At 41.7% G+C, this 144,179-nt stretch overlaps 1 protein-coding gene across 2 annotated transcripts; it reads right to left on the reverse strand.

Annotated features, from left to right (window-relative positions):
* Nucleotides 1-29,143: 29,143 nt before the first annotated feature.
* PAPSS1 (3'-phosphoadenosine 5'-phosphosulfate synthase 1) lies at nucleotides 29,144-109,336 on the reverse strand. 2 transcript variants are annotated; one of them, XM_084626816.1, is made up of 12 exons: nucleotides 109,188-109,336; nucleotides 96,712-96,826; nucleotides 91,542-91,777; nucleotides 89,806-89,944; nucleotides 85,347-85,465; nucleotides 61,443-61,556; nucleotides 59,441-59,552; nucleotides 55,822-56,027; nucleotides 53,308-53,443; nucleotides 49,863-50,131; nucleotides 38,396-38,625; nucleotides 29,144-29,835 (listed from the first exon to the last, which is right to left on the reverse strand). In XM_084626816.1, exons 1-12 carry the CDS (start codon nucleotides 109,245-109,247, stop codon nucleotides 29,697-29,699), a joined length of 1,875 nt encoding a protein of 624 aa, XP_084482942.1. In that variant the 5' UTR covers nucleotides 109,248-109,336; the 3' UTR covers nucleotides 29,144-29,696. The 2 variants fall into 2 exon arrangements, with proteins under 2 accessions (XP_084482942.1, XP_084482943.1); XM_084626817.1 differs by lacking the exon at nucleotides 109,188-109,336 and adding an exon at nucleotides 108,985-109,102.
* Nucleotides 109,337-144,179: the final 34,843 nt, after the last annotated feature.

Here is a 144,179-nt window from a genome sequence, read left to right on the forward strand (position 1 = left end):
AAGACTATTTCGGGTTAAAACTCTTATAATAATAATAATAATAAAAAAGCCAAGATCAGGATAGGCAATTGCTATGCCAAGTTTCAGCGGGATATAATTATAAATGGCTTTAATGTGAGCATCTAAGAATATGACTTTATGAATGCCTAGCAAAAATGTGATAAATATGCATATCAGGACTTCTGGAGTAAAAGTTTTTAAGTCTTTAGCTACATACCTCTGGAGTTCTGTTTTCATAACAAATATTTCAACTTATTTTTTGTCTGTTGTATCTATAAATACCTTGTCCACATGAAGGACTAATTGTCTTGATGTAATTTGGATTTTTTACATTATGTCCTTAGGTAAGATTGGGTTTTAGCAGGATGGTAACAGCTATGTTAAAAGCAAATGACCTTTTCACAAGTGCTGAGCACCCACAAATCCTACTGAAGTCAATGGGAACTGCAGGTGCTCAGCAGCTTTGAAAACCAAGTCTTAATGATGGTCTCATTTAAGAGGAGTACACATAATTGCCTTTGGAAGTCACTGAAGGCAGCAGGGGATCATAGCCCCCTAGGCCAGAGAGGAATATTAGAACCAGACAAATACACAGATTTAGCATTTACCAAATAGAAAGGACAAAATTGGTTAGGGAAAGATGTTATATTTCCCAGCTTTTAAGAGGTCACTACCAACAGTGGAGAGTAAACAAAAAATTCAAACTGCTTTTTGAAACAAGTTTAAAACAGCTAAAAAATTTTTAAAATGTCATTAGAGTCCTTACCAGACCTGTCTGCCTGCGAGAATACTCTTGGTGCTCCCAAGTACTGAGTCATTGCTACTGCTTATGATTTGGTGATGTTCATGCCTTCCCTATCCCCAAAGAATTTGCCTGTAATTAAGTCCTTGTTATTGCTTGCCACAAAATATCACAGACATTCACTCTGTTCAGCTGTTAGCTAGATTGAGATTCGAATATCCACTCAGTAACAACCTTCATGATACATGAAACATCCCTGGACACTGGCAGGAGTGGGAGTTTCAAAAGCAAGTAAACGTTGGCCTGACTCTGCTCCCGTTGACTTTAATGGCAGAAGAATCTGATTAGTGCTGAGTGCTTTTGAAATTCCTATTTTTTTTTGTACAAAAGCTCTTCTTTTAGCCTAAAGAGGAGTTCTCAGACATTTTCACAGTGCTGGCTGAATCTTTGTAGAGAGATTATCTTGTGGATCACCTCTCTCCCATTACAGACCTCCTTCCCTTTCATTGCAAATACATAAAATGGATTCACAGAGTTTCAGGCCAGAAGGGACCACTAGATCATCTAGTCTGACCTTCTCATAAGACTGGACATTGAATGTAATTGGTGAAATTAGGAACTTCTGCTTTTTTGATATCTATCAGTTAGCCAGTTCTTAATCTATTTAACATGCATTTTATGATAGCTATTTTACTTATTTTATCAGAACATCTCTGTGGTAACTACAGCATGGAAAAGCAATGTTTAAAAAAAGTATTTCTTTTTAGCTGTCTTAAGTGTGATGAAAGTTTTGCCCTTCTTAAATATACTCACACTTTCTGCTTTTGCTCTTCACTGAGAACTTTGAATCTTGGCTCCTAATAAGAATTCTGCCAAAATCACTGTTTAGCTGCAAATAAAATAAAACCCACAGTAAGATATTTAACCTACCTTTGTTAAGGTGCTTGAGATCTGTGAATGTAGGCTGGAATTTTTAGAGGAGCCTACAGGAGTTACAGTAAGTGCATAAATTCTGCCTAGCTTGTGTGTGAATTTGAAAATTCAAGATGAAAAAGCACAGTTTGAGCCTGATCCAGAGCTCATTGAAGTCAATGGAAAACCTCCCATCAATTTCAGTCAGGTCTGGATCATTATCAGAGCTAAGTATCATTATATTATGATGGGACAATAATTTTGTTATAGACAATTTGCACTATTGCCCAATTAGAACATAGCCCAGTTTGTACCATAGCTATTGGTAGAAGGGATCAACCAGTTCACTGAACTACCACAGCAATTTACACATTATTCGCAAATAGATGTGAGCAGAGCCTTAGGAAGATGTGAAGAAAGTTTTCTGCTAGGAGTCACAATTCAGTTTGTCCAGTCTATTGGGCTTAGTAGGTTTTAGTGTTGAAACACTATAAAAAGAGGCTGGGTGCTATCTATCCAAGTCAGATGTAGTGATTTATTGCCACTCTTATCCCCTCCATTCCTCTCTAGGAACGATTGCACTCAGAGATCCCTTGCCTTAAAGAGGTCCCCATCCCCAGGCCGAAGGGACAGGGAGCATGAAGCCTGCTGATCAGCCCCTATGTCAGTCCAGCTCCTCCTCCCCAACTCTCAGTGCTTCTTCCCTGGCTTCTCAGAGGGGTTTCACTGAGCAGGGTGGGAAACCATGCCAGTGAATGCTAACCCAGTTTGTATTGAGTTGTCCTGCTTTTAGTGGCTGCTGCACCTGCCAGCGCATTTTGGGGGAAAATATGCCACGAGGCCAGCACCCTCTTTCCTTGCCCAAAAGTTTGTGTTCCACTCTCTTTGTTGGGAGGAGGGAGTGGCGCTGGACCTTTGATTTATACAGTGGCATTGCAATAAATCAGATGCCTCCCTGAAAATTAGCAACTTTCACTTTTCAGTTCAGTCTTCTAATGCTGTTACCCCTGTTTGGTTATGCAATTAATCACTGCTCTCTGTAAGGGAAAGGGGCTCGCTCAAGTACTGTTGAACTTTACTAAACAGAAAGGTGTGAAAATGTAACCAAGGGCTATAAATACCTGCCTCATGTTATGAGTTCCAGTGCTTTCACTAACTTAAACTAAGTTATACAACAGCCACCTTTAGTGGCTCACTTTATGGATTACATTTGGATTATTGGTTGTGAAAATACTTCCAACAGGCACCCAATATGAGAGGGAAACTTCCCTTGTAAAATTGACATAATGCTATACGTGACAAGAAAACAAATGACGGAAATGGCCCTTTTAAAAAACAGCAATTCTCAGATTTCCACTCCCCATGGTGATCAGTGGTAAGAATAGAATTAATACTTGCTAATCAATCCAGCATTCTGTTGCCTTGAGCGGCACAGGTGCCCGAGATCTAGATGAAATGCAGAAATCATACGTGCTTTCAGAGGTTGTGGGTCCCCCCCTCTCCCCTGCGCCCCCAGTAATCTATAATACTCCTGGCTATAAATTGTTCCTTCCTAACAACCACATGCTATGATTTCACTGGCTATTTTTATTCATTAATACCAGCTGCTTAGCAGTGCCTGAAGGTAACAGAAAAATATGCATAGATGTTTTTACCATATGGTTTGTTAAAAGCTGATGAAGCCCTTTCATGTAAGCGTAGGTTTGTCCATTCATATTTGGTTAAATTTACTCCTGTACAGAGCATTAAGCACAAGACCTACTCACCGTTTGAGCCCTCGGTGGGTTATGATACTGTGAGCCAGACCCTCATCAGGCGTAAACTGGCATAGCTCCATTGATTTCAGTAGAGCTCCAATTTACATCAGCTGAGAATTTTGCCATTAAGAGGTACATTGGTCTTGTGCTGGCCCTCTGCATAAGAGCAAATTTCACCCACTGAGTTTGCAGTAGAAAACCTATCAAAGCTAGTGATGGATCATGCTGCAAAGTGACAAGTTCTTTTTGCCACCTTTAATTAATGATAGTCTTTGTACCACAGCAGTGAAGATGCCTACAGTGTTCCGATGCCATAATAAGCTTTGCTTTGAAATCACCCTACACATTATATGGAGACAAAGCGAAAATATGATGAGGTATTTGCTATGTTAAATATTTGAGTGAAGCTTGTTTTAACTTTGCAAAAGATTCTTTACACTTAAGATTTTGCCTTGGTTACCACTTTAAAAATAAAAGGTTTAACCAAAGCTTTTTGCATTTTTAAAAAATTGATTATTTATTAAATGTTTTCAATCTTTTTTTCTTCTAACAAACCAAACAAATACTAGGTGCACACATATACAACAAAGTGCAGAAGTAGTATACATCAGAGAAGACCAAATATTTACACAATATTTGGATTTCCCATGTGTTCCCAGCACATGGATTTTTATGGCACATATCAAAAACAAACAAATAAAATTAAGGAAACCAAGTCAACAGGGGAAGGTGTTGGGTGTGAATGGGCCACAAAGAAGAGAGGGGATGGGGAATGGAGCATGTGGATTTATCTTCTGCCTGTCATCAAGGCTTCCTACAGGGATCTTTAATTGGCCAGTTTTAGGCAACTGATCCAAATGGACTGAAATATTTCTGGGCTTTGCTGTCTACTGAATATGGTCCTTTTGTTCACAACCAGGTCAGCCAGCCCAGTTTTTTAATTATTTTGAATGTACAATGTTTCTATTGCATGACCTAAAATCCCTTCTATTGGCATAAGAGGCATTACAAAAAAAAAAAAAGAGAGAGAGAACCTTGTGAGTTATTCATTCACCTAACCCCCCCTTTTTTTCTCCCACTCCCTTCCATTTTAAAAACGCTTCTTATTAATATGTCCAGCTATCAAGATCTGCTAAATCTCGAACATTCATTCATATTGTATCTTAATAATAAAAATCATCATAAACAAAAAATATGGGGTGGGGGGACAGGGGAGTAATGCCTTCAAATTTTCCAATGTCTCAACTTGAGAAAAACTAACTTTAAGGGTGGAATGCACATCAGTATTACTTGCAGCTAAGTTTTCACAGAAGTCTTTACTAATGTCAAGAGGTAAATTCTACTCTATGTGGCACCAACTTCAGTTCTGCCAAGGGACTTAAATTCTATAAATACAGAAGAGTTAATTATGAACATTTTTTAGTATATTCCGCATAAATATGAAGCTAATTCAAACCATGATTTTTCTGTATTACATATTACTGAAGGAAAGAAATTAAAAACCTTTTTGAATTTAAAACAGGCTTTGTGAAAGCTGGAATAGTAATAAAAGCTTATTGCAATTAAAAATTTCTTTATCTTTGAGCTTACCAAGAAAACGTTACTAATCACAATTCTCCAGTATTAACTACTCTGTCTTTGCAGTTGGGTACACACAGAGTTTTTTCCAAGAAAAATCAATTAAAGTGAAGTATTGCAAAGCAGTATGTGCTGCCCTAGCTGGAGTGGACATCAGGCAGAATTCTAAGATGCTTTTCCTGGCAGTTTTATTAAGACAAATCAACTGGAAAAGAACAAGGATTCTGTAGGTTAGCACAAGTCCATGAAAAACATTGTTTTTCATTAACAATTCCTTATGTAATTACCAAATACAAGAATTAAAATATGCAGCATACTGTAGATATAGATCACATTTCCTTTAATGTTTTGTGTACCATCCTTGTGGTCCTTTACGTATAATTACAAGTGTGGAATGAGGAAAGGAAGAGAAGAATATGGAAAAGGAGGGAGAAAGAAGAACTTCTGTCTTCAAAGCTGCTGATTCTCAAACTACTGGTGCCATGAGAAAGTTAATTCTAGTTCAAGTTAAAAGATGGATTTATCTCTACAAGCACATGACAGCAACAATCTTTTTTTATGTTGACTTCAGGAATGTTACTAAAATCTGACGTACAACACAGGCCCCCATTAAATCTCAATCAAGGAGTCAACCCTGAAAAAGTGTCATTTCACCTTGTGGAAGCTTTCTATGTTTGTTCTCTTTCATTGATTTTCATACTGAAAGGAGTTCAATATACAAGCCAGAAGATTATTTTATTTTATTTTTATAATTGCTAGCACAGTAAACACAACCTGAGATCTGAAAAATCAGGTTCTGTTCTTTCTGTTTATAAAGATAGCACAATCAGAACATAGCTGGCTGTTCGATTAATAATGTAGAATGGAACATAGCTGGCTGTTCCAGAACTGTATTGATCTGCAGTGCCAACAGGAATAAACACTTGGTTTTGTTGCTAAAGAAAGCAGATGAGACTCAAAGGATGCACATCAGTTTGAGTAAGCACATGCCATTAGACCAACTTAACATTGGCAGTAAAAGGTAGATCTAAATCTGATATGATTTGACATCACTGGTGCTCTGACTTAAATGGTGTTGCACCCAGTTTACCCTGGCATGAAATCGGTATCAAGCCTCAATTTTATTTGCCTACTCTTCTGATGCTGATAAATCTAATGTTTTGCTATTTTAGTCATTGCACAGAATCATAGAACTGGAAGGGACCTTGAGAAGTCATCTAGTCCAGTCCCCTGCACTCATGGCAGGACTAAATATTGTCTAGACCATTCCTGACAGGTGTTTGTCAAACCTGCTCTTAAAAATCTCCAATGATGGAGATTCCACAACCTCCTAGGTAATTTATTCCAGTGCTTAACCACCCTGACAGTTAGGAAGTTAGGATGTCCAGCCTAAACCTCCCTTGCTGCAATTTAAGCCCATTGCTTCTTGTCCTATCATCAGAGGTTAAGAAAAACAATTTATCTTCCTCCTCCTTGTAACAACCTTTGACATACTTGAAAACTGTTATGTCCCCTCTCAGTCTTCTCTTTTCCAGACTAAACAAACCCATTTTTTTCAATCTTCCCGCACAGGTCATGTTTTCATGCAAGCAGATATATGGAATTTTGAAAATTTAGCTATAAGTTATGATCGTTCATATGAGCTGAGCTCTTAAAGAGAGAACTATATAAATTATTTTTATTACAGTAACACCTAGACACCCTGATCAAGTTCAGAATCCTATTGTGCTATGTACAGTACAAAAAGAGGCAGTCATAGCTTCTTCCCCCTAGGACTTACAATCTAAGGAATGGTAACTTTTATTCTAATTATTACAGGTATATTTTGATTTCTTTTATTACTGCACCATACTATGGACTTCAAACAGAAAAAAAATCAATGTTTGCAGCTTGGTCTTCAAGAGAAGCTGGATGACAGAAAAGGATAATGTTTCAAATGCTTTATTTAGTGTGCAATCTACAACTGTCTGCATAAAATGAAAACCCTAATTGCCCTGTAATCCTACTCAGTTCCTGCATTCTGATTTGGGCAAAAGATCAGAGTGAATGGAAATAAGTGTGTCACATATGAGTAGAAGGTCTGCTTAGTGTGCAATTATTGGAAAGACATTACAGTCCTGCTTGTTCAGCACAAAACTGTGTGGAGAGACTTTTATTCTTCCATGTAATATCGTTTATTGAGCATTTTATAGTTTTACAAAAACTACACAGAAAATAAGGCAAAGAAAAATTCAGCAAGAAAAAGAATGAAGACATTGCTGAGACTTTCAGGCAATATTCCAGCCTCATAGTTAACTCATTCCAATTTAGAAGAAAACAAAGCTTGTTTGGGAAAAGGTCAAGGATTGACTCTACCATTAGGACATTTTCCTCACATTTACAAAGTAGTAGCCTTTCCAGGGCCGGGGGCTAGATTCAGATGACTTTGCCAACATAGACTGCAGCAGACAACTCAAGTAGCTGAAAGTCCAAGAGGGATGAGTTTGTGGCAGCTGACGAGATTTGGGGGGGCCTGTGAGGAACAAATAAAACTCCCAAAATGCGAAGTGCTGAGAGGGAAGGGGCATGGCTGGTAGCTAGAGAATGCACTGATACAGCTATCGACAGAGCAGCTTCTGCCTATCAACTACTGGGCCTCATTAAAACCGAACATATCCGATTAATGCCTGCGGAAGGTACGGAGGATCAGGCTGGTACATGGGAAATTGACACTGCCCAGAAATGGCAGCAGCATTAGAGAAATAGAGAGGGGTGCTTTACACCACCTTTGCATATACACCTGCAGATCCAACCCTAAATTTGCAGACCAGGTTTAACACACTAGTTGTAGCGTAACACACCTTACTGCAAAATGTCCTACAGTTTTAGCCTGGTATAAAAACAAAAGGTAATTCAAAACAAAACCTTGGCAAAGAAATTCTCAGCCAAAACATAATTATTTTATTTTATTTACAGATTTAAGGGTGGGGGCAGGAGGAGAGAGGGAGACACACACACATACACACATACACAGTTTGGCTACTTTTAAGTCATACAAATGTTTAAAAAAGAAAAACCCCTTGCAAGTTTACCAGTTTCAGATGCATCCCCCCCAAATAAAATTTGACAGTGCTTAAACTAGAACTGAAAGCTAGTTTTAGAACAAGAAGTGGCAACACTCATGATATAAAAAAACAACAAAACAGACCCGCTCCTTCAGTCCTAATGTATGCAAAGTCTCGGTGGCAGTTTTGTCAGCGTGAGGCCCAATATTAGTCAAATAATTTAATTTGTTTTCTCTTTTATTGCATCTGGTATCAAATAGCCTTTAAGAAATTTTTAAAATATTTTGTCCCCCTTACTGACTTGGTATGTTTTCCGTCTGGAGCGCATTCTCCTTCCCTCTTTGTTTCTAATGAAGCTTGAAATGAAGATGGCTTTTTGATTACTTCCTGGTTTGTGCATCAGTTTCAAGGATGAGGTTAAAGCAGCTCTGGGAACATTTTGTCAATGAAGAGATGCTAGCAGGAGAATTAGCATATAACACATTGCTAATCCAGAGGATTTTCCCCACCACCATTATTATTATTTATACTTGAAGCCCCAAATCAAGGATCAGGGCTGCATTAGACTAGCACGGTACCAATAGGTAACATTGAAAATAGCCCCTGAACCAGAGAGCTCACAATCTAGGTATCAGACAGGACACAGTAGGGGGATGATGGGGACGAGTTGGGAGGATGAGGCAACAATAAAATGAACAGAATTTAGTAGGAAAGCAAATGTCACAGCTAATCACCTGCCTAACCAAAACACCAGAAAGAATATGTTTAAAGTAGGTCCAGTTGAGAACTTCATCTGCTTCAGCGTCCCTTAGACTTAGAAAAGCTGGTGCTGCTTTTCCTCAGCAAATCCAAGCTTTGAGGCCCACAGGAGCCTTTCTGATTTTTGGGACCAATAAATGACAAAGCTACATGCCAAGGTAGGAAGAAATGAAAGGACTTCTGCATTCTAATTCCAGCTCTAGCACCAACTCCTTCCTTGTACTACATTATTTAATGTTTAGATTATAACAGTGCCCCAAAGTCCCATTCAGGATCATGGCCTTATGGAGAGTGCGGGGAGCTACACAACCAGAGGTGGCCAAAGGCTCTGATTTGAAGAAATCACAATCAAAGATGAACAACACATGGAAGGCTGTGCAGAAGGAGATAGACAGATGTATACCATTTTTATATACTTATGCTGGTTTTACATAAATATTAACTAATTTTCTCCCCAAACTCTCAATCCGCCTATACTAGAGTGATGGGTTTCAGTGTACGAACCTGGGAAGAAAAGCCGTCATATGTCAACTGTTTCTTGTAGATGTAGGAGAAGAAAAGGAGTCTGCGTTAAACAGAAATGTGTAATTAGCTGATGGATACTGCTTACTTCATCCACCTTCTGTCCTTCTTTATCTTTAATGTTTTCCCCTCTCTTTCTCTCTATTTTTATTTCTTCTACTGCACCAATTCCCTTCCCTAATTTTATATAGAAAGAACTCATAAACTGTTATTTAATAATAGTCTAGATGCCTCCACCAAGGTTAGAGCCCCAGTGTACTGTATTGTACCTGCACATAGTAAGAGACAGTCCTTGACCCTAAAAGCTCAAGATCTAAATAGACAAGACTGCTAAAAGGTGAAAGACAGGAAACGTTATCCCTGATTTACAGATAGGGAACTGCAGCACCAAGAAATGAAGCAATCTGCCCAAAGGCAGTCTGTGGCTGAGCTGCGAATTGAACATAGATCTCGTAAATCCCAGTTTAGAGCCTTAACCATGAAATCATCCTTCCTTTCATGAACTCCTCTCTTCCCGTCACCTACATTATTTTAATTCCCCTCTCCTAGGGTATGCCTATGCTGCAAGTAGATACCCGCGGCTGGCCTGTGCCTGCTGACTCAGGCTAGTGGGGCTCAGTCTAAAGGGCTGTTTAATTGAAGTGTAGATGTTTGGGCTCAGGCTGCTGCCCAACCTCTGGGACCCTCCCACTGTGCAGGGCTCTAGAGCCCAGGCTTTAGCCTGAGCCCAAATATCTAAACCATAGTTAAACAGCCCCTTAGCTAAGCCTCACAAGCCTGTGTCAGATGGCATGGGCCAGCCATGGCTATTTAATTGCAGTGTAGCCTTACCCTTACACTACATTTCCCCTATTTTTATAAACTGGGGAAATGTAGAGTAAGAGAGGAAAGTAGTCCCCTCCCTGCTGAGGCATTTTAAACTGTGCGGACAGTCTCTGTTTCCACTTACAGTTGGGTTTGATAATTACGTGGCTTTTTACAAGTTGTGAATCCATGATGAGAGAGACATAATTTGGTTGAGTTTTTCATAGTATACAGGATAAAACTCTAAACTGTGGTATTTTTCTTGCAGATATGTCCAAATTTAAGACGAACTTTCAGCCTGAAACAATAAAGGACTCTTTTATGAGAAAAGGAAGAGAGGATACAGGAGTGGAATGCCCCATGGGCACGTGTTTTATTAAAATTGCACATGGAGGTTGAATAAATATTAAAGATCCCACAGCAACCATAAAATGCACAGTGAATGTGTACAGTGTGGAGTCATCTTCAAAACAGGAATCCTTCACATTAAATGCATCTCCCCTGAGGAAATGAAGGCACAAAGAATTGTGGGATATGGTGGGCAACGGGACAAATTTTTGTTCATTTTGTGGGTCATGGACCAAAAAATTTAAAAAACCTAACGTAAATGGTACAGAAACTTCACTTAGCTATTTAAGCCAAGTTCATTACAATGAAGTTCCAAGCAATCTTGTCACAGTTCACAACTTGGTGGTTTTTCCCATTTCCTGTCATCAAACAAACCCTGCATGATGCTAGCCCACTTTTAGTCACGTAAGAAGAGAACTAGCTCATTTGAGATGTTTTGCAGACACACTCAGTGAGTCAGAGTCACCGTTTGTCCGCAGCCAGCTAAATTTTTCTTTAAGCTGCCATTTTAAAGACTGAAGATAGCTGGTTGACTTCTTGCAAAATGTACTTCATAAAACTGGTGTGAGAAGGCTTCCTAAGCATCAATGTCAAATCTGTGTTCCAAAGATGTGACACTGGATGCAAGGTTTGAAGGTAGTTTGGGGAGAGAGAGAGAGATTACTATTGGTGGAGAGGCATGTGGAGGTTGCAGGATGAGAAAGGCAATGACTACCCGCATAAATAGACCAGAGACATTCATGCATTTCTCTCTTTTGGTTGCTTTTAAATTCACAAGAGAAACACACAAAAGAGTATTTGAGTGAAATGAGCAGCTTTTGGTTTGATCAAAGAGCTGTTGCAAGTGACGTCCATAGGTCAGTTCAGTGACAACATTCAGCAAATTCTCTCACTGATAATGATTCAACAGTTAGATGAGAGAAACAATGGAAGCCAGTAGCATCAAGGCTCATGTCCAAGTACAGCACAAGAGAGACCTGATCTAGTCTCAGTTATATGACTATTTTATGGGCTCTATAAAACACAACTTTTGCTGGGAAAAATGTCTTCTCCGGAGAATACTCAAAGGAGTAAAAGGAAGATTTTTCTATCAGGTATATATCCAAGAGACCAAAGGACATTAATTCTCCCTTTTTTTCCTGTTCAGTTAGAGATTGTTTTAAATCTAGAAATATGTATTTGTTTTGCCCTTGAAAATAAAAATCCTCCACAGGTAATTAAAACAGTGAGCTACAAACTATTTTCTTTGTGAAGATATAGCAAAAAAGTTCTGCATTACATGATGTGATCATTTCTTTAATTTATGATAGATTCTGTGTTTCACTGATTCAGTTTGAGGGTTTCACCCTCCCATCACACTTGCTTTTAAACAAGGCCAAAATCTTCTCTCCAGAGTATAGAACTGGTGTTTCACAAGAAGCAACTGCAACACAGAAAGTAAGAACACAGAAGGCACTGAGCTGAATACTTGTGTAAGAAGGAAATAATCAGACCACAACTGTTGACTAGTGGCTTCCATTTGAACAGTTTTCTGTATGCAAGCTAGCTATTCTCTGAATAAGATAGTTCGCCCTTCTAGAGAGAAAAATTATAAAACAAATGTAAAATGTGACCCAAGAGGGATGTTTAGTAATTGACAATGAAAAGTCTTAAATTGGTGCTATTGTTCACAAGAGCCTATTAATTTGGAGTTTAAGAATTAGCTATAAAAACCCTGCAGTTAGAAAAACTTGAAGCAGAACAGTAAACACGAGAGCTGAAAATAACTTTTAGCTAATTGCTACTCAACGTATCTTTAACTGTCCAGTAGATTGGCAATCTTCGGACTCAAGCATCTGTGCTTGTGGTTTAGAGAAATAACCAATAAAGCAATAGTAATAGAAGTTACTTATAAAGGCCTCTAAATAATTAACAATGATCATACAGAGCTTTTTTATAGTGCTTTTCCTGTTGGCATCGACGGCACATTCCACCAAAGGTGCCTCACTTCTACCCTGCTGGTGCTCTCAGCCAGTAAGCCAGGGAAGTTCCAGCCACAGAAGAGCTGCACAGTTGACCCACAGGCTCCTTCAGCTTTGGTTTTGGGTAACAACTACAGTGTAATAACTTGCATTCTTGCCTGGAAAGTAGGATTGAGTTGTATCTGGTCTATGAGGCCAAAGTATTGCTCAATTTCACAGCCTTCAAACTTCCACCTGGATGCCTTTTGGAGAGTAACATTTGCCCAACCTGACATTCACCCAGAAATTGTGTCTTAAAAGTAACTACAGACTTTGGGTGCTTCAGTTTCTAGGTGCTCAAAACTGACATTTAATGGGACCTCATTTCATAGTTCAGCCATTTCTGAGAGTCAGGTCTCTTTAGGGTGTCTCACATTAGGCACCCAAAAGCTGAGTCACCCAAAATCACTAGTCAATGAGCCTATGTCTGCACTCTGAGCTCGGGGTGTGATTCCCAGCTCACATACACACGCCTGAGCTAGCTCAGTGATAGCTAGTGTGAGGATAAATGTAGTGTAACCTCAGTGGCATGGACAACAGCAGCACAGCTCAGCAATGCCAAGTACACACCCACGGGGTTCAGGTAGGTTTGGATTCAATATGGCTCAACTGAGCTACCACTGCTCATGGTACCATGGCTACACTACTATTGATACTTGCACTAGCTGTCATTGAGCTAGCCCAAGTACGTGCACGGGAATCATACCCATCACTCATAACCTAGACATAGTCTGAAAGCAGAGAAGTTTTCACAAATCTTGGAGGGCAGATTCTGTTCACAGCTACACTAGTACAAATCTGAAGTAATTTCTTTAGTGCGTTAACTCCAGATTTACATCACTGAGTGTTTTGGATCAGTATCTGGCTACGCTTTCAAGTCATTCCGTGGAGTAAATGTTAATCTATGGAATAAAATTCACATTCCTAAAGTCTATGCCTGTTTTACAGTTAACTACTGTAGCCTGGTGCTCAGCACACAGATTTCTGGCACTTAAACTATTAAAACCAACACCTCCTTCTCAAGGTGCCTGATCCACAGCCCATTTGAAGTCACTGGGAGCATTTTCATTAGACTCAAACAGGCTTCAGTTCAGACTAAAAAAATATAAGGTAAGTTTAGTGGGCAAGTCCTGGAAGGCTTTATAGAGGAAGTTGTTAATGAAATATAAAATTAAATTGAATATAGAGTTATAGGGATCCTGGTCCATGACTAGGGCTCCTAGGCACTATGGTAATACAAATAAAATAATTATATATAGCAGAGTTCTCCTAATTTTTTGTAGTGGGAACCACATTTTATACGTCACTTCATGTGTGATTACATTTCATCCTTGTTGCAACTGCAGCAGATACTTAGATGGAAGAGTACGTACTGGATTCAGCAGCTAGAAATGAGGCAGAAAGGCAACACCATGTGACCAGCCATCTCTCAGCAGGCAACAAAGAAGTGCTCTATGTGTCACCAGACCTCCAGCTTATTTATAATGCAACAATGGATTTATGCAACACATTATACTTTGACTTCACAGTTCTCATCTGACATTTTAAGACCCCAGGGCTTGCTCTCATTAAAGCCAATGGGGGTTTTGCTATTGGCATCAATTGGTCATAAAGCCAATGGGGGTTTTGCCATTGGCATCAATTGGTCATAAAACCTGTGTGCTATTCACTTTCTCCATACCATTCATGATTTTATGGACCTCGATCATATCCCCCCCACCTTAGTCGTCACTTTTCAAAATTGAACAGTCCCAGTCTGTTTAATCTGTCCTTGTATGGAAGCTCTTCCATACCCCTAATCATTTTCATTGCCCTCTTCTGTGCCTTTTCCAATTCTAATATATCCTTTTTGAGATGGGGCAACCAGAACTGCACCTAATACTCAAGGTGTGGGTGTACCATGGATTTATATAGTGCCATTATGATATTTTCTGTTTTAACATCTATTTCTTTCCTATTTCCTAACTTTGTTAGCTTTTTTGACTGCCACTGTAGATTGAGCAGATGTTTTCACAGAACCATCCACAATGACTCCAAGAATCTTTATTGAGTGGTATGTATAGTTGGGATTATTTTTTCCAGCTTGCATTACTCTGCACTTATCAACACTGAATTTCATCTTCCATTTTGTTGCCCAGTCACCCAGTTTTGTGAGTTCTTTTTGTAACCCTTCAAAGGCAGATTTGGCCCTAACTATCTGGAGTAATTCCATATTGTCTGCAATCTTTGCCACCTCATTGTTTATCCCCTTTCCCAGATCATTTATGAATATTTTGAACAGCACAGGTCCCAGTACAGATTCTTGAGAGACCCTGCTATTTACCTCTTTCCATTGTGAAAACTGACCATTTATTCCTACCCTTTGTTTGCTATTTTTAACCAGTTACTGATCCATGAGAGGACTCTCTCATCCCATAACTGCTTACTTTGCTTAAGAACCTTTGGTGTGGGACTTTTATCAATGGCTTTCTGAAAATCCAAGTATGTTACGTCAACTGAATCATTCTTGTTCATATTCCTGTTGACCCCCTCAAAGAATTCTAATAGATTGGTGTGGCATGATTTCCCTTTACAAAAATTGTGTTGACCCTTTCCCAACTAAGTGTTTATTTACGTCTGATAATTCTGCTCTTTACTATACTTTCAATGAATTAATCCCAGCCAACCAGTAACCCTCAGGAAATGGCCCAGCAAGATGTTATAACTGCTGTTCTAATATGAAATGGGAAGAATGAAATAAGAGTATGGGCATTTTTAATGAGAAATGAAATTTCAAGTGGGATGTTTAGGATATGAAATTCCCTTGAGTGCAGAATAGCACAAGGCCTATGCACCACTTATGTCCCACTGGGATTTATGTTGAATAAGATGCCATTTTATATAAAGGTAGCCTTTGGACTACAACCACTCTGCATATAAATATTTTGAAAGAGGGAATCCTTTGACTGAATCTAAGTCTCATGGAATTTTATGGCACACCTCTGTACTCCGTTTTAACTTGGAACTATTTATTGTCTTTAAGAATCCCAGATGCACTTTAAAGCGCTGGTCTAGTTTTCAGTGATGCTGCCTTCCCCTTCAGCTTCAAAATGATATCAAGATGGTGTTTCCAGATCACTCAGTTCTGGTAAGGTCACAAGAGTGATACTGGTGCATGCGCACACATACTCCTACCCTCCCTCTCTATAAAGGCGCAAAATGTAACATTTTCATAAAAGCTAAATAATGAAAGGGACACATGTAAAAACCCCAAACATCATAAGGGTGGGCACGAGATTTGCAAGAGACTCAGAAACCTCATGTCCACTTTGAAGAATGTGTAAAAATCCAGCTTGTTTCATAATCAAAACAAAGTTTATTACGAAAGTAGAAAGCAAATTTAAAAGAGGCCCGCTATTTGAACCCTCAGGCTTTCTTCAAGGTAAAACAACACAGCTGTGCAGAAACTCTTACATGTTCCTCTCTCAAATCATGAGTTGACTAACAGCTGCTGCATTGTCAAGAGGTCTGTGGTATCTAACAGGCATACTGACAATAGGTTTACACTTTTAAAAATGCATGATACAGTCTAGTGACTTTTTTTAACATTATACATTGGAATTAAAAGGGACAAATATCAAATATCAAATTAATCTTTTAAAGCACTCAGATTGAAAAACAAACAAACAACTTCAAATTCTGAAAAAAGAAAAAGGAGCACTTGTGGCACCTTAGAGACTAACAAATTTATTTGAGCATAAGCTTTCGTGAGCTACAGCTCACTTCATCGGGTGCATTCTGAGTAACTTCCAAGGGTGAATTCTTGTGCCAGGACAAAGTATTAGTTTTGAGCCAGCAGTTGCTCTCTCTTTCAAGCATCCATTAGAGTCAACGCACTCATGATCTTAAAGTGAATCACTTTCAGATTGAAATCTCCAGCTGCCTTATAGTTTTTAGCAAGATATTTTATTCTATTTATGAGTAGGTTGAACTCAATTTTTGCATACTCAGCCTCCAAGGATTTAACACTGCAGAGATGTTCAGATACTATGATGACCTCTATATAAGTGGATGGATGGATGCAGATTCAGACTGCATTGCATTTTTTGTGTGAATTTTCTGTATTGTTAACAGAGGAATGGTGCACATTGCCATGGCCCTTCCCCTCTTTATCTTTGGGGTTGGTGCCATGAGGCAGCTGTTTTCCCTTCTTCTGCTTGGAAAGGCTCATATCGACATGCAGAAGTAAGATTGTAGGCTCTTCAGGACACAGACTGTCTTTTTGTTCTGTGTTTGTACAGCACCTAGCACAATGGTGTCCCAGAGGTGCTAACAATATACAAATAATTAATGAAGACACAGTGACCTTATTTGCACACAAATCTCAGGAAGAACCTGAGGAGGGTAATTTATGCTTGAACTAGGGAGGAAGCAATGTTTTCTGAACAGTTCAGGGACCATCAATGGCACCCACATCCCAATACTTTGCCCACCAAAAGGGGCATGTGAGTTTGTGAATCAAAAAGGTTACTAATTCATTGTTCTGCAAGGCTTAGTGGACCTCAGAGGCAGATTCATGATTACCAAGACTGGAAACACAGGAAAGGTTCGTGATGCTAGAGTGCTGAGGAGATTGGGATTGTACCTCTGGGGTGGAAATGGGAATTTATTTCCCAAACATGACATGATTTTCTATGGTAGTCTGTGACAATGGTTATTTTGGGGGACCAGACACACTAGCTCCTAATTTGGATCATGAAATGGTACCCCAACATCCATGATCCAGGAAAACGTGATTTCAGCTACATACTGAGTAGTTGCAGAATGGTCATGGAGTCGGAAGCTGAAAGCTCATTGGCATCCAGACAGGTGTGTAGGCCTCACGAATGTGGCCAACACAATTTGCATAATCATGACCTGCTTTGCCCTCCACAACATATGCAATGGTGAAGGGGAGTATTTCTGCACAGAGTGGGCACAAGGCGGGATTGGTTTACAAAGCCTTTTCAGATAGCTAGATCCCACCCATGTGCACACTAGTGCTGGATTCCAGCAGACAAGGAAAATCTCGGATGCCACATGTACACACATCCTGGAACAGCAGGAAGACAGAGGGTGATTACTGCCTGTGCCAATGGGATACCATCACACCATATGCAGAGGCTGGAACAGCACAAGAGAGAACATTGGTACATAGTGTGCCAACATACCTTTGTGAAGGTTTTGTTCCCCTGTAGCCGATGTTTCTATAACCATGTGATTAGCCATCCATTTCTGTAACTACTGACTCCTGGTAGGGCATCTCCACGGGGTTAACACCTCAGAGCTTGGCTTTTGTGTTGCTGAGGGTGTTGATCCAGTTCTATTGGGATCATTGTGGAATGCTTTTGTGTTAATTCAAACAAGTGTTAACATTAACAATTTCAGGAGCACTCAATCAGTTTCAATGACCAAAATGTTGTTTAAAGGTCCTGAAGAACTTCAGAAATTCTCTCTTGACTGAGTGTGGTGATAACAGCACTCATCAGCTATTATGCTTGACTACAACCAAAGTTGAAACAGGTCAAATTTTGGTGGGGGTGAGGGGCCATTTAATCACTGTTCAGTGCCTGATGTCTTTACTGTTACATTAATTTAATTGCGTTTCCTGGTTCTGTATGTAACTTCTGCCAGGTTGAGTCATCAGCCATGAGGGCCGGGTTCAGTATCTAGGAGGTTCCTCTAACAATACAAAACAGAACCGGCTTGACCCGCAATAACTAATCTGGGAAAGTTAAACACCACCCCAGGGTGCCTCTAAGAGGCAATTCTTCCCTTCTTGCAAGGACTGAGTCTGTATGTAACAAAGAAAACTTTTAATAAAAAGGAAAAAGGAAGCCAGCTTTAATTTGAGGAAACACCACAACTATGATTCAAAAGCATATACCATGAGAAAAACACCCACCCCAGAGTATTTAGGGTAGTGTCCTTTGCCTCAGTTTCTCATCTTGCGGTGCGAAAGTCCAACAAACAAAAGTTCCTTTAATATGCCACTCCCCTCCCCCTCCACTGCACCCCATAGTTGCCGTCCTTTGTCAGCGAGAACCCAGAGTTCAGAGGAGCATTCACTTGTGTTCGTCAAGACCTCAGCTGCTGTGGCCACTGCTGCAACTGTCTGACAGCTGCCATTGTTCACTTTGCATTGCTGCCCACCGCTGCCACCATTGCCTGCTGCACTGTCATACTCTCCACTGTGCCTTTACTTCTTTGCTGCACCTGCCTCTCTGCTGCACCCCCTGTGATGCCACATCTTGAGGTCCCACCACTTAACGGAGCTCTCCATGATTTCACCAGTTAGTGGGGAACCTCACTGCTAGAGTGCAGGCTGTACAGTGTCTTTCATTAAAACGTTGTCCCACGCCAGGTCTAAAGCTTGGCTCTCAGACCTAGTTACAAGTGATTTCAGTTCTAATAATCACTAAACAAAAGGAAGGACTCGCAATTGAGTCTAATTAGCTCAGTCATTAAACAATGGAGAAAGAGAGAGTTAAATAGTGTCTAGGATATGTTAGGCATAGCCTACACCACCGGGTAGGAACAGCTGTCCCACCCTCTCTCTCTTTCACTGGGATTTGGCATCCCAACCACCTGATTAGCAAGTGAGATTCAGTTGAGGGTGACCCATTCAATAAGGGCAGAATAAGTACAGTTCTGCTGCCCATTACTCATACAATCAGGATAACATTTCATTACACCAGGAAAACTGATCACTTTAGCAAAGCAGTTCCCTCTGCTGAATTCCTAGGCAGAGTAGCTATGTTTATGCAAATACGGTCTGTTCCTGAAATCTTTTCCCCCAGCTCATCACTAGATGTTGAGGGAGTGGGGCGGGAAAGCTCATTCAGATCCTGCTTACGTGTATATGAACCAAGCCATAAATAAGTTTATTTAACCTTTCTCTGTTTTGTGACTTCTGCTTATGTTAAAACTACCTGTGCATTATGAGCACATTTCACTTTCCCCATCCTTCTGGTGTGTTCTTTGGAATTTGGATATTTATGGTCATGGGGGAGAGGGGGAGAAGTGGTTGGGAGGGAAAAATTATTATTTGCAGTGTGCTGACACCACAGAGTGTTACACAAATCAAAGTAATAAGCTTTGAATAGGGGACCCTATACCAAAACAGAAAAAATGTCCCATTCAGGCAGGAGAGTCCACACGCAAGTCAAGGAAACTGTAACATTTATTAAATATGACACATGTAAGATAAAGGTGAAACTTTTAAAAGAGGAACTGCATGTCAAAACACAATGGGTGTCTCACTCCCTGAGCACCATACACTTATTATCATGTGAACCTGTATCCTTACCCTCCCCCTCCCACTCCCCCTGACATGAGGAGAAATGGCTACAGAAAACTGTTTGGGGGTGGGAGGAGGGAACAACTAGGGATGTCTACTGAATAGGGTTACCAACTTTCTAATTTCTGAAAACCGAACACCCTTGCTCCGCCTCTTCTCCTGAGGCTCAGGCCCCCCGCTCAGTCCTCTCCCCCCTCCCTCCCTCCTCTCCTGGGACTCACCTGCTGCCTGCAGAGCCAGGCTGGGAGGAGCTGACGTGGAACCTGCCCACCTGCTCAACTGGGGCACAGCGGAGCTCGGTCCCTGGAGCAAGGGGTTAGGGCAGGGAGGGGTCGGATTGTTCTGAGGCCCAAAGCTGCTCCCTGCCCGGGGTCTCCTGGCCCGAGCCTTGTGAACAGAGCCCATCGACTGCACAGTTTGGACTTTGCGCCACAGCATAGTGTCGCCACAGAGAAGGGCCTAGCAGCCTAACACTGCACACTGGAGGTGCCTGGAGCCACCGGCCCAGCCATGAGCATGCCCCGTGGCCTGTCTGTGAGAAGGCATCTTGCAGACCCCTCACCCCTGGGCTCAGGGCTTTGTCAGTTCAGCTGGGTGGCCGATATTGAAGTGAAAAACAGAACCCCACAGCTCGCATTCTATCAGCCGCGTAGTGAACACTGAGGCCTGACAGAGAGGGAGACCGATCATTCATTCGCGCACAGAGGCATTACATACACACACATGATTTTTGGAGCAATTGTTTGTGCAAAAAAGGCACACTCACAATTATGGCAGTTGCATGTTCAAATAATCAATTTGCATGCTTGTCCATGATAATTGCAATTGAGATATTGCTCTCTCCTCTCCCTCTTTTACAAGTAGAAAGCTACTGTCCTTGCTGTTTAGCTCTGAGCATTGCAGGCTGAGCGATGCAAGCACAGGGCTGATTACTATCTGGAACTCATAAGTGCAGTCAACTGCAACCAGGAACCTTGGGTTCTTTCAGGATGAGGCGTGAGCGGGGTACCCAGACTGCAAGGAGAAGGTGAGGAGCAGCTGCAGCCTGGGAGCAGGACCCAGGGAGGAACGGGGTCACTCAAGCAGTTTGACCCTCTGCGGAGTCTTCAGGGAGAGGCAGCCTGACTTGGAGGGAGTTGCTGCATGCCGATGCTGGGATGGGATGGAGTTGGAGGCTACTGTGGATGACCGGATGCTTCCAGCTTCCCTTTTTGACTGGATGTTCAGGTCAAAAACCGGACACCTGGCAACCCTACTCCTGGACATGGTTTAGAGGCTGAACTCTTACTGGGCTTCAGGGACTGCCTCAGGCTCATCATTCCCCCATTGCACACTCAGGGGGGTTCCTTTATGAGGGCATTCAGGTGCTGATGGAGGGGTGTTTGTATAAAGAGTCATGCAGGCTCCTCCCAGTCACTCCGGGGGGTTGGGTCATCCACATCAGCACCCTAGACTGCAGCTGGAGGAGGTGGTGATGCCAGTTCCCACAGAGGAGCAGTGTTCATGGCAGCATGCAGGCTTCGAATTCTTTCAGCCACCAGTTGTATGAGTGGCCATCAGGGCATGCTCCCATTTTTGGGGGGCAAGCACTCATTCCCAGTGGCGTGCATCATGCTCCAGGAACTGGTTCATCAGTATCTCTTCCTGCTAAAGAGACCGATCCTCCTGTGCTCTGAGGAACTGAAACTGCTTCTGGTTCCTAGTCTCCATATCAATGAGCAGGTTCTCCAGGATCCTTCTCCATCTGCCTCTCCTGTCTTTGGGGTGCTGCTCCTGGCCTCTTGGTGGAATTGTTCCCCTCTCTACAGCCAAAGGTCCTTCAGATTCAAAGACAAGGATAGCAATTTATTTTAAATTTTTTGGACAAAGCTAAAAATCCCCCACACATAATTTTGCTGTTGAAGGCCACATTATCAATACTTTTGAGCATTTTAGGAATGCACTTATTAGACTATCTTTGCTTCTCAGACAACTTTTGCAGTCCCCCAGGAGCAGAGACTAATAATGGTAAGACACATATAGCAATACTTTTAAAAAAATATAATTCTTAGTGTCTCAAGTGGGAAGTTGGGATGGGGTTCAAGTCCTTCAAGGGACTACATTACCAACTGCCAATTTCTTCTTTAAAGGCTGGCCAGCATTTGGAGAACAAAGTAGTTTTCAAGGTACCAGAATGGAAAAAAGAGATGTGGCTTTCCAGTCCCATGGAGATGATTCGTCAATCAATGCCAGAGAGATGTTTCTGTTAATGATTAACCCTCTACGTATTGCTGAATGGATGGTTTTGGTCAGCTATGAAGGTGAACCACATTTGCATTGCCGCTGAACCTCAGGAACCAGCTGGAATTTCTGCTACCCCAGAAATTTGCTGAAATATGCATATGCGCGTGGGCGGGAATTTGACAGGAAATTGATTATATTCCATGCTAGCAGATGGAGTTTCCATGAAAGGAGAGAAGCAAACCACTATGAACATTCACCCATCCCCAACTGCCCCTTCATCACCAGAAAATCTGGCCCCTGTGTCCAGCGAACAGTAGTGAAAGAGGCAGGGAAGGAAAGAGACACACCACAACTTTATTTTGTCCCTGAACTTTGTGATCGACACTGCAAGCTACTCACCTTTCCACTGCAAAGGAACACTGCATTGTGTTTGTACAATTGCTGAAGCAGATACTGCACCCACCCCACACCTCTACTGGCTTCTGCAATAGAGCTAGGAGCAGGGAGAAGCCAACAGGGACTGGGAAGGGTTAAAAAACCTGTCAATCTTCAAAGGGAGAAAGAACTGCTATGACATTCCTTGGACAACCAAAGGATTCCCTTTCCCTTCCCATATCTAACCAACCCTGCACCCTCTTAGCCCCCCAGTTTCGTTCAACTTTCATTTGTAAGAGGACAGTAAGACAGGGCATGGAGGGGGAAGTGTTAATTCAGGTAAATCATTCAAAACTCTTTTGTAATCTTCACAGGAGACAAAGACAGCTGTAACTGTGGACAACCATTAGTTTTCAACAACTATCCTATCCCCAACCAGGCATTTTCCAAACCCATCCCTTCTCTTGGTCTGCATGGCCCCAGGACTATCGCTGACAGCACGCTGGCCAAGAAATGCACAGACACAAGGCCACATTGATAGTCTGCTAATAATCTGTTTTATAGCTTCAGGTCAGGAGCTAACGAACAGGAGCAGCAAAGAGGGGAGTTTCATGAGGGAGTTCTCCAGGTGAAGGAGGAGAGACTATGTGACCATTGGGGTGAGTTTGTCTGTTAATTTGTTTGTTTGCTGCATGCAAACTATAGTGTGGTCTCTTCTGGGGGCTGTGTGCTGAGACAAAGGGCCAGCAAGGCTGGGCTGAGAGTTTACTAATGAGGCTCTAGCCTGCCATCCTGCAATCCCTTGACTGGGGTGGGGCTAACTCAGAAGAACAGGAGTTTAAAAAGCCAGGAGCAGCAAACAAGGGAGTTTTGCAAGGGAGTGTGAGAAGCAAATACACCTAACAAACATACTCTAAACTTAGGCCAGTAACCCCACCCCCCAAAAGAACTGCAGGAGTACAAACAAAGCAGGCAGAAGTCCAGCAGCAGAGTGAGGGCTACCCAATTCATTGCACTAAATGCAGCATGTGCAATTATCTGCATTTTGCAATTGTGAACAGGTGGCATGGGACAAGCAGCTCATGGCCCTCTGATAATATAGGCTCTTGAGGCCAGAGTGGCTGAACTGGAGGAGCTAAGGGAGACAGAGAGGTACAAAAGGAGACTTTAAGGGACACAGTAGAGCAATCCCACCACCAGTCTGCCAGCCTCTATGCTGTTAAAGAGGATGAAAATCTCAGAGAAAGAGAACATCAAGCTGTAGCAGAGGGAAACAATCCCATAGTTTCAGAGTAGCAGCCGTGTTAGTCTGTATCTGCAAAAAGAACAGGAGTACTTGTGGCACCTTAGAGACTAACAAATTTATTAGAGCATAAGCTTTCGTGGGCTACAGTCCACTTCATTGGATGCATAGAATGGAACATATAGTAAGAAGATATATATCTATACACATACAGAGAAGGTGGAAGTTGCCATACAAACTGTAAGAGGCTAATTAATTAAGATGAGCTATTATCAGCAGGAGAAAAAAACTTTTGTAGTGATAATCAAGATGGCCCATAGTTGGGACCCGCCTTCCAGATGTCACATGGTATCCTCTCGCACTAAGGATACCTCTCCCAAGGACGGAATCCCATTTACTAGGGAGAGCCAGGCACGAGTAATGGATTTGTGACAATCGGGAGAATCGCATGGTAAATTGTCTGCTGGGTGCAGAGGCTGCATATCTCACAAAACATCTAGACAGACTTATGTGCAGTACTAGAGAGGAGTGGTCATGGTACATGTAGGTACCAGAGACATAAGGAAAGATAGGAGAAAGGTCCTGAAAGCCAAATTTACAGTGTTAAGAGATTAAAGTCCAGGATCTTCATAGTAGCATTTTCTGAAAGGCTTCCAGTTCCTCGCACAGGGTCAGTTAACCAGGCAGAACTGAAGAGTCTTAATGCAGTGAAAGGGCCAGCCAATGGTGTAGGGAACAGGGTTTTAGGTTTATTAGGAACTGAGGAGCCTTTTGGGAAAGGAGAAGCTTATGCAGGAAAGATGTGTTTGTATGTGTATAAAATCATGTTCTGCCAAATACATAATAGTGCTTCATGGGAATTCAGTAAAATGGTTGATTTACAGCCATGTCTTGCTTGGGGACATTCTGGAGTAGAGTGGAGCAGGGGCTGGGTTTAAAAACCAGACATTTAGCACCAGAGCATGAGGGGATATTGGCAGGAAAAGGCAGGGGTGGGTCTATTGTAACTTACTAGCCTTTGGTACTTATTTCTGCCTTGGCTCAGGGTCCTCCCCAGGCTCATCAGTGGGTGCTTGCTCAGCTGTCTCCTCTAGGAGCAAAGTGACATGCTCTTCTTCCTCTGGGACTTCTGGGGTTTCCTCCACAGTCCCTGCTGCCTCCTTACCCTGACCCTCATTGGCATCCCAAAGGATGAGGAGGCTGTCAGGGTTTAGGGGAGGGGGTCATTAGCCACTCCAGGCTCTACACTGGGAACCTTAGATTCACTGTGTCCAGTTTATCATAGAATGGGCATGTATGATGATCCCTCCCGGAGTGACTGTTTTGATCTCCAGTACAGGTGCCTCAGGTGTTTCCAGCACTGGGATGGAGTCCAACAAATGCCCACCTCCTGCAGCCTTTGTGAAGTTTCCCAGTATAGATGAAAGTTCTCGCAGCTCTGGGAGAAATCGTGGAGGACGGGTGTATTCCAACTACACATTGACCACGCCCATGTGTGCTTGGTGAACTAGGCAGCTGCTCTCAGAACATGATCCATGTTCACATGTATTGATCAAAATAGTGCAGCGGAAAACACATTCTCAGTTGGTCAGCACAGTTTGCTACCCCCAGTGACAAGGGGCAGACAGGGACCTTTATAGATTGGATCAGAAAGGGGTTGGAGAACTACTGAAATTTAGCACCTGGTATTGGCCCATAGAATGGGTATGTGACTGCTAGTGTGAGGTGTGTATATACCCACACTCCTCAAGTGTGCTGGCTTACATGCCCTGTATTCACCTTCAGACACAGGTTTCAGGGGTCTAGATGTGGAAAAGAGGGGCGTTATGGCACAACCATGTGCATGGACATGTGTACAGTTGTTAGTGTAGATGTACCTTAATTCACATTCCATTAGGAATAGAGGGCCAAAACTTCCTGGTTAGCATTTCCTAAGTTACAAACACTAGGGTCTAGGGTATATTTTTCTTTTAGCTCATTAAAAGTCATTGGACCTGATCCTGCAAGGGGCTCCACTCATGGAACTCTCACTGAAGTCAATGAATTAGGGAAAAACTGAAGTCCATGGACGGGCCAGATACAAAGCACATGGAGGACTGGCCCAACAGCAATTAAGATCCACTTTAAGATCTATGATCACTCAAATCCTTTTATTCCCCATCCAAAACATTCAGTATATTTGATTCTTGCTGATTTTTATTGAAGAATTATTCCAGATGTAGAAGTTTGGGTTATCTCCAGGCTTTATGCAACCTATTCCACATTTTCCATGTCTGGAATATTACTGAGTTGTTAAGTGTTTAGATCCCTTATTGAAAAATACAGATAGGAGCCACTATCCTCAGTCTTTGTTGGCTGCTTTTCCATCACAAACCAGGGCACACAATTTACACTGACAAGCAGTTTGGTGTAACCTTAAAATAGGCAACCTGAGTCCTCCATTCTATGCTTCCTTGTGACTCTACAGGAAAACTCATACAATTTTCTCAAGTTGCTCAATGCATGTTGCTGGAATTGGCATCATCTGGAATAAATAATGTCACTGAGGAGCTGTAATCATTTTGTAACACTTATTCAACCCCAAAAGACCAGGACTTGGTAAACTCCATCCACCTCATTAACTCTTACGTTTTGGAAAGCTGGGTCCAGTTTGTCCTTGCATCATTGATACAGCGTTTTAAAATCAGCAGGAAAGGGGTTTAGTTTTTTGGTGTTTTATTACTTTTTTAAGCCATTATACTCAATATGTCAGAATGATTTGATAGTGGTGAGTAAGAGTTCCAGAGATCTGCAAAAAATATGGGAGAACAGCCATATGGTCCCCCTGTGTAAGATCAGAATGGGAGGCCACTGCCCATTTGTAAGGATTTTAGCCAGAGAGTGAGAGGGGAAAAAAAGTCACCTTGAAATGTATATCTAATCCAAATTCTTTGAGTCAGAATCAACTCTGGTCCGTTATACTTCAGGAAGATGATCTTCAAAAAGAAGAACTTTGGATGGGTGCTCTTTTATGGTCAAGTAATAAACATCTCAGTAAATACATCTTTATCTTTTTGCAATTCAGAATTACATCAGTATTTCCAAAAAGTTGTTAATTTCACTTGTTCCTGAGATAAATAGTTCCTGTTAGCCTTTAACACCCTGGTCAGTCTTCAGTTACGTGAGGTGCCAAAAGCTATGTGGATAGGTCTGGGATAAATTTACCTCTGTAATTCATTAGTCCTGCTACTGCCTGTGTAAGGCACTTATTGCTAGTTTCTCCATAAGGCTCTCAAAGTTATGGCCCCCTGGTAGGTAGCACCCACTGTAAAGAAAAGGATGTCAGCGCCAGGCAGTTAAGGACACTGAGAAGCTCCTCTAGTTAAGCTTGAGAGCAGCTATAGAAAAGGTTCTGAATCACTGTATAGTCATGAATGTGACACCACAGAGGAGCCTGCAGCAAGGAGCAGCATTTCTGTTGTATGCTTCTTTACACAGAAAAAGCCTTCTGAAGAGACAGTTTGTCTACAGAGGAAAAGCAGAATTAATCACTCAGTTTCATTACTGGGAGGGGGAAAAAGAAAATTAAGGTACAGCCAAAGTGTCCCAGTCACAGTAAAATAGCCCCATGGGAATGTCCCAGTCACAGTTAAATTGCCCCCCCATGCGGTCCCCTGAAAAAGCACCAACATTGTATATCGCTGACACCTATATAGGCATATGCATGGGAAAGTATTTTGGGAGGGGTTGAAGGTGTGAGTGTGGAGCGAAAGATTCCTTTGCAGGTTGCGAGAGGCCAAAGGGGGAGGAAGGAAGAAAGGAACGGGTTAACTCGACAATCCAGCTAGGTCCTAAAATAAGAAGCTGACTCCAGCCGCCCAAGGCCATCGCACCCAAGCAAACTTTCTGATGCCAAAAAAGACGGGGCCTGAATTCCAACCCCAACCAGCCGTGAGAATAGAGCAGCAAACTAAACAAAACGGCCGGGGATTGCAAAAATTAGTGAGACGGTGAAGGCCAGCGAGGGGGAAAACAGTTTTGCGTCCCTGAAGCTGGTGTGTTTTGGGAAAGCTGAGGAAGCCACGGAAGGCTGGTTCAGACTGGTACAAAGAGCACAGGGTACAGAGGTCCCTGAACAAAACGCCGCACACAAATCCCAAGACTTAAAACCCTCCTGAAAGCTAAAGCAAGTCGGAGATGAACAGCAGACCCTGGACGGCCTGTGCACAGGACAGAATTCTTGTCCACCCTTCCCCCTCTTCTTCTTACTTTACACCCAGGCTTGGCCAGCCTCGGGTCATGCATGTGTGAGTATGAAAGTGGATTAGGGCTGGGGCACTAACGCTTCCTTCCTTCCTCTGAATGACGTGGTGAGCACCCCGCTTTAAAACTTAGTCACTTGGTGTGCTCCTTCATCTCCCCCCGTAAAGATCCTGTGGCCTCAGCCTGATCACCTGACACCCCAGGCAGATTGATAACATAAATCTGTCACAGTTTTGGTGAAAATGCGGGGGGTGGGGGAAGGGGGGAAAGAGCGACCGGCCCTGCAGAGTGCACCAACTGGTCTTCCCTTGGTATTTCATGTTTGCTCTGACCAGCACGGTTGGTATTTCATGTTGAGGATTTTATGATTAAAGGTGTGCCCCACCCTCAGCCGTAGCATGACTGAGCAGAAGAGAATTTAGAGTTTTTCGCTCTGCCCTGCGGGGGGGGGGGGGGGGGGTTGGGTTGGTATTTGGTGTATGAACCCTTTGCGGTAGAGGCCGAGTAATACAGAGGGAGGCTTAGCGTCCCTCCCTCTGGCCCACACTCACCGTTATTTTATCAATAAAGCTTTAAAACTTAGTCACTTTGTGTGATCTTTCATCTCCCCCTCCTAAAGATCCTGCAGCAGAAAGTAAGTGTTTGTATTTCACTCTTCTGAGAATTTGCTTTTTGTAATTTTTGCAATAAATATTGTTTTGGATGCTGAATTTAACTAGTTAAATATTTTTTCTGGACCTCTGAAATGTGTGGGGCTTCATCGTTTACGCAAACTGGGAAGTTCTAGAAAAAAGGCTAGATTTTACTTCGCATCAAAAACTCTTGAAAAGATGGAAATAGGGAGTTCATATGTTGGGCTAAATTCTCTCATGAGACATGTATTTATATTGCAATAGTAGCCAAGACTTGAAGATTTTTTTGGTGAGAATGAACTCTCTGCCTAAGAACATACACAGAAATATAAGTAACTAGAAAAATGGATGCAGGATTTCTGACATTTTTTTTAAAAAAAGTATTAAGGTCATGAGACAATAAGTGGCACCAAATATTGAGAAGACTTAAAATCCAACTAGATAAAATATTCCCACTAAGTACATATTACACCATTGGCAACAAGCAAATAAAAGAAATTCAACCACCACCCTAAACCTCTGGGATAAGCATTACATATAATTAATAGTAAAGCCTATATTTTTCTCTGTTCATGAGTTATGCATTTCTCTCACTTTGCTGCTCCAGTGCAGAAGTACAAAATAAAATAATAAACTCCGAAATGTAATACAGAAAGCAAAAAAGTTTAATTGAGCTTCATAAAGAAGTTTTCTCTGAGATTACATATAACAAGAACTTAAAGTTACAATGCTTCTGTGATCACTTGTTGACAGAAAAAGTATTGAGTACAGTTTTAAAATATTTCATTTACTTCCATAGTTCTAATCATTACATTTATCCTGCAAACCATGGAATTAAAAACTACCAGACTGCTTAAATAGTGTATGAAAAAAATTTGCATCGATGTAACAGCTGCAGAGTTCATAGGACAGAGGCATAAAAATAATATTAAAAAAGACAAGAGTTAAAAATCCTACTGCAAGAGTATAGACTGTAATAAAAGAGAAGACATTAAAACCAGCAGTTTGTTAGGTGCCAATACATAATAGAACCCATAAGACAAGCAACGAATGATGCTAAGTTCGAGAGAAAGAGTCTGTTTCCAGGGAAGAACTTCCTGACAGACACCACAACAAAGCAGCATGAATGGTGACTGTGTGGTCCCCTTCTTGGTAATAAATCAAGCGTCAAAGATTGATCTGCAGTTAATAAGAGGCCTAAGCCTTCTCCAAGGATTTGTAGTACTCTGTCAGCACAGTCCAGGCTTTGGGAGCCATGAAACCTTCAGGAGGGTTTTGTCCTTCCCGAGCCAACTTGCGCATGCGGGTTCCTGATATAAACTCAAAGTCTTCATGGCTAAAAAAGTAAATAAAAAGAGAATGTAAATTGAAAAGATGGAAGTTATAGCTGAGACTGATCTTACCTCCTCCTTTTTTTTGACAATGACTTTATACTACTTTGAGAACACAACTGTGGTTTCAGACATGTTGCTAATGAAGAGTACCAGAAAATCCTGAAAGTATATACACCCTATAGAATATATATATATATATATATATATATATATATATATATATATATATATTCTTAAGATAAATTAGGGGTATGTGTGTATGTCCGCACATGCTCAAGATAGTTTCATCCTGGTCCACTGCCTATCTTCCTACAGCTATAATTCCTAAAGATAAAATTCAGGAGGAGAGATGGAAAATTGAGGGCAATCAGGATTATCTATCATCAGCTACTCAAGTTCAACATCCAACACAGTTGAAAACAAAGACATAATGTAAGAAAATCCACCAAGTGTTCCTAAGCAAAAGTGATTTATTGTTAAATTAAATATAGCAATTTTACTTACTTCATTTGTTCAACTTGCAACATGTATTTGTTACTCATTCTTCCCTAGTCTGTTTGAAATAAAAGCCAAATACTGACCTCACATGCACATGGTTCAGACTGAAACAAATGAGAACCAAGTGTGTGCATCAGAGGGCAGAGTTTAACTTTAAGTGCTAAACCATGCTCAGTATGAGCTGGAGGTTAGCAAGCTATAGAAAGAAAAGGAGGACTTGTGGCACCTTAGAGACTAACAAATTTATCTGAGCATGAGTACTCAAGTCCTCCTTTTCTTTTTGTGGATACAGACTAACACGGCTGCAACTCTGGAAAGTACAGAAAGCATTCCACAGTCCCCTTTCACAATGCATACCATACAAGCGGTTAGCAACACAGCTTTTTGATTTGAATTGTAGTCCGGTGCAGGACAGTAAAGCCTAGAATGAGCTTCCTGCTCTCAGTAGTGTGGATGCCCAGATTGTGGAAACAAAGGAGAAATATATATAAACGTACTTCAACTACACAGAATATATAACACCCATCAGATAAGAAACCTTAACTGAACTATTTTTTTAAAGGGAGGGTACTGGAATGGAGAAGAGCTGTGCTCTGAATTGGACTGAAAAATAGGGAACATTCATCAAGTTTCTTCCCCAGCATAGATAGGACTCTGGTGTCTATCAACCTCTCAATAACTGTGTTGGAAAGAGTTTTGTCCTATCTACACAAGCAGCTGTTTTCTCCAATAGTTTGTTGGAGGTGGCACCCAGATTAATTTCCTAGTGTGAATAAGATAGTACAGAGTTTACAGATTAAGATAGCTGTAAGAATGGACTCCCCACATTCTACTCTGTGGGGTGTTAATTCTGAAGCTCGCATACAATTTGTGTGTCAACACTTAGCTGTTTATAGGCAGGGAATGGGGTGGGAATTTGAACAGAGGCTCAGGTTCCCAGAAGTGATCAGAAGAGGGTACCAGCCTTTGGATTTAAAGAGACTCAGATATGCTATTTAAGTGCATCTCCATCAATGCATGGTCTATTTGACCTCTCCCTGGCCCTGTTTGTATAACAGCATCCCTAAGGAGCAGCCACATAGAGCACAGACCTGAAGATTTCAAGCAAGATATGTCAGATGGCTAAGAAACTCCAATTAGAGAATTATGGGGAATATTATAAAGAAGTCTAGGGGTCCATTGCTGCATTAAAAAGTTCTAATTTTTTTAAGAAACTGGAAGAACTTTTACTATCTAAAAAAGATTTACACAAATCTTCATAAAATTAAATTTTGATTTGGTCGAGTTATTTCTCCTCTTCCTCACTTTTCTTTTTTCCTCCAGCAAACATTTTCTTTTATAATGCATGGCTTTCCTTAAATGCAGTGGGCCAGATTCTCAGCAGCTGGCATAAATAAGTTTAGCTAAACTGAAATGAAACTATTCCAATTTAAACCTGCTACTGATCTGGTCCAATAGTGTTTGCTTAGTCCTTGCATAGGCCTTGGTTTGAAGTTGTATGTGTTGCCAGAACGTTTTCCATTTTAAAACGGAAAATACTATAAAAGTAGCTTTAATTGTTCAACCACTCACGATTTGACATATTTATTAATGATAAAGATCATAATGCCATTGAGTATTAGCAATGGAGGATGTAACTAGCAAGAAAAGGAAGCCTTACCCAATACCATTACTGAAACTATGATTCAATAGGACCCAGCATTCTTTTGAAAAAACACATATTGGTAAACGTAGTTTGCTTCCAGTTGAAAAGGTGCTACTTGAGAAAAATAAATATCTTAAACAACGCAGATCAAGGAGGACTGCTAAGGAGGACTCCTGAATGCGTTAGGAATTCTTGTGCTCATTACTCGGTGGAATGGGAAGCTGGGCAGGAATAAAATGGGGCGACGAAAGGGACAGAAAGACACCTTTACCATAAGAGTAACGTTGATGTTGGGTAGACATTTCAAGGGCACATAAGTCTCATTTCCAAAAAAGACTTAGGCACTTAGAAACTTAAAGCTCAGTTAAATTAAGGGAATTCAGACTCCTAAGTACTTAAATCACTTTTTAAAATAGGACTTAGGCACTCTGAAAATTATTTCTATGGGATGGAATTAGTTTCGGCTGAGCCAAATTATATTACTGTATATGCTTCCACAAGTTATTTAAAATTATTTTCCTGCCAGTTGTGTTTCAGACTGTAGCACTGATGTGATGGAGTACCTTTCACAAGAATAAAGGTTACTCACAGCCTTTTAGAAGTGGCCAACAACAAAAAAAGAAAGAGTGTGTCCTTAGTTTATTTCCCCCTTAGCCTGGTAACATTTAAATTATTTTGTTTTGGGGAGCAGCTATATGGATTGGTTGGTACAGCAGGGAATTTCATGAAGGATCTGCACAAGGATTAACAACTCCACTTAAATTTTACAATTTGTGGAGCAACAGCAATTAAACACACATTCCAAAAAGACAGGAATAAATTAGCTGTGAAAACTGTCAACGTGGCGTGGGAAACAGAAAACTTGATCTTCAAAATATGCACCAGTGAGATGATGAAAGTTTCTCCAAAGCATACTGTATTGCAGCTCTGTTATACTGAAGCTGTAAAATCACTCCATGAGAGTGCTATGAAATATGTTTTGTGAGTGGGCATTGAAGTTTAGGTTAGATTGCTCTATTAAACCCATAGCAGGGGTGGGGACGAGGGAGGGAGAAGAAAGAGCTCCATAGTATTCCTCATGCCTCCTCTGTAGCTGAAAGGGCATTTGAAGGTCAATAATGCTGCAGATTTATAGCCTGGTGTAAGCCTGAGACCCAAAAACAAGTACAGTCTGTTGCAGCTCAGTTCTAAAGAGCTAGGCAGTTGAATAAGGGGGAAATGGCAATAAGTCAATTAAAAAGACAAGATGGATAGAGAGAGAAAGAGCATTTTACATGTGGAAACCTATATTCTATTAGGATGCAAACAGAACAATTTGGTGCTGTCCACTTGGTCTTCACATTACTCACGTTGTATATCAGTAACACAACTGGACTATACCACTAATCACGATATAAAAATCAAACAAAGTATGTGATAATTGACAAACCAGACAAAACAGATTAACAGTTCATTATTTTCTTTCATTTTTCAAGACCAGAGTTCTTATCACTCCAGTAAAATGGGCTTCTCTCTCTCTTTAAAGATTACAAGTTTAACCATTCAATATTTTTTGAATTATAGTGGTACCAAGAGGCCCCAGCAGAAACCAGGGTCAACATCATGCCCTGCTATGATCTTTACATACAAAAAATAGGAAGACAGTCACTAACCCAAATAGCTTACAGTCCACAGAGGGAAGACAAAGGGTAAGAGGAAGGAAATATTACCTCTGTTTTGAGATGGGGAATTGAGGCATGGAAATTAAGGGACTTGGCCACGGTCACATAGGAAGTCTGTGGCACAGGCAGGAACTGAACCCAACTCTCCTGAGTCTCAGTCTCTGTCTGGTGCCTTAACCTCCAGGAAAGTGTCTGCTCATGGCAGAATGATAGCAGGCTACTGAGAAAAGTGCAATGTTTAGTTTAAACAAATTGAAGTTTCCCCCCACACTTTTAAAGTAAGTGTTTAACATTTTAAGTTTCCTATTTTCCACTGGCAACACCAAAACCCATTATCAGGGCCAACAGAAGGAGCTAAAGAAGCATCACTCCTTGCATATGTAGATAGATTAGCTTCAAGCACATTTTAGAGGGAGGACAAACAGCCTGCTCTGGTAGCTGTATTTATGGGCTTCCTTTAGCTAAGAGGATCTCACAGCGTTCTCCGTCAAGACAGAATTATTAATTTTTCCAAAGATTGCTGTGGTTTCTTTCGATTATTAAACAAATTTCCTTTCTTAATAGAGTTTCTTCTCAGCAGCAGTCTGTGGCTGAATTTTACAGGAAAGTCTTCTTGCAAAGACTTGGGAATCTGTCCTCTCCCAAACAATTACTGTTATTTAGCTGCCAACTCCAGCCTTGCAAAGTTACACCTGACTGAAGTAACTAACTGTGTAACAGCTGCCTTTTCATGGTTATCATAGTATATTTTTGGCTAGCAAGCAAATTTTGCACCCACCTAGTGCACTGAATGATTACAATTCATTTGGAAGTTTTCTCCAAACCTCTTGCTTGTATTAATGTTAACTGATTCAGTTATCAATGGGTAAGTATGATCAAATTTTACATTAAAAGTTAGGGTTAGCACAGGACCATAGTACTGTACCATCTTGGTTTCTGCATGTAATAGTTCAGTGAAGTAGAATGTAGTCTTGTGAGGAAATTCTACAAAAGTTCAGCTTTGAGCAAAAATGCTCAAGTTTTCCTGCGGAAATGTAGGTGAGATCAGCTATCCAGCAATACAAAGAAATGGTAACACAGCACGCTAGACAATTCTGCTTTGATCATTTGACAAAAGGAAAAGCACAGAACACATTTAAGTCTGTTTTCCCTTCGCAATGCCAAGTTCTCTGAGTCCCAGGTGGTTGGCTTGCATTCCCTTTGTAAAAGGATTTAAAATTCTGCTTCCTAAGCACCTCTTTTTCTGAGAGTGCTTCACCCTACAAACTTTCTCCATCACATGAAATGGGAGTTCTGCTGTCACATTTCAGTTTTGCTGTCTGTTGCTGGTTCCCTTCCACTACAACTAAAGAAAACATTTCTCAGTTGCTTAATTCTCTAGTTCCTAGCCCCAACATTTACATTACCCTTTCCATGAACACTCCTCTTGACTTGCCCAATGTTTGGTTGGATAAGATGCTCAATATTAACTGCTACTGTATCTATTGCAAGGACCCTTAAATAGCAGGTTAATCTAATGGCCATGCCTGCATATTCATTCAATGCACTAGCAGTGACAGTACCTTATCAGTATAATATATGGATAGTCTCCCCAGGCACTATCCCATGTTACAAGTGGGTAGACTCAATGGATTTAACTTTCTTGCCATTGCTAACATTGCTGATTTAGGACTACATAGAACATGATATCACGATACAGGGACATCTTCAAGTAACCATATATTCATTCTTGTTAAACCCTGGATTTGTGCTGGAAATGGCCCACCTTGATTATCATACACATTGTAAGGAGAGTGGTCACTTTAGATGAGCTATTACCAGCAGGAGAGTGGGTTTGTGTGTGTGTGTTGGGGGGGGGGGTGAGAAAACCTGGATTTGGGCTGGAAATTATCTTGATTATCATTCACATTGTAAGGAGAGTGACCACTTTAGATAAGCTATTGCCAGCAGGAGAGTGGGGTGGGGGGGAGGTATTTTTTCATGCTTTGTGTGCATAAAAGATCTTCTACACTTTCCACAGTATGCATCCGATGAAGTGAGCTGTAGCTCACGAAAGCTTATGCTCAAATAAATTGGTTAGTCTCTAAGGTGCCACAAGTACTCCTTTTCTTTTTGCGAATACAGACTAACACGGCTGTTACTCTGAAATATATTCATGTCATTAGTTTGACTTTACTATAAAGCTTGTAGTTTATTTTATATAAATACAGAAATATTTAGGTGCTGTTAGTAACTTTTCAATATTAAGTAGTTCTACTGCTCTCAGTTATTATAAACAGCACCAGTCCAAACTATGCACATAATCCCTGTCTCTAATCACAGGTTAGCATTTAAAATTAAGCCTTTTTTAAAAATAAACGGTGGTAAAAATTTACAAGAGGGATTAAGTCCCACCAGTTCAAAAATTGCTTAGACACTTAGGCGTCTAAGTGAAGAACCACTTACTACAGTGACAGAAGGGGTTCTTTCATCTACCTCTCTGAGAGTCAGTAGTGAGGTCGATGGAAGCATTCTTCCATCAACCTAAAATTGTCTACACTGGGGCTTAGACTGGCTTAATTACATCACACAGGGCATGACATTTTTCCCAGCACTGAGCCATGTAAATAAGCATGCCTAACTCTGCAGCATAGACCAGCCCTTAGTCTCACTGAAAGTCAGTGGGACTTGGGCGCCTTAGCACCTACAGCACTTTTGAAAATTACTCCACCTCAGTAGACACCCAAAACTACGTAACCATCCCAAATTGTTAATTAAGCATCATACAGGGCCCAGGTACAACATGGTTATACGGGCTGTCCAAATGCCTGCATAATTTCCCTCTGTAAATTTGCCATCTAATCCTTGTCGGCATTGCACAAGTACTCTCCCTGCTGCGAGGCTGAACATAACAGGTCTGTCTACCTTTTCCTCATCCCCACCCATAAGTTCAGCCAGCTAGCATGAAGGGGATGGGAACACCTGCTCAACTCTACAAGAGTGAAAGCCATGGTCCTATGGAGTTATTTAGCTCCAGAAAAAACACAGCTTCGGTCACTTTCAGTTTTGCAGAGTTTAGGAGTTCTTCAGAATATCATCTTAAATCCTCCCTACTTCCATCTGGCCTCACTCCTCCAGTAAAAAAACCATTTAACCTCTCTCGTCTTACCAGCTGCCTGGGCTTGCAAGCACTAGCCTCAAACAAATGGTAGGAGGGAAAAAGAGTACTGGCCTTTTTATACGGCCCTCATCACCATGGGATCTGGGTGCCTCAAATCACCGATCGATTTTATCTTCACAGTATACCCCTGGATGGTAGGGAAGTATTATTCCCATTTTACAGAAGGGGAGCTGAGGCATGAGGTAGATTGAGTGACTTGCCCAAGGTCACACAGGAAATTCGTGGCTGAGCTGGTAACTGAACTCAGGTTCCTGAGTCCCAGTCCACTGCCCTGTTCCCTAGACCACCCTTCCTACCCTATAGAAAAATCCCAAGGGAGGGATCCTGCAACTTCAGCAATAGGCGCATAGTGGTCACATGCGCAGGCCCTACAGCACAGCCACATTTTTTCTATTGCCTGAACTGGACGGCAACAAGAGTTAGGGGTGGCTGTATGTGTACACAGAAAAAAGTTAGACCTGCTCATAGATCAGGTCAGTATCCAGAAGGGACAGGAAGCTCTCACAGAGGCCCGCCACTGGGGGAAAAGCAGCAGTGCCACACAACACCCCTCAGCAGGCCATGTGATACAGGCAGCTTGCTTGCCCTGATAAACCACATAGCACGTAGATGTAGGCCAGGGCTAGCCAGCCTGAGGAGGAGCCAGAATTGACCAATGTACATTGCCAAAGAGCCACAGTAATATGCCAGCAGCCCCCCCCCCCCCCCCCGCATCAGTTCCTCTCCCAGCGCCTCCCTCTCCCTCCCCCTGATCAGCAAGGGAGTGGCAAACTCAGGGGAGGGGATGGGAAGGGGTGGAGTGGGGGCAGGGCCTGAGGCAGAGCCAGGGGTTGAGCAGTGAGCACCCCCTGGCTCATTGGAAGTTGGAGCCTGTAGCTCCAGCCCCGGAGTCGGTGCCTAGACAAGGAGCCGCACATTAACCTCTGAAGAGCCGCATGTGGCTCCGGAGCCTCAGGGTGGCCAACCCAATGTATGCTATAGACATAACGTACCTAATTTATGCTCTCTTTTTGGAAAGACATCTACCCTTACAGCTTGTCAGCGATATCAACTAGTATAAAATGAAAGCAGTTGTGTTTTAAACTCCTGAAGAAAGTGGTTTGAAATGAAATGGTAAATGATCTCCACCTACAGTGGCACTGCACTGGTAAGCACCACAGTAATATATATAGAAACTGTTTTGGGACACACAGAGTGAAGAACAACCTCAAAAGAGGTGGAGGTTAAAATAATTTCTTCTATACGAAGATAAAAAACAAGTTAAGAACTGGTTTCAGAGTAGCAGCCGTGTTAGTCTGTATTCGCAAAAAGAAAAGGAGGACTTGTGGCACCTTAGAAACTAACCAATTTATTTGAGCATGAGCTTTCGTGAGCTACAGCTCACTACATCGGATGCATCCGATGAAGTGAGCTGTAGCTCACGCTCAAATAAATTCGTTAGTCTCTAAGTTAAGAACTGTGAACTGAGACTAAGTGTTCCCAAACCAAACTGTCTGATCTCCGAGAAGCTTCTATTTAATCAAAAACTAGGTGATAAATTATGAAAGACTTAACAAAAATACAACCCAAACCTCACACATTACTCAGAAACAACTTACTGTTCAGAGTCATAATAATCCATGCCCTTCTTTTTCTTATTGTAAGCTGCAACTCTGAAGGGTACAATTTCCAATGTTTTGAGGCCTGGAGCCATAGTCAGCACTTTTGCACCATGGGTTGGTTCATAGAGATCTTTCCCAGTCTCAGGGTGTGGCATGCCTGCTGGATCCCGTCCCACGATGTAGAAATTAGCTCCTGCTACCATCCGTGACCTGCAATGCCACTGAACCTGGAACACAATTTGAGAAAAACAAACTAACAGGAGACAAAGAGAAGTTGTGGGAGGTAAGTGGGAGGACCAACAACGCTATTGCTACCGCTAAACTAACACTATTGCCTATAACGTAGAACTAGGCTCTGGTGTCTCATGTCCCAAGAAAATAAATAAAATGTGCATCAGTGTATATATTATTGTTATTCTACAGTAAAAATATAAAACAAGAGTTTTCTTGAAAGCAATATTACATACCAGTTTGTTAAGCAGTTCGCAAGCCATAAATCAGTGAGGGTTCAACAGAGCACTTGCTATTAGGTTCATGAAGACCTGACTGGTCACAGTGCTGGTTTTCCATTTCCAGCTGCTAAGTTTCATTAAAAGACAGTCAGGCTACAATGAATACTTTCCTCTTACTTTTCCATGTAACCAATTACTGTAGTTGCCCTAGGGATGTCATGTTAAGATGTAGGGAGAAGCTTCTGTAGGAGAGTAATAGGATGACACAACTTGGAAAGAATATGTTGACATGACGAATGAATGGAATGAATAATGAATAGAATGGTCAGCTGGGACCTCTAAATTTAAAGGAACTAAATAAAAAAAAAATCTATAAGGGCAAACGCTAAGTAATATAATTAGCCTATGCAACTCCCTTGTGTAGGATAGCGTGGAAGTAAATAGCTCAGTAGGATTTAAAACAGATTAGTTATTCACGTGGATAAGAGTATTGTAGTTGTATTAACAACAATGAAGTTAAAAGAGGTGTCCTGTTTCAGCCTTCTAAACACAAGCTTATGAGTTAGGGAAGAAAGTTTCCCCTAGAGGTGAAAAATTACAGTGTTAATGTAGATATATTTCAGAGATTTTTTGACACCTTCCTCTGAAACATGTGGTATTGCCCACTATAAAAAGACAAGAGACTACAACAAAGAGACCTAATGTGTAAATCACTATGTTTTTAATGTTTAACAGCAGTGTCAAAATTAACCTGCCTGTAGAGAGCAATGCAGAAATGCTGTTCGGATAAGCCTACAAAATCAAGAAATGTAACTGAACTAACATGCTGTGACGTTGCACTCTGTATGATTTTATAAAAATATGCTAATGAGTGTGAATATAATGTAACTGTAATATGCTTCATGCAAGAGGTCTCTTGTAAGGTATCATTACAAACCTTATAATCTACTGAGTGTGGTCATCCTATTTTGTATAAATGTATCACTCTTGCATCTGAAACTAGAAATATGAAATATAACTCTGAGGTCCTATTGTAGTTATGCAAAGTGTGGGCCATTAATGGTGGTCTGGAATCTTAATGGCTCCCATTAACCAGGACAATTACCTGTAGATGGCTCTTTTTTACTTGTAAGTCTTCCTGTATACCTGTGGGCTGGCAAGTGGGTAATGAAGTCTTGCAGTGACATGTGATCATGTCACCTGAACTGGAATCCATCTTTAACCTTGTCTTTTTCCATTGAGAAGGGGGGTGGGAACCCAGAGGGACAAAGGATTCCCGCCTTATGCAAAAGATATATAAGTGGGTGGAAGAGAACAAAGGAAGTGGCCATCATGAGAAATCCCCAGCTACCACCTGAGCTGGAACAATGGCTGTACCCAGGGAAAGGATTGTGCCCAGACTAGGAAGGTGTCCAGTCTGTGAAAGAAACTTATAGAAACATCTGTGAGGGTGAGATCTTATTTGTATTCAGTGTTATTACTGTACTAGGCTTAGACTTGTGTGTTTTATTTTATTTTGCTTGGTAATTCACTTTGTTCTGTCTGCTATTACTTGGAACCACTTGAATCCTACTTTCTGTATTTAATAAAATCACTTTTCACTTATTAATTAACCCAGAGTATGTATTAATACCTGGGGGGGAGGAGGGGGAACAGCTGTGCATCTCTCTCTGTCAGTGTTATAGAGGGTGAACAATTTATGAGTTTATCCTGTATAAGATTTAAACAGGGTAAAATAGATTTATTTGGGGTTTGGACCCCATTGTGAGTTGGGAATCTTAGTGTCAAAGACAGGAACATTTCTTAAACTGCTTTCAGTTAAGTCTGCAGCTTTGGGGTGCGTGGATCAGACCCTGGGTCTGTGTTGGAGCAGACTGGCATGTCTGGCTCAACAAGACAGGGTGCTGGAGTCCCAAACTGGCAGGGAAAGCAGGGGCAGAAGTAGTCTTGGCACATCAGTTGGCAGTTCCCAAGGGGGTTTCTGTGATCCAACCAGTCACACATGCCGTGTCAGAAGAGTGTCTCACACCCTCAAACAGTGGATGACCATAGGTAGGTAGCCTCTGATTGATAATACAGAAATGACTTCCACATCCTAATCTAAACAAACACACAAACACAAGTTTTTCCTCAAATATTTAAATATGTAAATATAAGCCTTCATCTAGACCTATCCTAAAATTAAAGTGGTTTTCTGCATCATTTTTATATGTATTGCCCATACAAGTGGTGCTTTATCTCCAGGCAATCCAATGACATCTAAGATTTCCTTGGGTCTTCTACATATTTAAGATACAGTAATTTTAGTATTGTGTTTGGAACACTGATCTGAGACATGAGGGAGCACATATCCTGGAGTATTCTTGAGGATACTAAAATAAACGATAGCAATAGTTTAGACCCAAGCACACACTATTTCTCCATTCCATAATATTACAATTTCTAGGCACAATCCTCAATACTCCCCCCAAAATTTAAAAGTTAATCTGATAGAGTAAAATGCACTTCCCTAAAAGATTATGCATTCTCTCACAACGTTGCTTTACAACAGCAAAATTTGGAAATGCATATTTAAAAGTGCACCTGTGTTCAAATAACTATGCTTCTTATTTGGTACTAAAAGACAGGGAGCGGGGAAATGATCCATAAGCTGAATATACAGTGTCCCAACAAAATGTTAAAAAGCAGGTAAGGTTGCTCAACTGCATATATCACCAATACAACAATTATTTTAAAAAAAAAAAAAAAAAAAAAAAAAGCCACCACAGGAAATCCCTAACTCAATGTTCACCCATCCACCATAGTTTTGCCATATGTATATTACCTCACCCAGACACGCCCACCATAATGCACATCTTTCCTCTTCATCTCTACATAAAATGTGCAACACTTATCTCCAACCATAAATGCCAATTATTGAAAAAACAGTTATGCATAAACCACCACATCACTTAAGTAACATGGACAGGCAATAGTTTCCCATATTAATACACTACAACCTATTGCTACATAAAAAACTCCCTTTATTAACAATCACCCAATACAACATACTGAAACATAAACCATTAATTAAAATCTACAGGATTCACACATTAGCCATCTACTTCAATAAATCAATTCAACACTCCAACCAGTAAGAAGGTGGCTATTTCTAACACAGTTGGAGTAAACGTTGCACTGTTTTGCATGGAAGTAGGGAACTCTTAGTGCACAGATGGCTCAAGCACTCTGCACCCCTGGCACTCTTGCTTGGTTCGCTGAGACAAAGCCGGAGTGGAGGTGGCTACGAGCACCTCTGATGAGATTCTGGGCCCCCTGCTCCCAACACCTCTGCATATCACTGCTAAATCCAAAGCTCCCCAAAGCTTCTCTCACTCAGAAATCAATCGGAGTTAGGTGCCTAACCCGCTCAGGTGTTTTTGAAAACTCACTAGGTGATAATCTACATCTCTCAGCACCTAAATACCTTTGAAAATTGGGTCCTTAGGCACTTTTGAAAATACCACCTGCAAATCCTAATAGACTCTATATTAATTCTGGGGGGAGGGAGGGCTGAGGTGGGGAAAAGGGTTGTTCATTTGTGTTTAACGTGGTTGGGAAGAAAAATACGCAACCTTTAATTTTTTTGCTATCCTTTTTGGGAACACTTAGTTTCTCTGAAAATGTTTTATTTTTCCTTTTTTTTTGGCCTACAGTATAATGACAGATTAATACAAAGGAAGTCTTTCCATCAGTGAAATGCGATCTGGCTCCACATTTCCATTTTAAAATTAAATACGTTCCTCCTCTAAAAGAAATGCAGACCAGTAATTCCCTGCCAAAAATCCCATCAGAGCAATAAAAAATTACATATATAAACATTTTAATTGCAAGCATTACTATAGGTTAATCAGTACTATGAAATAAATATTTACTCACTTTCAGCAGTTTTACTTTTGCCAAACTGAAGTCAAACTAAAAACAACTTTCCATCTGCATTTCCCTGGCCTTCCAAACTACACTGGGTGGCCATAGTAGATCAGGAGGCATCTGGCATCTTGAAGACAGTTTGATCAATTAGCAAGTTCTGCAAGATGGCAAGAGACTAAAGAGACTGTGGAAGGCAGAGTGCCAAAGGACTGCATATTCCCCACTGTCCTCTTCTTTTATCATAAGGCATTTTCACAGTAGAATAAGTAAGCAAATGTCAAGAATTGAGCAATTAAATAGAAAAATGTTAACTTCTGATTAATGACTTTTAGGTCATAATCAAAGTTATACTGGAATGAGCAATTTCTTACCGATAATTTTCTGTTAACAGCTTCTCTCCTCATGCATCACTACTGGGTTAATATCATTTACCTAAGAAATTTGGAGGCAATCCAGTGTTGCTGTAGGCTCCAGCACTAAGTCCCACCCTGCAGCTCAGGCCACCAGAAGAGTTCTTCCAAAACTGTAAAAATCCTCCAGCAATGGATTAGCATTAAAATAATAACTTGATTTATATATAACAACCTTAAATCAATTAAATGGTTTAGTCTTTTTAGGGAAAAAAAATTTCAATTTGTTACAAATTGCATTCTAGTCATTTACCAGACCACCAGGGTAGGTTGAATAAGGAGAGAATCTGCTAACAAAGAGAATTACCAGGTCACAAATTTCTCATTCTGTTGCACAGCTTTTCTCCTCTTTCATCACTAATGGGAAGTAGTGTACCACAGAACGAGGGAGTGAAAGGAAAAGAAGAGAGTTTTAACTACTGTAATAGAATAACAGGCAGAAACAGACATTCACCCCATATACAGCAAGAGATTTGTAATTTAAAGGAATTATTTGGGAACCAACCCAGTAGCACCTCCTACGAGTAGATACCTCCGCAGGGGAATGGAAACCTACTTTGCAAATCTTCCGCAGATGAAGCTTCCCGCAAGGCCACTAGAAACACTGTAGAGGGAGCTGTGAATCTTTCTTCATGAACAGTTTTTCAGATGCCTAGCATTCCAACTGGTGCAGGATTTTAACATCTTGTCTGCAGCAACTCTGAAGACCTAGGCCAGGGGTGGGCAAACTTTTTGGCCCAAGGGCCACATTGGGATGCGAAACTGTATGGAGGGCCAGGTAGGGAAGGCTGTGCTCCACAAACAGCCTGGCCCCAGCCCCCATCCAACCCCTCCCACTTCCCGTTCCCTGACTGCCCCCCTCAGAACCCGCGACCCATCCAACACCCCCTGCTCCTTGTTCCCTGACCACCACCTCCCAGGACCCTCCGCCCCTACTGAAGTGCTATTTTGTTATACCACTAGATGCAGAAGATCTGGTGGCCTGATCTGAAGGGCAAGGCTTAGTCCTGGAGACTCCACGAATAACAACGGATCACATCCAAAATTCCACAGGTAGCATTACCCATTAGTGATGAAGGAGGAGAGTAGCTCTGCAGCAGAAAGGAGATGAACTCTCAATTTTTCAGGGCTGAAGACAGATTAGGGATTAGGATGAGACTTTCATGGGGCCAGATTACCCCATATCAACCTATCAAGAAGTTGCTTGCAGCTTTCTAGTGCTATCCACTAATGGAGATAGGATACTGAACTAAACAGACCTTGGGTCTGATCCCGTACGGCTATTCCTGTGTAAAAAGCAGCTCTCACCAAGAACTACTTCAAGATATACAGCAGAGCCCAAACTGACAAACACAGGCAAGGGAATGAACAGTTTTTCCATTTGGCATGCAAGTGGCCTATACTAGAACTGGAAAAGATTCAGAAAAGGGCAACAAAAATTATTAGGGGTATGGAACAGCTTGCGTATGAGGAGATATTAATAAGACTGGGACTTTTCAGCTTGGAAAAGAGAGACGGTTAAGAGGGGATATGACTGAGGTCTATAAAATCATGACTAGTGTGGAGAAAATAAATAAGGAAGTGTTATTTACTCCTTCTCATAACACATCTAGAGGTCACCAAATAAAATTAAGAGGCAGCAGATTTAAAACAAACAAAAGGAAGTCTTTCTTCACACAACGCACAGTCAACCTGTGGAACTCTTTGCCAGAGGATGTTGTGAAGGCCAAGACTATAACAGGATTCAAAAAAGAACTAAATAAATTCATGGAGATTAGGTCCATCGATGGCTATTAGCCAAGATGGGAAGGGATGGTGTCCCCAACCTCGGTTTGCCAGAAGCTGGGAATAAGTGACAGGGAATGGATCACGTGATGATTACCTGTTCTGTTCATTCCTTCCAGGGCAGCTGGCACTGGCCACTGTCGGAAGACAGGATACTTGGCTAGATGGACCTTTGGTCTGACCCATTATGGCCTTTCTTATAAAGATCCAGAAGATGTAGGGACACCATGTTGGAAGTGTTCAGTACTCAAAACTGGGGCTATTTGTTCTACAAACTCAGCACCTATTCAGGTACCTCAATGAAGTGACAAGATTTTCAAGAGTGTTCAGTACCCAGCAGCTCCCATTAGTCTCAACAGATGCTGAGCACAAATGAAAAATCTGTCCACTTTGTTTAGGTGTTTAAACAGGAGCTATTGCATGCAGGGTTCTTTTGAAAATCTGTCCCTTACAGTCTTAGAAGATGGGTATTCCTTATGTCACATAGACAAAGGAACAGTATTTCTCGTGTATTTCCAAAGTCACTGCTATTTCTGTTAGCAATATATTCAGGCAGACTAGGTTGTCAACACAAAGATTCCGGAACTTAAAAGAATAGAACATTACTACAATTACTTCCCCTACATCAAGAAAAATAGTTTTAAGACTGCAAATCTCAACAGTCAGAAAATGTGAAAGTTACAGTTCCCACAGCAATTTTAAACACGGCCAAACTGCATCTGTGCACTATTTCTGATTACTTGTCAGACTGAAATATATCCTGAATGAAAAAGGTAGGAAATAACACTTATTAGAAACTTTACCTTTGCATTCCTGACTTTTTGTTAAAATTTCAAATCTTAAAGCAGCATTTAAATATTAAAACATATTTCAGGGTTTGTTTGTTTTTAATATGCACTTATATACACTCACACATTTTAAAAACTGAGACATGCCAACATTTTTTTCCTACATTACTTTTTGTAAAGTTCATAGTTACAAGCTTCACTCATTCCATCAGCTCAACTTTGCCATTTTTTCCCCCTCTTGCTAAGCTATTTATTGAAGGCAGAAATTTTTTTCTTTAAAAAGCAAATTCTGTGTAGACTATGCCACATTGAACAGAACTGACATTCTTCTACAGCCAAACACAGAGAACTGTTTTTAGAGAAGTGAGGAACTTGTTTAATGTCTGTCTGTAGATAATCCTCATTAAAATAATAGGTGGATAGAAAGATTGCAAGTAATACTCACTAGATTCCAAAGTGTAACATATCGTGTGATTCCATGTATGTTTTAGATATTTTCCTAATATTCAAAATAAGCCTAAGGGATTTAGGCATCCAAATCCCACTGAATTTCACTGCAAGTTGAGCACCTAATTCCCTCACCTTTGAAATCCCAATCTAAGAGTAAGAGTAATGTTAAGAGTAAAACCACTTGGAGTCTTTTTATGATGTAATCTCTGATAGGACAAAGTAACACCTTTCGATTCATTATCTTCGGCTCTTATGGAACTAGATTTTTTTGTAACCAAGCAGCAGTTCTGTGGCTTCTAGTATAACCAGTTATACAATTAGTTCTTAAGCAAATTTTCTTCTTTCATTGTTAGTTGTAATATTTTCAGTGTGTGGCTTAGCTGTACACTATATAGTAAGTAATTGACTGAAAATGATAGAGAAGTTCAGCGGATATCAATTTATCCCCTTAACAGGAAATATTCTCATGTTTGTCAACCTTCACACTTTTTGATGGGAACGGGGGGTGGGGGGGGGGAATTAAATACAGCTTAACAAGTACAGCACCTTGTGCATGTGCATGTTTTCATTCAGTGTACAATCCTGATGCCTTAAAATTCTACCTATCTTGAGGAAGAGTGGGTCTTTTATAGGAAATCAATAGAATTCACCCTGCAAGTTAGAAAATTCCCTGCAGGGCAGGTGACCTTTTAAGACTCCAAGGGTGTAGCCTACAGAATATTGCACTTGATAGTGTGAACACAAAATTTTTAAAACTATATTCTTATCCTCTCATAAAAATAACTATAAACTAACATACATAACATAAAATAGACACACTGAGTTAGACAGTAATTAAAATGTCTTAAAAGAAAAATACCAGGCAACCACTGAGAAAAAAAAGTGATACAGAAGATCAGAGTGAGACTGTTATGTTACTGTGACATTAGAAACATGCAACTTTAGAAATAAAAATTGCGTCAGCAAAAAGTTAGGTTTAAACAGACTTCTGCAGACACCTATAATCATCTTCCTATTCCAAACATTTACATGCAAAAATGTAAATTCGCATTTTTACAGTTTTAAGAGTCAAAGGCCTGCTTCTGCAGCTGCTTCATACACAGATCTCCTATTGAAAGATGAATATCCTGTGTGTTAGGTAACTATGCATGACACTGTATTCTGCATTGAATTATACTGCAAGTGTTAACATGGCAAGAAACACAGGATTTAACGTTTAAGAGGGGAGCTCATATAGTATCAAAGTACTGTGCAAATACTGGAACCAGGAACTAATTACAGAATTACCACTGTACAACTGGTATGAATTTTCACCTTGACCACAGCTAGACAGCACATGTACCGGATTCCACTGCTGATGAGAGCTATGGGTACAAACAAAGCATCTGAAGTCTATTTTACACATTTGCACCATGAACACACCATCACTTACACAAGCAACATGCAGATGGGCCACTATAGCTGTTGGGCTTTTCCTGATCTCTAAAGGAAAATTTTATGTTTTATACCAAGGGTGGCCAATCTGTGGCTCCGGAGCCACATGTGGCTCTTCAGAAGTTAATATGCGGCTCCTTGTATATTCCAGGACAGCAGCTACAGGCGCCAACTTTCCAAAGTGCCAGGCGGGGGAGGAGGGGTGCTCACTGCTCAACCCCTGGCTCTGCCCCCCCCCATTCCCATCCCCTCCCCCGAGTTTGCCATGCCCTCGCTCCCCCGAGCCTCCTACACTCCACAAAACAGCTCATTAGGAGGTGGGGGAGGGAGAGGGAGGCGCTGATCGGCGGGGAACTAATGCGGGGCTGCTGACATATTACTGTGGATCTTTGGCAATGTACATTGGTAAATTCTGGTTCCTTCTCAGGCTCAGGTTGGCCACCCCTGTTTTGTACTATCATACTGCTAACAACAACCAAGAAATCTCAGCCACAATGAGACCTGGTGGAGGATACAACTGATGTTTCATTAGAATAATTTCAAAAAGCTTTAGAATCATATAAAGTGTAAGCGTGAGAGCCAAGAACATAATCAGCAACTATTGTCCAAGTGTGATGCATTCATATTCCTTGACAATGTGCTCATCTTCCCCAGTGGTTGAAGCAGTTAAGGTTTTTATATGGCATTTGCCCTTTTTGGAGTTGATTCTTTTTCTTCAGAGATAACTGTCAGGACTGCAAATATAGTTTCCTAGCTGGTTACCCAACACACCATAAAAAGAGGTTTTTAAAGTACAAAAATGTTAAATTGAGGCCTACAAAACATGCCCATTAAATCTTTACAGACTGGAAAACCATGTACATCCTGTTGATAACCATACTGGCTTAACAGCTGCCTGTTGTTCTGTAAATCATTTGCGCTAAAGAAACAAATCTGGTACCAATGTCTTCTAAATGACCTACAGAAAATGATTAAAGGAAGAGTGTTTTTTTTCCCTTAGCTGGTTACAATACATTACTGGCAGGCTGCTTTCTGAGGTCATTGGAAATGCTGCATAAATTAGGGGATGTTTCTTATTTTATTCAGTATCACGACTGAAGGTTGTGGGTAGAGTTTTGTTCAAATCCCTCTTACACACTCAAGATTTTCACTTGGAAAACATGGAAACAGGGACACTGTATTCATAAGCGACTTAATTTACAGGTGTTTGGTTTTCTTAAACCACAACAGAGTACAAGTAGCAGCCAAAAGCAATAACATTGTTAATGTCAAAAGAGAGAATTTTTTTAAACTGCATGAATCTAGTTTTAGTGAAAGGTGGCAACATATCCACTGTAAGCAACAGCACAAGCTTCCCATAGTGCCTAGCTAACACGTCTCAACTGTGATCTGGAGCTACCTTTCTCTGTGGGTGAAAAGGCAGCTCAGTCTCCATAACTACCTTGCCTGCCAACGAGAGGTAACCGAACATTAAATGTGACTGCTGATTTTTGCTATGTGGACTCCCTGTCTACAGTAACTAGACTAAGTCCATCACAACGCCATCAGATGGTTAATTTTCAGTTACTATGAACCTAGTCAGGATCTGAACTTCCCATGGCCCGAAGGAAAAAAAAAATGGTAATGAGATATAGAACCAATGTCCCCTGAGCCAAATAATCTCCCCCAAATGTCAACATTTAATTCTCTTCACTGTATCCCACAACCTCTAGAGGGTTCAATTTGAATGCAAACCTCTAAATAAAATCTTGCCAAAAGTTATTTCATAGTCATTTTTATGTAACGCCGTAAAGCAATTCTCCCTAGATTAAGTTTGCCAAAGACACACACTCATCCACCCACCCCACTGTCCCAATTTTAATTGGGACATAAAACTAGGATCTCTAAAATCCCTGTTTTTTGGCAATTATTCAATATGTTAAAAGACTTTATAACTTCATCTAAAAAGAAAAGGTGAAGAGATATGTATCATCATGTCTTTTTAACAGAAAAAAGGAAACAGCATCTAAAAATTTGACACTGCTCTGTCTCCCATCTCCCACTTTAAACCCATTACTGCATAGAAACAGATATTTGCCTGAATAGGAAAGAGATTTCTGTGGTGCTGTTTGCTAAGGAAGAGAAGATTATTATTAAAGGCTCAACTGCCAGTTTAAAAAAAAAATACACAGCGCAATAATACAAAGCATTACAGAGTAACACTGGCATTGTTTTTATACTCTCACAATTTATCTACCTCCGTTGGTCCAGCATACATCATGGGAGATGGAAATATGGCCACCACTGTTGTTTCTGGATTCAATATTCCTTCCTCCAGTACTGCCGCATGTTGCTTCATACGCCACATCAGAGGAACATCATCCTCCTTTGTCCAGCCACCAAGTGGATGCAAGAGCAGAACTGGACGCCGGTAGCCCCGTTCTAGAAGCTGCTTATGGGTATCCTGCATTAACAGAGCATGGCCATTGTGCACTGGGTTGCGCAACTGGAATGCAAAGACAGCATCTATGGGAAGAAAAAAGGGCCAAAATGGTTAGAGTTACTATTTGTGAAGTTCAGACCATGAGCAGTAGACTGCATGATTCAACAATGTTAAATTGTGATCACTGCTTTATGTACTTTATCAGCATTTTCGAACTAGCCAATCAGCATGGATTCACACCTTACTCACAAGGCAGAAGCAAAAAATAACTCCAGGTTTTGGTTATCGAGTTGTGTCAATAATGGATTGCCTATACAATGACGTTAATCACTCAGAAAATTAGACTACTGCAATGAGCTCTACACAGCGCTACTCCCCATTAAATATATTCAGAAAAATAGACTGAAAAACAAGTCTGCTTACTGAGTGGGGCATCTCTCCAAGAGCACATTGCAGCTGTGATCCATGATCTGTACTGGTTACCAAGAGGTTCTCAAACCAGGGTCCATAGAAAGCTGGCTGGTCCCATGGTCCCTCCCACGCAGTGGTCTACATCTCCTGTCTGGGAGCGTGCTAGCCACTTGCATATACTAGCATGACCAGGGACAGCTCGCCCAGTGGGTAGGGCTAGGGGCGGTACAGCCATGCCAGAGGAGCTGCCCAGGCTCAGCACTCACAGAATATCAGAGTTGGAAGGGACCTCAGGAGGTCATCTAGTCCAACCCCCTGCTCAAAGCAGGGCCAATCCCCAGTTTTTGCCCCAGATCCCTAAATGGCCCCCTCAATGATTGAACTCACAACCCTGGGTTTAGCAGGCCAATGTTCAAACCACTGAGCTATCCTTCCCCCCTGGCTCCTGCAAGTGGCAGCTGACTTGATGCTGCAGTTCCTGTCACGGTTGCTGGCCATGGCCCTGCTGGACTTGCTCATTTACAGGTAGAGCCCTGCAACTCCGCAGATATCCGCGGATATAAATTTTGTATCTGCTCAAGGCTCTACCGATTGGATTCTGGATGAAATTTAAGATACTGGTTTTGGTTTAGGTATACATAATATCCACAGAAGAAAATGTTATGTAATACAGGAACCAATGCACCCCTATTATCTAGAATGCACAAACTTTTCTCCATAAGCAACAGCAATGGCATTTGTTGAACATAAAGCTGCCAGAGTGATCCAAATCTAGTAGCTTGCTGCTGAACTCTACCAAACAGGCATCACATTAGCAGTGATCCCAGAACACGAAAGTTCTTTGGACACGGAGGTCTTAATGAACTAGTCTACAGAATAACCAGATCACAAACCTGAGGCAGCACACAGTCTACAGACTATCTGAGATGTCAGCAGAATTCTTTTAATATCCCCTCTCGTTTCCTGCCTCTTCCCTCCCTTCCTCCTGCCCCCACTATAAAAGGAATGTAGCCTACCTTTTACAAGGGGATTTGACACAACCTAATAGGTCTCTTCCACCTTTAATCACCATAGTAGAGTTTATGCAGTGTAAGCAGCTGACATAGGTAGACTACAGTTAATATTACCTTAAAGTCATTTCAACAATACATCAAACCAAAAAAACCACAGTGTTTTTCCTTCCACTGAAAATCAATGAAGGACATGAGGATCATGCATGACTGCACAGTAGCACCACCACCTCGTTATAAGGAAATAATGAAGCCAGGATAACAGGTTTTTCAGATGTCAGACAACTGTTTGTCTGCTCACTGGATAACTAAGACTTAAAGTAAGGATTCTATATCTCAAACTCTGTATAGCTGATTTGGGTTCCATCTTTTACCTCCCTCTCCCACACCTTACAGTGCTTTCTTAGCAGCCCGTTTGTTGTGGCTCCGCTAGAAGAGCAAAGAACAAACAACTTTACTGCCAAGCCATTACCACTTGGTCTGTTACTTATTTATCTAACAGGAACCTCTAAAAACGGAAAACAAATAAACTAACACAATGGTTACTTTTCTCTGATGTGAAGCTAGTAATTGGATCCCAAATACTTCTAAAAAAGTTCCAATACCTTTTGTTATGCTAGTTTCCTTGCAAGGCTCATGTGTTTTGTTCCCAAAGAGCAGCATGGAATAGATTTTAATTAAAAGAGTGTAAAAGGCAATGAAGATAATATGTAAGGAAAAACACTATAAAAGCATTCCAAAGAATTACAGAACACCAATAATATTTGGCTCATTTAAAAGGCAGTCATCAAAGGCGACCTGAAAAAAAAACTATACTTGTGCTTTTGGGGGGGTGAGAGGGAGGGCGGGTTCTTTATGATGTACAGAGGAGTCTGAAAGATTTTATTTTTAAGAAAGGGTTTGATTTTTTTTGCCCTTCAAGCCATCAGAAATACCAATTGTCTTCCCTGGTTTTGCTGGAGGACTTCTTTGAGGACTTGGGAACTGAAGAGGGAGCATTCTTGGCATTCAACTGAAGGATCAGGGATGTCAAATCTTTCACAGAAAAAAGCCACGTACCCAACCTCCAACCCACCAAGAGTTTGTCAGGAGTCTGAGTTTCACAGGTATTAACACACCCACACAGCTAAATTTAGACAGCCTGACACAACATGGCTTCCTCTCCAACTAGTTCAGATTTCAGTCTTTAGTTAGTCAAGCTAATCCAGTCCTCTAAGGGTGGGTGTGTGTGTGGACACACATTATTTCTAACAAACAAAAACAAAGTTTTCAAAACAGTCAGGCTCTCTTTTACATCTGGAAGGAGAAAAAAGGCACTTGCTTGTTGTTGAAGATTACGTTTCTGGCTCAATATTGCAATGGCTTAGTGAATTCTTTCTGAAGAACTGAATTAAATCAATCAATCAGACTTGCACTCTTTTATCCAGCTGGGAACACACTGGGGAGAGGTTTAGTGTACATCTTCCTTATGATCATTTAAAATCATGCTGCACCACAAGCCAATGTTATCTCTTCTTTTCCTGAGTTGTAGAATGTAGTTGTGGAGCAGCCGTCTAGTGGTTTCTGAAGGGTACTGGGAAGACAGGTCTTCAATGGTCACTGACTTGCTATGATACCTTGGGCAAGTAACAGCTCACCCAAATTTTAAAGAATATGTCTGCCCATTTTTCATCTAGAAGACAGAATTTCAAGTTTTCCAAGATACTGAAAACATTTTCAAAATACATGTCCCACAAATGATGTTTGTCCCTCCTGGGCAAGAAGCCCATCCAGTCTTGCAGCAGTAAGCTTCTGGATAATATGGAGAATACTAGGATACAGCTACAAAAGTGACTCACCAGCATTCATTTCTTTGAATTTCTGCTTTAGTTCAGCAGGAGTGAGACGGTATTGATCAAGACCATCATTCCAATAAATACGGTCAAGGACTTGTAGATCTCCACCAATAAGCCAGTCCCCTTGCTCCATCACCATCTAGAAGAAAGAGTGGAAGAGGTTTTGTCAGCATATAAATTAAAACAAAAACACTTCAGTTACAGAAGACAGTTGTCAGCTGAACATCTAAAGGACTGCACTTCAATGCAATTGCTAAAATCTGTTTTGAGTTCATTCTATTTTATAGAGACTCTCTGAGTCTAAGTGGTAATTTTTAAAATCACTGAAATGTGATCTGAATCAGTTACATTGTAGGGCAAAGAAGGTGAGAATAACTAATCCGTGACTGGCACGTGTATTTCCCTTCAAAATGCTGCATAGAAATGAAAAGTAACTAACATCTTAACCAGTGTAATTATGCAACATCCACAGCCAAAAGGTGTAGATGCCTGGGAAGCTTCCTACTTCAGGACACATGCCATTTAATTGTTCAAACTTCTTACTCCCAGTATTGGAATGAAGCCTACAAAAGCTCTGGTCAACCCAAAATCAATAAGTAACAACAAGCATTTAGTAGCAAATAAAGAAATAAAGTTTTGATTGACTATTCATCCATTACAATGAATTACATTTGTGACTAAAACTGAAATCTTAAGGATTTTTAAAGTTTTTAGATTTATTTTGCCTTGACTTTTATTGATCTGTGTCATAACAGGTATTTACTTATTTATAACTTTTAAGAAATAGTGTCATCTCATCCTTTATCACCAAATATTAATTTATGACAAATGTTAAGAAGACAGAGCAGAAGTGTATGCGTGGAAATCTAAGTATGAAATTCATATTCTTGAAAGGCTAGAGCTGCCTTTATGCAAGGATACACAAATGAGCAACTGAGCCAGTAACTGCCCAGTTGTTGTACAAAAGAGCAATTGTGTGAATAAATTTATCCTTAAATTCCAGCATTATGGAATTTGAAGAATACAAAATTTGTGCCACATCTGCATTCAAAATGTTACAATAAAGGATTTTTTTTTTTAAACCTACACAAATCAGGATATTGAAGTAACAAAGCCTAGAATATCTGCTCCAGCCAAGTTGCACCTGTTGGCAAATCTAACTTATATCGGGCTTCCAGTTCTCCAAAGGGACCATTCCAACAGCTAGGGATCACTACAGTTTAAGAATGCTAAAAAGCCCGCTGAAATGGAGGCCCAAGGGCAGAAAAAAAGGGGCATGTGAAAAACATAGGAACTGCTATACCAGCTCTGACACCTAGACAGTCCTCTTAACTAAGGGGAATTCTAAGGAGCCAGATCCACTGCTCTGGGCTGATAACATGGTGCAAAGCTGCTGAGCAGACATGAGAAGAGGGCTCATATTTCCTACACCAATCTTAACCAAGTCATATTGCGATTGGTGGCATACTATAAGGTGGCATTCACCTGTTGTATGCATTCCATTGTCTTGGATTTCTTTAACCGATATAATTGTCAGCTTTTACTGAACTTGCAATCTCACCATCCATCCGTCATATCCACCGGACCTGTCATTGTACAGGATGGAATGCATGATCATTGAAATAATTTTAGCAACAGCTAAATATGCAATATTCCAGATATAGTCATATTCCCGCAAGAATGTTCTATGGCACTATATTATTTAAAAGGTTAATGTAAAGTAGGGCAGTGTGCAGTTTTCAAATTTGTGCAAGTATTAGTTGTATAGATTTTTTAAATGTATCAATAACTTTTCCTTTTTTTAGGACAAACTCACAGTTAGTCTGAGTTTTTAAAAAATACATTGGTTTTGAGTCATCAGCATGCCAACAAGACTATTCAAAAAACATCTCAACTGGAGATAACCCAGGTAATCTTTAATGCAGTATCCACATAGAGCTTACAAACCCTAACGAACAGAGTTTACAAACCTTAAGACACAGTCACGAAGACTACTCAATGATCAGAACACGCATTGTGGTAGGCAGAGTGCAAGGAGACAGGAAAGTTAATTATCCCTATGAGAGGGAACACTAAATGTTTCAATACCTTCAAAACCATCCACTATATATTCAGGGAGGATAGATACACCCCATATGCACCATGTTCATCTGCTGCTTGAGTAGTTTTGATGACCCATCTGGGCCCACCTTAAACAGAAGGCTGCATTTCCTAAGTGTACCCAAGGAGAAAGTTCTCTTCTCTGATCTATTGCTGATTCTGTGGCACAGTCTATGCGTTTCACATGTAGATCATCCACTCATTTTAGAATGCCACACTAACAAGTGAAGAGTACGCAATAGAGATCAGCTGCATCGAACAGTAAAAGCTTTACTTCTGTCTAAAAATTAAACAGAAGAGCAAAGAATTTTTGGTCCAGGTAAACAGTTGCTGGTGTCAACTCTACTCCACTTGCAACTATAACTCTACAAAAAGGATAGTTTTAATTAGAGCTAGATAACACAGCTTTCAAACAACCTTGATGTAGGGATGTTCCTTGCATATTGTTCCCCACTGCCTGGCACAGCGTTCCTCTTTCCTGTGTTCATAAAACTCTGGGTTACGAAGAATGGCCACACGACGCCCCTCATACACCAGTGCAAGAGCTGTACATCCATCCAGTCTCTCTTTGTCTTCCTGGCTAGCTGTCAGCACTATAGGCACTGATAGGTTAATAACTCCTCCTGTAGGATAAAGAATACACACTTCACAAATGGTGACCAAATGGCATATGCAAACCCAATCTTCTCTTTCTAACAAGTTATAATACAAGCTATACATTCCATGACACATAGTTCAAGTAATTACACTTAACTGGTGCTAAAGGGGCAAATTTTAGAATAAAATACTTGAGATTGTGCTCCTCTATGAGATACAAGGTAGCTATACAGTAATTTAGGCACCAAGTCTTGAGAAGGAACCAGCGTGTTTAAAAATTGGTTGTGACACAATCAACATGTGCACTAATGAAAGTGGTACCAAAACCTTCTAATCTACACAGACAGAACTATCTGTCAAAAGATTGATACTAGACACAAATATTTGGAGTCTAAAGATAGTCCATGTTTTATGGCTGCCAGAACCGCCTTACATACTAGGGTATGTGGTTCCAAAACTGACATTCAGGGAGTAAAAGGAGGCTCTTCACTTCTTGTTCAATGTTGCCTTTTAAATCAGAAGATCATCTAAAAATCATTTGGGCACAAATCTGCATTTTAACCTCTGGTTCCCACTAACATTTTTGTTAGTTGTACTTCAGATGCTTGGGCAAGTTCAATGTGATGGAAAGTGGTCAAAAACGTCAAATCAGCTAGTGTATATTATTCAATTAATTCAAAAGTTAAGTTTTTACTACTATAATATTGAGAGAATCAACATATTTTCAGACTGAACTACCTGAACCCATATGTTTCAAAACAGATTGACAACTGAGTTGGTCAGACATTTAGCATATGTTTGTTTAGTTGCAATCTTATCAACTGTCAACTTCCCACAAAACTAGCCCAGAGCATGTCAATTCTAAAACTACATGTGAACTTCATTTTTAAAGATTTACTTCATTACCACATGCTGGAAGTCTTATTTTTCTTGACAACAATAAGGGAATTAGGTTATGAGAGACTAGTGGACTAGTTATTGTAAATTAACTGAAAAAGCTTGAAGTCTTAATGTCATACTTACCATAATAATGAGAAACTCCAGGGTATTCACCTAGGGCAAAATCCTGTCCCCACTGAAGTCAACGGGAATTTGGCCAATGAATTCAGTGGGGTTAGGAATTCACCACTGGCCCTATGTAAACTCACATCTTTGGACAATACATTTTAGAAACCTTTCAAACCTGCCCCTAGAGTCAGAAAGTTAAAAATGATGAAGTTGGCTGGAAAAGAACATGCAATAATTTTTTATTCCCAGTCTCTCATATAATCTGAAATGAAAGGTGTGTCGCATACTTGCACTCAGAATTTAGTCTTAGTATCCAGATTCTTTGTTTTCCAAAGCAAACAAAGGATAAAATAGCACTTATTAAGCACTTAGTTGTACAAAAGAGAAACATTTACTGTGTTGCAAAAGCGTCAAACCTTTTATCAGCCAGTCTACTTGCCCACCACTAAGGTTTGGTTGCAAAAAAAAAAACAAAAAAAAAACAAAAACACAATGTTAAATAATTAATATTTCACTTGACAGTCAAAAATTGCTAACCCTGATTTACTACAACTTTTCAAAATTGCATTAAAAAATGCATACAAACACCCTGGAAGTTAAGTAGCCTTTGGGCATAGTGGGGGCCGCACCCCAAAGATCCAGTGTAGCAGTGATAGAACCATGGGGTTCCACCTAGAGAGGTGAAGGCAGCATAGCCTGTTGCCTGAGGTGTGTACTCAAGAAGAACTGTAAAGGGGTCTAAAGCGCAGCTTGCTCTGTAACTATGACAAGTCTAGGGCTGCAAACTAAAGCCATGAAGGAAAAGTTTTGGGGCTACAGGCTTCGAAATTGCATTGTGCTGAAGTAAACTTTATTCGCACAAAGAATGGGGAAAATGGGGGAATGCATTTTGTTATTTGTTACAAAATAATTTTAGCTTGTAATTAACTGCTAATACACAAATGTAAGAAAAATGTAAGGAACAGAACAGGTGAACAGAAGAAGTGATTTGGGAAAAAGGCATGTTTCAAAATGAATACCACCAAACACACACTGCCGAATGGCTGCTATCACCTCCTTAGGCACTATATTTCCTCTCTACCTTCAATCTGAAAATTGACGTTTCTTTTCTTTTCTCACTGAAGGACCTGCCCTCAAATGACCATCTGTGAAACTACAGGCCTCTGAAATGTTGAAAAATCTGTGATCAAAGGAAAGATTGTAGGTGTACTGACAGGGGTGCAGCTGTTTCTACCCCTCACCCCAACATCTTTTTTCCCACATGTTCCCTACATTGCTACTCTCTCCATGTGTCTGACCTAAATAAGAATCAAAGAAAGAAACAGAGGCAAAACTGAAAGCAGTTGCATTTACAGATACAACCAGACAAAAGAACAGAATTGCAGGACAGCTCTACACAGACAGAGATACATTCTGTTTCAAAAACAGTAACCAGATATTTTTCCAAAGAATATTAAAATACTCCACCATTTTAAAAAACTCTTTTCACTAAACTTTTTATCTGCATTTATAGTATCACTACAAAAGGATGTATGTTTTGTTAAACAGTACATTCAGTCATATACAAGATGCAAAAAGAAGCTGAAGTCTCTATACGAATGAGCTTTACAGGGCAGAGAGACAAAGAAATGGAATGGTATGGAAAGAAAGAAAGAAGTCTCAGAGGGTGGTGCAAACCTGAAGAGTATGAAATAATGGAATGGTGATAACATTTTATTATACAGGTTAGCATTTGAGAGATTTGTAAAAGAAATATGGGGATTTAAAAGAGGTATCTGGAACATTGGGATAAGACAGGAGTAACAATTGTTGGAGGCAGCATGGCAGACAAAGAATAACAGCAGGAAATGGTGAGACGGGAGTCAATTCTGTAGCAAAAGGGAGCTGTAAGAGGCAAAAGCAAAATCAGACAGGCTGGAGTCCAGCAGAGCTTCAAAGGGGACCAGAAGGGCCTGAACCTTCTTCTTGGTTTTGTCTGCCATGGCTCCAAGCCTCAGCAGAGAATCACTTTGCACTCTCTTCACTCTGGCACAGCCACAGAACATGTCTTTAGACAATCTTGGTCTAGAGCTACATACTAACAGTTATTTATCAGTAATCCTGAATACCAAAAATTAATGAGACTGGAGAAGGACAAAGTTTTTCAAAAGTGAATAGGAAAGTTTGAAAGACATATACACTGCTGAAGATAATTATTAATTGTGGAAGGTTTTCATTTATAAAACTAATCCAGTAACAAGAAGGCAGAAGCTAAAAGCAAGATATTATTTCATATTAAGTTTAATCATTTGCAAGTTTTGATTCTCTGTCCTCAGGAGAGGACACACATCTAATACAGTTCTCACATGGCAAATCAATGTACCACAACAAAGCTACAGAGCTGTGTGCTTCAGGTGGTTTTAAAAAGTATTTTTAAACTGAAATGCCTTACCATCCAGAAGGCAGTCAAAATGAAGGCATTGCAAGTATTCTCTCTCTCTCATAAAGCCATTAAGTGGTGTCGCCCAACCTTCTGCCAGTACTTGCACCCATTGCATATCCACCTGGTAAAGAGACAGACATACACATGCTGACACCAGTGAACTCCATGCACTGAGCCAAGTAACCTTCGAGAATTTTTTTTTCAGAATACAGATATATTCTCCATACTAAATCTGAAGTACAGATCAGCTTTTAATAGAGAGCATTAATCATCATTAGCACAGATCTCAGTCTCTTCACAGAAAAAAAATGCCTTTTTCCTCCTCACAATTTATAAATGAGCTACTTTTCACATTTCCAGCATCGTATTAGCTGAATTTCCAATGCTATGCTAGAAATAAATGAATTGCAATTAGTTTGCATACTGAAGGCCTTTAGTAGTTCAAATTAGCAGAATTCAGATAGTTCTGCAATGAACAAGACCATGTCTTATACATAGGGCTACTTACATTCTTAAGCAAGAGGATGAGGGAAACACATAAAACAGAAAAATAATCCTGGGCGTAACTGTTAAAAGTCTTTTAATCAATTAGAAGTGGTATTTTTATAGCAAAAAGCAGTTAAGACTCCGCCCCCTCCCGTCAGCCTCATAATAATCAGACTACCACTTATTTTAGTTTAAAAGACTGATATCAGTTTACAGGGAATTTCCTCCCTTAACACTTAGTAAAGGCCACACAGTGAGATGTATCACAACTGTTTTATTATTTCTGTATGCACATTAATGAGACTGAGTCAAGAGCTTTTCACAAGGAAGAGCTTGCTGAGCTTGGGCAGGTCCGTTGTGCAAGAGTGCATGTAATACAAGTACATGACTAATATTTACTACTTTGTTTACCTCATGTTGAGACAATTAAGATGCAGATTTCTCCCACAGCTTGTGTTGGTATTTAGTAACCCAAAAATAAAGGAGGGGGGGGATTTTTTTTCTAGATTGATCTATTTCTTACCAATAGAGAGAGGAAGCAATTTACAATACAAGACTAAGGAAGCTTGGTACTAGTGACCAATAAGCTACTTTAATTCAGAAAAGCAACAGATAACTTCACAGAAGGCAGCAGAGCAAGGAATCTAATAAACTGCAGTGAGAGGAAGTGTTAAAATCCACAGGTGTAGAAAAAAAAGACTGGAAATCTTAAGGCATCCTTCCAAGACAGATTGAGACCTTGATCCCACAAAGCACCTAAAGTTAAGCATATGCTTAAGCACTAGTAAGCTCATTAAAAAGTTAAAAGGAAAACTCATGTGCTTACAGTTAAGTCTGTGTTTAAGTGCTTTGCTGGCTCATGGCCCAATTCCTCTGAAAAAAAGAAGAATACAAGGAACAAAAAGCAGCCAGTCTGTGTTTTCAAAAGACTGGCTCAAATATGAACTGGAAGAGTAGTAAATTAATCAAATAAGAACAGAGTAGGTCAAGGCATCCAGCAGGGAAGCCAAGAGGAGCGAAAAAGCAGCATGAGGTCATGATAGCTAAAAGCATAAAAGAAAAATAAGTGACAGGGAAAAAAAAATGTAACTTAGTTAATAAAAAGAAAAGGATGAAATTACAAAGAGTCACCTTCTATAGTATAAATCTGTCTTTAAGAAAAATAAAAAAGCCTGGACATTTGTAAAATAATTAAGAACTTGTACAAAAAGCTATCTATAAAAGGCAGGTAGGAGACTGCTTTGTTTAGGAAACTAGAAAACATATCATCCAGACCATCCGACTCATGTCATAGAGATGTTAAGGGAATTAACTAAATTTTTTTTAAATGCTAACAATTAGTTTTGAGGTCATGGAGACTCAAAGATAACAAAAGATCAGCAAAGCGGATGTTGTAGCAATCTTTAAAAAGTTACAGCGTGTAACTAGTTTAGGTACTGTGCTATACCTGCTGAATTGACAGATTAGACTCTGGCTTCAGCTTCAGAAATCAAATCACTGAAACACAATACCATTACTCCTCTACCTTATTTATTTCCAACGTTAGCAGAGTCTCTGCATCACTTTTGGCCAATTTCAGCTTGTTTTCTGGCACATACAGCTCTTTTACCTCATAAGAGGCATCCACCGGTACAATGTCCTACATAAAAAAAAAAAAGAATCATAATTCAGTACTCACTCAAAATGCTTTTCAGCTGCTGAACATATGGTCAAGGTAATATTTTATTGTTGCAGAATCTCTCTGAGCGGTATACATCTTAAATCATTTTTATTCAGTTGAAAACCAAATTTATTCTAAAAGTTTGATATATTGCTAGCCAACAAGTTGGCTAGAGGTATTAATTTTTGCATAGGTTAAGTGCCCTGATAAGGAACCTTTTTCTGAACTCTTATAATTATATAGTATGGTATAAACTCTAGCAACTACAGAGTAACTATTTATCACTGAACTGAATACAATTTTTCATTAGTACTGTATTTGTCATTTACAAATTTAGCTCGTGTCAGGGCATGTAAAATTTTTTTAAACTTTATTTACTTATGCAGAAAGAGAGAACATTCATTCATTTTGGAATTTAAGCAACTAATTGCACAGGAGACTTTAGCAAGGTTAACAAAGCAGTGCAAAATATGCTTCTCAAGCAAATTTGATTACCACAAAGCACTGGCACAAATTTAAATATTACATGTAAATAGTGGATAATACAAGTGCACCAATCCAAACGCTAACATGAAGTAGTTTTACACAAGAAGTTTTACTGAATTCAATGGAAACAAACAAACACTCTGTGCATACAGTTACACATGTATATAAGTGTTTGTAGGATTGGGACTTGAACTAAAGTCTTCACAAGAGAAAACTGCCCAAATGAAGAAATTTCAAGCTTCCTCTTCTGTTTCTTGGTATACTGATTGTCATCCTCAGTCTCCCCCTAGCCTTATCCTCCTTATTCCTCGTTCAAGATGTCTGACATGGCAGTCAGATAGCAACAATAAAAGTACTATGATAGACTTCTGCTATAACCCAAAATCCAAATCTACATCATTTAAAGTCTAAATAAAAATTAAATGTCTATTCCATGTCTCAGAGTAACAGCCGTGTTAGTCTGTATTCACAAAAAGAAAAGGAGTACTTGTGGCACCTTAGAGACTAACCAACCAAATAAATTGGTTAGTCTCTAAGGTGCCACAAGTACTCCTTTTCTTATTCCATGTCTATTTTAAAAATGTATATTGTGTAACAGATTCCATGAGATGTACAGGACACACACAAGTGTCCATTCACCATCTTAGAGAAAAATGATAAATATTTAAAGGAGGAACACCATATAATTTCACTAGAAAATTAATTCCTCTCCAGTGATGGCTAGTTTCAGAATCCAACCAAGTGTTCCAGTCGTATTAGTAACTGAAGTCAGTGAAACATTCGTCAGTCAGCTATTATAATTTTTAGATTATGATGTCCCTTTTTGCAAAACTTTTAGCTGTGTTCTGTTTTTGACACAGGCAAAAAACTGGTGCAGACAGCTTTAAAATAAGTCATTTGCAAAAACATAGCATGAATATAAATCTATTCCTAAATTCTTCCATTTCCTGCAACTAATATACAGATTGGTGCTTCTGTAATTCGCTGACAGTTTGTTCTTAGTGTTTCAAAAAGGAATGTTCTCTGCATCTTATGCAACTGGCATCATTTGAGTAAACTGCATGACAGATCATAGGTATCATTTGCAGAAATCAAGGTGGGACAGAGAAGTGATAAAGCACCTGCAGTTATGGAAAAAAGGAGGAATGTCTGGCCAATTATTAGACAAGGAACTAATAAATCTCTATAGACAAGAGTGAAAATAATGCCATCTCTAAGAACTAGTTTACGTGAAAAGGAAGCTCAAACAAATATACATGGCACAAAAGCTGCTGGTTTTATTTGCTGTTCATTAAGATTTGCACAATACAAATACATGCCACTGCAGGAAAGAAGGCAAAATGAGCGTTCTCCTCCCCCACAAACGACCGAGCAGAATCATGGCTATGAGAGCTCTATTGCATAGTAAACCATCTTCTCAACCCAGACTGCACATCCTATACACCAGACTTAAGCATCGACTGATGTGAAGAGCAGTCTGCATACTTTGCTGACAAGGTCGACTGAATACATATGGGGCTACCTGGGAAAGAAGCTTCTAGCACTGACCAGATAGTATTATCCATTCCACTGCACCTGACTGAGTTTGGTCCCATCACACATGCCAAAGCTCAAGAAGCCCTGAAAAATACTGTAAGACACAAAAAAGAAAAAGGAGTACTTGTGGCACCTTAGAGACTAACATTTATTAGAGCATAAGCTTTCGTGAGCTACAGCTCACTTCATCGGATGCAGCTCACGAAAGCTTATGCGTTAATAAATTTGATAGTCTCTAAGGTGCCACAAGTACTCCTTTTCTTTTTACAAATACAGACTAACACGGCTGCTACTCTGAAAACTATAAGACACAGTATCCACATTCCACTGAAGGTACACAGCCACGATTCATCAATGTGGTAGAAAGCCTCAGGATACTTTGATGCCTCAGTAAGCTTGAATGAGCAGGAAACATCAGTTTCTAAAAAAATGTCTTCTTTCACCTCCAGCTCACAAGGAAACTTCATCCCTTCTTCCTGGATAATAAGCTGATCACAAGGGACCATGCATTTGTCACATCTAGGCTAGATTACAGCTGAATGTGAAGCCTTTGGGGTGAGGGATAGCTCAGTGGTTTGAGCATTGCCCTGCTAAACCTAGGGTTGTGAGTTCAAACCTTGAGGCCATTTAGGGATCTGGGGCAAAAAATTGGGGATTGGTCCTGCTTTGAATAGGGGGTTGGACTAGATGACCTCCTGAGGTCCCTTCCAACCCTGATATTCTATGATTCTATGCACAAACTCCAGATGGTCCAGAAAGCATCTAACCTTCTCCATGGCTTAGGCCACTGTGAGCATATCAGGCCCATGATCAAATCTCTCACCTGGCTCTCAGTCATCTTCTGATGGACAGTATAAAATGCTAGGGTATACAAGATTCAAGAGACATATGTTGACATTAGAAATACTGTGTTATCTTCCACTTGTCTAAAATGGTTCTTTATGCGCAATCTTGCTAAACCATGAGTCATTGACTAACCCAGGAACATAGCAGTAGTCCTCTATGCTTAAATCCAGGGTTTAACAAGAACATCTGAGGAAGGGGGGGAGGGGGGGTTAGAAAACAAGGGGAAATAGGCTTGAATAGAGACTGGGAGTGGCTAAGTCATTAATGCAAGGTGACCTAAGTTAATTGTATCCAATTTGCAAATGAATTCCAATTCAGCAGTCTCTTGCTGGACTCTGGTTTTGAAGTTTTTCTGTTGTAATATCGCAACTTTCACGTCTGTAATCGCGTGACCAGAGAGATTGGAGTGTTCTCCAACTGGTTTATGAATGTTATAATTCTTGATATCTGATTTGTGTCCATTTATTCTTTTATGTAGAGACTGTCCAGTTTGACCAATGTACATGGCAGAGGGGCATTGCTGGCACATGATGGCATATATCACATTGGTGGATGTGCAAGTGAACGAGCCTCTGATAGTGTGGCTGATGTTATTAGGCCCTGTGATGGTGTCCCCTGAATAGATATGTGGGCACAGTTGGTAACGGGCTTTGTTGCAAGGATAGGTTCCTGGGTTAGTGGTTCTGTTGTGTGGTATGTGGTTGCTGGTGAGTATTTGCTTCAGGTTGGGGGGCTGTCTGTAGGCAAGTACTGGCCTGTCTTCCAAGATTTGTGAGAGTGTTGGGTCAACCTTCAGGATAGGTTGTAGATCCTTAGTAATGCGTTGGAGGGGTTTTAGTTGGGGGCTGAAGGTGACGGCTAGTGGTGTTCTGTTATTTTCTTTGTTAGGCCTGTCCTGTAGTAGGTGACTTCTGGGAACTCTTCTGGCTCTATCAATCTGTTTCTTCACTTCCGCAGGTGGGTACTGTAGTTGTAAGAATGCTTGATAGAGAGCTTGTAGGTGTTTGTCTCTGTCTGAGGGGTTGGAGCAAATGCGGTTGTATCGCAGAGCTTGGCTGTAGACAATGGATCGTGTGGTGTGGTCAGGGTGAAAGCTAGAGGCATGTAGGTAGGAATAGCGGTCAGTAGGTTTCCGGTATAGGGTGGTGTTTATGTGACCATCGCTTATTAGCACTGTAGTGTCCAGGAAGTGGATCTCTTGTGTAGACTGGACCAGGCTGAGGTTGATGGTGGGATGGAAATTGTTGAAATCATGGTGGAATTCCTCAAGGGCTTCTTTTCCATGGGTCCAGATGATGAAGATGTCATCAATATAGCGTAAGCAGAGTAGGGGCGTTAGGGGACGAGAGCTGAGGAAGTGTTGTTCTAAGTCAGCCATAAAAATGTTGGCATACTGTGGGGCCATGCGGGTACCCATAGCAGTGCCGCTGATCTGAAGGTATACATTGTCCCCAAATGTGAAATAGTTAAGGGTAAGGACAAAGTCACAAAGTTCAGCCACCAGGTTTGCCGTGACATTATTGGGGATACTGTTCCTGACGGCTTGTAGTCCATCTTTGTGTGGAATGCTGGTGTAGAGGGCTTCTATATCCATAGTGGCCAGGATGATGTTATCAGGAAGATTGTTGTACCAATAAAATAAAAACCAGCAGGATCTTATTAAAGGGAAAAAGGCAAAATACCACATTTATTGTGAATACAGAAAGAATCATAGTAAGCAGTTAGTTATAGCTATAACATGCCATTCAATCTCATATTTAGTCACACATTCATTCATACAAACACACACACACACACACACACAGGTTCTGCAAGGTTGTTATCATAGTTACCAGCCTTAGAGTTGCTCATGCCAAGCCACTGGCCAGGTGGCCTGGACATGAGGAGGGAGCAGGGCCTTGTCAGATGCTCATCTGATGCTCCTGGAAGTTGGTTTGCAGAATCAGACCCCAAAGTTCTCACTTTTTAGAGTCTATTTTTATAGGAATTTCTTCCTATGCCAGTCTATGGGAATTGCTTCATCATGCTGTTGCTGAATCAATCAGCAGATAGCACATTCCTGACGGCTCCAAGATGTTATCTTGTTCTTTGGTTCTCCCATTCTTGAGGCTGTTGGGTGGATTCCAGTCTGCCCTCCGGGTGGGGTCCTCTGGTTATTTCCACTTGACACCTTCTTCAGCCGATGGACACTGGATTCTTAGGCTGGCACCTCCCTGATCATTCAGTTATTATCCACACCAAGCATCCATCCACATACATCCTCTATCTCTATTTTAATCACAATTGTTAATACAACAAAAGGGTGGGGAGTCTCTGGGTGCTGTTTCTGTTGTTAGAGTATTGCTTTGAGTCTCTCTCTCTTGTGAATTGCTTTGAGAACAGACTCTGTCTTAGAATGTACTAACACAGTTAGCAGCTTGCAAGTTTCACACATAGAGGGAGAGAAACAATACCAAAAACCAAGAGACCTCTTAATTAGTAATACCCTGGAATTTAAACTCTGGGGAATCAAACTCATTTGTGATTTTAATACAGAACTTCTTTAATATGATCCAACATAATCCCCCTTTTGACACTAAGATTTATAATCGTCAGTGTCACTTTCTATGTAGCCTATTAAAGAGAAAGTACTGTGAGGCAATTTGAGTTTGTGATTCCAATTCATGCCACATACATGATCCTAGTGATGTATCTTTACTACAAGGTTCTGGGGCAACAGGCAAGGTGAGGCACACCCACTTTTGAGGAGTCCATTCGGTACAACCTCTAGTGTCCAATAGCTTCCTTCCCTCCCCAGCCCACTGGCTCAAGGTCCAGGGTAGCCAAAAGGATCCCATGTGTAATATGGGGAGTGGGTTAACCTTCAATACCTTTGCCTCCAGGGACTGTTGGTGTGCAATTTTGACAACAATTTCTCCCATTAACAAGTCTGGTTTACAATAGTGGAAACATGTTGCATCCATTCATATTGATAAGTGTCAAACAATGATCTCTTTCTTTTTTAACAAATGCATCAAACCCTTAATATTTCCCAATATGACCCAGAACATTTTGTGTTCCAAAGTAGCTAGTGCAAGTATCTGCATTTCAGTGCATCCCATAGCTATGGCTGTGTAGTTTCCTATTTCTAATATTTTTTTTTCTTATGGATAAGCCATATGGTAGTATTAAGCCATTACTAAAGATTCCATTGGCCTTTTAGGTTACCCAGACCAATTTAGACCAAGTCTACATTGGCATGTACTTGTTTTTGTATCAGGCTGTCCTGTAGCTGGGACAGAAAGCTTAATTTATTTTTAAGTTCCTGCAGGTCTTCTGTATTTTTTTTTTTTAAACACACAACAGTGCTAGCAACAACACAAAACACAAGACAAAACATAGAACACAGAACACAATTTCTATTGTGACAGTAGATTCATGGTATTGGGTTGCTTTTCAGCTGGCAGCTTTTCCTGATTTTCTGAAAGACAAAAAGAACATGTTTCTACCCCTTTTGGGGTGGCAGATTATTGCTTAAAATATTTCTTTTACAAATACCCTTGCTGATTGCAGGCAAAACAGAAAAATTGCCCCCATATTTTCCTGTTTTTGTTCTATAGGCAGGCCAGGTTTCAAAGGCTTTTATCTTTTAAGGGTTATGGGGAAATTATCCCACTGTTTAGTCATTAAATCCCTGAGTTTTCCTTCTTATACAGCAGACCAAGTTTATAATGTTTTTCCTGCTGTGTTAAGCTTTAAGTTTTATTTACAGGTAATAACTGAGAAGCATCATTACCATACGACCTTAAAGGATTTTTCCAAAAATCATACACACTATATGTTGTTACAGGGATACTTATTATCATTAAATTTATTAACATTATCTTGTTATCCCATGCCTTTTATTTAGACAATTTGTTTGCTGACCAGGTATGTCCTTTATCTGCAGCTCCTTTGTGCTGTTAGTTCTTTCCTTCCTTTATCATTTAGGTAATTTGCATTTTCACAGAAACTTCCTGCTTTTGGATTTAAAGCCATCAGCAGCTCAGAGACTCTATCTTAAAAGGGACACAATCAACTTTCACCGGAGTTTTGATTACTTTTAACTTCTGCTTCCAAAACACACAGCAATCTGAAAAAGAAAACCCAACCTATTGTGGCTCCCTTTGGAGCCCTAATAGCATTTTAATTAAGTAGCATGGTATGTTTGCATTTCTTTTGCCCCTTCTACAATATACCCTGCACATGTTCTGGGGCAAATGCACATTCCTTCCATAGTTTAACTTCTATAACATTATCCAGATCCATTTTTACATAAGGTGTCACTATTTCTTTTTTTTGCTTACAGAGTTTTCATGTACCTTTATCAAAGTGACAGTCTGATTACTCAGAGCCATTTTAAGACTCAGTATTTCTAACATTGCTTCTTTTTGTTTTGTGCACCTCACCCCTGCTGTTGCTTCAGAGAGGCACTGTCTTTTTTTAATTTTTTTTTTTTACTACAACTCTCATCTGCTATTTTGTTACAAAAACAACCAACAAAAAACAACCAAAAAGAATCCAAATTTTTTTTTTTATATTCTCCTGATTTTGACTGCCCTGCTGCAGCCACAACTTAAAAACATTTTAAATTTTGTAAAGCACTGAGTTACCTTTTAAGGGTTAAATGCCAAATCCCAAAGCCAAACAACACTAATTACCTGTGTCTAGCAAAAAAGGTCTGTCAGTTTTGCAACTTTGAATTAAAGAGTCAAATGGATTTTTAGTGGCATTATTTAAAACAAAAACAAAACTAACTGGTCCTTAGAACTTTACATATTTACACACACACAGATACATACACATTTTCTTTTCCTTAACATCCCTTCCACACTGCTCTGTTTTTTACATCTTACATTCCCTTTATACATTTGAGGCAGTTAAGTTCCAATAGAACCCTCTTATGTTCTTTTAGCAAATTTGACTAAATTGTCCAGTCAAATTATTTTAATCAGATAGTTTATTTTTGCCTGGCTAATTTACAGACATTCCTTTGGAAAAGGGCCCATTTTTCTTTCAGAATGGCTGCAAAGAAACCAAGAATGCTCTAACACTTTTCCTTTTTAACATTTTCGGTTAAAAGTTGTTTGGGTGAAATACAAAGTTTAACTGCTTAATTCCCTCCAGCCTCTGCAGAGTTAACTTTTTTTTTTTTTTTTACTCTCTTTTCTCTTTGTAATTATGCCTGGTGGTGCCGTACATAGGACCTTCTCCCCCTTTACCTGCCTCCCTCCAGCCTCTGCAGAGTTAACTTTTTCACTCTTTTTGTATTCCTGGAGTGCCTCTTTCACTATTTTCAGCTGGCTTTGGGTATTTGTAGCCAGCACCTTCCAATTGTCTGCTCCCTTTTCCATTTGTGCCTTTTCCTCTTTACATGAAGACAAGCGGAGGGAAGAATCCTTACATGCCTCCCACAACAACCAAATTGCTGCTGCATCTCTTTTGGCAGCACTAGAAGGTTTGTATATGAGGATATACTGAGCCAATCTATCCTCTAGGTCCGAAATAGTGCAGACATCAGCTAGGGCTTGTTTAGTCCAAGGACTGTGCCCAAATTTTTGAAGGATTTGTTTAAAAGGTGTAATTTCTTTAACAAAAGGTGAGGTTGGAGTTCCTTCTGACTCCATTCCTCCCTCTAGTACTGGCTTACCCTGTTTTCTTTTAAACATCTTAACATGGATATTTCAATCTCTTTGTCACTGCTGGTATTACTTAGCAAGTGACACAGCTTAGATTCTGAAATCATAGCTTAATCTATGCGTTTTTCCCCTGCTACCTTCCCGGAGGCCAGCAGGTCCCCTGCTACCTTCCCAGAGGCCAGCAGGTCCAGTTAACCTATTTCTCCCTGCTACCTTCTCGGAGGCCAGCAGGTCTGGTTAACCTGTTTCTCCCTGCTACCTTCTCGGAGGCCAGCAGGTCCGGTTAACCTGTTCTTCCCTGCTACCTTCTCGGAGGCCAGCAGGTCCCCTGCTACCTTCCCTGAGGCCAGCAAGTCTAGTTTAATCTGTTTTCCCTGCTACCTTCTCGGAGGCCAGCAGGTCTGGTTTAATCTGTTTTCCCTACTACCTTCTCGGAGGCCAGCAGGTCCCCTGCTACCTTCTCGGAGGCCAGCAGGTCTGGTTTAATCTGTTTTTCCTGCTACCTTCTCAGAGGCCAGCAGGTCTCCTGCTACCTTCTCAGAGGCCAGCAGGTCTGGTTTAATCTGTTTTTCCTGCTACCTTCTCGGAGGCCAGCAGGTCTGGTTAACCTAATAGAAATGCCTAGCTCAATAGAGCTGGCGGTGTGCACACCAATATTTACAATAACTGAGGTTTTTTACCAATATTCCCCCTTTCGCAATTCTCCACCAAAATGTTGTACCAATAAAATAAAAACCAGCAGGATCTTATTAAAGGGAAAAAGGCAAAATACCACATTTATTGTGAATACAGAAAGAATCATAGTAAGCAGTTAGTTATAGCTATAACATGCCATTCAATCTCATATTTAGTCACACATTCATTCATACAAACACACACACACACACACACAGGTTCTGCAAGGTTGTTATCATAGTTACCAGCCTTAGAGTTGCTCATGCCAAGCCACTGGCCAGGTGGCCTGGACATGAGGAGGGAGCAGGGCCTTGTCAGATGCTCATCTGATGCTCCTGGAAGTTGGTTTGCAGAATCAGACCCCAAAGTTCTCACTTTTTAGAGTCTATTTTTATAGGAATTTCTTCCTATGCCAGTCTATGGGAATTGCTTCATCATGCTGTTGCTGAATCAATCAGCAGATAGCACATTCCTGACGGCTCCAAGATGTTATCTTGTTCTTTGGTTCTCCCATTCTTGAGGCTGTTGGGTGGATTCCAGTCTGCCCTCCGGGTGGGGTCCTCTGGTTATTTCCACTTGACACCTTCTTCAGCCGATGGACACTGGATTCTTAGGCTGGCACCTCCCTGATCATTCAGTTATTATCCACACCAAGCATCCATCCACATACATCCTCTATCTCTATTTTAATCACAATTGTTAATACAACAAAAGGGTGGGGAGTCTCTGGGTGCTGTTTCTGTTGTTAGAGTATTGCTTTGAGTCTCTCTCTCTTGTGAATTGCTTTGAGAACAGACTCTGTCTTAGAATGTACTAACACAGTTAGCAGCTTGCAAGTTTCACACATAGAGGGAGAGAAACAATACCAAAAACCAAGAGACCTCTTAATTAGTAATACCCTGGAATTTAAACTCTGGGGAATCAAACTCATTTGTGATTTTAATACAGAACTTCTTTAATATGATCCAACAAGATCACCGATGGATTGTAGTTTCCTCAGGAAGTCAGTGGTGTCTCGAAGGTAGCTGGGAGTGCTGGTAGCGTAGGGCCTGAGGAGGGAGTCTACATAGCCAGACAATCCTGCTGTCAGGGTGCCAATGCCTGAGATGATGGGGCGCCCAGGATTTCCAGGTTTATGGATCTTGGGTAGTAGATAGAATATCCCAGGTTGGGGTTCCAGGGGTGTGTCTGTCGGAGAACACTTCAATCTCTCTGGTCACGCGATTACAGACATGAAAGTTGCGATATTACAACAGAAAAACTTCAAATCCAGACTCCAGCGAGAGACTGTTGAATTGGAATTCATTTGCAAATTGGATACAATTAACTTAGGCTTGAATAGAGACTGGGAGTGGCTAAGTCATTATGCAAGATAACCTATTTCCCCTTGTTTTCCTAACCCACCCCCCTTCCTTCCTCAGATGTTCTTATTAAACCCTGGATTTGTGCTGGAAATGGCCCAATTTGATTATCATACACATTGTAAGGAGAGTGATCACTTTAGATAAGCTATTACCAGCAGGAGAGTGGGGTGGGGGAAGGTATTTTTTCCATGCTTTGTGTGTATAAAAACATCTTCTACACTTTCCACAGTATGCATGCAGACAGTTCCAGTTGAGCAAGATAGTACCTAATAAATCTCCAGGGTCTATCTACTAATCCTTACAGTTTTCTAAACAAGATTACGAACTATAATAATCTGTTCATGGGAACAGTCTGGCATTTATTCTGTTATAAACCTGATGTGTTTGTACACATGAAAGAAATTAAATATTACATTCTTTATTGTTAATAAAAATCTTAAATTCCACAGCATGCAGCTTTGCAAAATCCATACATTTTTCTACCATAAAGTTTTTAGTAAAAATATTTTGTTTTAAAGTTGATCTACTGCAGATGCAGAATGCAAAACAAAAATGGAGATATTCAATTTTAATTATGTATATAATGAGAAAATACAGACTCAATTACATAGACCCAGCTAAGAATATGTCAATGATCTGTATCTATTATTGCTGCCAGATCTCTCATTATTAAAAATTAAATTTTGCAATGTTTATTTGGTCATCTTTCATACATCTTAATGCTTAGCCTCTGTTTTTATTTTAACTTCCATCACACGGCTATGAGAAAATTAAAGCTTCATTTAATGACAGAATTAAAACATTGCTCCCTCCCTCAAAATAATCAAGAAACAAAAAAAAGCACAACTTTCAGTCTGCTCCATAAGTGTAAAAGGGAGGTGAAGGACACTTTTCCTTAAACATAAAAGCATTTTGGTATATTGTTAACAAAACACTGTGCTCTCACATAACAAAGTTATGACATTCCCCTTCCCCCTTTATTTTCTGCATCCAAATTTGCCTTTGAAAGTTAAACTTAGTCATATTTTATGTCTACTAAAAATCTCTATCTGAACTGTATAATGTGTATATTACACACACACACACACACACGCACACGCGTGCGCGCACACACTCCCTCCCCCCATCCAAGGAGGTGCGCACTACCCAAAGATATATTTGACAGCACATTAAAATTTGTTTGTGAAAAAAACCTGTTTTTTTATGTGCAGTATAAAATTCACTTTGGAACATTAAACCATTTCACAAAGAGACAGACATTTAAATAACTTAAAGCATTAGTAAATCTAGTGTTCCTGGTAGATATAAAAACAGTATTTAAAACATCACTTTAGATTAAAAACAGCAGCAAGAAGAATCCATATGTCTTCAAACCATATGAAATTTCAGTAAAAAGGCTATGCTAGCAGGCCATCTAGTGACCACTTTAGGTTGATAAAGTTGCACTGAACATCCCTCAATGCTTATAAAGCATTTCCCTTTTATTTTTTTTGTACATTTATATAATTACATGTCAAACCAATACAAAAAAAAAAAAACCTAGGCATTTCAAGCAATTTATTAAGCACATCGGATAGTAGCGAAAAGCATACACTATTAGAGGAAGGAACAGTCAGTCTTCAGCTAATTTACACCAATAGATTGGCATTTGTAACACCAGTCATTCAACTAACATTGAGTTAAGCCCACAAAAACCAGATATTAAAAATACAGTAGTACAGACACCTGCTGTACTGCAATTACCATTAAAATTTTGATACTTTCAGCTTGGAATAGCATGTGCTGAAGTAGTTCAAGTACAGGGAAAACTGAGTCTCATGGACAAGGCCAGAATTGCATGCAACAACTGTCAAGATCCTAATGGTGACCACTATATATTCATATTAGTCACAAGCATTTTACAGTATTAAAAAGACATCAGTGTTCATTGGGTATTTTAAATGTTTTGGGGCCGACAGGTAGCAAGTTGGGTACATGACACTGATAATATTTTCTGCTTTAAATAGCCTTGGTGCACTTAGAGCCCTCTCCAATTATGGATCAACATTTTAAATACACTTTGTTTTTTTTGTGAAAATAATATTTAGACAAACAGTAAACATATTTTAGGTCAAAGCTGCAAACACAGTTAAAACCACAATGTATGCATATGTATAAACATGCATGTATATTTTACGGTTTTAATAGTTTTAAACATGTAATTATTTATTTTTTTAAATACACTGGGTTTAAATTAGGCACCTATGTTTTCAAAGTTACCCCATATTCTGTAAAACAAAGCAACTTAAGAGGAAGTGGAGGAGGGGAGGGGGCGTTTCGCTCCTACACCTTTTCTTTATTAGCAGTCCTCCCCTGATTCTTGTTTCTAGAAGTCATAGACAACATGACATAAATTGAAAGAATGTAGCAGTTGATAAAATAGAAACCACAGCACAACCTCATGAATGACTGGGAGATTCAGTGCAAGTTTTTAAATTAGCCAGTTAACTAACTCAAAACAATTATACCTGTATTTTATTGATTTGATCAACTATAGTTGTTTTAATTATACGAAACAGCTTACCCCATCAACACACTGTAGTATATTTCGTAAAGATAGAGAAAACTTATGCAACTTAAAATGTGCTGTTCAATTTTGCAGAGAGATATGGGAAAAGATCCACCTTTTGTGTTGACTATATGGTGTGAAGATTAGTGAAGTTTAATGTACACAAAAATTCCTCATCATACTTAATATTATAAGCACTTTTTATGATGATGCAGGCTTTTCTCTGCCCACAGTGTTGTGGAACATACTTACAATATGTGTTCAAATCTTCAGTTTAGAAGTATAAAAGTATAAAAATAATCATATTTTAGGAATTAAATAGAAGTCTCTTTAAACCAGTTCACCAGTGTTTTTCCCCTCATTTGTGTCAAAATATAGCTGTCATTCTTATGATGCAAAACAATATATTTCATTAAGATCAATATGTTAAACCATTCTCTCCCCCTTTTACTACTGAAACTGACTGCCAATCTTATTCTCACAAACTTACAAATCTCCTCAAGGTTACACCAACAGTGATCTTTTCTCCATTAGCTTATCTTTTTGATATCCGAGAATATGCAGCGCTGCACACACTGAAGATTTAGAAACAGGCTGCTCAATAGATTTCTTCCTGTGCATTACATTTTAATCCAGTAAGTCCTTCCCCCACCATTACAAATCTTTAACTCAGTTATCTTATGCTGAGCACTTTTTCTTATGACTCCAAAGAAGTCCCACCCAATCATCCTCTGTGATAGTTAGCTAAGAAAGGGTCTCAAGGATTCAATGGGGACTGCCTAGGAATACTACTAAGGACATTTGGGGGAGGGCATGAGAGACAGGAAAGAAGGTTTTAGGTAAAATAATTATTCAAAATTTACTAAAAGATGGGTATAATGAATTTTGTGTCAAATGCACTCTATTGCTTCCCTAATTTATATTAAAATGATGAAAATGCAGTAGATTCAAGATTTTGTATGCATGCTTTATGTTGATATTGAAAATATTAGGCTCCGATGCTTGAAATGGCCTAAGTTTCTCAATAAAAGAATACTGAAAGATGTATGTGGGCCTGTAATGATTCCATTTTATGACACAGGTGGCCATCCAGCATGCCCTTTACTCTTATTTTTCAATATCAAAGTACAGACATCAGATCACTAGCTCCAGGAACATACTGTGCTTCACATAACAGAATTCTATTTCTGTTACTCTAAACAGACAGGTACAAATCAAAAATATAGCACAGATAATACAGAATTTCTGTATATGTTTATGCATATTTACAACTGTGTAAATTTCAGGAGTCAAGTGAGAAACTGAGAGCCTGATCCTTCAGTTCCAGCAAAGTATCCCTATAGACCTCAGTAAGGGCTTCTACACATAAGGATTGGCTTTCGGGTTCCTATTTTCTTTATAAAGAAAGCCCTCCTGGGCGATGGCCACGCGTGACAATGTTTCACTGAGACAAGGCAGGCAGTTGTGCAGGGCCAACTTGTGTTGGTGGAAGGTACATGATTTAGAGCTACAAAAGGCTCCTCTTCAGTAGATCCAATAAAAGATATTACCTCACCTACATTGTCTCTCTTTTATCCTAGGACTAACATGACTACAACAACATTGCAAACAACTATGTTTGACTGGTTTAACATATATTAGCCAGTAAATTTTGCACCAACCAGTAGAATAAGTTCTATTTGTTAATATCTCTTTGGGGCTCCATGAGAGCAATAATCATTTCAACCAAGAATTCATTAAAAACCTGTCTGGTCTCAGATGGAGGATGGTCTTCCAATAGCAGATTTCTAATAAGATAAAGGCATCCAAAGATCCAACACAGACACTATATAAAGGGCCCCGTGACCGCTGCTTCCAGATGCAATGTGATCTATTAGCTCACCAAACTGACTTCAAGATATTTCTGGGTGCAGCAGCCACCCTGCTAATCTGGCTTCTTGGTATTCATATCCCCCTTAGTGTGCAGTCCACAGAGACAGGAAAGTTTGCTCTGCCCAAAACTGAAGAATCCCTTTCATAATAGCAGTGCAGAAAATTCTTTCAGACACATTGACTGTCATGATCAGAACAAGTCTTATCTATGGAAGGAGCAGTGCTCAGAGACCTCAATTAATCCTTGTGTTCCAGCAGGTGGATGCTAGGCTGAACTGGGTAGATGCCCCTTCAAAAAAATAAATAAATAAAAACCTGTTTCTTTGCATTCACCAGTTGTGGGAATGAAGACTATGCCAATGGATGAGATAGGATAATATGGGTGTAGAGTGGTGGGAGAAGAATACTGAGTTACTGGACAGATATATGTAACAGAGTTTTTTGACCCACTGAGGACCAATGGGCCTGGGGTCCAACCAGCCCTGTTCTGAGCCTATTAAGAACAGGTGTTTGTGTCTGGTACAGGGGATTATCAGATCCAGCTGGGATGTGTTAGGTGATTATAGGAATCAGGTGCTTATCAGGCAAAGACTGAAACTGCTCAGTTTCATGAGCAGGGGCTCCAGGATGCAGATTAACCCCTGTGACAAGAAGACGGGGAAGAGTTGCCAGGAACAGGGAATCTCTGGCAAGAAGCCCTGGAGTCAAAGGAAAGGTAGCTGTTTGACTTATGCTGAACTGTTTTATTTTGTGGTTTGCTGAAAGTTATCAATACAACAAATAAAAGGTGCCCTGAAGAAAAGGACTGAACAAACTGGGCATAGTATTTAACCCTAGGCTCCCTATACAATGAACGGGTACAGACAGGCACCTAAGAATGGGAACCACAAAAACCAGCACACTAGGCTGGGAGCCACCCAAGGTAGCCACTAGTAGATGCCAAGGAAAGGGGTGTGTCCTAAGCTCTGCCCCTTTCTGGGAGTTAGGCACCTGAGTCCAGGTTGTAGGTAGGTGCCTCCCTCTGCTTGGGATCCTCAGCTTCTCTCCTGGCGTTAGGCACCTAAGCTGTTTTTTGCAAGAAATGCCAGAGGAGGTGGTGGTGATTCCTCCCTTATTACTTCGAGCACTCACTCAGAAGGTGACACACCCAGGTTCAGTGCCTCCCTCAGCTGTAAGGAGAGAGGGTTTGAACAGGTGTCTCCCACTTCTAAGGACAGTGTGAGTGAGGGACGACAGCCTGGTGGTTAGGACACTCTCCTGAGAGGTGAGGTCCAGTTGTCCTGCTCCAAGTGGCTTTAACAGCTTTAACAGGGGAGAGCAAGAGACCCACAGCAGAATACCCCATAGCTCAGTTTTAGGGCACTCTCCCAGTTGGTGGGAGACTCAAGTTCAAATACTTCCTCCCTATCAGGCAGTGGGGAGACTTGAGACGCAGGGAATACACACAAGATCAAACAGAAAATGATCTAAGTTGTGAGAAGAGGCTGTCATCCAGCTGCAAAACAGAATAGTCTGAGGACAGAAAATATGGGAATGCTTTAAACATAAGCCTTTGTTATGAAATTTTAGACGTTTCAGCGTCCTACTCTGCTTGTCCCTGGTTCTGAGGCTAGAAATAGGACGGGAAGCAGATCACAGTGCTCCAATCTTAAGTAGACGGCCTTCTGGTAGGTTGTTGAGACTAGGAATAGAACAACGCTGCTCCTGAAGTTCTTTCACATCTCTGCAACGTATCCCTCAAGACCGTGTCCAGGGACCTCAGATGACCAAAGCTACAGGTAGTCCTTTCTCTCCCAAACAGAGAGCTGGCACTAAGCAAGGGTCCAACTCCAGCTAAGGTGAGTTAAAAGATCTGTAGATTGCGCTAAGGTAAAAGAGAGCAACTTCTGGCCCTGATCTAGCAACTTGATCTAGCAATCACTTGCAAAGAGGTATTTTCTCCTGTTGTACTTCGGACTACTTCAAAAAATCCCTTTCTAGAACTGGCAGGGGTCAGGATTTTAAGTAGATTTTTCTAATGACTGAATAACCTCAGCTCTCCGTAAAGTCTCCTATTGTATCACACCAAGATAACTCAGAACTGATTGTTTGAGCACCTGATTTCAAGGACCAAAGCTCCATATATCTGCATAAAATACATCTGAATCCCATTCCCCCAACCTGCAAGACAGAAGCCCTTCGACTATGTGACTTTTCGACAGAGAGAGAGACAGACCATACTTGCAATACAGTCCATCCATGTTAGCGCTGCTTGTGAAAACATGTTGAGGCACATATTGTCAGAGGACAGTTAATATTTTTTGTTAAACGGTTGTCACCTATGATTTTATGCTCAAATGAAAGGACAGAGAGTGCCTGCCTGGACTTGGCTGTCTACAAAGGGCCTGTATAGTGAATATAAAATCTCCCCTTGCTGTTAAAAGATATCAAGTCCTTGACCACCATGGAAAACAGCCACATTTATCTTTACTACAGATACCAGGTTAAGTTTTTGACTGCACACACAAGAATCTTCTGGCCTTATACAATGGAGGCCAGGGTAGGAAAGAAATGGTAAGCAGTAAGGAAAGGGGAGTTAAGGGGACAATCTCTTCAAGAACCTAATGGACAAAGCTGGGAATTACACAGATATATTGAACTGAAATGTTCGTCTGAAAATTGGAAATGAAGTTCGGAATGGTCCTCAATAATGCTCTGCAACAGGAAGGTCCTGCTAAGCCATCGGCTGCTGCAGATACAGATAAAATTGTAGATTTCAGAAAGTGGGACATTCTCCTGTTGCCAGTAACTGACAGGTCTGGTTCTGCCCCCACGCTGCAGTACCTTTGTAATGGATCTGTGGACCTCAGCATGAAGAAAAATAGCTTTCAACCCACCTTAATATTGGTCTATCACAAAAAAATACTTCATTTTAGTACGTTAAACCATTTCTACCCTTAAAATAAATACAGCAGCAGGTTGGACACTGATCTATTATCCCTACATAAATGTCCCAGGGTGACTCTCTATGGCTTATTGGTGACTAGTGTTCCGCATCAAGTTAACAGAACGCACTGTTCAGTATTTCAGCAACACCCACAGGCTAAACACAGTGACACAAGGCAATTGTTTCTGTATTACAACTTAAACGTGTTCTATCCTGTAATAATCAGCCTTTTCCTGTATTTTTTTACCCCACACTGTGCATTCACAGTGACAGTTCGTGACACTCCAAAATAAATATTGAGTCAATACTGTTAAACAGTCTGTTTTGTTGTTTCACATTTGTATTTATGCTATAGAAGTCAGTGTCGTGCACATTCATATGTTATGTTTGTGGAAGGTTATTTGAGCAATTTTTAAAATGTATATCTTTGGATCTTTACCTTAAGAGGTATATAGCTCTACTGACTCCTTTGTGTAAAATTATAACATGCTATACAGGATTAATAATTGCTTTGAACAAAAGCACCAGCTAAATGATTTGGTGGTGGTGGTGGTGATGATAATGATAATAGTAGCATTTGGCTCAGTTAGAATGCTGGCATGGTTCTGTTCCATGTTTAATATGTTTAAAGTCTAAAGACGTTCCTTACGGTAAATGAGACGTTTCTCAATTGAATAAAAAAAAAAAAGATGGTTGTCTAAAACAAGTTGATTTTATCCACACTTTGCAATTCCCACTGTAAAAATCAGCCACTTATCAGAATTGAATCATCTGGGACAGTTCTAAAAGGAGTGCACTGTATGAGAATAGAACCAACACTAATCTGAACTCTAAGAGTTCACCCAGAGGTTTCCCTGGCATTTGTTTCAGTTTCAATATTAAACCTTCTGTCAACTATTTCTTAATACCACTATATTACTATAACTAAAAATAAATGAAATTACGTATTCTTTAATCAAAATTAACCCCTTGCATGCCATACATAGTTGTCCTTTATTTTGCTGAAAAAGGTGATCACTGCCCAAAGTGTGGCCTAATATCATCCTTTTTCAGCAAAAAAAGTGACACCACTGCAATTTAAATGTGTATTTTATATACCAGCAGATTAATGGTTATTGTTTATAGAATGGGCAGCGTACGTTCTGCACGGTATTGCTGACCCAGAGGCGGCGAAACTATGATCAATAAGAAATCTGAGGGAGACCAAGAACCCTAGCGACAAATAGCTTCTTCTTAGAAACCCCACTGAGAAACTGGCTGGTGAGTAGCAATGAGGTTCTAAGCACCACAGCTTGTGTAAATTATAAGAAAGTAATTATCACCAAACTATGCTTTTCTGTATTTCCTCAAGAAGACAAGACTATTTTGCCACAAGACAAAATAAAGCCAGAAGTTATAGGTCCTGCTCTGTTACAACTCTTCGGATCAGGAGCCACTCCAGTAAATTTAATGACGTCACTCTAATTTTACAGTAATATGATAAAACCAAACTTATATTACAGGAGACGCAGAGCCATTTTTTAAACCATCTCAAGGAAGTTGCTAGAGACAGAAGCTTTTCCTCTTGGTTACTGAATAGACAACCACAAAAAATGCATGTCTTTCAGACACAGAAGGTATATTATAAAACACTATTTCAGGCTATGCAAAACCAGAGCTAAATTTCAAGTGTGACAGCACTTTATCAATGCTGAATATGGGATGGGAGGAATTCTTCCTATTTGTAGCCAATAGAGAGTACCAATCTGTTGGCACGTATACTGACTTACACATTTTTGTTTAAAGGAGACCCTGACGTAAGTATCTTGACACTCAAGTGGATTGGAGAGTATGGGGCTTTGAGTTCTAAAGGCTCTTGTGATTTAGACTCTGCCCATATCTTTGTTTCTTTAGTTCACAGTTATTGTAATATTCTGAACCTCACAGCTACCATAGGTTTATTTGGGGGTTTTTGGGGGTGGTGGTTTGTTTTTGTTTTTTAATAAAGGCTAATACCTTTTTTGTTTGTCATGTCAGAGCTCAGATAGTGCTTAGATCTTATTTGATTGATTTTGTCTTAATAGCTGTTCTTTGCTGTGAAATGTATAAAACACTACAGGGGATGGTGTTTCATACACAATGTGTTTTTTAAGACTGACAGAATCTAGGATGTCACATCCTGGAAAGTATGCCAGCTAGAAGGAGAACTTCCTCAGAACAGATTATGGGAACACGTGTAACTAAGCAAATGAAGGGAATGGAAAATAGTTAGCCCTAAACAATAAACAAAAGAAAAATAGCTAGCAACAATATTGCTGGTCAACTTAAGCACCCTTCAGGTATGTCTACACTACAATTAAAAACCTGCAGCTAGCCCATGGTAGCTGGCTCAGGCTCGGGCTAAGAGACTATTTAATTGTGGTGTACATGTTTGGACTCTGGCTGGAGCCCGGGCTCTAGGACCCATAGCTCGAATGGAAGCCTGAGCCAGAATATCAAAACTGCAGTTAAACAGCCCCTTAGCCTGAGCCCTGCAAGCCTGAGTCAGCTGGCACAGGCCAGCCACAGGTGTCTAATTGCAGTGTAGACATACCCTTAGAGAACAATTCAATACTTCTGGCTGTTCACATCACACACAGGCCAGTTCCCCTCCTGGTTTAACAATGAGAATATTAGTCTCTGAACCTTAGACAAAGAAGTTTGAGCAGTATGCTTTTTACTGATTGTTAAACCTGTATTACAGCAGAATGGATATTGGTAACGGGAGATCATATTATACTCTAGTTTGTCATTCAGGTTTCTTAATTTTAATATGTGGGGCAGTGGTGAGAAGGTTCTTTCTTTACAGGGTGCTTGAGGTTTTTTCAGCCACCAAACTAACTATAACCAAAAGAAACCCAAATTCCTACATTTCATCTGTGTCCTAACTCCTTTCTTTTCCTTGTCTCATCTCCTCTGCAGTAAGATTTCTCATCTCCTCTGCAGTAAGATTTCTTCAAAACCCCCTTCAAAAACCCACTTCTCTCCCGTACTGTCTTATTCTCTAGTCTCCCTCACTCCTTTTCTCCCAGGAGCCCATGGAGATATATTTTGTATCTTCTTCCCCCTCTACATGCACAGTCCCATTTCAGAGTCTATTTCTCATCAACTCTCCTTCCTGAATCCTACTGATGATATTTCTTCAGTTACTACAGCTGTATCACCAAAGAGAACATGAACCAAACCCAGCAAGAACTAACATCTTCCGCTATTTCACTACTACCTTCCATCTTTTTGTGCATCTCCGCAATTCAACTCTAAATCTGAAACTCATCTTCTCCTTCTATTTGTAGCTCTCCATGCCCCCTAGTGGAGGACTGTACCAGTACTGATGTTGCTACATCCAGCACTTCTCCAGCCATGACAAGATTCACAGGAATCCAGACATGATTCAGTGCTCCAGAAACCTCCTCCTACTCCATTTCAAAAGCATGAGTGAAATGGAAGATGCAGGATTATGAGGAATCCCATACCAATTTAACACCTACTCCCCTAATTTGGGATTACATAACCCTTGGATAGCCATTAAACTACCAGCTTTTAGCACAGATTTCAGGAAGACATCAAAGCTGCTTGTTTCCCTTCAAAAAATTCAAGGAATACCAACATTTTGCATAAGGATTGCTCCATAACTATTTTAAACAAAATCAAATTTTTTAATCTTGTCTTCCCTCTGCTTTTCCTCTGCTAGTCCTAATAGATTGCTAAAAAAGAGAATCCACGTGCTTATTACAGGTAAAATACTACTCCTAATAGATTCTTAAAGCATACATAATTCACTTGAGACTAAGGCTATATCTACACTACAAATTACTTCAGTATAATTTACATCACTCAAGGGTGTGAATAGTCTACACCCTGAGTGACAAATTAAGCACTGGTGTAGACAGCACTATGTGAACGGGAGAGGCTCTTCTACCAACATAGGTACCGCCTCTCATGGAGGCAGTAGTTAAGCCGATGGGAGAGTTCTGTCCCATCAGCTTAGACGGTCTTCCCCTGAAGCACTACTGATGCGCCACTGTAAACGATGTAGTGTAGACAGTCTCTGGCACATCCACACTCCCTTCTGGATTCACCCTCTTCGTCCTTCAGGGGAGGAATGGCAAGAAAGTCCCCCATGCCCTTCCCTGAATAGTTATTCACTCTCTCTCTTCTTAGTAAGTGCTACAGTATGGCCTAAGCAAGGGGCAGGGTAAACCGGTTTAATTGAGAAAAACGCCAAACCCTAGTCAGCATACCAGACCCAGTGCACTGAGCAAAGAACTGGAGGCTCGTTACATGGGCTCACATGCTGCTGGTCTCTTGAATTATGAAGTTTTAGAACAGAGATGGCTTTTCCTAGTAGGAAGTGCAGAGATCCTGAGATCAAGTTATTAATAACATTCTATATATGGCAAGTAATGCTTCCCTGTATGTATTCCCTGTATATATTTAGACAATGATGGCCTATAGCTAGGGTGCTACCCTAGCACTTGAGACCTAGATTTAATTCCTTGCTCTGCCACAGTCACTTGGGGACCTGAGACACAGAGACTCTGTAAAATAAAGAGAATAGTACTGCCCCTACCTGACAGAGGTGCTGCAAGGATAAATACATTAAACATTGTGAGGTGCTCAGACGCTATAGTGACAGGGGTGGCTTTATGTGACATACTGGGGTAAAAGTCAGAACAGTGAGGGGCTGTGTCACCCTTGCCACATCACACCTAATCACATCATACCCCCAGTCCCAGATTCCCATCCCCTCCCCTAGCCCCACCCCAAAATGTACGTCCTGTACTGCCCAGTTCTCTCTTGGACTGCTCAAATGTATTAACTCAATTATTCTTTTAAGGGAATAATATACCATCTTATCTTAAAAAGTTACCCAGACACTCAACTAAAACACACTGGATTAGACAAAACAAGTATATTAACTAAAAAGAGAGATTTTAAGTGAGTACAAGTAACGAGGCATAAAAGTCAAAAATGGTTACATGAAACATCAAGATAAAAAGCTTACTGGTGCTTAAACTATATTAGATTTAAGCAAAATTTCTCACCACACACTTCCAGAAAGATTACTAACCAAACTCTTCAGGTCAGGACCCACATCCCCTCCAGAGTCTAATGGCTGTTTTCCTCTGTCGTCTTAGGTGCCATGCCAGAGGCAGATGGGGGGGTGGGGGGAGGTCCCTTGGGGTGTTTGCCCCTGTTCCTCTTTTAAAAGCTTTTCCAGTTGGAAACTAGAAGACTGCCAGTCTCAGGAAGAAAAAAATCTCCATGCTGTTTCTGTGCTAAAATGCAAGTCTTTGTCCCTGCACACCCTTTTTTGTAAATAATGGCCACTTGGTAGGTAATGGCTCATTAGCTTTGTTGACACCTGGCTGGGGCATTAACTTGCCCTTTGTCTTTGAGGAACTGGTTTAACCACTCCCCAGACTTAACTGGGAAATACTCTTCAGCCATGGATTTCAGTTGATGTTCATAACCTTATTTATAATGTTGCTATACGCACTATACCATGATATTACTGATGAACAAGTTGTGAGGTATCAGAAGAGCTCCTTACTTTTTGAGTCTCTCAGCTTAGACAACAAAAATGAATTAAGTTTCATTTTTGTTTGCAGTCTATTTCCCACTTTCAGGTTCTTACTGCTACAACGTTTGTTTTTAAGACTCTGCAGGGTGAGTTTAAAGACAACTGTTCACAGTGGATTTTTTTTTTTTTTTAATTGTGGAAAAGATTTTTATAGCTCTTTAGTTTCATAAAACTTATTTTTAAAAGAATTCAAATTTGGAGATAAATTTAAACCAAAACTTAAATCAATATCAGACACCACCACCACATCTCCTTACCCTTTCTTGAAGAAGTTCCACTACTTGTTGAATGCAGTCATTCACGTCACAGGAATCAGTTTTCAGCACTAGTTCTGGGGCCTCAGGCTTTTCATACTCCGAGTCAATACCAGTAAAACCTGCATGACAGAAGACAGAACTGAAAATTCCTCCATACTTCAGACATGCAGTATGGCAGAGTACTTAGTTTTAACTTCTTTGACACTATTTTGTATGGTGACTGACTTTTTAAATGAGGCCCTTTATTATCACTGTCCGATCTTTCTAAATGCACCCTTCTACAGTAAATAACAGAATATACCACGGATGAGGAAGGGAGTGTTGCAAAAGCACAATGTACAACAATCTGAAGTTACTAATTAGACACCCTTTTGGCTGTCCTTACTGTAATTGCTTTGATACGGAATGCATTGTTAAATCTTTATATATTTTGCTTATCCGCACTCAAGATTGATTAACAAGTTTTTGATTCAACATGCAGAACTCTAAAGGGCAAAACATCACAGTGGTTTTTCTAATACAGCTGAAAGTAGTTAAGTGAGTTGTTAAAGCCTGCTATACATGGCTATTACACTCCTAAAGACTGTATTTACATCCCAAATCAGACACCATATCATTTTCTCTGCCCTCTCTACTTAACATGCTACTCTGAAACAGAAGAGCTTCTAACCAATCATGCTATCATGCCTCTCCATCCAGGGAGGCAATCCCATTGTGAAGCTGCACTCCATATGATTTTATGAAAATATGCTAATGAGTGTGAATATAATTTAACTGGAATATGCTTCATATTCCCTTCATGCAAAAGGTCTCTTGTAAGATATCATTACAAAGCTTATAATCTACTGAGTGTGGTCATCTATTTGTATAAATGTATCGTTCTTGTATCAAACTAGAAATATGAAATATAACTAAGGCCCTATTGTAATTATGCAATGTGTGGGCCATTAATGGTGGTTTGGAATCCTGATGGCTCCCAACAACTAGGACAACTGGTTGTAAACGGCTGTGTTTACTTGCAAGCCTTCCTGTGAGTCAGGCTGGGAAGAATTAAAACTTGGGGTCTCACAGGACATGTGAGACCATGTCATCTGATACTGAAATCCATCTTAAACCTGGGGCCTTTTCATTTAGAAGGAGCCAGAGAGACAAAAGATTCCCACCTTGTGCCAAAGCTATATAAGGGGGTGGAACAGAACAAAAGAGGTTCCAGACATGAGAAATCCGCTACTTAACACCTGAGCTGGAGCTAACAAGAACTGTACCTGGGGAAAGGATTGGGCCCAGACTAGGAAGGAGTCGAGTCTGTGAAAGAAACTTATTGGAACATCTCTGAGGGTGCGATTTCATCTGTAATCAGTTTCTTAATGTATTAGGCTTAAACTTGCGTGTTTTGTTTTATTTTGCTTGGTAATTTATTTTCTTCTGTCTGTTATTACTTGGAACCACTTAAATCCTACTTTTTATACTTAATAAAATCACTTTTGCTTATTAATTAACCAGGAGTAAGTAATCAATACCTGGGGGAGCAAACGGCTATGCATATCTCTCTATCAGTGTGTGACATTATTGACAAACTGTGACAGTATAGATCATTGTTGCAACCACTACTATATATTGTGACGGGGCAAGGCCAGATGGCTATGGAAAAGTAGTGGGAGATAGATATATTAGCTCCAGGCTAAACAAATTCCTAGTACCAGGATAAGTAAAATGGCAGCTGCTCCAGGTCAATTAAGACACCTGGGGCCAATTAAGAACTTTCCAGAAGGCAGGGAGAAGGCTAGGTTGATTGGGACACCTGAAACCAATCAGGGGCTGGCTGAAACTAGTTAAAAAAGCCTCCCAGTTAGGCTGGTGAGTGTGCATGTCAGCAGCTGTGGGAGGAAGTTGCGTTGGTGGAGAGGCTGAGTAGTACACACCATATTAGGCACAAGGCAGGAGGCCCTGAGGTAAGGGTGAGGTGGAGCTTGAGGAAGTGAGGGCTGCTGTGGGGGAAGTAGCCCAGGGAATTGTACATGTCATGTTTCTAAAAGGTCAGATACCATAGCTGATACTATTAGGGTCCCTGGGCTGGAGCCCGGAGTAGAGGGTGGGCCTGGGCTCCCCCGCACCTTTGCCCCCTGAGATAACAGAGACTGAGATCACTGAGATAACAGACTGTGCAAGGAAGGATAACTTCTCCTCACCTCCCTCGCTGGCTTATGATGAAAATGGCTCAGTAGACTGTGAGCCTTATCTCTAGAGAGAGAAGGGTTACTTAGAGGGTCACAGTGAGCCTCTGAGGCTAGCAAAATCCACCAGGAAACGCAGGACCCACAGAGGCAAGGACAGAGTTTTGTCACAATATTTGCAGCAAATATCGTACAAAGGTTGTTGTGTGAGGTGTCTATGGAAAGGTTATGATTTGCTGGTTATGATTATACTGTGTGTGTATATCATTTTTGTAGCTGAAGTTATGAATATTGGCTATGTAGTTGTATCTCAATGTGTTTTGGATTTTAAGTAGCCTCAGTGAAGCATTTGGTCAGCTTCTTGAGAAAGGACTATTCTCAATAAGTGCCCAATCAAGAAACACTTAACCAACAATGCGCTTTGGGAGACGCCAATCCACATCTGAGCTTTCCTGGGAACGTTCAAACAAACATGTAAACAATGGCATTGGCCAGTAAATAACTGAGTCATGCATGGACATGTGACTTGCCTATGTGACTCCAAAACTCCATCTTGTAGCTGTGATTCTGCACAGGAGAACAAGAGGGTTTTCCTCCCACAAGAGAGAGAATATAAAAGGCCTTGGAAACCCCTCCATTTGGTCTTCAGCTGGCTCAGAAGATAGCCTCTCCACCCCAAAGAGATGCCCGAAAGAAACTGGAACAAAGGACAGTAAGTATGGGGATGTGAGTGATTGCTGGACCCAGACTAGGAAGGGGTCTAGTCTGTGAGAAACTTATTGGAACATCTCTGAGGGTGAGGTTTACCTGCATTTAGTTTCCTACTGAATTAGGCCTAGACTTGCGTGTTTTTGTTTTATTTTGCTTGGTAATTCACTTTGTTCGGTCAGTTGTTACTTGGAACCACTTAAATCCTAGTATTTATATTTAACCATTTTTTGCTTATTAATTAACCCAGAGCAGAGAAGCAAACAGCTGTGCATCTCTCTCTATCAGTGTTACAGAGGGCGAACAATTTTTGAGTTTACCTGTATAAGCTTTATACAGAGTAAAACAAATTGATTTGGGGTTTGGATCCTATTGGGAGCTGGGTGTCTGGGTGCTGGAGACAGGAGCACGTCTTAAGCTGTTTTCAGTTAAGTCTGCAGCTTTGGGGCACGTGGTTCAGACCCTGGGTCTGTGCTGGAGAAGACTGGCATGTCTGGCACAACAAGGCAGGGTTCTGGAGGCCCAAACTGGCAGAGAAAATGGGCTCAGAGGTAGTTTCACCACATCAGGTGACAGTCCCAAGGAGATTTCTATGATCGAACCTGTCACACCCACAATCGCTTCCACAGAAATCCAGATACGCATTAAGCGGTCTTTGATTCAGTAGCTTCATCATCTCTAGAGAAAAAGATGGCGGATTCTCTGTAACTTGAAGTCTTTAAATCAAGATTTCAGTAACTCAGCAAGAGATTATGGGCCTATTGCTGGTTTTGTGGCCTGCAACATGCAGGAGGTCAGATTAAACGATCATGATGGTCCCTTTTGCCCTTAAAGTCTATGAAATTGAGTAGCTGAAGCAGAAACTGTACAACACTGTTTTGCTTCCAAATACAGGCAGAATGACTATTGCCAACCACTACAAGTTGCAGGACTACTATCCAGCAAAAAGGCAGTTATGAGGTTATCCTTAAGCAAAATTGCTGACTGATTCCAATCCATTAGGATATTTTTTTCCAGCTTTTTAAATTTTTTCTAGCGGGGCAGTGGGTCTTATTTGGGGTATTAAAATGTAACAGAGCATCAGCACGCAACCACACCTTCTTCAGCACCACAAAAATAAATTTGTAAAACCGGTCTTCATGATGCAGCTTTACAGAAGGAAGGATTGCGAATGTACTACTTTTCCATTACTTTTTTGGCAGGCCATTATTAGCATTACAGTAGTGTCTACATATGGAAACTAGCTCAGGACCCCACAGTGGTTGGCACTGTACAGAGTGGAGAAACTGTTCCTGCTCCAAAGAGCTTATAATAGAGAAGACTGGTAAAGGGTGGGAGGAGAAACCGTCAAAGAGAGACAAAGCAACTTTCCCAAGGTTACACAGCAGGCTAGGGGCAGAGTACGGAATAGAAATCCAGTTGTTTGAGTCTCAGTCCAGTGTCAATTCACTGGACCATACTGCACCTTAATGAAACGTAGCCTGGAGTGTGCCCTTTTTTTATTTGTCCATTGAGCCAACCATTACAACAAGATCAAAGTTTAGCATGGAAAAAGATGTGACTATACTTAGATTCACCTTTAATTTCTCCAGCCCGGGCTTTTTTGTAGAGTCCTTTGACATCTCTCTTTTCACAGACATGCAGTGGAGCATCCACAAATACTTCAAAAAAAGGCAAACTTGCACCTTCATGAATTTGCCTGGCATTGCTCCGATCCTGAACAGGGAGGGGGGAAAGAATTAACAGATTTTAAATAGAATTTTGAAGCAGAAAAAATTAAAGAAGAATATTTGAAGGACATTAGCTTATTTAAGATTGCAATCACAAAATGGGCGGCGGGGGGGGGGGTGTAGGGGGAACATATGTTCCTTCCATGAAGTACAAACTACATATGATTAGTGGGTCTGCTGCTATCTGCATAGTAAAATGGACACCAAATTCAGAGGTAGTTTATACAGGACTGGATTTTTATACTCAAGTCATATGTACAATGGGATATTCTATTTCCCCCCCAAAAAAATATTAGGAGTAATACATCTACCCTATTTCATTGAAGCCATGAAGGGATGTCACTTACTGCCCATGAATCTTTCAACTCTTCTCAACCCTCCTCCCGACCTTTTTTTTTTTTTTGGCTTTCCGCTGAATATCAACTTTCCTTCTGCACACCTCAACCTGACTAGACTTGTGCAGCCCCAAATAACACACATACATTTTACAAATACAGTCCTGCTGAGAGCATACTATTAGTCACAAGATTCCCAATCATTAGCCATCATTAAAAAAGCAATTAATTAAAATATTAAATCTAGATTTCTTGATCTCTAAACAAATACACAATAGAGCATTTTTCTCATCTCTAGAACTTGTGGCCTGCTACAGGATCCTGAACTCTCCAAACTATTCTTTAAAGAATAGTTTGCAGAGCAACACCCAGAGAAATACTGAGGTAATTCTCACTTGGAAACTGTCACACTATAGACACCCTCCATAAAACCTATTTTGAAAGATGCTCCCTGGTGTCCATTCACCAGCTCTCTCCCCTTCATTCACTGAGTACATCTCCACAGACACAATGAAAAATTCTTAACAGTACAAAATGTACACACACATTTATGCTGTATTTCCAAAAAGCCACATCCAAATACACATGCAAAACTGCATGCAACAACAAACTGAACTAGTTGAACACAGTTACCCATTTTGCATGCTCAAGTGCATATTTTGCTTGCACAATTTAAGGAAGTAAAGACCATGCTGTATATTTGAGGTGGGTGGAAAAGAGGTTTTAACAGCTGAATTATGTTTTCCAGATGAAGCATATTCTCCATCTTCTCAGTATTTAAAAAACAAAGAAATCCAGATGGCTAACGTGGACAAGTGAAAAAACACACTGAAATTTTGGTTTGTTTTTTCCTTTTCCCCCCTTGTCCTAATGCCAAATTTGTTTTTCTCAGCTGACAAAATTACACTAAAAGACAGCTCCTATTTTAAATTTAGCAGACACAGGGACTGCACTAATACTGAAAAAAGTTCAACTGGGCTAGGAAATTCATGAGATGTCACCTACAGTTGTATCTCTAAGGCAACTCAAAGGAAATTCAAGCTTACATACCAAAAATGTATACTATATTTATCAGCTGAAGAGAGGCTAAATGGATGATTTCTAGAGCTTAAAAATTTTCCTTGAGAGACACTGACATATTTTGCATGTGTTTTCTCCAGTGAGACTGGTGATATGAACACATTTGTGGCACAGCAAAACCATTGCATCCTGTAGCACCATAAATATGTATCAAGGCAGTATGCTTACTTGGGTATAAGGAGAGATAAAACTAGCGATGCACACCAAACCAGCGTCTGCAAACAACTTAGCAACCTCAGCAATACGTCGAACGTTTTCTTCCCTGTCTTCCGGACTGAAGCCCAGATTCTTATTAAGGCCTTGGCGAATATTGTCACCATCCAATGTGTAGCATGGAATATCATGGCACACTAAATACTCCTCCAGTGCCATGCTAACTGTGGTCTTCCCAGCCCCAGACAGCCCTAAACAAGTCAAAAACAAAAAAGTTAGACCAATTAGACATTCAACATATACCACTTTAAGAAATGGGAGAAAAATTATGTTAAACTCCATCAGCTTCCTCTATTTATATTCAGTCACTCTCTCACACCCCCCCCTCAAATATTTTTAAGCAGATGAAGGAAATTTGAGCCAGAGATGCCATATGAATAGGAGCTCCATGGTCTACAATAAGAAGCTGCTTATTGCGCTGCTACTTTCTCCTTCCAGACTTCGACTACTGAATGAGAGAAATACCAGAGACAGATTAAGCAGTGCTCACACAAGTCTCTAGTGCAGTTGCCGTCTTCTGCAAACTAGATAGTAGTAGCACTGAACTCAGTGAAGACTGCTCATGAAGGCTCCAATCCATCAGAGAACTTAAGCACATGCTTAACTTTAAACTTAACTGAAGTCAGTAAGACTACTCATGTGCCTCAAGTTAAACATTTAAGTACTTTGCTGGATCAGGGCCTGTGACTGCGTGTTGTATGATTACGTAGATACACATGACAGATTCTTAAAGCAGACAAAGTCGGAGGGCCTGACTGAAAAGTAACTTGAGAAAACAAACAAGACAGCAACAGGGTGAAAAAATTTAAGAGTAACAGTCATCTCAAAGAGCAACCACTTGAGGGGAAAAAAAAAGACTAAAAAAATCTTAATCATTGACTCAGAAAATTCTTAGTCTTCAAAAAAGGGAGGCAGAGATCCTACAAAACAGAAGAGCAATACCTATTTGAGTGGTAGTGAACTCAGCGATATGACTTGCCTGACACTATTGATATGCTGGTTAATGTACTTCTTTAACATTCTGGACTGAGACCATAAGAAAGAACAAAGAGAATGGTACACTATCACATAACCCTGAAGAGGAACTATAATTTTCTGCAATTTACAAAGAGGGGGATATCAAGTGAAGGAACAAACACTGCAATTTAGAATCTTGACAAGTTGCAGATAAATCCATTAAAATATAAGAAAGAATCTCATACAGTAAGGGCCTGACCCAAAGACTACTGAAGTCAACCAAGAGAGTCAACCCATCAACTTCAGGGTAGTTAAGCTCAGGCCCTAAAACCTTGGGGGATGGGGGGGGATGTAAACAGTACCTAGACACTTCATTGCTCAGAGAGCCCTAGTTTTTCCTCTTAGCCATTAATGGGCTACTTTGGACATCTGCCTGAAAGATTATGTTGAAAAGGTTGCCAGGTATTTAAGATGTAAACCTGGTGGTACAAAAAGAGATTAATTTTGAATAAAGAAGCCAAATTAAGATGATCCAGTAACCTAAGACTTTATTTGCTTTTCACTGCTCTGATCATGTGCTGTAGAACCTGTCTTTAATGGCTTTGATTCACTACTCTGCCTCTGAAGCACTTGACAACGTATTGATATCATCTATGGGATCCAACAAGACTTAGGTTTCCACTGTATTGCCCAAATGAGGGAGCTCATCATCTGCAGAACCTCTGAAATCATGTATCGTTTTGTGCACAGAGATATGCAAAAAAGTTTAAGGCTCTGTTATAGACTTTTAGTGGGATTTTCAAAAGCGATTATGCGCCTTAGGAGCACATGTCCCATGGAGAGTCTTGTGATCCTAAGTCACTTGCCACTTTTGAAAATCCCATCCTTTTGTAGTGCAGCTTCAAGGTTTTTCAGAAACAGCCGTTCCAACTCTCTACCTGGAGCCTAGACAGGCAATAAGGGGCCAATTTCATCCTGTGAATCCTGACAGAAATCAGTACTTTTACTTCTGGTTTTCCTCTAAGTCTGCTTACCAAGGTTCTTAGAATTTGCCATATTTATATTTGGAAGCAGCAGTGAGACTTAAATCAACAGTGCCATTTAAAATGATATTTGAAGGAAGTTCTTGATCCTGGCTGTTAGGATATAGATATTCAGGCTTGTCTGTAAAGGCCTATACTCTAAGAATTTAGATGTATTCTTACCACTTGGCTAGTTATAGAGGTATAAAGGAAAGAATCAAAATCACTGTCTGCCAGCATAAGGTCCTTCTCTTACTGTGACAGTCTGAGGCCCTGTTCTTAGGCTAAGGCCTTTGGCTAAGCAACAGAGACAGCCATAAGCTGGGAAGTGACCGGTCACATCCTCACATTCCAAACTAGTCACATTGAAATAAGGTGCTATTGGCCTGTTCGGAATACAATCCTGTCCTGATAATGCCTATCGCCTCCAGAGAAAGGGAAGTGCCTAGAAGATGTAAAAGGAAACTTAGTTTGATAGCATCCTGTCTGGCAAGAACTCACTTATCAATAGCTGGGATGTGAAATCCTCATTTCTGTGTTTGTTCTATCACTGTAGTCCCCATTTCCCCATTGTTTGTCTGTATAATCTCTGTCTGGTTCTGTGTTTGTTTCTGTCTTCTGTATAATTAATTTTTCTGGGTGTAAACTAATTAAGGTGGTGGGATATAATTGGTTAAATAATCATGTTACAATATGTTAGGATTGGTTAGTTAAATTTCAGTAAAACAATTGGTTACAGTATAGCTATGCAGAACTCAAGTTTTACTATATAGTCTGCAGTCAATCAGGAAGTGGGTGGGGGAACAGGGAATGGGGGTGGGGACAATCTCTACGTAAAAGGAATAAATGGACACAAATCAGATGTCAAGAATTATAACATTCATAAACCAGTCGGAGAACACTTCAATCTCTCTGGTCATGCAATCACAGACATGAAGGTCGCTATCTTAAAACAAAAAAACTTCAAATCCAGACTCCAGCGAGAAACTGCTGAATTGGAATTCATTTGCAAATTGGATACTATTAATTTAGGCTTAAATAGAGACTGGGAGTGGCTAAGTCATTATGCAAGGTAGCCTATTTCCCCTTGTTTTTTCCTACCTCCCCCCCCCCCCCCAGATGTTCTGGTTTAACTTGGATTTAAACTTGGAGAGTGGTCAGTTTGGATGAGCTATTACCAGCAGGAGAGTGAGTTTGTGTGTGTATGGGGGTGTGGGGGGTGTGAGAAAAACTGGATTTGTGCTGGAAATGGCCCACCTTGATTATCATGCACACTATAGGGAGAGTGGTCACTTTGGATGAGCTATTACCAGCAGGATAGTGAGTTTGTGTGTGTGGTTTTTGGGAGGGGGGTGAGAGAACCTGGATTTGTGCAGGAAATGGCCCAACTTGATTATCATGCACATTGTGTAAAGAGTTGTCACTTTGGATGGGCTATCACCAGCAGGAGAGTGAATTTGTGGGGGGGGGGGGGGGGTGGAGGGTAAGAAAACCTGGATTTGTGCTGGAAATGGCCCAACCTGATGATCATTTTAGATAAGCTATTACCAGCAGGACAGTGGGGTGGGAGGAGGTATTGTTTCATATTCTCTGTGTGTATATAAAGTCTGTTGCAGTTTCCACGGTATGCATCCGATGAAGTGAGCTGTAGCTCACGAAAGCTCATGCTCAAATAAATTGGTTAGTCTCTAAGGTGCCACAAGTACTCCTTTTCTTATTGGAATCATGTTTGGCTAAGGGCAGGAATGGGAACAGAGACACAGGTGTAAGGCTCTCTGGATTCAGAGCTGGAAAGGGGAACACTAAGGAAGGAAACTGGAATCATGCTTACTGGAAGTTCACCCCAATAAACATCAAATTGTTTGCACCTTTGGACTTCGGGTATTGTTGCTCTCTGTTCATGCGAGAAGGACCAGGGAAGTAAGTGGGTGAAGGAATAAGCTCCCTAACACTGGCATGGTGCTGTCTTGTTTACACAAATGTAAGCCGATATTTGGCCTACTCAAAATCACGTTCAAAGCAGAAAGACCATTTTATTGTCTATCCTACAGTAATTTCCTGCAAGCCTGACCAGGATCCCACTGCACAGATTTAAAGAGAAACATTTGCTCGCCTACACAAAAACTTTGTATATTTTATGAGACCTGTGATTCTATAGAACACTTCCCTTTCCAAGAACCTCTCTTCAAAAAAACCAAAAAAAAAACACCACCACCCCCAACAAAGGACTGAATATCTCCTTTTACAGGCAACACTCAGCGCTCTCTCTAGGACATAAGCAAACTTTTCCCTACTCCATGACTGTGCAGTCAATAAACTAGCAGTAGCCCTGTAGCAGGGTGGTCACCCCTCCTGCCCTGAAGGGCTTAAAACAGCCCAGGAGAGGGCTGTGGCTGGGAGCCAGCAGTTCCCAGGCTGATTGGGGGAAGCAGGCTCAGCTGTGGCCACACCCCAATCAGGGCTCAGCTGGCCCTTATAAGAGGGCAGTGGGTCAGGAGCAGACTGAGCCTCCTCTAGTTGTGGAGGGAGTTGGACCTGGCTGCTAGGGAGCGTACGAGGGCTGGGGAAGGCCAGAGGAGCTGGGAGGCTCCAGACTGGAAAAGCCCCAGGATGCAGGCCTGGCAGACGGCCTAAGACAGGGTATTGGGGTTGCAACAGGGCAGCCCACGGGTAGGAAGAGGCAGCAGGTCCAAACCCCCCTTGCCTGTGATGATTGGCTTATACGCTGCAGTCCGCCCCAGTGTGCAGGCTCAATGGTGACTGGCAGTAGCCAAAGACTGAGGCGAGGTGGGGATAGTAGGTTGGGGTTCCCTGGGGAGGGGAGACCCAGAGACTGTGGGGGTACTGCCAGAGGGCAGCACCCTGGGTAAAAGGGGCACCGGGGTCCGGGAGGGACACGAGGGCCAGCGGCAAGAGGGACACCAGCCTCCAGAGGGCGCGCCGGAGGCTGGAAGAGCTAAGTCCCTGAGAGGCCAGCAGGAGGCGCCGCAGGGGCAAGTCTCGCACCGTGACAAGCCCCTTTGTTTTAATCTAAGCCTCATACCCACATTTAGCAAGAAAAAGTTGAAAAGAAGAAAAAAAAGATACAATGGGTAAACAAAAATGAAGAAAACCTTCATAAATCCATGCACAGGGTTTGACTGTACCTGTTAACCAGACTGTGCAGCCGCGAAAGCCACCTCTCGTCCCCACCACTTGGCCTCTCTTGTTCCTGCTGACATGGTGGGCTTGATAAGTGACATTGGTAGCTCTCTGCATTCCCTGTAGAAAGGAGAGTTAGTTAGGTTAAGTTATTCACACATACAAAGCGAGACTGGCAGGCAAACTAATAAAAGCAAAAGTTAACACTGAATAGATCAGCAGCTCCATAAAGCCAAAGGGTACAAAGGAAAACAAACAGACCACCTGCGTGAACCGCATACACTGAACTCCCCACTTTCCACCATAGGGATGGCTGGACTAGTCAATTATTGCATGCAAATCTGACTGGCTAAAAGTATGAGGTCAGATGCTAAAATGCCCTTATTTAGGTAATTAGAACACCAGTTAGATTTTTTTCAGCACTACTGTAAATTCTTTAGATTAAGGGGAAAACTATTCTCACAGGATTGTAACAAGGCTCCAGTTATAAGGCTTAATGCTCCTTTCTAAAATTCCCCAAAAGGGGTCCTTTCCCCTGTAAATTGTGCATGTCTGGTCCGATTTCCAGTTCTGCACTCAAACATCTAGACCACCCTGCCTGTAGGTAAATCTTCTTTCAACTTCTAAAATACCTTCAACTATCATTCCAATTCCTGACTATTCAGTTAGAGGGAAAGTTAGCAAAATGCTTTAAAAAACTATGAAAAGTTATTAAAAGGAATTAGGATTGTGTGTGTGTGGAGGAGGTGGGGGTCCCCCATCATCAAACAAATATAGTCTACTGAGGACCATTGCACCAGCCAGACTGCCAAGATCCTGACGAGGGCAGTCAGGACAAATAGTTGGAGCAAGGTCAAACCTGAGGCTGACAATAGTGGAGGAGTTCATAGTCAAATTCCAGGACAGGATCAATACCAAGGACCAGAGTCCAAGTCAGGTTTCAGGTCCAGGTCAAGAGCCAAGGTCTAAATCAAGCCAAGGTTGAAGCCAGGAGTTCAAAAGCAGACATCAGGAATAGTCACAGCAGCTACAGAAGATCCACACTGGATACTTCCTGGAATGCCCCTGGGTGTTATATGCGGTGGGGAGCCAATCAGGAGCCATGAGGTTACTACCCTATGAGGTGGGACTTCCCATGGTCTGTGTCTGCAGCAGGTGATGGGGAATGGAGCGTGAGCTGGCTACCGCTGCTGCTGGCTGCAACAGGGAGGTGTTTGCTGCCTAGCAGCTCTACAGGCCTGGGTTCGAGATCTGATGGGCCTTACACAGAGTGACTACCATTGGATGATGTTGCAGCTGTTGTGCAATGAAGTTCCCAGATATGGCTCAAAATCCAACAGTGTCTGAGGTGACCCCACAGGCAGCATCAGGTAGAGTCAAGACTATGCCTCCGTGGGTCACAACTGAGAATACCAAATTCAGGACAAACTGCTGAGAAATAGGGCAGACACACCCCAAAACTGGAGGTTATTCTCCCATGAGTTATACCAAACCAGCAACAAAAGTAAACTTATTAGCCAGTGTGGTGAAACAGAAGAAGTCAGAACAGCAGTTCCGGCCCTTGTATCACCACCAAAACCACTAAACTTAGAGATGGGTGGTTCTTTAAAACCAGTGTCATCAAATAAAAGGTGGTTCTCATCCCAAAGGACCAGCCACGCACACCCAGGTCAATATACAAGTCAGATCTTACCCAAAAAATCATGCTGTTTCCAATCTTTTAGTATCTAAAAAATCTAAAGGTTTATTTCTAAAATACATACAATAACTGTGAAGTTCTTGGTTCAGGCTTGTAGCTGTGATGGAATAAACTGCTGGCTTAAGTCAAGTCTCTGGTTGCTTCCAAATCATTGGAAGATCCTCAGTCCCTTGGTTAGAATGCGCCCATTAGTGTAAGTTCATAGTCCAGAGGCTTGAGCAGGAAAGAGGCAAATTGACACGTTTCCAGCACCTTTTATAGCTTCTGCCACGTGGAGAGAAATCCACTGTGTCAAACAAAGCCCTCAGCACAGCTAGTAGAAAATTACAGGTAAAAGATGGAGTTTGGAGTCACATGGGCAAATCACATGTCCATGCATAATTTCGCTTAGTCACAGAAAGAAAGTTCATTATCTGTAGATAGGCCTCTCCCATGGTCCACTGTGAGATAAGTGTTCCTTGATGAGCCACTTAATTTGAATAGTCCCCTCAAGATGTGCAGGCTAAATATCTTGTGGGTGTTACCCCAGGAGCAAACATTTGAAATCCAGGTATAAATACAATACTCATAACTTCAAATACAATAATGATACGTGCATACACATAGCATACTCATAACCTTACATGCCACATTTTGTACAAGATTTGTTGCAATTATATAACAGTGGTAGCAACAGTGATCTACATGGTCATACTTTATCAGATAACGACACAAAGGCATGCACCCCTTTGCATGTCAATGGGAAGTGTGACAGCACAGTGTGCTGGGATGTTTTTGTCTATCCTAGTGGCATTGGCAAAGAATATGCAATGAGGAGACCAGAATGCTGGAAGATTTTGACTGCACTAAATGTCATACCACTTTACGCTCAGGATCTGCCAATAGACCACATATGAAATGCCTCTAGGCGCTCCAAGCCCGCTTGTAAGAGGATCCAGGTTTCTGACCCATATTGCCATACAGGTAGCACACGGGGTTAACAGATCCTGAACTTTGCCTCAGGGAGACAAAAATGTCTTTGTGCTAAGTAAAACACAAACTTCACATAGAAGGCAGCAACTCTTATTAGTCTAAATGTCCAGTTTGCTGCCATCATTTGAACTCTGTTTGCAACCTAGATAGATGAACTGGACAAGTTTTCTCCATGGTACTTGACTCCACCTGCACCAAGGATTCTGTAGGTCCAGCTACATCTCATGGCAGAAGACCAGTCAACTCCAAAGTGCTGGTGGTGTCTTGGAGACTTTGAGGGGCAGGGCTGAAATTCTCTGCCTTCTCCACAAGCAAGGAAATGTCAGTGGCATAGTCTTGATTAGTGGACGCTTCTTGGCCAGCCTTGATTCTAACATGTGGAGCGGCAAGTCCTAATATCCAGTCAGCTGCTCAACAGAAAAGTGATAGGGTTAGAATGCATCTCTGCTGCACACCTGAGATTGTGCTGAAACACAGCAAAAGCCATGAATCAAAGCACACTCCTCACACTAGTACTGGTGTGAAGATTGCGTGCCAGGTTTAGCAAAACATCTAGAATGCCAACTCCTTTCAGTGTGAGGAGTGCTGACCTGTCAACCAAATTGAACACTGTTTTTATATCGACAAATACCACGTGAAGCAGGAGGTTAAATTCTTGGCACAGCTCAGCCAGGAGCTGGAGGATAGGGACAGCTTCCACTGTTAATCACCCATCAGTGAAACCTGATTGCTGTAGATGACAATGTCTGTTATGGAGCAGCTGCATCCTGCTAAACAGAATGAGACCAAAGACCTTCCCAGACACTGACAACAATGAGATCAGCCTACAGTTGCCAGACTCGGTGTGAGATCCTTAGCCCTTGTACAGGGACACTATGATGCCAACTTTCCATTCTGGTGGTAAACTGTCTGATGACTGCACTTTTAAGAACAGTCGATGCAAGCTGATGCTCACTGATTCTCAGGCACTTTTGCGTAGCTCAGATGGAATACCATCAGGTCCAGCAGCACTGCCATTCTGCAACTTTGTCAGTGAGGAAGTATGAAAGGCTATCCCAGATGATCAGTGTTTTCCCCTAGGTCTGCACCCACATGATTTAGCAGATCACATAGCTCTGGACAGCTGTCAGCAGGTGTGTGGTTCAACACGCTTTCATAATATGTTTTCCATCTGTCTAGGACATTGTTCGTGGATGAGAAGGGATTACGGGAGATGGTTAATAGTTTTGGCCAAAACCTTTCATCCAGAATTATTTTATAATTAAAAAATTTAAAAATAACCTACTTATATAGCACTGTAAGCATGTGTGACACAATCTAGTCAAAAAAGAAGACATTCCTGTCATGGTGACCTTACAATCTAAGGCCCTAAACCAGCAGAGTGATCAGCATGGCAATCCCTTAGGCCTGGTCTACACTACGAGTTTGCCAGATTTAGCAGCGTTAAATCGAACTAACCCTGCACCCGTCCACACAACGAAGCCATTTTTTTCGGCATAAAGTGCTCTTAAAACCGATTTCTGTACTCCTCCACAATGAGGGGATTAGTGCTGAAATCGACATCGCCGTTTCAAATTAGGGTTAGTGTGGATGCAATTCAAACATATTGGCCTCCAGGAGCTATCCCACAGTGAACCATTGTGACCGCTCTGGACAGCACTTTGAATTCGGATGCACTGGCCAGATGTACAGGAAAAGCCCCAGAAACTTTTGAATCTCCTTTCCTGTTTGGTCAGACAAGCTCATCAGCACAGGTGACCATGCAGTCCCAGAATCGAAAAAGAGCTCCCGTATGGACCAAACAGGAGGTACTGGATCCGATCGCTGTATGGGGATAAGAATCCGTGCTACCAGAACTACATTCCAAAAAAATCTCCAAGGCCATGAGGGACAGAGGCTACAGCAGGGACGCAACACAGTGCTGTGCGAAACTTAAGGAGCTCAGACAAGCGTACCAGAAAACCAAAGAATCAAACGGACGCTCCAGGACAGAGGCCAAGACAGAGGCTGCTTCTACGCTGAGCTGCATGCAATTCTAAGGGGGGCCACCACCACCACCCCACCCCTGTCCGTGGACTCCGATGATGGGGTACTCTCCGCCGTGCCTGAGGATTTTATGGATGGGGAAGATGAGGAGAAGGAGGAGGAGCTTGAGGAGAGCACACAGCACACCGTTCTCCCCGACAGCCAGGATCTTTTTATCACCCTGACTGAAATACCTTCCCAACCCAATGAAGCCGGAGAAGTCTGTTAACGTGTCTGGGGATGGAATTTCACAAAGGTGTAGAGGTCTGCTCATGTGAATCACTGCAAGATTGAGGCCTAAATTAGGTAATTAGACAATAGATCATGAGAGATATGACAATAAAGGGGAAAAACAAACACACAAAGCACATTAGAAAAGGATTCTCAAAGGATTCTCAAAAAATGCTGAATTAGCTTAAACAAACACACTGACATTACTAAATTCACTTTCTGGATTCAGCAATTTGATAGTTTTAAAGTGAGGTTTATGGGAGACAGGTAGTTTGGAGTCCAAAGTGAGATGTTTAATTAAGAGAAGTTCAGAGATATGATACAGAGTACTAAAAAGGTGCACTGCAGAAACTATAATGGGAAAATACCAACCATCCATATTTAGTATGTTCATCACCACGGCGCTCTTAGGCCATGTTTACACTTACCGCTAGATTGGCGCTGCTCAATCGATGCAGCGGGTGTCAATTTAGCAGGTCTGGTGAAAACAAGCTAAGTCAATGGCATATTACTCTCCCGTCGACTTCTGTCCTCCACCTCCCCAAGAAGCATAAGGTAAGTCGGCAGGAGAGCATCTCCCGTTAACACAGCACAGTGTAGACACCGTTGTAAGTCAACCTAAGCTATGTCGACTTCAGTTATGTTATTCACATAACTGGAGTAGTGTAACTTAGGTCGACTTACCGCGGTAATACAGACAAGGCCTTACTTTTGCTTCAGATATCTTGAATGGCATAAGAAACCTTATTCTCCCTGCCACATACATCTCGCACAGTCTCAACTTGGGAGGGGATGCAGCCCAGAGGCATCTTCTTTAACAATAACCTTAAGTATTAAAAAATTAAATATTTTTGCTCGGTTGTATGTAAGAAAGACCCTGTTTAACCTATTAAAAGAAGCATTCATTCATTATGACTATTTCCAGTAGCACACACAATGCCATCATTCTCGCTTTCCCCTATTCCCCAACACACTCACAGTGCCAAAGATACCTTTCAAAACAAGAACCCAGGGCACACTATTCCAGTGCTTCTGCTGCTGGCTCTCCCAGGCTGCAGCAGCAGAAGTCCTATCAGTTTTCTTTGGTGTCCTAGAGAAAACTGTAGGCAGCAATGAAAGTGACAAAGATCAGGTCATTATCATTCTGCTGCTGCTTGAAGAACTGTGAGCTGCAGCAGAAAGAGGCGCTGCAGTCATTCGCTAGGGAGGAAGACTCAAAATCAGAGTCTGGCCAAGGATAAATTAGCAGAAACACTCCACAAGCAAAAAGAACGAGGAGTACTTGTGGCACCTTAGAGACTAACAAATTTATTTGGGCATAAGCTTTCGTGGGCTAAAACCCCCTGCATCAGATGCATGGAGTGGAAAATACAGTAGGTAGATATATTACACACACACAGAACTTGAAAAGATAGGGGTTGCCTTACCAACTCTAACGAGAAATCAATTAAAGTGGACTATTATCCTCATGCTGATATATATCTATACACACAGAGAACATGTATCAGCACAAGGATAATAGTCCACTTTAATTGATTTGTCTCGTTAGAGTTGGTAAGGCAACCCCTATCTTTTCAAGTTCTGTGTGTGTGTAATATATCTACCTACTGTATTTTCCACTCCATGCATCTGATGCAGGGGGTTTTAGCCCACGAAAGCTTATGGCCAAATAAATGTGTTAGTTTCTAAAGTGCCACAAGTACTCTTCATTCTTTTTGCTGATACAGACTAACACAGCTCCTACTCTGAAACCTGTCACCATGCAAGGCACTCCACAAGCAGAAAGCTGAGGGAGTGGAGAAGAGACACACACACCCAGCACAGCAGCCAGTGGGCTCTGGGGGTGTACTTTCAGTGTCAAAAACCTACCGGGTGCAGCTGTGAGTCAGGAAACCATAAAAAGAATCCAAAGGTTATGAATCCCAGAATACACCCCTTTCCTAACAACACAACTCATTTTTTATTTTGCAGTTCACCTTTAAAACCAAAGGGCTCAATACTATTCCCTCTCACATAAATGACAAAACCCCCATGACTCCAAATAAAAGCTGGATCTAGACTAAATCTCTTGAGAGAAGCTTTTAATAAAGAGTTGCACTAAGATTTAGTGACTTTGTTAATTTGTTCTCAATTGAACATAATTGGGAAATTACGACAGTTTTGATGCAGTACAAATTTTCCTAGTCTAGACAACCTACCACCAAATTGTGCAGCCGGTATTACAGAAAACGGGATCATCAATAGTGAATGATTCACAGTAGCTCTAGCACCATTGCCCTAAATAATGGAAAATTACCTCCGTTTCTGTACGACATCTTAACCATGGCTTGTTTATTTTGCTGTATATACTTGGCATGTTGCATTATGTTTGACAAACTATGATTCTCTAGCATTTTTGGCTAGGGAAGGGTTGGGAGACACAGATCTCTGTGTTCAGCTTGATTTTTGGTGAAGAATTTTCAACATTTGTACACTTGGACATTTAAATACCTCCAGAACAAAAGGGTTTTTCAATAATTGTGTGGGCATGTTTTCCAGGTGACCTCAGGGCTCCAGAAATTTACCAATCATATGAGTCAGAGATATAAACCAATCAGCTAAGTAATAGCACAAAAAAAGAGAGGGGAATAAGATGTGAGGCAATGGCTACCAGCCTGGTCCACAGCAACAGCTCTAGTGCTTGGGATCAGCTGCTTGGGAATGCGGAGCAAAATTGTCATGATTCCTGCCAGTTTTAATGCTGCCCATAGGGTTGCACTAAGATGCAAAAGCATCCAGTCACTTACTGTGCTATCAAAACTAAGAACAGCAGCAGGAACACTACGGCTGTTGTCCTTTCTAATTAAAGACAACAACAGTGCCCCAATGTACATTTGAATTTTTTTTAAATGAAAGTTTCAATTCCACACTAACTAATGGTTCAGACTGCTTCAGTTTCCATGTAAGTTGAACAGTAAGCAAGTGGGTTTCCCAATTCTTGCTCTATCTGCCTGCGGAAGTTAACAAGGAGGCTTTTATAAGGCTGCAACCAATGTATTAATTCAGTAGCGAGACAACTTTGGAATAGATTCAACAAACCAACCAGTTCAGGTACATATACTAAATTGGAGATATTCCATGGCTAGACTCACTTCCTGATTTCAAAGAAGAAAAAAAATATGTATTTGGAACAGCTGGCACTGCAGTAGAGGAGAACAAGAGTATCCATTCAGCCCTGCCCACCCAGTCGCATTTAATAGAAATAAGCCATTCACTTGTGAAAGAGTAAATGTTCTAACAGAGACACACGATAAATACTGATTTTCCAGAAAAAGTTTATATACCATTGATTTAAAAAAAAAAAAAAAAATCTATCCAATGACCAGAGAATATTACATTCCTTAATTTCAAGGACAACTCAGTCTTAATACTTCAAAATAATTTTCTTTTGTAAGGAAAAAGTCTCGGGGAAGCATGTAATATACACTTACTATCTTAGGTAAACATACTCATAACACTTGTACATTATTTATTTAAAGTGGGATTTAGAGCAGATAAGTCACTGTAGGTCAATAAGACTTGTGTTCTTAAGTCACTTGGGTGCTTTTGGAAATCCCACTTTTGGGATCTTAAAGTTACGCAAATCAATATTACTGTTGCACCACTATGCAAAATTAAAACTATTGTGTATCACAATTAAATGTTATGAAAAATTGACAATGATCACTCAAAATGTGCAGTTTTCCAAAATATTAAATTGATTTTAAATGTAAAATTTCAAATTATAGACAGAAGGGTTGCAAAAAGACCAAAAAGTGCTAAAATAATAAGGACACAAAGTCTAAAGACAGTCAGTTTTTTTGGCTCTACTTGAAGACAGTGTTTCCTGGCAATAAGATTATGTATGTCTAATTTCAGTCTGAAGAAGCGATCAGTTAATTTAGTCAGGGATTTATATTTTACAATATAAATGCTGAGAAAGCCTTTATGTATATCAAAATGAATGGTGCCAATATAATAAGGTTTATCTACAGATGTGAATCAGTACTGAAGGGATATAATTAGATTTATATAAATAAGCCATTCTTGGTGGCCAAATTCAGCAGCACCTTTATAGCTATAAGTTTTTTAACAGCCTAAAGGCCATAAATGCATCACTGTTACTGGGGCTTATGCACTGCTGTTCCTTCTTGGGGGTCTCAGGAAGTATCAGGCCTTTCTTTCTTCTGAGGTTGAATTCTGCACATTGGCTACTCTTGGACCAGAATCTGGGCTACAGCTTGCTGGGTACCAACCATGACTACTTCTGCAGGTCCAACTGGGATTTGGAATCTACAAGTGTTTCCCTTCAGAAGTCTATGAGAGCAGCTAATTAAAGTGAATGAACAACAACTTCAACACAAAGTACTGTTTATTCTTTTGCCCAATAGTATACAGCAGGCAGAGCCAAGATATAAAACAAAAGAATCCTACACTTATATTTCTTTACCTAAGCTCAACCACTCTATCCCTATAATTTGGGCAGATGTGTCTTTTTTCCCCCGCTCTGAATTGGGAGAAACAGTCTGCACCACTTCCAACATGATCCTTTAGTCTGATTGAGTTTTCCCAAACCATCAACTTTTTCCACTGATACATCCAGGTAGCTTCTCTCAGCTCATCCAAAAAATCCCATACAGGTTGAATCTTGCCCCATTGATGGCTCAGCCATTGTTATCCCAGGCCACGTCTACATTGCAATTACAGGCTACATCTACACTGTACCAGCTTGGAATAAGGGGCTGTTTAACTGCGGTGTACGCCTTCAGACTTGGACTGAAGCCCATGCTCTGGGAAGCCTCCCACCCCTGCAGCACACTGCACAATTGGTCATCATATCAATATAAAGAAAAGGAGTATTTGTGGCACCTTAGAGACTAACCAATTTATTTGAGCATGAGCTTTCGTGAGCTACAGCTCACTTCATCGGATGCATACCGTGGAAACTGCAGAAGACATTATATACACACAGAGACCATGAAACAATACCTCCTCCCACCCCACTGTCCTGCTGGTAATAGCTTATCTAAAGTGATCATCAAGTTGGGCCATTTCCAGCACAAATTTGTGCTGGAAATGGCTATTACCAGCAGGACAGTGGGGTGGGAGGAGGTATTGTTTCATGGTCTCTGTGTGTATATAATGTCTTCTGCAGTTTCCACGGTATGCATCCGATGAAGTGAGCTGTAGCTCACGAAAGCTCATGCTCAAATAAATTGGTTAGTCTCTAAGGTGCCACAAATACTCCTTTTCTTTTTGCGAAGACAGACTAACACGGCTGTTACTCTGAAACATATCAATATAGGAGATTGATGAACATAGTAGGACCTTAAAGAAACAAGTATGTTTTTAAGTATCATGCTGACTTCCACAACAGCCTGGTTTAGGGAAACATCCAGCACACATTGGTGAAGTTAACAGTATTTGCTACTTTACCTTTGCAGGTTAGTTACATCACCAGTTTTAAGTGTTACACAGTACTAGAGAGCAGCAAAGAGTCCTGAGGCACCTTATAGATTAACAGACATCTTGGAGCATAAGCTCTCGTGGGTGAATACCCACTTCATCATCCACTACATGCATCCGATGAAGTAGGTATTCACCCACGAAAGCTAATGCTCCAAGATGTCTGTTAGTCTAGAGTCCTGTGGCACCTTATAGACTAAGACGGCTACCCCCCTAGTACTAGAGAAAAACAAAACAACATACATGGTCTATTGATATTAGCTGTTTAAATGAATAAAAAACATTGCTAAAATTAAGTGACACTGCTGAGGCAAATTTGCCCCTGACAATTTAGATTTGGTGAGTGAGCTTATACAACCCTAAAACCAACAGAAATGGAGGAGGAGGGTGTTAAAATTCCAGATGAGACCCAAACAAAAACATCCCCAGCAGTGTTTAGAACTCAGGCAATGCACTACTCAGGAAAAAGTGAAACTGTCTATAAAACAAAGATAAGAGGGACTAGCCTTACATTTCTTTTCAGTTAAACAAAACACCAGCAGGAACAGTGACCAGCAGGTTTTGTTTGTTTAAATGTTTTAAAATCATATGGAGTTGTTAGTAACTTGTTTTGTTTTTTTTAAATATTTGATTTTAACCAGTATTCCCTTAATGACACTGCCCAGAATGTCATAAAATACTAGGTGAAGATCCTTATAATACAAAGGACCAAATTCATTCTTGCGTAAGCCCATTGCAGTCAATTACAACAATTATTCTGGATCAGAGGGTTCTCCTACTCTAGAATCCAGAATAACTGAACACACAGTTTAAGAGCAAAAGATTAAAATATGTCACGTGCTCCTCATTCTTGACACAGAATTAAGAACTTCCAACAATTTGATACAATAAGTTAGTATGGAAACAATTTACAGGCACGTGTTTTGACCAATAATATTATCTCTAAATAATACAGAAGGAACAGAGATCCCACCTGTTTTGTCTAACATTCACCAAGAAATACTACACCAAGAAATACTAGTTTTCAATTTTGAAGTTTCCTTACCAAAAGAATGTGTGGGAAACTACAGAGCAATACTTTGACACTAGCTACTTGATTTCTACAATATTAATGGCACAGTAAGAAATATCTAATATATATTATGGCAAGGAATAGAGGCCCATCTCTCCATATCACATCTGCTTAAATATAGCATTATTTTCAGACTCCCAATCATTTTCTTCACACACAGTATCAAAAACAACATAAGTGTTCTCGGGGAATGCTTCTTTCTCCCTAGTTTGCTAGTCTGGGGCCTGCACTGTAAATTGATTTGCCCATATGCCCACACCTCTATGAATAAGAACCATGGTTTTCATTGTTTGGCTTAAATCTTACTTTGACAGCTTTCTATTTAGCCACCACATTACAAAGAACCTCTGTCTCAAGCTGCCCCAGATTTATGAATGGTTACATTGTACATTGAATTCTTCATCTTTCCCTCTTCCAACATACTTGAAGCAGAGGAACCAAGGTGCAAAAGACAGGAGTGAAAGCCTGAAATCTGCATTTTTCCCTGTGCAAACCCTCCTTCCTACTTCTTCCCCCGGAGCCCAACTTTCAAAACATAAAAGAACGACCCCTGGAGGCAGATCCCTTGGGAATGAAGAGAGGTGCTGTTACCCAGTCTCACTCGTCTGCGGGAGCTACACTTTCACAGGTATATTCATTTTAAGGCAACGTTTATAATCTCTCAATGAGACATTTACAATCCGATTGCACCACCACCCCCTACCCCAGCCAAGTACCAAGGATTCAAGTCACCCTCGCTCGAAACACCCCCCTTTGTGCAAACGTGCCGTGCACATCCTCCCTCGCCGCCCTCACCTTTGGCAAACTGCAGACCCAGCCTGTGCAACGGAGACCGCGAACCGGACACACAGGCTGCTGCCTCTCTCGAGCTCAGCGAGCAGGTCTGCAGACGAGCAATGCCACATCAGCACAGGCAGGCAGAGAGCCACCAGCTTCCACATTGCTCTCCCTCCTCCCCCCCCCCCCCCCCCCCCGGTGCAGCTCCCCAAGCCGCTCACCCAGCTTTGTACCGCGTTGCTCAGCTTGACTTTCTTGCTCTGACTCCCAGGCCGCTCCATCTCCAGGAGAGGAGGGGGCGCGCGCGCACTGAGCGGGCGGCGGGGCGGCTCCAAACGGGGGTGGGGTGGGGGGGGGGGGCGCGGTGAGTGGCAGAGATGAGACTCTTCGAATGCGGCCAGGGGGCTCTGGACTCTCAGTCGCTCGTGCGCGAGCGCCAGCTGCGGCGGGGGGGGGGCGGGGTCCGCGCCGATTCGGCAAAAGGGAGCTATAGGAGGAGCAGCCGGCGCGCGCACCAGCCTCCCGCTACGCACAGGGTAGAGAGCGCGCGCGCGCCGGCTGCCCTACGCACACGCACACAAAACGGAAGAGCAGGGAGGGGTTTGGGGCGCTTCCGGTGTTGCCGCTCTAGCCCCGCGGCCCTTCACTCTTTTGTCCCCTAGAGCTGGGCAGGCGGGAGACGGTGGGAGGCGCCAGGCCCGGGGATAGAGGGTGGGATGCGTGGCTGACGTGCTGCCGGTAGCCCAGTCCTCGCGCCCAGGGCCATCCTCATGCGCGTCCCCGGGCAGCTGGCTGGGTCTCTCCGGCCTCCCCACAAAGCAGCCTGGCGCGGGGGGGTTGGCAAGGGGGGAGGGATCGCTCAGTGGCTTGAGCATTGGCCTGCTAAACGCAGGGTTGGCAGTTCAATCCTTGAGGGGGCCCTCTAGGGATCTGGGGCAAAAGTTGGGGATTGGTCCTGCTTTGAACAGGAGGTTGGACTAGACGATCTCCTCAGGTCCCTTCTCACCCTGATATTCTATGGGGTAACCCCCCAAATAGGGGGCAGCCCTCTTGTCCTCCCCAAGCCTCTGGCCTCAGGTGTGGCCAGAACCCCAGCCAGGGACCACGGCACAGGGGGTCGTGCCAGCTCAGTGAAGCAGTTATGGGGTCTCCCCATCAGCACATAGTATCACAGCTCAATGATTTAGTTACACAAGGTGTATTGCAGTACTGCCAACAGCCATCAAGGCCCTGTGGGCTAGGCCCTGTACATGCAACCAGTAGGAGATAGGGCCTGCATTGGGCGGTGTACAATCAAAACAGACAAGACAAAGCTGGGAAAGGATCCAGAGGCAGAAAAGGGAAGTGAATGAAGACATGCTGCTGTAACACCCGACTGTTGAACCACAACATTGGCACACCACATGAAGGATTTTTTGGCACATGTTGCTTCATGTCATCACCATGTTACATCATGAGATGATGAAAACATGTCACAATACATTGCACCATTGTCACATTACACTGTGACACCTTCTCTCGGTGCATTGTAACATCATTTTGTTGCAGCACATTGTGTGATTCTGCTGCACTGTCCTCGGGTTGTAGAATGACAGCAAGCTATATCCTGACAGGATGATATTTTACTACACCACCATCACTTTGCAATACATTGTGCCAATGCAGTGTTAGGAATTTGTGACAAACAAATTTGCTTCTTAAGACTGATTTACAAAAGTAGCAGCCCTATTTTGATTGTGCCCAAAAGAAGAAAAAATGTTAAAAAATGCATCTTAAAATGTTTATTTGTGATATCATCTGACATACCATTAAAAGCTGGGGTTGTAGAGAATCTGAGGGCAGTGAATTCACTGATGCCTATAAGCAAAGGTCCAGCTTGTGTGATTTGTACACCGATTAGAATGATGCACGCTCCTAGCTATAGCTGGCCACCACTGCAAACAGGTGGAGAGGGAGTGGTGGGGCCAAGGGAACTTAAAAATAGGGAAAGAAGAAAAGCAAAAAAACCCAAATAAAATTAAAAGCAATCGCTGAAGTGTTCCAATGATAATATTATACTCTCACAGTATCTTACTGAAGTCAAGTCCCCATTGGACCCCTGCTTTTCTGTTATTTTATATTCTAGGAACCTTTTCTTAATGGAAATTGAAAAGAGAGAACTCACAGGTCCCTAAGTAACTGCTTTATCACTTGTGCTAAATGTAAAAGAAATGATAGTGACAATCTGTACTTTGAATCACTGATATGTATTATATTTATTATATAAATTAGACATTTTATAGATGTCTGTACATTGTATGTTATCTGACAAAGGCCCTATTCTAAGGAGAATGTTTTACTCACAACCACAAGTTAGAAAGATACCTGCTCAGAGGTACCAACATGCAAGGTTTATGTATTCATCTAAAGTTTAAATCACTTACACAAGTTAAGAGTTCTTTGAAATGGGAAAATGGTTGTAAATGTGCCTAGATAAATTATTAGCAAGTAAGAAATAAACAAACAATTAGCAAGTAAGTATTAATAAATGAATGGAATTAGGAAATACATTTATTGTAGTTGTGCATTGAGTTCTGAAGTGAATGATAAGGTAACATCCAACACTGGGGATGGTGGGGGGAAGCTTTTCAAGAACTATAAACAGGCATCTTTTAAAAAGTGGAAGTCAAATCCTAGTGAGGTAAGTACAAAGGAGCATAAACACTGCGAAATTAAATGTAATAAGAAAAGCCAAAAAGGAGTTTGAAGAACAGCTAGCCAAAAACTCAAAAGGCAATAACAAAATGTTTAAGTACATCAGAAGCAGGAAGCCTGCTAAACAACCAGTGGGGCCCCTGGACAATCAGGATAGAAAAGGAGCACTTAAAGACGATAAACTCATTGCAGAGAAACTAAGTGAACGGTGGCCGGGACACAGGCAGTCTGAGTGCCACTGAAAATCAGCTCACATGCTGCCTTTGGCACATGTGCCATAGGTTGCTGACCCTGATCTAGACATTGAGGAGTCAGCTACAACCTTGGCTTAAGAGGCATGTGGCTTTCAGCTCATACAGTCAAGGCTCGTACACTAAGATTCAAATGTCTAAGGTTCAGTCCTGCCTGCTGACAACTAGGGACTGTTGGCATTGCAAGTGGGGGCTCGTCCGAGATGTCAACTGGGAAGTCTTTGAAGCTCAGAATGTGCTTCAACATGTCCTCTCCCAGAAGTACACCCATAGATGTTTACCTCTTCCAGGGGCCATGGAGTAAGTGTAGATCAGGGGTGGGCAGCCTGTGGCTCCAGAGCCACATGTGGCTCTTCAGAAGTTAATATGCGGCTCCTTGTATAGGCACCGACTCCAGGGCTGGAGCTACAAGTGCCAACTTTCCAATCTGCCGGGGGGTTCTCACTGCTCAACCCCTGGCCCTGCTCCCACTCCACCCCTTCCCGCCCCATCCCCTGAGCCTGCCATGACCTCGCTCCTCCACCTCCCCCCAGACCCTCCTGCATGCCATGAAACAGCTGATCGGGAGGTGCGGGGACGGACTGGGAGGCGGAGCTGCCGGTTGGTAGGAGGTGCTGGGAGTGGGGCGGGAGCTGATGGGGGGCCTGCTGAGTATTACGGTGGCTCTATCTTTGGCAATGTACATTGTAAATTCTGGCTCCTTCTCAGGCTCAGGTTGTCCACCCCTGGTGTAGATAATAACACCCAGACACTTTGCACAGGATTCTAACACACTAGTGCTATTTACTTAATCACGCAGAAAATACACAGATTGGAAGAAAAATTGTAAACCTTACACGAAATTCCCTATCTCAGTTTCCTCAACACACCAAGCCTTTCTATGGGCCTGGATCAGGGTCACCCAACATCCTTCTGTTGCAGTGCATCACTTAGAGGCACAAAAACAGAGCCTTCTCCCCCAGCTCAGATAACCTGACCTTTGCCAGTTTATCCCCTTCCTTCCTCTTCCCCAAATGTCCTGTGGGTCTTCCCCTAGTGATTTCTTTTAGAACCTTTTATTTTTGTCATCTGTCTCTTTGTTGACCTTCAGTAGGTTCCACTCCTAACCCCCATTCTTCTTAACACCACCTTAGCCAAACTGCTTCCCTACTTAGCATAAGTATGTTGTGTTTAGAACATAGTTTTAAAGTTAAGTGTTTCCTATTATCCTCAGCCTAGTGAGGACCTGCAGTAGGTTTTCTCCAAGAGGATGGATACACAGAGAAAGAGGTTTCCTATGATTAGGAAATTTCATGACAACAACTTCATAATATCAACTGGTTTCAGAGTAGTAGCCGTGTTAGTCTGTATTCACAAAAAGAAAAGGAGTACTTGTGGCACCTTAGAGACTAACCAATTTATTTGAGCATAAGCTTTCGTGAGCTACAGCTCACTTCATCGGATGCATACTGTGGAAAATACAAAAGATGTTTTTATACACGCAGACCATGAAAAAATGGGTGTTTATCACTACAAAAGGTTTTCTTTCCCCCCACCCCACTCTCCTGCTGGTAATAGCTTTTCTAAAGTGATCACTCTCCTTACAATGGGTATGATAACCAAGGTGGGCCATTTCCAGCACAAATCCAGGTTTTCTCCCCTCCCCCCCCAACCCACTCTCCTGTTGGTAATAGCTTATCTAAAGTGATCACTCGCCTTACAATGTGTATGATAATCAAGGTGGGCCATTTCCAGCACAAATCCAGGTTTTCTTCCGCACTCCACTCTCCTGTTGGTAATAGCTTATCTAAAGTGATCTAAAGTGGCATCAGATCTAGTGAGGATTCACCTCTCTCCCAAGTTTTGTGTAAGTGGATAGTAGTTCTGAAAATACTACTTGGCACTGAAAGGACGGGGGCAGGGAATCTAATGGGACCAGAGCTGAGACAGATGCTGCAGGTTTCTGTGTTTTGGATCAGAGCCAAAACCGTAGAATCTGCTGAGTCTGCAGATGGAACGACAGCCACTTCCAGGAGGAAGTTGTCAGATGAACCTGCCCCTCCTTCCTCCTGCCCATGAGTGGAAGGATGTGGGAGAATCTCAGAGGGAGATATTTACAAATTTTTCCTCTCTTCTAATAAATGTGAGCTGGGATTCCCCACAGACATGGCTGCTCCTTATGAAACTGGTGATATTGTCAAAGAGCTCAACTGAAGCTCAGTTCAGCATGTTAAAGGTGTGATGGAATGAAGGGGAATAGTTTCAGCTGAATAGGTTTGGGGTTGTTAGACTTTTTCAGAAGAATTCCGTATTTTTCATGTGTAGTAACTGACTGACATATTCCAACAAATGGGGAGCTGCATTTTAGAGGTGACAAAGAGAAACTTTGATAATCCTAATACAAAATGGTCTATTCCTGCTCTTATTATTCACATGTAATTTTGTTTGTGGTATACACCCAAGAATGAATTTAGCCTGGGGGCACACAGAGGTAATGGGATGAGGGGGTGGGACCACAAACCTGATAAGAGTGCATGTGATCACAGACTTACTATTGGGGGCAGTGATAGTAAATGTATTCTGGGTAGGTGCTGGATACATGCAAACCTGATTTGATTTTGGTGCGGGGAGAGGGTATGTGAATGCACATCAACCTGATTGATGGGGTCTGGGCAGGCTAATTACAAACTTACAATTGATTACAATTGTATTAAGGGATGCATGCAATCTTGCTTAGTGGGGGAAACGGCACCAATCTAGCCTCTTCCAACACAACCATCTACTACACTAAACATCCAAATTGACAAGTTTTTGCGGGGAAAAGTAATCTGGTAAAAAGTAGAATAGGAAAAGGTGGCAGAGTTCAGGTGTGGTGTGTGGTCTGTTTGAATGGAAAGGCTAATTATCATTCTGTACCGATTATTTTTAATATGGAATTACTGTGAACTGGGACACTGATTTGTCAATGTATTTAAGCATGTTCCTAGTTCGAGCACGAACAGCAGCGGGATGGCTCACAAACTTTAAGTTAGTCACGTGCATAAGTACTCTCTGGAATTGGGGTTTTAAGGCTGAACAATTACAGGGCTTTTTTTATTCTCCTTTTTTCTTTTTGGTTCAATAGGTATTTAATTCAAATCATGATCGCTATAGGTTGCCATTTTCTATCAAATAATTATTTATTGATAAGTAACAAATATCTATGATAAATACATAAAGAGGAAAAATACATAAATAATAGATTGACATAAATATCCTGTTACAAATATCGTAAAATGAACTGAAAATATTTTCATGGTGCACGGATAGAACAAATAGTAACAGCTTTTAAAATTCCCCTGCATCTCATTATAAATCATGTGTATAATATTACTTGATTTCAGTTAGTACTTCTTCAAATGTTGGTATTTAAATTTCTAAACTTCTTTGTGAGTTTGTCCTATATTTGAAAACCCCACAATTCCACATGGATTCTCCTGCTAGCACTGAGGCCAAACTGCTTGTCTCTTATGAAACAATTGGTATCTGTTCACGTTCATCCTGGGAAACTGTAGGTCCTTTCTTCCTGGTCAGGGAGTCCCATTTTCCATCACTGCAACCAAACATGTCTCAGGATGCCCAACTTGCCGATGAGCCTGTGTTGGAATCTCTGAATGGAACTCTCACCTCAGGTCGTTTCCCACCTCAGGTCATTGTGGCCATGAAAGTCAGTATGTACAGCTTTCCTCTGGGTGTTTTCTTAGAGAAAGGACCCAGAATATCCACAGCTGTATGCTGAAATGGAACCTCAATTATGGGGAGTGGCTGAAGAGGGGCCATGACCTGGTCTTGGGCTGTCCCACCCTCTGGCACACCTCACGATACAAGACATAGGTAGAAATGTCCTTGCCGATTCCCTCCCAGTGGAATGACTTCCCCAAATGGTCTTTGGTCCTATTCACCCCAGCATGGCCACTAGGGTGATGGTGGGCTAAGCTCAAGAGCTTTTCCCTATACTTAGTTGGAAGCACCAACTGTCTCTGAGGATGGCAGTCCTCCTTGTGCCCACCAGAAAGGGTCTCCTTGTGTAAGAGTCCTCCTTCTACAACAAACCCAGACCTATTAGAAGAGCTGAGAGGTGGTGGGTTGCTCCAGGCCGCCGTCCAAGCTCCCTTGAGGCTCTCATCCACTTCCTGCTCTGCGTGGAACTACTCCCTTGATGCTGGAGACAGGAGTTCCTCATTGGGTTGTGGACTTGGGCTTGGTCCCCCTGGAAGTGATGCAGGTGACGGGGGTGTCTCCGTTGACTGTGAACTGCTCTCCGCTGGCGCACTAGGTGGTATTTCAGGCTCCGGTTGAGCCCCTTGTGCTGGGTTAGCTGCTGCTGCAGGTTCAGGCTCCGTGGCACCCCTTGGTGCTGGCTCCCTGGACTCTGGTGGGGTTGTAAGCATGGGTTCTGGTGCTGACTGCTCCACCCGTTCCAATCCTTGGACCGATTCTGGCTGGGTCCCAGGAACTGGATCTACAACCGCTGTCATAGACTCTGGCCTGGGGTCTGGTTCCACCACGTCTGGCTGGGTCCCTGGCCTGGTGGTATCTGGGGACACGGACCAGGCCCTAGTAGGAGGCTCAGAAATGGAGTTAGGTGTGGAGGCCTGTTTAGCCTGGCTACGGATGAGCATCCCCACGCTTTCTCTTAGCCTCACATGATTGGCTAAGCCTTCTCCCAGCAGCATGGGAAGGGGATAGTCGTCATAGACTGCAAACGTCCATATTCCTGACCAGCCCTTGTACTGGATAGGCAACTTGGCTGTAGGCAAGTTAAAAGAGCTGGCCTTAAAGGGTTGCACCATCACTTGAGCCTCTGGGTCAATGAATTTGGGGTCCACCAGGGATTCATGGCCGCAGCGCGGACACCTGTAAATAGCTGACACCTGTGCTCCAGTGTCTCTCCACGCAGTAATCTTCCTCCCATCCACACTCAGTTTCCCTTTGCTCTGGGGGTATTTGTGAGGCATGTGGGCCTGAAGACTCTCGGTGGGACCCTGGGGTGATGAGTTGCAGTCGGCTGGTGCTCTTGGGGCAGCTGGCCTTCACGTGCCCCAGCTCATTACATTTAAAGCATCGCCCAGCTGACTGTGGACTGGGGCAAGGTGGGTGGTTGGAGAGGGAGGGTGGTGGGATGAGAGGGCATCTGGGAGGTGTCCCTGGCTGTGTGCAGGTCTCCTCCTTGCAAGGTGGGGCTTTGGGCTGACCCTGATGGTGGGGTGTTGATCCGGGTTGCCCCTTCTGGTATCCCCTCCGACTGCTACTAGCTTTCTTCTTCTCCGCTACCTCCACCCATTTGGCTCCGATCTCCCCCGCCTCGATTACAGTTTTGGGCTTCCCATCTAGGATGTACCCGTGATGGGTTAAAAAGAAAAGGCATACTTGTGGCACCTTAGAAACTAACAAATTTATCTGAGCGTAAGCTTTCGTGAGCTACAGCTCCTGGGTTTGGGAACTGCCAACTGATGTGCCGAGCTTACCTCTGAGCTTGTTTTCTCTGGCAGTTTGGGACTTCAGTGCCCTGCCTGGTTCGAGCCAGACACGCTAGCCTGCTACAAACCCAGACCCAGGTCTGAACTACGTCCCATAAATTGCAGGCTTACCTGAAAACAGCTTAAGAAGTGTTCCTGTCTCCAACATTCTGATGCCCACCTCCCAGTGGGTCCAAACCCCAAATAAATCCGTTTTACACTGTATAAAGCTTATACAAGGTAAACTCATAAATTGTTCGCCCTCTATAATGCTGATAGAGAGGTATGCACCGCTGTTTGCCGCCCCCCACCCTCTCCCAGGTATTAATACATACTCTGGGTTAATTAATAAGTAAAAAGTGATTTTATTAAATACAAAAAGTAGGATTTAAGTGGTTCCAAGTAATAACAGACAGAACAAAGTGAATTGCCAAGAAAAATAAAATAAAACACGCAAGTCTAAGCCTAGTACAGTAAGAAAACTGAATACAGACAAAACCTCACCCTCAGATGTTTCAAGAAGCTTCTGTCACAGTCTGGACACCTTCCTAGTCTGGGCACAATCCCTTCCCCGGGTTCAGCCCTTGTTCCAGCTCAGGCGGTAGCTATGGGATTTCTCATGATTGCAACCCTCTTTGTTCTGTTCTACCCCCTTATATAGCTTTGGCACAAGGTGGGAATCTTTTGTCTCTCTGGGTCCCCACCCCTCCTTCTAAATCGAAAAGCACCAGGTTTAAGATGGATTTCAGTACCAGGTGACATGGTCGCATGTCCTGTGAGACCCCAAGCCTTCCTGACTCACAGGAAGGCCTGCAAAGAAACAGAGCCATCCACAGTCAGTTGTCCTGGTTGATGGGAGCCATCAAGATTCCAAACCACCATTAATGGCCCACACTTTGCAAAACTACAATAGATCCTCAGAGCTATTTTTCAGATTTGTAGTTTCAGACACAAGAATGATACATACATACAAATAGGATGACCACACTCAGTAGATTATAAGCTTTGTAATGATACCTTACAAGAGACCTTTTGCATGAAGCATATTCCAGTTACATTATACTCACAATCATTAGCTTATTTTCATAAAATCATATAGATACAGATAATTGCAGCATATATGCAACTGACATTTGCAAAATTCACGGCATATTTCTCACATCATTTCTCCTCCTTTTCCTCTCTCTCGGTCTGTGTCAAGCTTGCCTGTACTTTTCCTTTTATGGACAGCTTCATCCAAAACTGTGCTAGATAACCAGTAAGGGCCCTCAAATAAACCCCTTTAATCCCAATTTCCCTTGAGGGGCTTTCCAATTTTGGGGAGCTTTTTGGCTAAAAGACAAGCTTCCTTGGCGTATATTCATTTGAACTTCTGACAATGTGACAACCCTTCAACACAACTCCTTTCACAAAAGAACAATTTCATATCTAGTGGGGTGATTGTTTTCAATTACTTGACTGTGTACATGCTGGTGATGGTCAAACGCACAGATAATTGCAGCATATATTCAACTGACATTTGCAAAATAATAAAATGTTGAAACTATCTTCTATGTTGAAATGTTGATTTTCAAAAACATATACTAACTACAAGTCAGAATGCATCAATTCTCCCCTTGTATAAATCTGTGTGGTATAAATCTGCTCCTTGAACATCTGTCAGATACTTCTTTGCACTTACATTTACTCATACATTACACAGTGATATGACACACAGGATCACAACACAGACTGACACACAAGCAGAAGGACATAAATAGACAAGACAGAGGTGCTACCATTGTTACCTAAACACAAAATCTTGCATAAGGTAAAGAACCTCCGCAGGCTATGGCAAAGGTGATTCCAAGCCACAGGATCGATGTTTTTCATGCTCATACTCACAGAGTAAAACATACTCTTCAGTCTAGATTTGTTTTCATTTCAGGTCAAGGAAAAACATGAAAGAAAGGGCTTAACCCTAAGAGGCACTAACCGCTTCCTGCAAGGTACTGAGCACCCTGAACTCCCACTGAACTAGTGGGTGCTCAGCACTTCTCCGAATTGGGCCCAAAGACTGAACAAACAGAAATTTTTCATGGCAGAGAAAGCATAGTGACTGTAACATGCTGCATTTAAGGACAAGATGGCAGCTGCATTAGGCAGGGAGAAAATCTACTTTTACAAGTGTAGTATTTAGAAAACAGCCTTTAATTTACATTGCTATGTGTAGAAAAAATAGTTAGATGTAATAGGCAAGATTCTGCCACTCCTACTCACACTGAGGAATACCTCACTCTACTAACACTGATTTCAATGTGGCTTGCTTGTAGCGTATTGTACTAGTCAACATAAGAATGGCAGAATCTGGCCCAACATGAGAACAATGGGCCAGATCCTCAGCTCATAGAATGCAGCATGGCACCACTGGCTGGCCCAATATCATTAGAAGAAAACAGATAATCCTAACTAGAAGTCAGTCACAGTGATTGGTGTAAGAGGGTCAGAGCCAGAGCCTGACAATAAAATTCATATATATATAGAGAGAGAGATCAACACTAAGAGATCATCCAGAGCTCTGAGATAATAATAGAGAGCCCCTGACTAAGCCAGCCCTGATTACAGAATGGGCCCCACCTGAGAGAAATTAGGTGATTCCAGGTTTAACTACTGAGTGGGCCCAGCTGAGGAAGGGCTGGAGGAAAGAGAATGCAGAGAGTCAAAAGGTGCCTGCAGGGCCTTGAATGAGCACCTAGGGAGTAGATGGGGAGACTTAGAAGGTAAGTAAAGAGGTGAGGAAGGCAATAGTGCAGGGAACGCTGCACTATGGGTGGAGGATTTGACTTAGCTGTGCAGTACAGGGCCTGGGGCTGTAACCCAGAATTGAGGTTGGGACTGGATTCCCTACCAGCCCCAAGGAAGTGGCATACAAGGGTAGGTGAGCCCAATGGGGGGGTTGTAGGCTGAATGTGACTGTGTTAAAGAAGAGCTGTGCAGAGGGTGGAAGCTTTTGATTTCTGTTAAGAGGGTTTTGAACTTTAGTTTGGGTAGCTGACCCTGGAAGGAATGGGCTAAAGACTGTACCCTGGCTGGAGGGATATGAGTTTTCTGAAAGAAACCACCACAGCCCCAGAGTGACTGTTGACAAGGGCTGCTCCCCTACAAGCACACTGTCATGCCATGCCTGGCCATGAGGAAGTGCAGAGTGGTGAGTAAACCCTGTTACAATGCTTTTTCTTGCATTACTTTAACTGCTGCATGTCTGAAATGACTACATTTTTGTAGTTTTGCTTGTCCCCTCTCTCTTTCTATGCCTCATGGCAAGCATTGTATCTCAGCCCTCGTCTACATCCAGCTGATAAGAGCACCTTTGGCAAACAGTAAATGACTGACTGTCCTTTGGCCATAAGTCTTTTGGAAGAAATTTCATAGGCAATGAAATCAAAGATTGCTTACTTGAAACTTCTTTTTTGGATGGGATAAGTATTGCTTGTAAGTCATATAAATAATTGTGCTGCTAAGATTTGAATTTACTTAGTGCCTGGCCTAGCCCAAATTTGGTGGTTGGTTGGTTTTTATTCTACATAGATTGGGCTGCCTTGAAACAATAAAAAAAAACTCCAAACTAGAAAAGGCACATTCCTCTCTCCTGATTTCAGTGGGAAACTTTACTCCTTCTAAGACACTAAAAGTGTGTGCTGTAGCAGAATTGATCCCTTGTTGCCACATTTTCCAGAGCTCCGTTCCCATTTGGGTGCTTTTGTGAAGTGGCCAGACTTTCAAAGGTGCTCCATACCTGCCAGCTCCCACCATTCTAGCCTTTTGAAAATCAGATGCTAAATGTTTGTCAGTGCCCTAATTATGTTCTTCAAAGGCAGAAGGAATGTGGGACCTTTTATGGTAGGGTACTTCTGAGACATTGTAGCTCAGGATAATAGAACAGACTTGATGCTGCAATTCAGCTAATTAAAATGATTGTAGTCCCTTGAGGAGCTACATTTCCCAGGATTATTTCAACTGAAGATCAGAACTCTTCCTCTGCCCAGGTATAAAGGCCAAGTCCTGGAAAGTCTTGATAGAGGATCTTAAACAGCATAGTGTAGAGACCATCCAACCAGGTATGCATGTATGTCTAAATGACAGTTTCATTAGCCCTGATTTTATCTACTCCCTCCAAAAACTGTGTAATTTAACTTTTCCTGTTGTGCTATGCTTTCTTAAATACTCCTTTTTCACCAATTCACTACCTGTCTGAGGTCATGACCTACATGGTTCAGGATTGCTTGTATGTTTGTCACTCTCAAGATGCTGGAGAACAAAAAGAAGTGGGGGGGGGGGTATGGAGGGAAGGAGGTGAAGCAGAACACATTCATGCAGACATCAGGTCATTTGTCTACACGCATGTGTCTAGTCCATATGTGACCAGAACCTGAGATCACCGGACTTATTTGCTCACTGGCATAGCAAGCTGTCATTCCCCAAACAAGAAAATAAACACAAATAAATGTTATACCAATAAACCAGCAGGATCCTATTAAAGGGAAAAAGGCAAAATACCACATCTATTGTGAATACAGAAAGAATCATAGTAAGCAGTTATAGCTATAACATTCCATTCAATCTCATATTTATTCACACGTTCATTCATACAAACACACCCACACACACAGGTTCTGCAAGGTTGTTATCATAGTTACCAGCCTTAGAGTTGCTCATGCCAAGCCACTGGCCAGGTGGCCTGGACATAAGGAGGGAGCAGGGCCTTGTCAGATGCTCATCTGATGCTCCTGGAAGTTGGTTTGCAGAATCAGACCCCAAAGTTCTCACTTTTTAGAGTCTATTTTTATAGGAATTTTTTCCTATGCCAGTCTATGGGAATTGCTTCATCATGCTGCTGCTGAATCAATCGGCAGATAGCACATTCCTGACGGCTCCGTGCTCCAAGATGTTATCTTGTTCTTTGGCTCTCCCATTCTTGAGGCTTTTGGGTGGATTCCAGTCTACCCTCCGGGGGGGGGGGGGGTCCTCTGGTTATTTCCACTTGACGCCTTCTTCAGCCGATGGACACTGGATTCTTAGGCTGGCGCCTCCCTGATCATTCAGTTGTTATTCACACCAAGCATCCATCCACATAAATCCTCTATCTCTATTTTAATCACAATTGTTAATACAACAAAAGGGCGGGGAGTCTCTGGGTGCTGTTTCTGTTGTTAGAGTATTGCTTTGAGTCTCTCTCTCTGTGAATTGCTTTGAGAACAGACTCTGTCTTAGAATGTACTAACACAATTAGCAGCTTGCAAGTTTCACACATAGAGGGAGAGAAACAGTACCAAAAACCAAGAGACCTCTTAATTAGTAATACCCTGGAATTTAAACTCTGGGGAATCAAACTCATTTGTGATTTTAATACAGAACTTCTTTAATATGATCCAACATAAAGGATCACATTTCTCCCTCCCCCCCCCAGTCGGATTCACAAAATAGAAGCACTAGGTAATTGTGCGTCTGGTGCCTAGCCCCACTGCTGCAGAGTATGTATCTACCCTAGCCATGAGTAAAACAACCATCACCATAGTACTTTAGATAGGTGGGTAACACCATTACTTAAAGAAAAGAATTGTTCATTGCTGTATAGAAAATGAGCCCTATGGGATGTACTGTGTATTTGAAGCTTGCCCCCATTGTCCTCTATTGGGGCCAGGCCTTCAAGGATGTTCCAGCATTTTATTTTGTAAAATTATATGGGCTCTTCCTGATCCCCAGCAGAGGGATGCTCCATAGGCGAGGGCCCTTGGCTCCAGAGTGAAGTGTAACTTGAGCAGTGAGCGTTGTTATAACCCAGCTTACAGCTTGGAGGGGAAAAAGTACAAGTTTACATAGAGTTTTAGTGCCTGGACAATCCTATTGTGAGGTACTTATATGGCTCCCATCTTCATATATGATATCTGGGCATCTCCAAAGTATTTAAAATAGATTGGAGCTGGAAAGGGCTAAACTGGGTCAACCGGGTAGCTCTAACAGTCCTCCTCCAGGTACCATTCCCCACCTAAAAGGTAGGTGATGATACAGAGGCCTTCTTAAAACATTTTGAAAGGGCCTGCCTTGGGTACAACTGGTATATGGTGAAGCTGAGGCCACAACTCAGTGGACCTCTAGCAGAGATGGCAGCTGAAATGCCTAAAGAACACATGAATGAGCACAAACCTTTTAAACAAAAGGCCAGAACTAGAATGGGGCTAACCCCCGAGCATGCCCATCTGCGGTTCAGAGTCTGAAGGTGGAAACCAGACGTGGCATTTTCCCAACACGCTGACCACATTGTAAAAAAATTGGGATGCCTGGATATCAGGAGCCATTATCCCAAATCTCTGCATTACATCTGTAACTATGCTGGCTCTGGCGGGACCTAACTGAGTGTGCCACTTCAGGACAAATTGCTTCAAGCAGGGCAGTTACAGCCCATGGCTGGGGTTTCTGTGCACACCAAGGCAAACCAAACCAGCCAAACAGAAGACTTTGGTTTTACCCCACTGGCTAACCACAAGTCACACAAGCAATTCCCTTAGACACCCCAGTTTCCCAGTATCGCCACCAGTGCCACTCATTATGGGGACAAATGGTTATGAAAACCGATACCCCAGTAAAAGAAAGATTCTGTCGATCCCAAAGGACCAATCCCCAGACCCAGGTCAATATACAAATCAGATCTTACCCACAAATCACACTGTTGCCAATCCTTTAGAATCTAAAGGTTTATTCATAAAAGGAAAAGAGATTGATGAGAGCTAGAATTGGTTGTATGTAATTGATTCCATTTAGTAATGGCAAAGTTCTTGGTTCAGGCTTGCAGCAGTGATAGAATAAACTGCAGGTTCAAATCAAATCTCTGGAGTACATCCACAGCTGGGATGGGTTTTTCAGTCCTTGGTTCAAAGCTTCAGAGTAGCAAAGTTCCTCCAGAGGTAAGAAGCAGGATTGAAGACAAGATGGAGGAGCTGCAGCAGCTTTTTATATTCTCATGCCATGTGGTCTTTCTTTGTTCCAAAGACAAGCAGTGCACCACATGGCCTGGAAAAACCTCAGCATTCTATCCATAGGTATGTCCCTGCATACCTTGCTGAGTCACAAGGCATGTCTGCCTTCTCTCAGTGGGTCAACTGTATAGGTGATGGCCCTTAATGGGCCATCAAGCAGGCTAGGCAGAGCTGACACCAACTTGTCTGGGGTGTCACTAAGAAGCATAGCATAAGTTTGAAATACAGACAGAGCCAATATTCATAACTTTAATTACAAAAATGATACACACATCTAGACAGCATAATCATAACCAGCAAACCATAAGCTTGTCTTAGACACCTTGTTTGACCCCCTTTAGGCAAGATTTGGTGCCACTACAGGACTTTGGTTGCAACAATGATCTATATGGTCCCAGCTTATGTCTAACGTCACAACATCCATTTATAGTATGAGATCATTAAATAACTTTTAACTGTTGATGTCTTCACAGAATGATGGCTTCTAGTGAAAGTATAAGACTAGAATTGGTGTATGCTGAATTTGTCAGGCCAGTGGAAACTCACTACTTGGTACCAGTGAGTCCCTTGCCCTCTTGCATTGGCATGCTGTTAGAATCACAGAATGCTACTTTATATCTATTTTAAATACTTTGGAGATGCCCAGATATATCATATATGAAAATGGGAGCCATATAAGTACCTCGCAACAGAATCTTCCAGGCACTAAAACTCTGTGTAAACGTCTACTGAAACCAGTTATCAAGACCTGTTTAAATAATCTGTACTTTAATTTCTGCACCAATAAAACCTGTATTTGTGTTTGTCCCCCCTCTCTCCTATATATTGCCTTTTCTGATCAAGTTTACAGTATTCTTGCCAGCAAGTTATAGTAGTATGGATTGGATGAATGGACTATAAAGTGGATAGAAAGCTGGCTAGATTGTCACGCTCAATGCATAGTGATCACAGCTCGATGTCTAGTTGGCAGCCGGTATATCAAGTGGAGTGCCGCAGGAGTTGGTCCTGGGGCCGGTTTTGTTCAACATCTTTAATTATCTGGATGATGGAATTAATTGCACCCTCAGCAAGCTTGCAGATGACCCTAAGCTAGGGGGAGAGGTAGATATGCCGGAAGGTAGGGATAGGGTCCAGAGTGACCTCAACAAATTGGAGGATTGAGCCAAAAGAAATTTGAGGTTCAACAAGGACAAGTGCAGATCCTGCACTTAGAAAGGAAGAATCCCATTCACCGCTACAGGCTGGGGACCAACTGGCTAAGCAGCAGTTCTCCAGAAATGGACCTGGGGATTACAGTGGATGAGAAGCTGGATATGAGTCAGCAATGTGCCCTTCTTGCTAAGAAGGCCAACTGCATATTGGGCTGCATTAGTAGGAGCATTTCCAGCAGATCGAGAGAGGTGATCATTCCCCTCTATTCGGCACTGATGAGGCCACATCTGGAGTATTGTGTCCAGTTTGGTCCCCCTGCTACAGAAGGGATGTGGACAAATCAGAGCAAGCCTAGCAGAGGGCAATGAAAATGATTAGGGGACTGGGGCACATGATTTATGAGGAGAGGCTGAGGGAACTGGGGTTATTTATTCTGCAGAAGAGAAGACTGAGGGAGAGATTTGATAGCAGCCTTCAACTACCTGAAGGGAGGTTCCAAAAAGGATGGTGCTAGACTGTTCTCAGTGGTGGCAGATGACAGAACAAGAAGCAATGGGCTCAAGTTGCAGTGGGGGAGGTCTAGGTTGGATATTAGGAAACACTATTTAACTAGGAGGGTGGTGAAGCACTGGAATGGGTTACCTAGGGCAGTGGTGGAATCTCTAGCCTTAGAGGTTTTTAAGGCCCTGCTTGACAAAGCCCTGGCTGGGATAATTTAGTTGGTGTTGACCCTGTTTTGAGCAGGGGATTGGACTAGATGACCTCCCTCCTGAGGTCTTTTCAGACCCTAATATTCTATGGGTCAAGGAATTTATTTCAAGGATGGCTTTAGAAAAACTTCAGTGTTTTCTCTGAGGCAGTGCTACTTGTATAGCCAGAATAGCTTAACGTACCGTGGAAGAGTGATAAGAAAGGTGGAAGCATAGTAGTAACTGAGCAGGTAGGTAAAGGCAGGGGATCTACAGGTCCCTCACCAATACTTATGGCAAGGAAACTTGCATAAACAATGTGGTTTTAGGGAGAGCCTGAAGAGTTTTAGATGGATTATAGGTACAAGCTATCCTGGCCATACAAGTAGCATTGCTTCAGAGAAAACAAACCAAGAAAACATATGAGGGGAGAGAGATTTAGATTGCCACATAGCAGATAATCAGCAACCCCAGCAGAAATCAAAGTACAGATTGTATTTAAACAGTTCTTGATAACCCGGTTTCAGTGCAAGTTTATGTAGAGTTTTAGTGTCTGGAAGATCCTGTTCCAGTGAGGTACTTATGTGGCTCCCATCTTCATAATATCTGAAGATCTCCAAAATATTTAAAATAAAAATAAAGTAGTAATCTATGATCCTAACAGCACCCCAATGCAAGAGGGCAAGAGCCTCATTGGTATCCAGTAGTGAGTTTCTGCTGGCCTGACCAGTGCAGCCCAATTCTAGTTTCACAACTTAGCTACAGACCATCTGTGACACATGGCTAGAAAGGGTTAAACATCCTGCAAAATAACCCTCAAAAGACAGTGGGGAGATCATGTTTGCATTTTTGTGTATTTACATATGTATGAGTAGGGTCAACAATGTAGTCAACAGTCCCCATCTATGCTGTATTCTGATATCATTTAAATAAATTGTGAACATGGGATATCTCGGTATTCATCTCTTTGAAATGTACTGTTAATGGTGGAGGAAAAAGCAAATGGCTTTGGCTATATGGATTAACATAAGTACCAGTGATGGACCTCTTTCAAGGTCCTCCTAAATTACCTTTTGTTCCCTGAGGAAATTCCAACTTGTCAAAGAGGACAAATTGTATAAAAGATCCATGGGTCCTGATTCTGTCATCTCAGATCTGCTTAGACTTCATTAGGGGAAGTTTGAGTCGCAAGACTGAGGTCCCAGTTATGCTGGTACGCCTTGAATATGAGATTGGGTCATTTGGACTATGACCCATATGCGCTAACTTTTCCTGGCGCCAGTGAGTGCTTGCACCCCGACTCCACCCTGGCCCCACCTCGTCCCCTAGCGCACTGTTTCCCCCTCCTCCACTGTTGGATCATATTAAAGAAGTTCTGTATTAAAATCACAAATGAGTTTGATTCCCCATAGTTTAAATTCCAGGGTATTACTAATTAAGAGGTCTCTTGGTTTTTGGTACTGTTTCTCTCCCTCTGTGTGAAACTTGCAAGCTGCTAATTGTGTTAGTACATTCTAAGACAGAGTCTGTTCTCAAAGCAATTCACAGAGAGAGAGACTCAAAGCAATACTCTAACAACAGAAACAGCACCCAGAGACTCCCCGCCCTTTTGTTGTATTAACAATTGTGATTAAAATAGAGATAGAGGATGTATGTGGATGGATGCTTGGTGTGGATAATAACTGAATGATCAGGGAGGTGCCAGCCTAAGAATACAGTGTCCATCGGCTGAAGAAGGCGTCAAGTGGAAATAACCAGAGGACCCCCCCCCCCCCGGAGGGCAGACTGGAATCCACCCAACAGCCTCAAGAATGGGAGAACCAAAGAACAAGATAACATCTTGGAGCCGTCAGGAATGTGCTATCTGCTGATGAAGCAATTCCCATAGACTGGCATAGGAAGAAATTCCTATAAAAATAGACTCTAAAGTGAGAACTTTGGGGTCTGATTCTGCAAACCAACTTCCAGGAGCATCAGATGAGCATCTGACAAGGCCCTGCTCCCTCCTCATGGCCAGGCCACCTGGCCAGTGGCTTGGCATGAGCAACTCTAAGGCTGGTAACTATGATAACAACCTTGCAGAACCTGTGTGTGTGTGTGTGTGTGTGTTTGTATGAATGAACGTGTGAATAAATATGAGATTGAATGGAATGTTATAGCTATAACTGCTTACTATGATTCTTTCTGTATTCACAATAAATGTGGTATTTTGCCTTTTTCCCTTTAAGATCCTGCTGGTTTTTATTTTATTGGTACAACACCCCCCTCCTTGCCACACAAAACAGCTGGGAGCTAGTGGGGGGGAAAAGCGGGCATGCAGCACACTCAGCGGAGGTGGAGGTGAGCTGGGGCGGGGAGCTGCCGGAGGGTGCAGAGCACCCACCAATTTTTCCCCATGGGTGCTCCAGCCCCAGAGCTATGACCTATGAACTGAATTCTAAAGGAACTCTTAGCAAATACAAAGTTCACAATCTCTGCCATGAATCTGAACCTCAATGAACTGAACTCATGTCTGTATGTATATTGATCTTTTAACCATTCTCTCGTTTTTGAATACATTTTAGTTTAGTTGGCTGTAGCGTGTATTTGGGTAAGATCTGAAACATTCGTTAACCTGGGAGGTAATGTGTCCAATCCTTTGGGATTGATAGAACCTTTTCTTTTATATGATGAAATAAGATTAACAACAATTTTCATCATATTTGACTTGGGTACCTGGATGGAGGCCTGAGGCTGGATCACTTTAAGGAAACTGTTTGGAGTTCTGAGTAACCACTAAGGTAATAAAGAAGCCGTTTTATGCTGGTTTGGTGAATCTTAAATATTGGAATATCCACCAGCTTTTGGGGGTTTGGCTTCCCCATTCTTTGCAGTTTACCCTAATTGAGTGACCACAGCTGGCCCCCACTAGGACCTGATCACACCATCCTTCTGTGAAGATGTTGACAGTTTACAGCTGTAATGATCTCATGCTATAAATGGATATACCACAGATATGGGATGAGTTTTAAAAATACTATTTAACCAGGAAAACTATAGGGGGCTCACTTTTAACTTTTAGAATAAAAAATACTAGCTCTGCTCATAAATTATATGCAAATAAGTTTTCCAAGTGGATTATAATGCTGGGAAGCAAGATGTTCTAGAGCTAGGTTTTTTTTTATACTATCTATCCCTCTCCCTTGATGGTCACGAGTCTAACACAGGATTAGAGCTAGGAGGATTGAGTCATCTTTCTCAAGACAACATCGGGTTTTCCAAAGACCAGAAAGTGCTGGAATCCATCTGTCATAATCTAGCTTCCTTTTGAAAAGTGAGTTTTGGTATGTCTCTGTCTTTAGAGAGTGGGTTTGCCATTTTTCACATTACAAGATTTCTGAAATACTTTATTTATTCTACCATTGTAATATTGGTTGAGCAGGATGAATTAAAATGAACAATGAACTGCAAGAGAATACACACCTTTGAAAAGGAAACCATTTGGAAAAAGGCTTATGTAGCTAATTGAAGAGGGTTTTCTCCTATTCACTAAGATTGAAGAATCAGCAGCAGCCCCTCTTGGGAGCATCTTTAACTGACAAAAATTAAACTTAAAAAAACCAAGACAGTTGCACGTGTCCACTATTTTATCACATCAAACTGTCAGTTAGCAAAAGTGATTTTTATTCTTTAGGTTATCCAACTATATCCCCTCATGCAGATTATTTTAGGGTCTGTAAAACCCCTAGTGAGAAAAGGGAAGCTGTTTGGGTGGGGAAGTTGAGGGTTTGTGCATTTGGAGTTTGTTCTACAATTAGTTCTCAAAACTATGTAGAAATTGGAGCCATAAGGGGGAATCTAGCTAGGTGGTGCCTTTGTACACCTGCTTGGAAAAACTACAGCTCGCAGGGAAAGGACATCCTGCAAATTTTCAGCCCAAGTTGTGACTCTCAGCCAAACCTCTGGCCCTCCACAGAGCCACATTCCAAAATGAAGGTCCAGGAATGCATCTATACTTGTATATTTCCCCCAAATTTGTTGGTCAGCTTTGTCATAATCCTAGCTTAGTCTGTGCTACCCAAACTCCACAGAGTTCTGGGTGAGTGGAAAACGTTGAAGCCAAGGAATAGTCATTCTCTGCAGCAGGTTCCCTTCAGGACATTGCCAGTTTCTGACTAGAAATCCATTGTGAAGGTAATGTTGCTGAAAACATTAACTCCCAGAGATCCCTCCAGAGCACCTGATGGGTATCCAATACCAACATATGCTAGTCATGATGCCAGTTTGCATGGGGGGCCCACAGAGCAACGTAAACAGGTAGGCCTCAGGATTCACAAAATTAGGAACTGATTTTCTTGATCTCTTGGGTCTGCTAACTTAGAGAGCAATGCCTTTTGCAGCTTTGCAAATCCTTTGCTGCATTTCCTCTATGGATGCTTTCTAAAGTAATGAGAACCTTGTTTAATTAGTTTTCTGAGTCTTCTCTTAAATATTTTTCCATATTTGTTAAACTGAGGGGGGAGATTTTGCAAAATATCAGACAACCATTTCTCAGTGTAACACCAAGATAAACTTTGTTCAAGTTGAAGAAGTTATCAAAACACAACAGGGGCTGTCTACGCTAGAAAGACTGGGGCTCGTAGCTTACCATTAGTACTTATGCATTTTTCTCTGGAAGTATGTTAATTTAAAGGCCTAACAAACTTAATTTCTTTTTACATTATAGATAAATTAATTGGAATTCTGCCATCATGACATGAAAAATCAAGCTGGCCAGATGCTGATCAGTGTATATCAGAAATGGAGAAACTTTATTCGCTTGAACAGAGTTATTCTGAATCAATTCATCTTAGAGTTCTCTGTCCTTGGGGACAGTAAAATCTGAGAGAGGCCGTTTACTAGTTAGGGGAAAAGCCTAGGCTATGGGAGACATTAATTCAGTTTCCTCTTCGTAGAGGAAGAATCAATGAGTGTCATCTGTCCCCCTCCCCACCTTTTGGGGATTGGCTAGCTTTTCAGTGTAAAATAAGGAACATGGGAGAAGAAGGGTTTTGGTGAGGGACCAAGGAAGCTGGCAAAGTAGGAAGAAAAATGCTGTGTTCACTGTCATACTGTCTGGAGTGGCTCACAACTGTCAGTACCTACCTCAGGGCAGACTGTCAAAAACAGGGCCGACAAGTCTACAATTAGACTTCACCAAGTCAGTAACAAATGTGAACTCCTGGATCACTAACAGTCTTACCATGGAGCTACAGACAGTCCCCTTAGACTCTCCAGTCTATCTTGCCACCCAGGCAAGCTGGACTTAATCACTTACACCAAAATCATAAAATATTCAGTTTGGTTTCCAGTCCTAAGAGACCAGTCACTTATCCCCGATCAATTGGTAACTAGATTTTACACCAAAGGCAATGCATGTAGCCAATCCTGTAATAAACTAAGGTTTATTAAATAGGAAAAATAAATAAAAGCATTATTTACAGCTTAAAACAAGCAAACATACCCATAAATGAGTTGCAATCTAAATCCTAAGGGTGACAGAACTGGAGTGATCCGACAATTCAAAATGTCTTTCAGGCCAACCTAGGGTAACCCCAGGGAATATCTGGCTTCAGTTTAGTGTCTCTGGCCCTGTGAGAGTTCAAACAGCAAAGAGATGGAAAACTTTCCTGTGACATCCCCCCCCCCCCCCCCAAGTGCCTGCCTGTCTGGAAGAACTATCAAAATAAGATGGGCTATTAAGGAACATCTCAAAACAAAGGATTGGTTAATGGCCCTACTGCACCTTGGAACTACTATGTGCAAGGAAGCTCTTCCTATGGACTTGGAGGCTGAATGAAGGAAATAAAACGATCTTCCCATCTGAGTTCACAGCAAATATTTTCAAAGTTATAAAGCAAAACTTACATATTTCCTTATAGCATGGAATACAGACATTGCAAATGCATGCAGTAACATTCTGTAGAGTTTAAACACTAAATACATTCCTATAAGACAAATACCTATTTTGAGCTAAATCCTATTGTTTTAATGAATAAGTGAACTGGTCTGGTCTCCAGCTATGAGCTTGACAGTACTTAGCTAATACCTGCCCTGTAGCCTTGGCAAAAGCTGGCAGGAGGCCTGCCAAGGTCACACATTCTTACCACACTCCCCCTTTCAGAATGGAAAGCTGGGATACTTTACTATAAAGGGAAGAAACCAGCATTTATCCCTGTGATCCTTTCACTTTTCTCTCCTTCTCCCAACCTCTTCCCCCTCCATTCTAGCTATTATCATGCCAATTCTCCCAATACATCACAAATTCATCCACACTAATCTTCATCCACCTACAGTCATCCCAAATGATTCCAGTCCCAGCTCAGGTCTTCCCTCTTCTCCCCCCCGCCCCCCCAAGTTGCCTCTGCTCCCTCCAATCCTGCATCCATTTCCTACCAGACCCTTGCCTCCCTCAGTCAACTCTCACATTCAGCCATATCAAACTCAAAAGCCTCTTTCCTCCTTAGTTTTAAAACACCCCAGGCTCAGAACACCTCTTTCTGCCCAGCCTTCAACTTAAGACTCTTTCTCCTTCCCACCTCACTCCCTCCCCCCCCCCTTCTCTCCCCTTCTTTGTCGCTGTGTCCTGTTTTCAACTGGAACATGCAGTCGAAAAGGACCCTCCCCAGTCTGATGCAAATGAGCAAGTGAGTGAGGGTGGGGGGATGGAGTGAGCAGGGTGGGACCTCGAAGAAGGGGCAGGACAATGGTGTTTGGTTGTGTGCAATTAGAAAGTTGGCAACCCTATGACATTGTCTTATGATGACATTGCTGCCCTGTAACCTCACCATGGGGTTAACTGTTGAGAGTCACTCTTGAGAATGGGGAAGTCCAGGTAAAAGATTTGAGCTGGTAAAGAAGAGCATCCCACTCTGGCTTCATGTAAACACCAAAGATCATCACATTAGGTGAAGGGTGCTTGAAAGAAAGACTCAGCACAACCATCTGCCTTCTTTGTTGAAACAGGAGGTGAACCAACTGTGATTAGAAGGGAATAAAGATTAACTCCATAGCTAATGAAAGGGTGTCTGGACACAAGAATCTGTCTGTAAAATTAGAAACTCAGACACATGCGGAATTTTAACTCCAGATGTTTTACAGCTATAATGATAGAATAAGTTGTAGCTCTAAAATACAGTAGACCAGCAGAAAGATGCCAGCTTTGTGCCAGGTGGCATTCAAATACAGTGGAGCATCATTATTTCATTAGCCAGTGGGCTCTCAAGGTGTATAAGAGTTGGGTCCCTATTACTAATGCAAGATGGTTGACTGCAGCCATTTACCATGACAGGATGTCAGATTCTGAAGTTTAGAACTTGTCCACACATGAAAGTTACTTTGAAATAAGATAGAGTGTGAATTTAAAGCAGGATACATATTCTGGGATATCTCAAACCTTTCTTTATGTCTCTTGACTCTTATTTCCATTGTTGTACGCAGTGTAAATATAGCCATGTCGGTCCCAGGATATTAGGGAGACAAAGTGGGTGAGGCAAGATCTTTTATTGGAGCAACCTGTTGGTAATAAGGTTATAACTTTTATTGGACAGAAGATATTATCTCACCCACATTGTCTCTTATTCCTCTGGCAGTTATGTTCCTGGAAATGTCATTGGGCTTTAAAAACATGCAAGGGTGGCCCTGGGCCTGCGTGAAATTAGGGGATAATTAAAAACTCACAAGAGAGCTCTGTTCAGGGGCTTGGCAATAGGAATGCAGACCCCTTTTCCCCTTGATCGGTAGTTCAAATCTTCCAACTACATTTGGTAGTGTCCCAAAGTCAGTACCATGTGAGAGCAGCTTTCTGTTTAAAGATGTTGAGTTGCAGAGGGAGCAAGTGAGCAGCTGATGCAGGGGAGTATAGGTGGAGAGAGTGACAGATGTGCCGAGAGGAGCAACCAACTCTTGAGGATGAGCAGTGGAGATACAAGGGGTAGTGGTACCACACAGCAGGAAGAGGTTGACACTGAAAGGAGCAGATGACATATGGGAAGTAATAAGTTGCCCCTACTAAACATCAAAAAAGAGATTGGGAGAGCATGGTATTGAAGGTGAGTCCTTACTTGACTTTTTTTCTCCTCACCCAGCATCTCAACATGTCCCCATAGACCATTAGATGCTATAGAACACCCCCTGTGAAGGGTCTCATTTAGTAACAGAAGAACCAATGCAGACTATAAATAGAACTTTCACCCCAATATTTCAGCTGGATGACTAGGTCATTCTTAGTCCATCTGTCTCCACCTGAGTCCAGTGTTCCCCTCTATCCAGGATTTTCCCCAGGCATTCTCTCAGTTCCAATCTCTGTCCCTAGTGTTAGGCCTCATGCCCCTACCAGAGTCAGATCCTTCTTTGGACTCAGGGGCCCAGGGAGGTGATTCTTCTCCAGGGGTGGGTGGTGGGTGATCCTTGCCAGGCATCTGGCCAGTGTCTGAGAGACCCCTGTCTGAGACCAGGGCCTCTTGGATGCCTGCAGACTGCAGACCTCCATCTAGGAGGCTCTTCTCTCTAGGAGTACCTCTTACAGGTCCCACATTGGAGTAGATTTCCCAGCAAGCTCACCCTTGCTCAGCCCTCTGGCCTCAGACTTCTCCTGGGAGTGCTTCTCCACAGGAGCTTCCTGTCTCCCTTTGGAGTTCCCCTCTAACTGAACTTGGGTAACCTTTATAAGTCCAGGTGCTTGTTTACTAGTTAGGAACCTGGGACAGTCAATTAACCTCGGTGGGACCTTGATAAGACAGTCACAGGCAGGCTGAGCCCTAGCTCCCCATAGAGCAGCTGCCCCATGACAGAGAGTTAAGAAATTTGGTAATAAAATGTTTCAAAACTTTTTGGTCAAAACTATTCTATGAACTTGACACAAATAGTTTTTGCTGACCTAAAACTGCTTTTTTTTTTTGGCAAGTAAAATATTAGCTTGAAAAATTTCTTCCAGCTCTAGTTATGATTTCACAGGAAGTGACAATGTCCTGGAAATAATGATATAAAACATAAGGGAGCTAGTCTAACTTCTTCCAACCCATGATTCATCCCCACCCGTCCACAGGAAGGCCCATCACCTTGCTTAGACAGGGAAAACAATGGGATTTAGTATATGACCCAGGAGTCCTCAGTAAGTAGAACCACCCTTAGAAATGATAAACTACTATAGCTAGAAGCCTGGGGGGCAAAAGCTAGAAATTCAAAAGAGTTGTTTTTAAAATACATGCAGAAAACACTTGTTAAAGGAAAATGGAGGCTTGTAAATCTTGATGTTGACTAAAAGCACAACCTGTTTTAATCACATGCACAATTGGAGAGGTGTTGTGTTAATTTCAATAGAAGAAATGAGCCCAGAGAGTAAAAGTTGTGAACATGATCCTGTCACTATGCAACATTCAAAAGTTAAACATTGTTTGTGGTTACAAGTATGGAGACTTCTGCCTGCCATGGGCCTAAGCAAGTTACCATTTACCTTTCAATAAAGAAACAAACAATTAAAGCCTATGAAATATACAGTATTAAGTAAGGCTTTCGTTTTAACAATATCCCTAATTCCCTTAATCTGTATACAGTTTTTATAGGGAAACTGCCCTGTAATGGAATACCATACTGTATTATACTGTTCAGCCACTAGATGACCCCATGTATAAAATACCTGAGTTGGTAATAACTATAGCCTGCAGTGCATGAAAGGCTCTTATGGAAGAAACCTCTCTGCTGTATTTCTCTAGGAAAGAAGCTCTGTAGCCACTTCTTACCTGGTACAAGAGCTTGACCTATTAGTAGCAGCCCTGCTACCTACACATACAAAGTCTAGGACCTCTATGGTACCATTCTCTGAAATGCTTCCAGTTCCACATGCGGGTCAACAATCGGTGTTGGGAGGGATTTAAGTTTATTAGGAACTATTTGGGACAGGAGGAGAGGAAGGATGGGCTCCACCTAAACCAAAAGGAACCAGATTGCTGGCATGTAAAATTAAAAAGGTTATAGAGGAGTTTTTGAATGAAAAGAGCTAGGGAAAAGCTGACAGTTGTGAAGGAGGACAAGGTTTGGACAAAGACATCCTTTAGGGGAGGATTTGTTAGAGGGGATACTCTATATCCTAGTAAAGAGGAAAGGCTAGAAACTGATAAAGGTAGGAACTGAAGAGAAATAGTCAAAGGAAAGAGTCCCATTCACTGACATCAGATGAAGGCAGATAACTAAATATTCACAAATGTTATAAGTACTTGTATACCAATACTAGATGTCTAAATACTAAGATGTGTGAACCTGACTGCCTAGTATTAAATGAAAATATCGATATAGTAGGCATCACAGAAACTGGGAACAATGATAAGCAATGGGACACAGTAATACCCAGGTGCCAAATATATAGGGTATGTCTACACTACGGAATAAGGTCGAATTTATAGAAGTCGGTTTTTTAGAAATCGGTTTTATATATTCGAGTGTGTGTGTCCCCACAGAAAATGCTCTAAGTGCATTAAGTGCATTAACTTGGCGGAGTGCTTCCACAGTACTGAGGCTAGAGTCGACTTCCGGAGTGTTGCACTGTGGGTAGCTATCCCACAGTTCCCGCAGTCTCCGCTGCCCATTGGAATTCTGGGTTGAGATCCCAATGCCTGATGGGGCTAAAACATTGTCGCGGGTGGTCCTGGGTACATATCGTCAGGCCCCCGTTCCCTCCCTCCCTCCGTGAAAGCAAGGGCAGACAATCGTTTCGTGCCTTTTTTCCTGAGTTACCTGTGCAGATGCCATACCACGGCAAGCATGGAGCCCACTCAGGTAGCCATCACCCTATGTCTCCTGGGTGCTGGCAGACGCGGTACGGCATTGCTACACAGTAGCAGCAACCCCTTGTCTTGTGGCAGCAGACGGTACAGTACGACTGGTAGCCGTCATCGTCATGTCCGAGGTGCTCCTGGCCACGTCGGCTGGGAGCGCCTGGACAGACATGGGCGCAGGGACTTAATTTAGAGTGACTTGACCAGGTCATTCTCTTTAGTCCTGCAGTCAGTCCTATTGAACCGTCTTATGGTGAGCAGGCAGGCGATACGGATTGCTAGCAGTCGTACTGTACCATCTTCTGCCAGGCAGGCAAGAGATGAGGATTGCTAGCAGTCGTATTGTACCATCTTCTACCAGGCAGCCAAGAGATGAGGGTGGCTAGCAGTTGTACTGTACCATCTTCTGCCGAGCAGCCATGAGATGTGGATGGCATGCAGTCCTTCTGCACCGTCTGCTGCCAGCCAAAGATGTAAAAGATAGATGGAGTGGGTCAAAACAAGAAATAGACCAGATTTGTTTTGTACTCATTGGCTCCTCCCCTGTCTAGGGGACTCATTCCTCTAGGTCACACTGCAGTCACTCACAGAGAATGTGCAGCGAGCTAAATCTAGCCATGTATCAATCAGAGGCCAGGCTAACCTCCTTGTTCCAATAAGAACGACAACTTAGGTGCACCATTTCTTATTGGAACCCTCCGTGAAGTCCTGCCTGAAATACTCCTTGATGTACAGGCACCCCCTTTGTTGATTTTAGCTCCCTGAAGCCAACCCTGTAAGCCGTGTCGTCAGTCGCCCCTCCCTCCGTCAGAGCAACGGCAGACAATCGTTCCGCGCCTTTTTTCTGTGCGGACGCCGTACCAAGGCAAGCATGGAGGCCGCTCAGCTCACTTTGGCAATTAGGAGCACATTAAACACCACACGCATTATCCAGCAGTATATGCAGCACCGGAACCTGGCAAAGCGATACCGGGCGAGGAGGCGATGTCAGCGTGGTCACGTGAGTGATCAGGACATGGACACGGATTTCTCTGAAAGCATCATGGTGCTAATGGGGGCAGGTTCATGCTGTGGAACGCCGATTCTGGGCTCGGGAAACAAGCACAGACTGGTGGGACCGCATAGTGTTGCAGGTCTGGGACGATTCCCAGTGGCTGTGAAACTTTCGCATGCGTAAGGGCACTTTCATGGAACTTTGTGACTTGCTTTCCCCTGCCCTGAGGCGCATGAATACCAAGATGAGAGCAGCCCTCACAGTTGAGAAGCGAGTGGCGATAGCCCTGTGGAAGCTTGCAACGCCAGACAGCTACCGGTCAGTTGGGAATCAATTTGGAGTGGGCAAATCTACTGTGGGGGCTGCTGTGATGCAAGTAGCCCACGCAATCAAAGATCTGCTGGTATCAAGGGTAGTGACCCTGGGAAATGTGGAGGTCATAGTGGATGGCTTTGCTGTAATGGGATTCCCTAACTGTGGTGGGGCTATAGACGGAACCCATATCCCTATCTTGGCACCGGAGCACCAAGCCGCCGAGTACATAAACCGCAAGGGGTACTTTTCGATAGTGCTGCAAGCTCTGGTGGATCACAAGGGACGTTTCACCAACATCAACGTGGGATGGCCGGGAAAGGTGCATGATGCTCGCATCTTCAGGAACTCTGGTATGTTTCAAAAGCTGCAGGAAGGGACTTTATTCCCAGACCAGAAAATAACTGTTGGGGATGTTAAAATGCCTATATGTATCCTTGGGGACCCAGCCTACCCCTTAATGCCATGGCTCATGAAGCCGTACACAGGCAGCCTGGACAGTAGTCAGGAGCTGTTCAACTACAGGCTGAGCAAGTGCAGAATGGTGGTAGAATGTGCATTTGGATGTTTAAAGGTGTGCTGGCGCAGTTTACTGACTCGCTTAGACCTCAGCAAAACCAATATTCCCACTGTTATTACTGCTTGCTGTGTGCTCCACAATATCTGTGAGAGTAAGGGGGAGACGTTTATGGCGGGGTGGGAGGTTGAGGCAAATCGCCTGGCTGCTGGTTACACGTAGCCAGACACCAGGGCGGTTAGAAGAGCACAGGAGGGCGTGGTACGCATCAGAGAAGCTTTGAAAACCAGTTTCATGACTGGCCAGGCTACGGTGTGAAAGTTCTGTTTGTTTCTCCTTGATGAAACCCCCCGCCCCTTGGTTCACTCTACTTCCCTGTAAGCTAATCACCTGCCCCTCTTCCCTTCAATCACTGCTTGCAGAGGCAATAAAGTCATTGTTGCTTCACATTCATGCATTCTTTATTCATTCATCACACAAATAGGGGGATGACTACCAAGGTAGCCCAGGAGGGGTGGTGGAGGAGGGAAGGAAAATGCCACACAGCACTTTAAGCACAGCACTTTAAAAGTTTACAAATTTAAAATTTATTGAATGACAGCCTTCTTTTTTTTTTGGGCAATCCTCTGTGGTGGAGTGGCTGGTTGGCCGGAGGCCCCCCCACCGCGTTCTTGGGCGTCTGGGTGTGGAGGCTATGGAACTTGGGGAGGAGGGCGGTTGGTTACAGAGGGGCTGCAGTGGCAGTCTGTGCTCCAGCTGCCTTTGCTGCAGCTCAACCATACACTGGAGCATACTGGTTTGGTCCTGCAGCAGCCTCAGCATTGAATCCTGCCTCCTCTCATCACGCTGCCGCCACATTTGAGCTTCAGCCCTGTCTTCAGCCCGCCACTTACTCTCTTCAGCCCGCCACCTCTCCTCCCGGTCATTTTGTGCTTTCCTGCACTCTGACATTATTTGCCTCCACGCATTCGTCTGTGCTCTGTCAGTGTGGGAGGACAGCATGAGCTCGGAGAACATTTCATCGCGAGTGCGTTTTTTTTTCTTTCTAAGCTTCACTAGCCTCTGGGAAGGAGAAGATCCTGTGATCATTGAAACACATGCAGCTGGTGGAGAAAAAAAAAGGGACAGCGGTATTTAAAAAGACACATTTTATAAAACAGTGGCTACACTCTTTCAGGGTAAACCTTGCTGTTAACATTACATACATAGCACATGTGCTTTCGTTACAAGGTCGCATTTTGCCTCCTCCCACCGCGTGACTACCCCCTCAACCTTCCCCCCTCCCTATGGCTAACAGCGGGGAACATTTCTGTTTAGCCACAGGCAAACAGCCCAGCAGGAATGGGCTCCTCTGAGTGTCCCCTGAAGAAAAGCACTCTATTTCAACCAGGTGACCATGAATTAGATCTCACTCTCCTGAGGATAACACAGAGAGATAAAGAACGGATGTTGTTTGAATGCCAGCAAACATACACTGCAATGCTTTGTTCTACAATGATTCCCGAGTACGTGTTACTGGCGTGGAGTGGTAAAGTGTCCTACCATGAAGGACGCAATAAGGCTGCCCTCCCCAGAAACCTTTTGCAAAGGCTTTAGGACTACATCTAGGAGAACCGCGAATGCCAGGGCAAAGTAATCCTTTCACATGCTTGCTTTTAAACCATGTATAGTATTTTAAAAGGTACACTCACCAGAGGTCCCTTCTCCGCCTGCTGGGTCCAGGAGGCAGCCTTGGGTGGGTTTGGGGGGTACTGGCTCCAGGTCCAGGGTGAGAAACAGTTCCTGGCTGTCGGGAAAACCGGTTTCTCCGCTTGCTTGCTGTGAGCTATCTACAACCTCATCATCATCATCTTCTTCTTCGTCCCCAGAACCTGCTTCCGTATTGCCTCCATCTCCATTGAAGGAGTCAAACAACACGGCTGGGGTAGTGGTGGCTGAACCCCCTAAAATGGCATGCAGCTCATCACAGAAGCGGCATTTTTGGGGCTCTGACCCGGAGCGGCCGTTCGCCTCTTTGGTTTTCTGGTAGGCTTGCCTCAGCTCCTTCAGTTTCACGCGGCACTGCTTCGGGTCCCTGTTATGGTCTCTGTCCTTCATGCCCTGGGAGATTTTGACAAAGGTTTTGGCATTTCGAAAACTGGAACGGAGTTCTGATAGCACAGATTCCTCTCCCCAAACAGCGATCAGATCCCGTACCTCCCGTTAGGTCCATGCTGGAGCTCTTTTGCTATTCTGGGACTCCATCATGGTCACCTGTGCTGATGAGCTCTGCATGGTCACCTGCAGCTTGCCATGCTGGCCAAACAGGAAATGAGATTCAAAAGTTCGCGGTTCTTTTCATGTCTACCTGGCCAGTGCATCTGAGTTGAGAGTGCTGTCCAGAGCGGTCACAATGGAGCACTCTGGGATAGCTCCTGGAGGCCAATACCATCGAATTGTGTCCACAGTACCCCAAATTCGAGCCGGCAACGTCGATTTAAGCGCTAATCCACTTGTCAGGGGTGGAGTAAGGAAATGGATTTTAAGAGCCCTTTAAGTCGAAATAAAGGGCTTCATTGTGTGGACGGGTGCAGGTTTACATCGATTTAACGCTGCTAAATTCGACCTAAAGTCCTAGTGTAGACCAGGGCATAGAAATGACAGAGCAGGTCATACTGGTGAGGGAGTGTAATGGTATATGTCCTCCACTAGAGGTCATAAATGAACGAGAAATAATTTAAAGCTGCTGATCTTTAGTTTTCTTTTTAAAAAAATTATAGCTAATGTTTCTCTACTATTTTTCTTCCTTTTACAAAAGTCAGGCATGGCAAATTAAATAAAAATTTTGGATTTTCATCTGCCATTCTGATGGTATAAAACACAGATTTATATTACCAGGGTGAAAAAGTAACCAAGATCTGAAATGTCTGATAAAAAAAAGACTAGGTTTTCCACAGGTCATTTTAATCATGCAAATATGGATTAAAAGATGTCCAAGTTTTCTCTCACAGAAAAATTCAATTTGAAAAGTGCAGTAGAAATACCTAGGAAAAATGAAAATTCTTTTTTCTCCTTTCTACGAACAGTGTAATTCAGCTAAATTAGTGCCCTTAGTTGTTCACACAACATATCAGATGTTCACAAAAATGCAGGGAGAAGCTGGTGAACTTCCAAACATCCACTGAACAATACTTCATCAAGCCCTTCATCCTCAAACATATACTCATTAATATGTTAATCTGCTCCAATATTATTATGTATCTCATATCCACTATGGAAACTGCCTCTAGCATCTTCTTCCTCTTCATCCAAAGAGTAAGACAAACCAACAGGAGGTGAACCTTATTTTTAAATGATACTGGGACAAAATGGTTATTCAGCTTAATATGTTTAGATCTCATATTCCCATTCCTTTCACAGACATGACTGATAGTTTGTCATAACTATATCTCTGAAATATTTACTCCTCCATAAGAACTCTTTGTTATTAACAAGATAAAGGGTAACATTAACAAAAGAGCTAAGGGCTAGATTTATAAAAGCATTTAGGTACTTAAAGATGCACATAGGAGCCTAGTAGAATTTTCAAAAACACCTTTAGGTGCTTACATGCCTCTTAAAATCAGCCCATTATCTCGTTTTCAGAAGTGACCTAGGTACTCATTAAAACTCATTAAAAGTTTAACTCATTAAAAGTCAAAGAGACTTGGACTCCTAAGTACTTTTGTCAGGTTTGAAAATGGGACTTAGGGAAGATATTAAAAGTCATTTAAACATCTAAAGATACAGACAGATGCCTAGGTGCTGTTGAAGATTCCACTAGGCACCAAACATCAATGGGAGTTAGGCACCTAAGTCACTTGGGTACTCTTGAAAATTTTACCCCAAAGCATCTTTTTTTCTGTTCTCTCTCATTCTTGGTCAAAATGCCTACAGTGAAAATATAGGGTACTGTAGGAGCAGTATAGGCCAATTTGGCAGCCTATTCCAATTGTACTGTAAGACCTACAACAAAATTGAGGCTCTCTGTCCATGACTAAAAGTTCTTTACTGAATTGTGCTGTTAGATTAGAGATGTTAGATTAGAATATGCTGTTAGATTAGACATGAAAAAAGCGTCTTTAAGAGTGTTTGTTAGACAGCGAACTGTGTTTCTTAGATCATGTGGGCCCAAATGCAGAAGTCCTGGAATGCAGGATTTGGCTGTATTTATTAAATACTAAAAGAGGCAGAGGAAAAGAGACAAAAAGACACACTAGAGAAAGTAAAGGAAGTCGATGGAATTTTGCTTATAAGATTGGACCAAGGAATTTAATAAGTTAAATAATATATATTTATAGAAATTCTGTATGATAAAGTCAAAATTAGATATAAACATGGTTAAATTTACCAATATTGTGTATGTTTCCTGGGGATATGAGGACTATGGATATTAGGTATATTATTTCTTTAAATCTTTAGTGGGAAACCAGTCAGGGATGAGGATAGGGAAGTTTCTAGACAGAACTCTATAGTGAAACGGAGAGACAGAGAAAGAGACTTTTGACTTTTAAAATCTTTTTAATAAAATCAGTACAGAAACAATAAAAACAAGACAATAAATTACAAATTCAAAAGTAATTGCCCATCCTGAGCAGTACAAAGTGCATTTCCCATAGCCCACCTCTGAATAAATTGATCCAAATTGCTTATGAGTATAATATCCAAATTCCAAACGAACACGTAAAAGCACTAAAAATAAAAAAAAGCAAGCATAACATCGGCAACCCCAGTATCATATAATTTACATCATCTCCTTTTTAAAATAGCCAGACCCCAAAATAAAGTTTGCAAGGCATACCATAGATCTATTTGTGAACCTATATTTAACAGTAAAAATAAATACAGTCAGAGAAAAATCTAGCGACAATAACTGAAAAATACCCTGAAGTAAAACAAATAATGAAGTAAAACAAGTAAGAAACATGTGAAAACCAGTCTCCTCAGTGTCACAAAAAAGACATGACATGGACATATGCAGATTCAAATGATTCGCAAACACATTTGTGGCAGTAGCCCTGTGAAGAATTCTCCATTGGAGATCACCCATCCTCTTCTCAATTGGAGGCTTGTATACAGTTTGCCAGGCGGAATGGAGTCTGTCACCAGTAGCTGTCTTCTCTTAATCCTCAACATTTCCATTGGTCAAAGAGACACGCACTTTGGTCATCAGTTTGTTCAGTCTATACTGCTTGTGTTTGTCAAATTCAGACGCAGAGAGACATCTCGTAGCATAGTGAGCTGACAACAAAAACAGATTAAGATCAGGAAACCAATCTGCCACCTCTATTCCACATTTCCCCTTA

Source organism: Lepidochelys olivacea, assembly GCF_965140295.1.
Source record: "Lepidochelys olivacea isolate rLepOli2 genome assembly, chromosome: 4".
NCBI classification, from domain to species: domain Eukaryota; kingdom Metazoa; phylum Chordata; order Testudines; family Cheloniidae; genus Lepidochelys; species Lepidochelys olivacea.

What these genes read in the sequence shown, in the direction of transcription:
- PAPSS1 (XM_084626816.1), bottom strand. Translation starts at nt 109,247, where the DNA reads ATGGAGCGGCCTGGGAGTCAGAGCAAGAAAGTCAAGCTGAGCAACGCG. An exon ending in TTATCTCTCCTTATACCCAA is followed by an intron (nt 89,945 to 91,541) that starts GTAAGCATACTG and finishes CTCCCTGTTCAG; the next exon opens with GATCGGAGCAATGCCAGGCA. An exon ending in TGTATGCTGGACCAACGGAG is followed by an intron (nt 38,626 to 49,862) that starts GTAGATAAATTG and finishes ATTGTGTTCCAG; the next exon opens with GTTCAGTGGCATTGCAGGTC.